The sequence below is a fragment of the Bactrocera neohumeralis genome, chromosome 6 (genome assembly GCF_024586455.1).
Source record: "Bactrocera neohumeralis isolate Rockhampton chromosome 6, APGP_CSIRO_Bneo_wtdbg2-racon-allhic-juicebox.fasta_v2, whole genome shotgun sequence".
Classification (NCBI taxonomy): Eukaryota; Metazoa; Arthropoda; class Insecta; order Diptera; family Tephritidae; genus Bactrocera; species Bactrocera neohumeralis.
The window spans coordinates 9,356,136-9,473,510 of record NC_065923.1 but is presented as its reverse complement, the minus strand read 5'-3'; the positions used below and the strand labels follow the sequence as shown (position 1 = coordinate 9,473,510).

At 40.1% G+C, this 117,375-nt stretch overlaps 3 protein-coding genes across 14 annotated transcripts; 2 read left to right on the top strand and 1 right to left on the bottom strand.

The window, feature by feature from the left end:
• The first annotated feature begins 29,522 nt into the window (after positions 1-29,522).
• On the top strand, positions 29,523-110,634 carry LOC126763114 (uncharacterized). Of its 8 annotated transcripts, XM_050480350.1 has the most exons (16): positions 29,526-30,080; positions 67,362-69,023; positions 73,134-73,476; positions 73,856-74,158; positions 75,480-75,792; positions 75,885-76,585; positions 76,662-76,783; positions 76,853-77,126; positions 77,193-77,922; positions 77,980-78,138; positions 96,825-97,236; positions 99,303-99,470; positions 101,178-101,309; positions 102,729-102,766; positions 104,043-104,064; positions 106,956-107,051. In XM_050480350.1, exons 2-16 carry the CDS (start codon positions 67,947-67,949, stop codon positions 106,959-106,961), a joined length of 4,800 nt encoding a protein of 1,599 aa, XP_050336307.1. In that variant the 5' UTR covers positions 29,526-30,080; positions 67,362-67,946; the 3' UTR covers positions 106,962-107,051. The 8 variants fall into 8 exon arrangements, with proteins under 8 accessions (XP_050336302.1, XP_050336307.1, XP_050336305.1 ...); XM_050480345.1 differs by lacking the exons at positions 104,043-104,064; positions 106,956-107,051 and adding an exon at positions 102,937-104,036 and having other exon boundaries at positions 29,523-30,080; XM_050480348.1 differs by lacking the exon at positions 106,956-107,051 and having other exon boundaries at positions 99,303-99,455; positions 104,043-104,318.
• Positions 55,234-59,611, bottom strand: LOC126763116 (long-chain fatty acid transport protein 4-like). 4 transcript variants are annotated; one of them, XM_050480352.1, is made up of 5 exons: positions 59,103-59,611; positions 57,457-57,845; positions 56,768-57,388; positions 56,487-56,688; positions 55,234-56,427 (listed from the first exon to the last, which is right to left on the bottom strand). In XM_050480352.1, exons 1-5 carry the CDS (start codon positions 59,172-59,174, stop codon positions 55,486-55,488), a joined length of 2,226 nt encoding a protein of 741 aa, XP_050336309.1. In that variant the 5' UTR covers positions 59,175-59,611; the 3' UTR covers positions 55,234-55,485. The 4 variants fall into 4 exon arrangements, with proteins under 4 accessions (XP_050336309.1, XP_050336310.1, XP_050336311.1 ...); XM_050480353.1 differs by having other exon boundaries at positions 57,457-57,842; XM_050480354.1 differs by having other exon boundaries at positions 57,457-57,842; positions 59,109-59,611.
• A 1,662-nt stretch (positions 110,635-112,296) lies between the features above and the next one.
• On the top strand, positions 112,297-114,242 carry LOC126762141 (toll-like receptor 7). Of its 2 annotated transcripts, none has more exons than XM_050478671.1 (3): positions 112,297-112,629; positions 112,713-113,146; positions 113,216-114,242. In XM_050478671.1, the coding sequence occupies exons 1-3, from the start codon at positions 112,404-112,406 to the stop codon at positions 114,197-114,199; spliced, it is 1,644 nt and encodes a 547-aa protein (XP_050334628.1). In that variant the 5' UTR covers positions 112,297-112,403; the 3' UTR covers positions 114,200-114,242. The 2 variants fall into 2 exon arrangements, with proteins under 2 accessions (XP_050334628.1, XP_050334629.1); XM_050478672.1 differs by having other exon boundaries at positions 112,323-112,629; positions 112,716-113,146.
• The last annotated feature ends 3,133 nt before the right edge of the window (positions 114,243-117,375 follow it).

Sequence of the window (117,375 nt, the reverse complement as noted above, 5' to 3'; positions counted from 1 at the left end):
TTCGAAAAGGATATATTGGACTCAAATATTCGCTATTGATTTCATTACTCTAAGCTTTATAATTTATTTTTTACTCTTGCAACCTGTTGGTATGGAGAATAATAGTTTTGTTCACCTAACTGTTGCACGTATCGCCTAAAACCAAGCCAGATAGTTATAGGGTTATATATATGTAAATAATCAGGATGACGAGACGAGCTGAAATCTGGTTGGCTGTCTGTCTGTCCACCCGTCCGTCCATGCTTGAGTGAAAATTAAAATATCTTGATGAAACTTGGTATGAGGGTTTCTTAATACAAAAAACAAAAATATGAGTTCGTAAGTGGATGTAATCGGACCACTGCCACACCTACAAATCCTCACTAACCGAAAACCTATAACGTGCCATAACAAAGCATGGGCGAAATCGGATAACAACCACGCCTACTTTCCCTATAAGCAATTAATATAAAGGAATAGAACTTTTGTACTAATAATTTAGAGTACTCCAAGTATTATGACCAATAATTGGCCAAATCCAAGCAAAACTATTCAAGCCCCTAGGTACCGAATATATGGACCTCAGTAGCTATAGTTGACTTTTGACCGAAAATCCTTTCCTGACAATAGTAACTCTTTGTATCAAAAATGAATAGAATAGGGTCAATACGGGAAGTATTGAGACCCTATATACCTAATATAAAGATTTTCGAACTTCCGTGTGAAATTAAAGAACATGTTTTTCTCAACACAGAGTATCTTTGTGACTAAATTGGATAAAATTGGCGAAAACTGGACCCACCTCCCATGTAACTATTACCAGGATTATAGCTGAGTTAACAACAGTGCGCCAGTCACTTTTCCTTTTCGCTGTTTGGCGCCAATTGGAGATTCCCAGCGAAGCCAGGTCCTTCTCCACCTAGCCTTTCCGGAGTGAAGGTCTTCTTCAAGTTACAAAAGTATAAAATGTTCGGTTGTACCCGAGCTTAGCTCTTCCCTACTTGTTTCTATTTAACTTTATCTATGTTCTGAATCAGCTTATTTTCTATCCTTGTGTATTTGTCGATAATATGTGTTGGCGTTTCTCATATATTTGGAGGATTGAATACCACTAAAATCTGATAAATACTTAATTTCTTACTTCTCCTGGGATGGGGTTAGAAAACGCGGCCCACTAGGTACGCAGTTGAGCGATCTCATTAAATCTGAGGCAAGGAAAGATGTGAACGATATTGACGCAGAAGATCAAATTTAAATCAAAGATTGTGTTTCCGTCTCCAGGCAAATATAATCACTCATACGACCCGCCACACATACAAGTTACTAAATTTAAATATCACTTGACATTAATACTGTAAAGAACGCCACCGCGAAATCGCCGAAGTGCGGTAGAATGGGGTCTGAGCAAATGAAGCGATTTGGCGAATTTATGTTCCACGTCGCAGGCAGGTGCTGAGTTGTCCATTAGCAGCGCATTTGTTAGGGCAAATAAAGATGATAAACACTTGCCACAAACGAACTTAAATTTGCAAAGGAAACGGCGAAAACGTCGTGTAAAATCTATGAGTAACAAATTTTCACGCAAACCATTCCATGGAAAGGGTGAGTGCAACGCGCTTCGGTGCCCAGCAGTGCGCTTACGCCGTTCATCACCTGCTGACGCGCATATGTGTCTTTGCATACGACGAAGTGCCAAAAACCCCGCTGCAGAGGTGAGGGGGGTTGGACTTAAGTTACGTGTGCTTGTGTTCCACCGCAGCCAAAACACGCCAAATTAATGTGTGTGTACCCTTTAATTCCAGGTTCCCTCTGAAGCGCCGAACTGGCCCCGCTAATGTGCTGTTGCTGTTGGCGCTGCGCTCCACACAAAGGCTCGTAGTCCCTCGACGAGCATTCGTATTTCTACGCGCCGCCAAAAATGTTGGAAACAATGGGTCAGTGCCGCCGTCTGCAAATGCAACTGTAACGACCACAAGTGAGTGCTGTGTGGCGAGGCGAGGGTATCATTTCAACAGCTACATTCAGGTGGAAATTTAAGTCTTTACTCGTTTGAGGTTACGGTGAAAACTTGCTGAATACGCCAATGTATTATTCATACACGTTCGGGTGTATGTGTGCGCACACAAACAAAACGGAGATTTTTAACCAACTTGGCTTTTGTGCTCGTTCGTTCAAGTAAGATTTCAATTTTCCACACAAAGGAGAATTAAAAAATAAACAACGGAGTGAATGAACAGCGCTCGAGTAAGCAACAAGCCGACGACTTATCGTTCGAAATAAAAAGTGTTGAAGGTGAGATATGGCTGTGTTTGTAACAGCAGTCAGTGGTGCAAGGGATTAAAAAAAGAGAGATACATTAATAAATTATTTTATGTGTCAATAGGTGAGAGAGATGGGGCAGTATTCAATAGCATGCCAAAATATTTATGATCCCTGAGTTTAGGGGTCTTGTGCTGAAGTATTTTTTATGCAGTCGAGGCGCTCCGCTTTCCATTTATCAGCTGGTGTGTTAGAAGCGCTTTGGTGTGAATAAAAGTTATCGAAAACGTTGGCACTGAAGCAGAAGTCCAGCTGCGTCGAAACTATTAAGATAATAGCGCTTTTGTGTGCCGTTATGTAATTCTGTTAAAGCATTGTAACTGAATATTACTCAAACTAAAGCATTTGTTTAATTTCTTTCAGCTTACACTCTCTGAAAAGGTTTTTAAAACGGCAGATGCTAATATTGGCCAAAGCACAAACAGAACTGTGTTCAGTGCCATATTGATATGCTCGTTTGCAACTAATAATGTAAACTTACCACTAAGCAGTGCAATATGTAAGCTTTTTGTACCTGTAAAACGCCGCCGAAAGGCAGACAGCGACTGAAAAGTTTGCCAAAAAATATGGATACACTCAGCAGTGGCACCTCCAACCAAGCAACAAAGTTCTCTGCCACTTAACTAGCGGAAATCAACTACTCGCTGCGCAGCCACCCACACCCAGTCGTCACGTGCATAACTGCAGACGCCGGCAGATGTCAAGGTGGGCACAACGGAAGGCCAAACGACACGTAGACGCACACACACACGCAGCCGTGCGCTGGGCCATTGGTGTGTGCGAGTGTGCGCCATGTGTGTGTGTGTGCGAGTGTGCAACCAGGTGAATATAAATACATTTGCAAGCGGATACAGATTCAACCAGACGCACTTATAAATAGTTAAAAAGTGAAATAAAATTTTATGTTTTCAATTTCCGCTCTCGATGCCTATTTACCGGCGCAAAAGCGCTCGAGAAAAACCTACAATATATGCAAACTTTATGTGAAAGGATATTGAAAAGCAGTCCGCGTCGGCTTCGGCTGCCACTGCGAACGGCAGCTGTTATTGAGCATTATTTGCGGCCGTAATATTTTAATTTCTGCCAAGTGATACTATTGAGCCAGCACAACCACCCGCACACACACACAGCGCGCCCGAACCCCGAACCGTGTGCGAGTGCACAAATAATAGCGGTAAATGGAAAAGGCCACTAGAATAGCGACACCGCAGCGTATTTAAATTTAAAGAAAAATACGCATAACTAGCAAAACCAATACTGTGTGCGCGTGTAATTAAATTTAATCTGCCGGAATTGGAAAAAGTCGAGCAAATAAGGCCTGCGGGCCCGCGTGTGTATTGATTGAATTTAAAATGCGCGAAAGGGCAGCAATAAAATTATACTTCGCAGAAATTAGAGACATATAAAGCTTTTAGCGGGATATAATCACACATACAGCACATATGCGTGTGTGTGTGTGCACAAAGTTTTTGAAAAAGTTGAAGTTTTTATGGCAATACGTTTAATCTACATGTGCGCGGTGTGTGTGTGTGTGAATTGTGTATTAAAATAAGCCATGAAATACGATAAAAGGAGCAAAACATTCATTGCACATTTAAATACAGTAATACAGTCGTCAACGTCAGCAACAACGCGCCATTGAACTGTTGCAATTGCCAATGTCCAAGGGCAACACTGACACATCCTGCCAGCGAAAGAGGTGAGAAAACCCAGTGGATATTGCGGAAAAACAGCAACAAAGTGAAAAAAGCGAGGGAAAACGCAAAACAAAAAGGAAACACTTATTCATCAGATAAGCTTAACGGCCAACAGTATTGTTAACAGTCGGGTTCCATTATGGCCTTAACTGAACCGCCGCACACACACACAGACACTGGCGCTGAGTGCCGCCCAATGCCGCGTACTCTCACACACAGACACACACAAAAAAATAGAAGCTCAAAAACTCTAAATACTTTGCTAACGAACTTTATTCAATTATGCAGAGAGCGACGCTTGTAAACCGGCTGCGGGCAGCGTGGGCAGCGTGTGTGGCGCGATGTTAGGGCGCCACCAGACTTAGCGCCGGCACCTACAGCGGTCAAACAGTTTATTCGCATAGCGCTGCACGCACACACACGCTCATAAATATGTCAGCCCTTGCGACTCACTCGTGCAGAGGGCTTTGTGTGAGCGCGTTTCCAGCGAGGTTTTCAATTGCCGCCCTTTGTTTCGCATCGAATATGCCGGCACTGCATTTTCAGCGACTCCCGCGAATAGCATTCAAACTGAGTCGGGGCGCTCGATTTGAAGTGCTAGAAAACAACAACAACTAACTCGACTCGACTCTGTGTAGACGCGTTGCTAACACCGCGAACAACCGACGGCGTTGCGACGCGCTGCAGCATGGCAGTGCTAGTGTGCCGGCGCACAAATCGGTTTGGAAATCTCTACACACACACACACATTTAGGACAAACAAACAAATCCTTTGTTGGCTAGCAATCTATGGGTACTTCAAAAAACATGAAAATAACTGGAGAAAACTGAAAATAACATCGACAACCGTATCGCGAAAGTAGCAATAACAAAACGTTTACCAAAAAAAAGAGTACAAAATGTTCTGGGGCGAGCAGGCATACCAACTCCATGCAACCGACGCCAGCCGACTTTGGTGCCGGTAGCAAAAAATCAGATTACCATCAGATACACTAACGACAACTCATATCGCATTGGCGACTAGCTGCCGACTCGTACCCGGTATGTGGACGGTTTCGGCGCGCCTTTCATTGCCGCTTTCTACCAGCTCTCTGCCAGCTGTCCTGGACTTACTGTGCTAACAACTGACAAAATGTGGAAAAAAGCAAATGGAAAACTAGATAGGAAATTGAATGTGTGAGATTAAACCGACAGATAAAATGAACAAGTTACGAGCCACTACAGAAACCCATACTCGTACAGCCTCATGTACAGTTAAAGTTAAAACGTCCACTAGCTCAGCTTTCTTACGTATAGCAACGCCGAGTTGATCTGTGCCCCACCACTCCGTTGCCACCGTTCAGTATTTTTGGCGGGTTAACCCTTTGTTTGAGGCAACTACTGTTACTTTCCTATAGTTAATGGTTCTCTAGCTTTATGCCTTATAACTCTACTACTGCTCTTTAGAATCGCTATCAACAAAAGCATCTTCGAAGACTAGACATATCATTTTTGTTTATTCCCTTTCACAAAAGACATTCATGTCCTTATGTTTTCCTTAGTCCCTGCGGGTTTTCTTGACATTATCAATTTATCGAATCTGAAACTGTGCCAGTCTTGTCATTTAATAGAGCAATAACCCATGCGCTTTGATACGGAGTCGATGCCTACAATTCGTTGAAATATTTTCAGAAGGGTAATCCTACACTTCTTCTTCTTTATTGGCTTAGAACAGCGCGCTAGTCGTTTCTTCTTTTCTACAACGGAGTAGAGCTCTTCCTTTTCCACTGCTTCCCCCGGTGGGTACTGCGTCGAATACTTTCAGAGCTAGAGCGTTTTCATCCATTCGTTTTCATCCAGCCGGGTTAGCCGCTGTTTCTTATTTCGCTGAACTATGTGTGTCAATGTCGTCGTCCACCTCGTACAGCTCATCGTTCTATCAACTGCGGTATTCGCCGGTGTCAAAGCGCAAAGGTCCATAAATCTTCGGCAGAACCTTTCTCTCGAAAACTCGCAACGCCGACTTATCAGATGTTGTCATCATCCATGACTATCCACCATATAACAGGATTGGTATGATGACTGACCTGTAAAGTTTGGTCTTTGTTCGTTGATAGCGGACTTTACTTTTCCATTACCTACTCAGTCCGAAGTAGCACCCGTTGGCAAGAGTTATTCTGCGTTGGATTTCGAGGCTGGTCTTTTGTTGGTAATAGACGAAATCTACGACATCGATGTTATGACAGTCACGTGGGATCCATGTCGCGAGTTCTATGCTTAAGTCATCTTAACCCTTAGTATTAGAGCTGGAACTACTGATAAGTGTTAGACATCTTACAACTAAAGCTTGAACGGTTTTTATTTTTATTATTTGTTAATAATAAAGTGGGACCATCAGGCAAAGCTAAAAAATATGAATATATGACACTCTTAACCTTGTTATTATAAAGGCCAACAATTAAATTTAACCAAGAAAGCAGTTCATTCCGCATTTTACATTTTTACCTTTCAAGCGCTCGCCCAGCACATTTTGTTAATTACTTTTCGAAATCGGCAATGCCAGCAGAACTGCTATACACGAATGGAATTTGCTCTACAAGCGAAGATCTGCTAAATTAGATTTTCATATTGTAACATACATTCCGCACTCGTCACATTCCTGCTTACATTGTATTAAGTGCCTTTGCAATTCACGTGCACATGGCAACTCTTTTCATACTCGTCGTCTTCCTTTCAGTCTGTGATGCCGCTTTCACGGATTGACGCCTTGTCAATGGAACTTTGCTCGGCAATACTCTGGTAAATAAAGCAACTTCAATACCACCGACCATCGATAGGTGTGGATTTTCGTCCTGGCATTTAAGGCATGCCAGCGAATGTAGACCGTTGTATGCAGCAACTCTGTGTGTGTGTGCTTGGCCAGGCAATTGTGTATGTTGATTGGGTAAGTGAGGAAAGCAAGCGGATATTTACTGCCCAAACAGCGGCGCATATGCATAGGTAAAGTGCCGAAAAACTTCAAACCCTTTCCATGGGACGCGTCCAAATAAAATGGCGCTGGCAAGCGTCGGCCAGCAGTTTGTGTTTCTTTTACTTTTACTTTGAGAGTTCGGCCTGTTGGTGCAGCGGCCGTTAACGAATTCCTCATGTGAGGCCTCGTTGTTGTTGTTGTTGTAATCCTCACAGCTTATGTGTTTTTGCTTGCATCCCGTGTGTATGCACCTCACCGGCTGGTGGGAGCGGGTGTGTGGCCGTTTTTATGCTCACACGTTTTTTGTGCGTGCGTGTGCGTGTGTGCTTTTTTGCAGTGCTGAGGCACTGTCCTTCGTTTTTATTCAATTGTTGAGACTGTTGCATTATCGTGTTTATTTCTCTGTTTGATTTTTGTCGCATTGTGCGTGTAACAGGTGAGATTTCATTGTTGTGAATTGTGTTTGAGCCACTGAAGAGCTTTTCGGACGCTTTTTATTCCATTTGCTCGTATGACATTGGCTCACATGGACAACATCACACGTGCACATGTAGACACGTTGATTCAGGTAACAGTATTTTTTTCATGCATGCAATGGAAATCCCTCAATCTCCCCGGTCTTCTCTCATTGTGATGCATTGTTTACATCCGCTCTGTCTGACTTTTGGGTAATGTCAGAAATTCTTTTGGCTGCAAATCCAAAGTTGCTTACAATTCATTTTAAACACAGTTAGTTTTTCCATTTCCTGTTTGCTGTTTGAGAGTTTTGCAGTTTTTGTCACTTTGGATATTTTGAAAATCTTGTTTGTTCGTGTTTGTGATTTTATTCGAGTAAATCTCGTTGAGTTCGGAATGCCCAAGTGCTTTGCTCTTCAGCAGAAATTATCATAAATTAATCGGGGCAAGAGCTTTTTGCTTAAAATCGACATGTTGACGCTGTGGTCCAATGTATTAAACTTGAGCGTGATGCAATTGAAATTTGTGTAAAAATATTCCGTTTTTTTTCCAACGGACAAATTTCGAATAAGTGCCTCCAATTTAGTCTACTAATCGACACATTGATGTGGTCTCCAATATATTCAGACAAATTAGCATCCAACAGACTTTCCTCACAAGAGTTCCGCGGCGATTTCCGACCATAAATGTTCGCTGCTCTCTGTCTGCCCTGCACTTACCCTTCTATCTTGTGCTGTGACTCAGGGCTGACTTCAACTAGAAGTATGAAAGTATGAGATGTAAAAGTTCAGACGCAAACTTGCTCGATATCCGCGCCAAGTCGATGAACATCAATCTTTCCACGTGCACTCTTTCTCGACCTAATAAACAATACTATCAATAATAAAAGTAAAATATGTTTGTGCTACGGACAATTTATTCAAAATTAATTAATTTTCATAATGGATATTACTTATGCGTGCTCTTCGATTGGCAATAATATAAAAGTTTATTTCGGTATAATTTTATGGTTCTCTTTCCTCTCTCAACCGCGCATTTTGACAGCAGGTGGAGACACTATTTTATTACACAGCCCAAGTAGCACGTGCCGACAAGCAGTGAACGGTTCCCACCCACACACGAACATGCACCAATATAATGTTAAGTGTTTGACTGCACTTTCCACGAGCGAAGCGAGAGCATAGCTTATTGCGAAGCGGGTATGCGTTTCACTCGTGTTATGGGTTGTAAGTTTGTCGCAAACAATCGTTTTCGTTGATATCGACGTTTGGCACGCAGCGCCCACCGGTTAAGAGCCACTTGCCATTGTCACCCTCCTACAGCGACCTATTGTTTTTGTAATTCGATAGCCATTGCGAGGATTGTTATCTTTAGTCATGACCGGAACGTGTCCGGTCTTTACTACGAAATAAGCAGCAAATGTGGTTAACAAGGCAAGTGGTGGGGGGTGGGTGGAAACTATGGTTAATGATGTCGTTTTTGTCGCTGCCTGGCTGGTCTTAATATCCTGAAATTAACACAAACTTCGGAGACCACTTCAGAAATGGGTTAAAAAGGCCAAGTGCATAACTCAACTCATCCTCCACAAATAGGTCTCATCATACGCGTTGTTGACACATACAACCATCTACAGCGCCACAGCAAAGTAAGTGCCTACTTGGAAAGAAAGATACATATATCCAGCACATACACATGCACACTGCACATGCATGGAATAAAGTCGCTGACTTGAAGTGGTAAAGCTATTACTAGCTTACAATCCCTGCAGGAAAACAACTAGTTATGTACTACTTGGCAACTAGTGCACGCAGCAAGCTCAACAAGTTCTCCAAAAGCCGTTTTTCAGTCAAAACTATTAATTTTCAAGACCGTTGCGCAATGTGGTTTCATTTGTTCGAGTTCAGTCATAAATATACCAGTGCCGTACTAGTTCAAAATATGCATGGGAAAACCTATTTCAATCACGTGCTATAAGTTCCGGAAGGGTGTGCTTAAGAATAGTGTGTGTTTGTGCTACTTCGTTAATAACTGTCTCGACAATGTGTCTAGCGGCGGCAACTTGCATGTGGATAAGTAGATGGTTGTCTTGCACATGAAACAACTCATATTTAACTCAAGTGGCAAACATGGAAACTTGAGGCACACACCCACAGCCATTAAACGTTCATACTGCTAATTTTATCGCCAGAGCCCCTCACCTGGTGTCTTATCAGTCAGCAGGCGCTGAGCTCTACATTTCGACCTTCTGTGCTCGCTTCAATAGGTCAGTTGTGTTCAATTGCTAATGGCTTTGAATTAGCTGCAAGCGTATGATTACTTCTGGCGGAAAGGGGAAATGGAGGTACGAAGTTTGCATAAAGTGCATGATTATGGTGATATGTCTAAGTATGCGTTAACTCGTAAGTAGTTATTCATGCAGTTTTAAGTATTTGTATTGAAAAGTGTAGTTGGAATTTATAAAGTGTTGGTAAGAAGTCGACGAAGGCTTGGACTGCATTTTTTTGTATGGTGTCGGTTCTGGCTTCTTTATAGAAGTAGTAACTGAAGCTATAATACCCTTCGCAGAAACAAAAAATCCTTACAAGAACTTGTTTCCGATTGTTCAGTTCGTCCGTCGGCTATAAGTCATAGATTCCCGATTTTCTCTTAGGTTGTATTATTCCCTTGGTTCTTAGGGTTAGGAAGAAATGTTTAATTAATTCTTTTGTCTGCTACATAAATTATTTGCAAAGTGCTTCCGAAGCTTTGCTTAGAGCTAGCAGCACTGCGATTTTTTCGGGTTAACCTCAAATCTTACATCATTACTTCTTTTTACTTACACCGCTTAGGCGGTTATAGCCCAGTTCACAACAGCACGCCAGTCTTTCTTTCCTTTCGCTGTCCGGCGCCAAGTGAAAATTTCAAGTGTAGCCAGGTCATTCTCCACATGGTCTTTCCAACGGAGTGGAGGTGATCCTCTTCCTCCGTTTCCTTCGGCGGGTACTGCCTCGAATACTTTCAGAGCTGGAGTGTTTTCGGCCATTCGGACGGCATGACCTATCTAGCGAAGCCGCTGTCTCTTAATTTGCTGAACTGGCGTCGTACTACTCGTACAGCTCATTATTCCATCGAATGCAATATTCGCCGTTGCCAATGCGCAAAGGACCATAAATCTTATGCGGGGCTTTTCTCTCGAAAATTCGGAACGCCGACTCATCAGATGTTGTCATTGTCCCTGCCTCTGCACCATATATCAGGACGGGAATAATCAGTGACTTATAGAGTTTGAAGTTTGTTCGTCGAAATAGGACTTTACTTTTCAATTAGCTAGTCAGCTTGAAATAGCACTTGTTGGCAAGAGTTACTTTGCGTTGGATTTCGAGGCTGACATTGCTGTTGGTGTTAATACTAGTTCCAATATGGACGAAATTATCTACCACTTTGAAGTTATGACTCTCAACAGTGACCCAAGTCCCGAGTGCGACGACTGTTTATTGATGACAGGAGATATTTTGTCTTGCACTCGTTCACTATTAGACCCACTTGCTTCGCTTCCTTAACTAGTCTGGAATACATCTCGCTTCCCTCTTCAACTCTCGGTATCTATCCCATCCCTCAGATGTTGTGGTCGATCGTAACATTGCGAGGTAAGCAGTCTGTTTTCTCTCCGCTGCGACACGGCACTCCTAATCGTACCAGCTGTTCTTTTGCAATGTCCGAAAACCAATGGTTTTGTCTACAACTGTAGGTAAGGAACTTGAAATGGCGTCTCACAGTTCCCTTATACAAATTTGCTGATAAGTGCTCTCGAAGAGCAGGAGTGCAAGCCGAGTAGAAAATAGTTCAGCTGTCTGTTGTGATTGCAGCTTTCCCGGCGAAGTCGATCGGCCTCAACTTATTCGGGGAATTTTCATAATGGAGGCTGAATTTACCGAGCGTTGTGGGAAATATACTTTCTTTTCCCATCCTGATCGACGTTTTTGGCATTGTCGCGGTTGCAACTCTGATAGCTGCAGTCTAAGCGCTCATAGAAGCCATCTTTGGTCGCATCGTCCATCTCTTCCGCCGGGCCGTGGGCGCAAAACAACTATATGTTGAGGAACTTCGCTTTGATGCGGATTGTGGCTAAACGTCCATAGACCGGCGACGGAGTCTCTCTCCCGCCACGAATCTTACACTAAATTTGCGGTCGTTTATATGGCCACTGTAGTAAATTTCATAAGTACATACTCGTCTCGGTCCTTGTCCTGTCCTTTGCACTTCATGGATGGGAGTGTGTCAGCATTTACTTTTACGAAAACATCAAGCTGCTGGGCAGCGACCTTTCCAATTAAGGGTCCCGACATTCCAGGTGCATGTTCTTAAATCGTTATTCTTCATCCATTTGCCTTGGTCCCCATCAAGAGGAAGGTCTCTTATCCGAGGCCATTGGTTTCTTTTTACGTGGCGGGTTCTAAAGCCAGCGCACAACACTGGGGAGGGATGATTCGCCTTTTTTGTCGCCTTCAAATGGATGTTCTTTGGCTACCCAGAGGATGCTTGGTCTAAGACCCGAAGTCGTGATCTGCTTGAATAATCGTTTGTGGCCACTCCCAAGTGAATGGCGCTCAGGGAACTTCCCTCACTTGCATGGCGCCATTACTAGAAACTATAAAATGTCTATCAAAAAATCTCAATGCTTTTTCCATTTACATGCTTGCACCATTTACTAAAAATTTAAATCAAAATCGATTACTCTAAAAATACATTTATTCTATCTTCAAAATTACTTTAGAGCTTAAACGGCAAGGCAAAAACCAAAGTTCGTGGTCATCCCAAACATTGAGTAACTTTATGGGAGAAGACAAGGATCCAAATTTAATTTAACATATGCCGTTATAGCTACTAGTTGTAAACACGCCCCCACACTATAAATTGACATTTTGACAAACGATGAAGGTTACAAGCTTATAATGATGTCCGCATAAACAGCAAATGTGCATTAACATGAGTAAGAATCTACACGCACACATGCTTGTTACTCTCTTTCTCTTTCGGTCACATAGACGAGTATGTAACTAAGCGTGTGTGCCACCGACATACATACGTGTATATCCATGTGGTCGAACATATTCACACGCACACACACACATACAAACCCACAACGATTTTAGTTGAATAGTTAAGTTTTGAATATGCGTGAGTGTGTGTATGTGTGCGGGTAGGTGTGTGTGTATTCACATGCTGCGCCAACAAGATTTATTTGCTGCTGCTGTCAATGTGACGTGACAATTGTCACTTAATTATTTTGCGAGTGTCGAGCATCTTCGCTCACGCGGTGCAATGTGTTGCTCCGCTAATGTTGCTGACTCTGCGGCGGCTGTCAACGCTGATGGTGCAGACAACTTGCACTGACGGATGGTTGTCTCTAATTAAGTACACACACACCCTTGTCAATACCAACACACACACATACACCGCAAACTCAGCATATCCCCTTTATTTGGGCATGTGTGTGTGTGTGTTCCGCATTAACTTGTTTGCTCTCGCACTGTTTTTCTAGTTTGCGTTGCACTATGAACACCGCCGTCAAAGTCAAGTGTCGGCATATTTGTCAATGTGACAAAATTAATAGTGTCGCGGCTGTGTTGCACACTGGCAAGGCCCACCCTCCATCACTAATAAGGACAAATGCCGCGGGCAGACACAAATGGCAGAAGAAGGCTGCACATCTCTGTCGTTAAATTAATCGAAGATCACTCAAGAACAGATACATGGATTCATTAAATACTTCACCTTGAATTATCCATTCCGCACATGCAATGTTGCAAGCAGAAAATTTGATCAATGGGAAAACTTGGTACTAGTTTAGAAATGGTATTGAAAAAGCCCGGCTTAAAAGAAACGTTAGAGTAAAGTCCAAGAGAAATAAGCAACGAGTCTTAGGTAGATAGGTAGGTGTGCTGACATAATTTACTCGCTTAGCGCTGAATGCACCACTTTAATGCACTGTTGTGGGACCTTATAGTTTTGATATTTGTTGATATATTCTTCGAACTGACGTTTGGAACGACTTTACGCATTTTATGGCGAGATCCAAAATTGAGAGCGTACTAAATACGGCTTGTGCAAGAACTCGTCCCTCCCAAGCGACATCGCTTTGCTCAAAGGGCTAATGAAAAGTTTCAAGAAGATTCGACGTTTACGAGCCAAATTTTGTTCATGAGGTTTGATGAGGCCCATTGCTACCTGAATGGGTATGCAAACAAGCAAACTTGCCCATTTGGGACGAAGAGCAACCTGAAGGGACTCAGAGCTGTCATTTTATCCAGAAAATGTTTTGGTGTGGTTTGTGGGCCGATGGAATCAGCGATTTATATTTTTTTCAAAAATGGCCTGAAATTGAAGCTCGTAATCTCGACGACATTTGGTTCCAACAAAACGGCTTCACTTCCCACATATGCATCAATCAATGAATTTATTGAGACAACGCTTCGGTTAGCAGATAATTTCATGGTTTTGGGCGGGTCGATTGGTGTTATCACACCGTTAGACTTTTTCCTCTGGGGATATGAAAAATCTAAAGTCTAAACGGACGATCCAGCTTTGATTCAGGACTTGGAACAAAACATCACGTGTGTCATACGTGAGTCAAAAAAAAGCAGCTCAAAATACTCGAACGAGTCATCAAAAATTGGTCTCAACGCATGGACTATCTGAGATGTAGCCAACATTTGAAAGAGATAGTCTTCCAAAGATAAATTTCAAATAAGGTCCTTCGAATGACAGTAAACATTCTCCATTAAGGGGTCAGTAGGGTAATCTGGCCCGTTTTTTTTAACATTTATTTTTTATAGAAATTTTTATTCTACATACAATAGAACTTTTTTCACATATCATGAGGTATATCGTGGAGTGTATAAACAATTTTTTTCGGAATTTTTTGATGACATCTGTCGGAGAAATGGCTGGGTGAATGAGATGCGTTTTTTCACTGGCGGACACGATTTCTCATGTTTGGATCATTTGAAACACAAAAACCCCAATTTATTCTTAAAAAGTACGTGAATGGTTATCGTCCCTACTAGAATCATGAAAAATGTTGATAAATATAAAAGTAATTAATGTTTTTCTTTTTTTAAATTTTCCCCATGTTTTTTACATAAATTTTGTCACAACGTTGTCAATAAATTATAAAAAATTACATTAAAAAAATTAAGCAAATCAGTTGAGTAGTTCAACCAGAATCATGTCCGCCAGTTTAAAAAAGTTTGTTTTGAGAAACACGCGTTCAAAGTTTGAGTTGTGCACTCCGAGCGCTCCGAACGTCGAGCGGTATTATTATTTTTGGGCCTTTTTGGAAACCTTCTAGTGGGTAAAATGGGTTTCTACATTAATTCTAAGGCGAAAAGGGAACCGAATTCAGTAGGGTAATCTTTTTTCAAAATTAATTCCTTAAATTTGAAGTTTCTATGGTTTTTCTTTATAAAAGTAGGGAACCTCGAATTAAATCACCATCTATGTAACATCGATCCAAAACGATATGTTTAAACCCTTAAACAATTTGGATTTTAATTTAAAAATTATCTGCTCCCTCCGTCCCTGTTTCAAAATCTCCGTTAAGTTTTGCCAACCATACTTTGGTAGCTATAGGCGCAAACCATTGGTAGTAGCGACAAAAAGAGCTGAAAGCTTTATACTCAAAGCTGTTTTCGAGGTGATTCCCTGACCATTTCGTTCGCTCGCATTCAAATGCCACTTAGATTGGAATTTCAGTATGTCAGCCAGACTAAAACAATAAAAGGCATTAAAATTGGTTCGGCAAAGCCATTCCTGCGCCACCCAGTCGTAGTCCCATGACTCAAGCCTCGTGTAGGTACATATAGACAGGCAGGCCCGACTACATGTATAAGCGTGTTTCTATGTATTAGTCACTACTGCAGCTATAAAGAAATGACTTAACGAATAGCAATAAACGTTTGACGGCACACAAACACGCGGCGATAAGCTGGAAAACGTTCCCCGCTTCTCGCGTCGCAGCCTTTTGAACGGCACAACAATTTCCAATTGAAACATTTCAATTGCAGCGAAGTGTTTGATTAGTTGCACCAAATGAAATTTATCGTTGCTACGTTGTTCTTAAGCACACAAGAGCTAAATGGCTATACATGGCCTGCGCGCTAAGGGCCAACTGTTTTATACAAAAATATTGACCTCCACTAGTTGGCCAGTAGCGCGCCAAGCAATTGTAGGCGAAACCACTTTAACTTGCAGGCTTCTCGCCATGAAGGGCTAGCGCTCTACTCATGCATTATTGGCGGCAATAAAAGCAAAGGCATTTAATAAACTCTTGGAGCAGCTGCGAGTAAGCTCTTAGAGGTTCGCTTGTCTTCCACTTGTAGTGCCTTATAGAGTACAGCCGACAAATTCTTACATTCTCATGACGACCGTGAAGTGCTGCTAATATAAAGAATCTAATGACCGCAAGAATCGCAAGAAAATTCGAAAATATTTTTTGGAGAGAGCAGACCAGAGCCGCTTATCGCTTCAACGATTTTCATAAATATTATAAAAATATGTTTAGAGGCATTCGAATGGAATTTGCTTTATTATTATGATAGTCTTCCAAATCTTTAGCCTGAATTAAGTAACGTCTTCAGCACGTAGACTGATATTTGTGATTGGCCTATGACATTTCCAAGAAGGTAGGATACATGTCAATTTGCTCTCTATAATATTTACCTATGAATCAAGTATTATTTTTCAACTTTCCTTCCTTTTTAATAGCTCACATCTCAAGTTTGAATTTTCTGTCTCACTTCACGGTTATGCCACGCTCTCTGTTCGAGGAGCAACGCGCGTTTAGAGTAACTGTACAATGAATTGGGAGTTTTTGTTTTTATGTCCTCGACGTAGTAGTGCAACAAAGCCGGCGGAAAAATTTACAACTGTCGTCTGAGGTACACATTCAGGCATAAGACTGAGTAATCCAAGGTGTGCATCTCTTGAGGCATACACAAACATATTTATAATATACTTATGTAACGCTGCTTGGCGGTGACGACGGCGTTCATCCCAGCGGAAATTAGCAATGCCACAGTAACCGAAAAAACAAACGGGCATGCAATGAAGATATCAAGTGAATGCACCGCAGAACAAATGTAAACACCGTCACGCACATAGTCACATGCAAGTCTGCGGGTGTGCATGCCACAGCATTGCGTCATGACACACGAAATAGCAATGTTAACACATGGCGCTGCTGGGAACCGAGACGACGCGCTGTACGCAGCATGGCCGCCGCGATAGGGAATTTATCAAAATGTCGCCGACAGGAGTCCTCTGCCGACCATGGCTTTCCGACACACACAGCCAGGCATTGCACGGTGTGTAGACGCGTTGCCTTTGCCATTGCAGACGCATTTGTTGAAACGGCAAGCGCGCATATAAACAAAGCAAAAATAAGTAGAAAACACAAACGTGAAGTCACAAGTGAGCAGTGGTCGAGGAAGTGGAGCAAAAAATGTCCTTAGACCAACACATTCACATGCGGAGTGGCTGTTGGCAAGCGCGCGGTGCTGACGAATGTTGCACTTGCAATGTATTAATCCAGGTGCAACAGCCAGCGCTCGTGTACATCGCTTTGCCCATTACCAGCCGAGCAATTCATCAAATGCCGCGCTTTGCTGTGGCAGCGGAGCGATTGTGCTCCATGAATCTGCCGCGATTCGCCGCTCAAATGTTGGACTTGTTGCGAACAGTTGTGCGCTGATTCAGAATTAGAAATTGTAATGTGGCCTTAAGGCGCGGTTAGAAGAGGTTTCCCAAGTTTAAAGTGTTGTAATGTTTCAAACATTTATTTATATACGAAATATTTGCCAGCCTCCTTAAATTCTGCATTAAGTCAGCATTTCAGTGGTGCAGAGCGCTTTAGCTCAATCTCTATGGGAAGCGCATTAAGCATATGTGTGTATGTATATGTATAAACTCCTAGTGCTCATGTTGGCACATTATTTTTGCTTGCGGTTCTAAAATTTATTAGCAAAAAAAGTTTGCGGAACAAATTGAATTCAATATCAAATGCCACACACGTGGTAGGCCACAAAATTGTTTTCACGCATTTATGGACGTGATGGAGGTTTCTAAACACAAATCACCACCCGTCGCCAGCCGCAGCACCCCAGCGCGTGCTGCTGCCGAAAATTTGTCTGAAAATATATAATAATTGTAATGCACAAGTAGCGGCACGCTCGCTCATACACGTACATACATATGTACGCCGTCTAATTCACCATGCAAGATTGTATTCGAGCGGCGCCGTGCAAAAACACGTAAGGAATTGGCAAGTGTGTGAGTACATAAACGGAAAAGTGTGCAAGGAATTGAGAACTAGCTATAAGGGCGGCCCAGCGAGGCTCAGCGTCGAAGCTAAGCTTGGCGCACTCCTGACGTGTGTCCGCCAGGCGAAAGTCTGGAATTTATTCGCCGGTTTTAAACTTAAAAGAATGTGTTGTGAAGGTAGCGCTTTTAACTACTTTCGTGAGCGATTTCAAATATTGGTTAGTTATTGTGATCGGCCTATCGTTGAAACAGTCGTTGAAATTATGGAAAAGATTGACCGGAAAAGGCTGGCCACAAAAGGAATATCGATTTTTGGATGCCACATGAATTGTCTGTGAAAAAATTAATGAACCGAATTAACATCTTCTTCTTCTCTGCTGAAACGAAATGAAATGAAACCATTTCTGAAGCGAGTTACCACTCAAAGACGAAAATTGGATCAAATACGACAATAATGTACGAAAAAGATCATGGTCCAAGTCTGGTACGGCTCGTTAAGCCAGGATTATCGCCTCTAAAGGTTATGCTGAGTCATCCACTATGAACTCCTCCAGCCTGGTCGAACGATTGATTCTACATTTTACTGTCAACAACTGATGAGATTGAAACAAGCAATCGAAAAAAACGGTCAGAACTGATCAACAGAAAGGGCTTCGTATTCCAGCAGGACAACGCTAGACCACACACATCTTTGATGACTTGGCAAAAACTGGGAGAGCTTGGTTGGAAGTTTTCATGAATCCACGATATAGCCCTAACCTTGCACCATCGGACTACCATTTGTTTCGGTCAATGCAAAACTCCCATAATGGAGTAAAGTTGGCTTCAAGAGAAGCCTGTGAAAATTACTTGTCGCAGTTTTTCGCCGAGAAACCAGATAAGTTTTACACTGATGGAATAATGTCTCTAGCGGAAAAATGGCAAAAGGTGATCGAGGAAAATGGTACATATTTCAGGACATTAAAGTTCATTATAAATAACAAAAATAAGTTGAAGTTTGATTAGAAATACTTAAAGACTTTTTCGACTACCTTATACTATTAAGAATTCACATTTGAGTTTTGTTGTCAATCCTAAAATTTGGCAGTTACGCTTGTGGTAAAATTTCCTGGAGGCGCGAAAGCCTTGTGCGGCTGCCCGTCTTTGATAAATAAGCAGCTTTCGCAAAGAATTGTAAAAGTGTTTTGTAAATCAAATTAGGTATTTTGAAAACCGATTTGTACGATTGAGAATAGAATTCAGTGCCTACCACGAAAACACACACACGCACATGTCAATCATTTCCGCTGGTGCAAGAGAAGCGGAGGTCGGCGGCCGCCTGAAGAATACTTGAAATTTTATTTAACCCTAACCGATGCAGTACGTGGCCCTGTCGCTGCAAGCCGGCAACTACCCATGTCAGCAAACTTATCATATGCCGTTATTTATAAACGAGTACGTGCATGTGTGAGAATGCAAGCGAATAGTGTGGCTTAGAAATTCCGTGTGTAACAACGGAAAAGTGTTTACCAGTCCGCCCTTTTGCTTGCCACAGCGCGCGTGTGTGTGCTTGCCTTGTTGAGGAATTTGCAAATTCCAAAATGCGGCTTTTTAGTTAGAGTTTTTGCAAGTTATTGGCGTAAGCGTGGTGCTTGCGAAGCTAACGAATAATGGCGTATAAATGTTAAAAATTGCATTTGGAAGAGAAATGCGGACTGGAGGCAAGTGGAGTCATATTTAAAATGCTATATTGCAGGCAAACGAGTTTCTCACAGATCGAGTTTCTGCCACATATGTAATGCGCTTTGTTATTTTAGGGCGGAGTATCGTTCTGGGTTATGAAATTTGAAGAAAATGTTCCATAAAAATGTTATAAATATTAATAATCAAATATTTGATCAGATATTTTACAAGGAGATACTTATCAGGTTGTTTCTTTAATTTTACGATACCGGTGCCTAACAAGCCTGCCACGGCGTATACGCAACATATATTATTTTGGAGGAGTTCCTCACCCTACGCTGCTCAACTTTTCTAAGCGTGAACGCAATTATACTCGAAATCCTTTCCCATGCGAGGAGAAGTATCAGACTGTCTGCATCTCCGGTCAACATTGTATCGAACACAAGTGTGATTTCTTAACGCGTTTGTTTATCTTCCATTAATGTAATGGCTTTTCACACTTGTGTGTATTTGTGTGTTACTCTGTATATGCGCTTCAGCCTTTCTTCAATGGACGAGTAAATAAAAATATGAACCCCGTTCTTTTGAATATGTTATGCTCGAGGACTGCTGGCTATTATAAGTAGGTTATTTTCCATTTTCAATTTCTTTGCGGACATTTGTTTGCTCTGCCTTTATTTCGGAATAATCAGCGCTGGTGTGCCTGTGTGTGCACGACGTGTGATTTCAATTGCTGCTGGCATCAAAACAGCAATGAAAATATTAACAAACGCAGTTGCATGTGTGGGCGCCTGTGTGTGTGTGTGTGGGCGTAGGCGAACGGAAGTGGGAATTGCAGTAAGCAAACATGAGCGCAATATGTGTGCTGCCGTGTGCGCCTGTGCTCGCATATTTACCACATACTAATAGATACATTCTACAACCGCTTTGACACAGCATACTCACACACACACACACGCATTCACATGTGCTGGCGTCACCGCAATTATTGCTGCTGCTAGCTCGCCTCGGGGTGTTTAGATGTTGTTAATATTGTCGGTGTTGTTGTTGTTGTCGTTGTTGCTGCAACACTTCTGCAGTGTTATTACTTTTCGTGCAAATATTTGCATAACCATGTTTATTTGGGTGCCAACGCACACTCACTCATTCCCACACCCGTACACTCACACTTGCCACAACTCATTCGCAGCCACATGCGCCGGCACATCCAAGCTCAAATGCACACCCGTGCTTACATAAATACATACAGTTGTTTACTGCCTATACATACACACACATACAGCGTAAATACACACACATTGCCGCAGCTTGTCCGCGCTCACAACCCGCTTTGCACTTTAAAATGGAATAAAGTCAACCTCATTTATTTTGCTTGATTGTAAGTCAAAGGTGTTGGCTGCCTGCACGCCCCACTCCTTCCCGCCACCCCGTTTGCCCATAAACAGTAGTCCCATAGCTTGTGTATATGTGTGTCCGTATGCAAATGTACTTGGCATGTAGTAAAAGCAACTAGTTATAAACTAGTCTGAGACTGGTTTGAATCGCAAGCCGAACAGTTTAGCCTCCACGCGAGCTGCTTTTACATTTGAGCTGTTGTCAATTGCTAGGAATTGAACGAAATATGCCACTCACAAGAGTCAAATATATTTTCTCAGGAACGATCTGGATTTTGTTCATGACCTCCATGACCTCCGTGGTTTTGTTGAAAGCGTATTTATTGGTCTTTCATAACCGACTGCCCAAAAAGTTGGTTCAATTCTGATGCTTTTCCGACTTTTCTGACTGAGTCAGTGACTAGTCCAGACTAGTTTCTGTCAGTCCGTTGCTCTGCAGGGTGTTTCTGCCTGCGTACGTATACCAGCCTTCGACACTGCTCGCTTCGCTTCGACTGCTTGGGATTTCCTGAGTACTTAATCATGTTTGTATGTATGTATATGTATATACATCTGCTTGGTCTGTCTCATTTGTATGTTCGGCGGTATGCTTGGCTTCGGCTTGCTTGGCTTGCATTTTGTGCATGTGCGCCTGTGTGTGTCGTATTGCAGGTGTATCTTTGCTCGGCTTTTAGGCATATCGTACAAGTCCATATATTAAAAACTACTTACTAACGGCTTTGTGTTAGTATCTCAGCAGTGCGTTAGTGTCATTTATTAGTTGCGATTGTGTGCCGAGCAATACGCAAGCGAGGCCACACAGCACCACCGACTGACAGAGCAGTGGCTATATGCAAATGGAGTTGCTGTGAGGAGATTTACTCAGGATAAGATGTGTCTGTGAGTGTGGCAAGAAGTATGTGTCTTCATGAAATATTGCTTGGATTTATTTACCATGTTACACTTGTTTATTCTGGCACAGCAAATTTTGGCGAATTTCGGCGATTAAGGCACTAAATGTTGAGTGAAAATGAAGCTTGAGATGTACCAAAACATTACCAAACTGAGATAGTTCAGCAGAACAATCAAACAAGGCGTAGAATTGTTCTTGAATTCAGCACGATAGGTTTTTCGTGACCAGAAAATTTTAGTTTAGTCGCCTATTATAACCGTGGATAAAATCTAGATCATATGATGCTTTCATCACTTGTGAATATGAAAAGGGTTTAAACATCCTTCCACTCCTAATATTGCCATTGAAGTGAAAACTATCCTGCACATAACCGTTAATGAGCGAAATGCCAGTCAGATTTTCTATACCTATAATCATTACCAACTGCCGGACTTAGTTCCGCCCAAATTTAGCCCCTTTTAATTACTTTGCTTATATTCCCCTTAACTTTAGTTATATTTCTAAACATTTTAATACTTTTGCAACATATTGCTACAGAGTCTAATAGTTTTGTTCATCTAACGGTTGTTTGTATCACCCAAAACTAATGATCTGGATAACGATACGAGTTGAATACCGAGTTCCGACTGTCTATCTGTCCGTACAAACGATAACTGAAATTCAGATATTTTAATGAAATTGGTACACATGTTCCTTGTCACCTAAGGAGGGTTGCAGATGGGCAAGTGTGCGTGACCCCGCTTCCCCATCAAGCCATAATAACCGAAGAGGTCAGGTCAATTCATCTTGGCTTCCCTACCCACCTTGGGAAAATAGGTGAATTCGGTATATAACCCCAATATGGGGCGAAAACGGCCTTATAAGAGATGTCAAATATTGGCCTGCATTTAGGTGAAAATCCATATTCTCGGGATCTGCTGTACCGATTTCAACCAAATTTAATAAGTAAAGTACCTTGAAATTCCAATAACACAGTGCAAAAGTGTAAGAGATATTATAGAAATTCCGAGAGAACCCTTTTCTGATCAGAGTATGTCTGTGTGCCAAAAGTAGGTTAAATCTGGTCAATACTCTCCTGAGCCTGAGCATATATCGGCTCATATGTAAGCTATCTTAAACAAATTCAGAGAGAATGCTTTTTTCAAAAATATGTGAAACAAATTACCCAAAGTCCCATAAACTAAATAGCGGGTAATCCAGGTAGAGGTACTCTTTTTTTATTAATCACGCATTCTTTAAAAGAGTGCCTCCACCCAACATTGACCTCATCAATATTTCTTTAACGCTGTTGAAAAAGTAAACCATTCAATTCGTCTGAATAAACTTGATCTTCTCGATTTTCACACAATATTTCTAAAATGGGTCGCTTCTTATCTTAATAATAGAACTCAACAAGTTATACTTATTTAACGATACTTTTTCTGACATAATCAATGTTCCTTCAGGCGTTCCTCAAGGTAGCCATTTTGGTCCACTTCTGTTCTTGTTATTTACTAATGACATCTCATCTGTTACGATGTAACTATACGATGTAAAACTTTTTAAATCATATGCTTTAAATAGTGAAAGATGTCAGTTGCAATCAGACTTAAACAACCTAGTTTCTTGGTGTGTTGGAAATGATATGCTATTGAACCTTAAAAAAGTAAAACGATGTGCTTTTCACGTAGATCTGTAGACCCTACGTCATGCGTAATACAAAACTTTAGCTTGGAGCAAGTATGCATTTTTGTTGATCTAGGAGTAACTATGGACTCCAAAGTAAATTTTAATCTTCATGCATCTTCTACGGCTTTTAAAGCTAAAGGTGCTCTTGGTTTCGTTAAACGAATTTAGAAATGCGGTTTACTACAAAAATGCTATCAGGTTCATTCGGAGAAGTTAGAGTCCGTTCAAAAACAATTTTTACTTTTTGCCTTAAATCATTAGCGTTGGGATTACAGGATAAATCTTCCCTTTATACTTACCGTTTAAAACTTACAAATCTCCAGGGAAATGCTTGGTATAATATTTCTTGTAAAACTCATGAATGGGTCAGTCTGTAGTCCATCTCTCTTATCTAATATTAATTTTAAAATTCCCGCTCGCTCTGCCAGGCAGTTTAGACCTTTACTTTTAAAATTTTCTAGAACAAATTTTGAGTTAAACGAACCATTCCGCCGTATACATATGTCACGATTTCAATTCTCATTCTAACACATTTGTTCTAACAGACTCATTCTTTGCCATTAAAAAACTATTTTATCTACTCTTAACAACTAACATTTAAAAATAATAAACTTACTTCATCTAATTCTTAATTTTTGATTCTGTAGATGAGCAGTTTAAGATCGCAACGCTTAAAGCTCTCTTGCCTTTTATGGCTCGGCTAATTCCGCTCGTTTGCGGATTGCGCCCCTCGCGTCGGGTGAGTGGGAGGAGGGTAATCGTTGGGTATTATTATGAGTCGAATCAAGCTGACATGTTATACTTCCATGAGCAGCTAATTTGACGTTTTGGGACGGTCGATTGGCCACCAAGATCGTGTGTTATCACACCGTTAGACTTTTTCCTGTGCAGATATGTAAAGTCTGAAGTCTATACGGACATTCCTATTTCGATTTAGACTTTGGGGCAAAACGCGTTTTATTCGCCAACTACCAGTCCAAATGAGTCGAACGAGTTATCAAAAATTTGACTCAACGTATGGACTGTCGGAGACGTAGCTGCGGCCAACATTTGAAAGAGTTAATCTTCAAAAGATAAATGTCAAATAATGTTCTTTTGAATAATAATAAACATTCTCCATTAAATTTGAAGTTTCTGTGTTTTTGCTTATGAGTTATATATTTATAAAATTGTTTGAAATTATGTCCTCGATTATACATGAGTAATGCCAAAAGTTTGTGCAAACAGCCCAGTTCTTTATTGGATCCAATGTACCTTATATAGTGATTTCCGCCTTCCCACCTTTATTGAAGCTGTTTAGGGTTGTCAAAATGTGTAGTATTTATTATCGGATTTGATCCTGTCAACTTCCAAGAGTTCGGATACCCCGAATTCAGCCCTTTCTTATTTCTTTAACGACAATCTTCTTTAGGCTTCATCCATGAAGAAGGCTGGAATGATTACCGCAGTGAAGGATCGCTTATAGTATAACTTGAAAACTATTTATTTTTCTCTTCAAAGATTTCAGTGCATATATTTTAAATATGCATAAATATACTCTTGATATTTTTTAAAGCAATTGATTAAGATATTTTTTATTTTCAAAAACCGCTTTTTTCGTTTTTCACACAAGGTTTGCCGCTTAAAAGTTTAATTTCAATACATTACAGTTTTCATCGCCTTTGATGGCAAATAGAACCGTATAACGGAATTCATGGCAATACGCGGCATTGATGTGGAGATGAGGCACATACTCAGAGTAGATGCTTCTCAGGCGCATTATTGCACATGTTGCATGCGCTTTTAATCTAACACTAAGCCAACTTCTGATGCGAACCTGGCGACGCACAACAACGGCACACAACAAAATAAAGAAAGCAAATCATAATAACGGTAAGAATAAACTACTTACGTGTTGGCAATACAAAGTGAGTGTGAAAATTGTAGCGAGAAGCGAGGCGTTGCAAATAAAGTCGTGACAGGAAGCGAGCGGATAAATATTAAAAGCGGCACGGCACACACATACACACACACTGGCATAAGTGTGCATGCGATTGCTTAGACCTACGTGCGCCATGTTGTCCAAGTCAATGCAGTTGTGTACGCATATGTTAGCATGCATTTACATACATTTGCCATGCTGATTGCCGGTGTCGGGGTGTGCGTATGGATGCGCGAAGGGCGGGGGTGGTGGCTTTGCAATGATGATGATGATGACAGATGAGAGTGCAGTGTTTGTGAATGCCTAAAAGGCTTTTGCAATGGTTTATTGCCTGGCCCACACACCTCTCCGCGCCAAGTGATGTACGCATACTGCAGAGATGTCACCTGTCACATGTTCGCAGCAATTGACAGCTGAACTTATAGGCGACACAGGCACACGCACATGCCCATATTTACCATATGATTGCGTAGCGAGGCAAAGCTTTTATCAAGTGCCTGTTTCACTGCTTATACGCCGCCTGCGCGCCTCCAACTCCACCACCGCCAACAGCAAGCCTCGCCTGCTGTTCTTGTTTCCATTTGCTTATTTTCATAATTCCTTTTTGTGCTTCTTTTTGCTGCTTAAAGAAATGAAAATTACATTCAAAATGAATGAATTGAGATGCATTGCGAATGCATTTGAAATGAATGCCGGCGCATGTGTGTGCGCGTGAATGGTTGACTGGGTAAGTGAATGCCACATTGCTGCACTGTGCACCTTTGTGCGACACATCATTTCGTCGCTGCCGCCGCTCGGCAGCTTAACGGCCAAGGAATGTGCACCCTGAAACGGCATGTCTGCAGACTCATAATAAGCGCGCTTACAGTGTGGCTGAAGATATTTTCCGCGAAAAATTAATATTAGTACTTCCGCAGATGATAACTGGTGCATGTAACCCATTAGATGTTAGTCAGAAAGGGTATAGCAGGAGAATTCCCTATGAACATCTGAAATATCTTCCAAAAGTATGAATATTTTTTCCAAATAAAACAAAAAGGGAAAATAATTTCAGTTAATCAGCATACATTTGGACTCAAGACGCGATGCATGTTACTGTGCAGCGACACCCATACGATGCAATTGTACTGGGCATTGCAACGAGCAGACGAACGGACTGTTCTGTTGGCGGAGCTGTGGGGGTGGTAAATGTATGCTGCTTCACTGTTGACTTGCATTCATGCTTAGAGTGCGAAATATTGTAAATTCAAACATTGCGAATTTCAAGTTGTTGATGGATGATTGGTGATAATGTTGACGCAAACCACTTCTCCAGCTGCGCTCGGCTCTGTCACCAACTCCAGAATGTTAAAGATAGTGATGGAAAAGTAGTTAATGAATGCGATTGTCGTGTTGATGCGAGAATGTTTGATGGCAGTGTTGATCATCATGAATCATGCTGTATGTGCCATAATTGAGAATTGATGTAAACATAGACGCTGGTGTATAAACATATTGAAATTACATGGAATGCAATTGAGAGCGCATGTTTAATTCATCTCCGGCGAGCTCTACTGTCATCGTGGTCAATCTTGCCTACGGAAGTAATCATTAACACTGCATTCCTTTGATTTGTCAGATAGCTTTCATCAATCGCAATCTAATTTGTAAGCATTTAACACCATCGATGGTTTAATCAGGTTGCTACGGTATTTTTTCTACATCTTCTTCTTAGGTACTATGTCGTGGGTCGGTTCGGGGTCAGGAATACGAAGCATCGCCAGTTGTGTTTATTTTCTGCGAGGTCACGCCAGTTGAAAATCCCTTGGATGCGCGGACGCCCTTGTTTCCGTTGTACACCCATGAGTCTCGAGTCGAGTCGAAAGAGCTTTCGCTACAGCATCATCTTCCATGCGAACGAGAGTGCGGTACCTAGTGGGTTCATTGAATTTTTATGCGCTTAACTATCTCCATTGTCAAACCTGTTACCGTGAAGATCAAATATTCCAGCCGTCGATCTAAAGATGTCTTCTTGGCGTCGAAGTCATCGAGCACGATCTTAACATTGCGGCGGGGACATTTCACGTACGCATCAAGAGTTCATAGAATTGCTTTTCAATATCTTCGTCCTTTTCTTCAGTTGGGGCGCGAGTACATAACAGTCAAATATAATAGAATTTAGCCAAAAAAGGGTCTCTCATCTGAGGTTGTTGTTAACTTTTCATTCGGGGTGTTTCTTACGTGGCGGTGCCCAAACCCAGCGCACAACCATGGGGATGCATGGTTCGCCAGAAGATACTTCGTCTAAATTCGGAAGTCGGTACCTGCTGAACCAATGTAAAAGAATCATTTCTGGTAACTCCGAAGTGAATGGCACTCAGAGAACTTTTCTCACTTGCGTGAACTTCTACACATGACACGACAGCGGCTACGCTGGCTTGGTCATGTCGTCCAAATTAACGAAAACACTCCAGCTCTGAAAGTATTCAGCACATTACCCGCTGGGAGAGCAGACAGAGTAAGAGGAAGACCTCCACACCGTTGGAAAGACCAGGTGGAGAAGGACCTGGCTTCGCTTGGAATCTTCTATTGGCGCCAAGCAGCGAAAAGGAAGAATGACTGGCGCCCTCTTGTAAACCCTCTTATAACCGTAAGCGGTTTTTACGGCAATCAGGAACAAGAATATGGAATTTAGCCTTGATGCGAATTGTGGTTATCCTTTCACTCCTCGGGGTGGATCTGGAGACAAGGTGGCTAAGCCTTCTACCAACCATAAATCCTAACTAAATTTGTGCATTTTCTCATGGCAGCTGTAGTGCATATTTCGTGCAGCCAAGTCCCGTTCATCGCATTTTCTGGAGCGCGGTTGGCTTTGTATTTTTCGACGACATTTATCACCTGGATAGCGGTAGCTTCTCTATAAAAGGTCCGGACATTCCAGTTGCATATCCGTGATTCGTGTTTCTTTGTGAGTTTACTGTGGTCAACAGTTGGGGAGGTCTACATATATCCGAGGCTTTCGTGATCCTTTCAATGGAATTATACCTATTTTTATTATAATAACTGTGGAACTTTTTTCTTGTAAAAGGTTAAGTTCACGGGGAATTATAGGTCTAATTAGTAGTTGAGTGACTAGTTCGCTTAATACAAACAGATGGACGGAGGAACGGGTAAACCGACGGACAAACAGACATAAGTCGACTCTGCTCGTCACGCTCAGCTTTTCTATCCGGTCAATAGGTTTGGTTATTAAGAATCAAAAGATGTTGTGATCGACCAATCTACACGGCTAATGGAGATATCCGCTTAATAGAGCGTCTGTTTTATAGATAGTTCACTGCATAACAAATATGGAGTGCAGGTGCGGATCCACAGTAGAATTTTAGGGGGGAACTATATATTTTTGTGCTTGATTTGAGAAATGTGTAACTGTAGACTACAATTTTAGTACATATTTTTTAATATTAAATAAATCAATACGGCATTTCCTCATTACGCTAAGATTCAATTCAATGAATTTAAAATTCACAAGGAATCTCTCACGCAGTCCCTCCCCCGTGGATCCGCGTCTGGTGTAGTAGGATGCTCGATTGTCACCGAGAACGTTGCGTCACGACAGAATATCATCTCTGCCAACTTTTGTGTGCTGTACACATATGTACATGTCATAATCTAATAACTTATTCAAATATATATGGACATATGTACGTAGACTCGATCATATGTAGATAAGAGCTCAAATACAAAGCGTAGCACGATCACTCTCTCGCCTCTTTCGGTCGCTCTTTGAGGGCTTTAGTCGCGCAGCGGCACTCTTAAATATCAGGTGATTACCTTCAGCTGCTCAGCTGTTTGACTTAGACGCCACTTTACCAATTTTGTTACCTTGACGTGGAAGCATAAACACATTTAAGCAGTCATAAGCCAAGCAGGCGACCAAGCCAACCGCGAAACGCAGTGATCGGCAGTAAACATATTCACTTTCAAACTTTCCTACATATAAATATGCTTAATAATTACGAACGTAAGGCGTACCGAGCGTGAAGCGTGAAGTGTTTTGTGTATGTATATTACTTTGTGTTATTCATCAGCTGTGAGCTATAAAGAAAGACAACAACTACTCGCACTCGGCCGTTTGAATTAGCCGCATTCGCACACAAACTACACATATGTACGTGGGTATACACTCATACATATTTACAGACAGGTAAATAATCGCTTTAGGAGCGGAGTGTGCGATCGCTTGTTGACGTTGAGCGTCGAACGTTGAAATGTACATGACTTTTATTGGACGGTGTGTGACTCAGTCAGTAGCTTAGCGTAGTTTGGTAGCAGCAAACCGAGCGCACGCAATTTCGGAAACTACCACATATATTTGGACGAGTACAAGCGCAGCCGTAAACTGCGCGATGCAATTACGTAAGCACGGTGAATAAGAAGAGTGCAAGCAGTGGAAAGAAGTGAAAAAGTGAAAAGTTCTAAAACAAATTCTAAAAACCTTGTTTGTATACGAAAATCGAGCAAATGTGTGATAAAGTAATTGCGCCAAGTTCAGTAAGTGAAGTGAGCCTTCATATCCACCCTCAGCACTCATCGGTTTGAAAAGCGCAGTGAATATTTTGATGAGGTATAAACTATTAAATAATGTGCTCTGATTTCCACCTACCCACCTTAGCTATTTTCGAATACAAGGTCCAAAATAATTTACTAAAAAGTGAATTGCTCACCTAAAACAAAAAGTGGAATTCGTAAGTTCAACACTGATAAGATAAGCGCAAAGGCGAGAGAGAGCAAACTTAGCATCCGCGCACTCACACACATACATATATTCCGTTGCATCCGTGTGTCGCGCAGCGAAAGCGGGGTAAGTTGCTTTATATACTTCTCATATGTAAATTAGCCGTATCGCTGCACACCTGACGTCGCATCAGCTGTTGTTGTTGTTGTCGTCAGCTAGACGCTTTGCACGTTGCTGGCGTATTATCTTACACCTACTCTACTTCATGAAATAAACACGCCGTTAGCCAAGCATAGAAAGCACTTACATACTTCCACCTTAAGTGCGAACAATGGCAAACTAGTTCTGCATTCTCTTTGAATAATAATTTGAAACAGCTGAAGTCCCACAAGTTGCACCGCTGCCAACGACTGAATTCAATGCTATTGACGGCAACCATCCAGTTGACAGTCACAACGCTACTATTTGCATGCTAGAAATGTGCGTATAGCCTCGGTACCAACACCGGCGTGAAATAAAAACAAGAAAAAACGTTAACTTCGGCTGCACCGAAGCAAACATACCCTTCACAAGTGCATTTCTTTTAGTAACTATATGTTCAGTTTGTATGGAAGCTATATGCTATAGATGACCGATCTGAACAATTTCTTCGGAGATTACATTATTGCCTTAGAAAATAACATATACCAAATTTCGTGAATATATCTTGTCAAATGTGAAAGTTGTCCATACAAGAACTTGATTCCGATCGTTCAGTTTGTACGGCAGCTATATGTTATAGTAGTCCGATATCGGCAGTTCCGACAAATGAGCAGCTCTTTGAAGAGAAAATGACGTTTGCAAAATTTCAAAACGATATCTTAAAAACTGAGAGACTAGTTCGTATATATACAGACAGACAGACAGACGGATAGACGGACAGACAGACGGACATCGCTAAATCGACTCAGCTCGACATACTGATCATTTATATATGTATATACTTTATAGGGTCTCCGACGATTTCTTCTGGGTGTTAAAAACTTCGTGACAAACTTAATATACCCTGTTCAGGGTATAATTAATATACAACAGGCTACACATGATCTGTGTTTTATCGTGAGTTTCCTTTAGACATACATATATACTTTTAATTTGTCTTGAGCTCTAGAACGGCATGATTAATCTTCTTCTTAGAGCCGAGTTTACAACAGCGCGTCAATCGTTCTTCCTTTTCGCTGTTTGGCACCAATCAGAGCTTCAAAGTATAGCCGTGTTCTTGTCCACCTGGTCTTTCCAACGGAGTGGAGGTCTTCTTCTTCCTCTGCTTCCCTCGGCGGGTACTGCGTCGAATACTCTAAGAGCTGGAGTCTTTTTATCCATTCGGACGACATGACCTACCCAGCGTACCCACTGTGTCTTAATTCCCAGAACTATGTCAATGTTGTTCTATATCTCGCACAGCTCATCATTCTATCCACTGCGGTATTTGTCGTTGCCAAAGCGCAAAGGACTACCAAGCTTTCTCAGAACCTTTCTCTCGAAAACTCGTAACGACGACTCATCGGATATTGTCATCGTCCATGCTTCCGTACCATATAGCAGGACGAAGATGAAGAGAGACTTGTAGAATTTTGTCTGTATTCGTCGAGAGAGGACTTTACGTCTCAATTGCCTTCTCACCTAATGACAAAAATTATTCTGTGTTGGATTTCGAGACTGACATTGTTTTTGGTGTTAATGCTGATTCCAAGATAGACGAAATTATCTACGACTTCGAAGTTATGACTGTCAACAGTGAGTTTGTTGGATGAGAGGAGATATTTTGTCTTGCCCTCGTTCACTATCAGACCCATTTGCTTTGGTTCCTTATGCAGTCTATAGAAAGATGAATTGATTTATTAAAGAACCTTAAAATTCTAAAGATCTGTAAAGTTATTATACGGGATTTGCTGCGGGATCGAGAGCAAACACATTTTTAGCAATCACGCTGAGACTTTTTTTACAAGTTTATTCATATACTTATAATTTTATATGTTTAGAGGCGATTTGAATGTTGTGCTCTGGCCGACCAATGTTTAAACACACATGCATGTTTCAGTATCATATTATACCCTTTATGCTCTGATTTGCATGAAAATTGTTTGGTCTTAAGGCCGCCTCGCTTAAGTGATATCATTACTCCCACTGACACACTAGCGTTTTCTTCACAGAGACAGACATACTTACATATGTTCTTCTGTGAGTTAGTTGCTCAAATGCGCTGATCACAGATATTATGTGACAAGCGTGTAAAGCGCGACTGGAATTTTAATTGTCATTGAATCCGAAGCGCACTTAAACTTAAAAACTTGGAATTTCTACATACCGGTATATACTTTACATATGTACATATAAGGCATTTATTATATGTAAATGTAAGACTCCTAAACCGACTATGGCGATTTACAAAGTATTGAAACGTCATGCCATTGATAGAGTTCTTGGCGATCGCATAAGTGAGCGCATACAAATAACTTTTTCGACTACCCAATATATTCATCAAATATGTGACCGTTAATTCTTCACGTAGCCGCGCATTTAGAAATATGAATGAAGTCGTACATGCTCTTGACAAGCTTTGGCTTTCTTCTAACTATGGAATGATAGCACAGCAGGGGTCAATACATTCTTCAATAGCCTGCATGTAATTTCCCCGCTCAGAATTTGATTTAATTGCCGATTCTTACGCTCGTGGCTTTGTGACACTCTTTACCGCTATTTAGGAGACAAATTTTCTTGCTAAAGAGCATTCTTACTGCTATTTGGGCACTGAACTTATATCTTTATTTCTAAATAATCAGTTGGATTTCGTTAATTACACTGGCTTGTGTAACTTTGATTTGTTACACATCGAATAGTTGTGGAGAAATAGTATCTTCATTTATTTATGTCATTAAAATGCATTTATCTGAAGAAATTCAATTTTCTTCTCATCAATGGATGCCGTCTTTCTGGCGATTGGCTTACACACAAACGCACTTAGCACTCGTAAAAGAAACGAAAAAGGAAATGCAAATTAATCAAATTATCGTTTTCCCTGTACAGATTGAACCCAGCAGACGATTTAAGGGTAGTGCAAGGCACAAGCAACTAATCTCGAAAAGTCCACAAAGTGGAACATAAGTACAGAGCACACTGTTAGTTGTCTTCGAAAGGTAATTTCTCTGCTCTGAAATTACAAAAATCTTTTTTCTTGTATTTTTAAATTATTAAAATAAAAAGTAAAGTAAATTTTAACACAAAAAAATAATTTCTCCACTAAAGAAGAATCATAGCACTAATATGTAAGATTCAGAAGACATTTTGACGCTCCTTCACAAGAGCTGCCCGTTTGTTTGAGCATCTGTTATAGTTTGTACGATTCGCCGTAGAGTAACGCTTGGCGAATCGAAAATATATTCTCTATCATATTATATACATATAATCTCAAAGCCAAGCAACTAAAATCTGCATGAGACTAAACAGTGTAAAAATATATAACGTGAATGGAAATTTTTTTTATTGTTTCCATTTATTTACACTTAATACTTATGTATTTAGTTTTTCGCGAAAAAATATATTTGTACCATTTTTTTGATGCTACAATTTGCAAAGCTCACTTTATATTCGTGAGGGTTACCAAAGCATAGACTTCACTACTGCAATTAGTCACATGTCACGACAAGTTCTGCTAATGACTTTTCGAAAGCGAATTTGTCACAAAGCAATGGATCTCGGTAAATCGTGTAAATGCTTGAGTTAATGTTAGACAAATGATTGTTCAATGACAAATGTCAATTGCAATCATTTGAACCGATGCGTGGGTACCCGAGTTACTTCTTAAAAACAAAATACTACTATGAGCAAAAAATAGTAAGGCTTTGTTCATAATTTGAAAATTTTTTATTTATTTTTCAAAATCTATGTTGTCACCCTTTAAGAACTTTCCCTTGGCCCGAACACACTTGTGTCAACGGTTTTTCCCATCCTCGAAACAGTTTTTAATGTCAATTTCCGGATTGGTCTTCAATGCGCTTAGCGATTCACGTTTCATGTTTTCTTTTGACTCAAAACGGTTTCCCCGGAACGGTCGTTTGAGTTTGCTGAATTACCAAAAATCGCTTAGAGCTAAATCAGGCGAATACGATGATTGCGGTACGATATTGATTGAAAGTTTGGCGAAAAACTCACGAAGAAGCAATGCAATATGAGACGGTGCATTTTCGTGGTGCATAAACCAAGAGTTGTCAGCTCATAATTCGGGCCTCTTTTTACGAATAGCTTCACACAAACTACGCATAACACTAAAATAGTATTCCTTGTTAACAGTTTGGCCGATCGGAAGGAATACGGAGTGTACCAACACTCGATAATCGAAAAAAACTGCCAACATAATCACGATTTTTGACCTGCTTTGACGTGGTTTTTCGGTTTTGGCTCAACTTGTACACCATATTCGGCTGATTGATAGTATGTTTCCGGGTCGTAAGTATAGATCCAAGACTCTTCGCGATCAATAATACGTTTCATAACAACCTGATAGTCGGAAAGTATTGTTACCCTGACGTTAACGTGACGTTGTTTTTCAAAAGTATTTAGTGGCCCAAATGATCTCTGAATGTTAATCTCTGAATGTTAATCGTAGATTCTACAAAAATATTTTAACGTTCCATAAGTCGGCGGTTAACAGGAACCCTTTGAACCATGGAGACATATTTTTGGAAATGAATTTTAAGCCAATCATGAACAGTCAATAAATATAATTATTTTGATTGTATATATATTCTTCTTTTTCTTCTTTTTGGCATTGATTGTGTATATATTGATATTATAAATTCACCTCTTTCAACAAACACAGTCTCCTTCACAGATCAGTACTATTTTATCAAAAGCTGCTAGATATTATTTGTATAGTAAATATGTATATTTGGTGATTGCTTTCAAAGACTTAAGTCCTGTAAATAACTTTTTATCATAGAAATAGGCAGGAAAGACATTGAGTGGCGAAACATACTTATTTACATTGCTTTTAAGAAGCCTCCGACTAATCACACACACACACACACACACACACAAAGCTACGCAGTTAAAAGCCAAAGTAATTACTGCAACTGCAGATATTCAATATGAAAAATGAGCCTTGATGACACTTGATTACTTCAGGGTTGCTGCAGCGTTGCGCAGAGCTTTTATCTGTGTCAATTAAGAAGTTTTCGAAAAAAATATGTTGTCCACAAAGACTTGTGGTTTTATTAGTGGTTAACCGCGTATAAAACTCGGCTGAAAGGCACTAAAGCAACACACACTTGAAAATGTGTGTGTACGTACAGCCCACCAAATACTCATAACGGAGTCTGTAAAATTATAAAGATAGAGTAATGCAAGACCGAATGATGACTCATGCGCATACACACACACATTCATGCACATTGAAGTAGGCTTTGTATGAGGCCAGTATTCAGCCCATACTCGGCCACCAAAGTGCAGTTATGCACCTGCAACACTAGGCGCGCGAGAGTGAATAAGAAAGGGGACACTTAATTAAAAACACATAATTATGTAATAGGCACAAAAGAAGTCTTCACCTCACCCTCGCATGTGTAGGGGAATTTGTGATTGTCTGTAGGTGTTTGTTTGTGGCAAGCGCAAGCTGATTGTGCCCCCATTAAAGATTATTTGTGTCCATACAACTTCTTTACACGAAAGTCCTTCGCCATTATGCAACACACAAGCGGCTTTAACGGCTCTCGAGAAAGAATGTTCTTCATAAGCACCGGAGCGAGTTCACGCCGAATTCGCCAGTCACATATAGCCAAGGTTGGTGTGGCTGTGGGTAGTCATATATTTACACGCATAATCGTCAGCAGATGTTGTTACATATTTTTCTGTTCCTTAATAACTTATACGCTCACTTGGCTGCTTAAGCACTGCCAGCTGTGGCAACATACAATTTAGCGAGCTTAAATATGCCCTCCTCCGTCGCCTATCGCCTTTCGGCTGTTGATAGTTGTTGTTGCTGTTGCTGCTGTTGCAGTTGTTACAACTGATGCGCAATAATTGCTGCCAATGCTGCAACAATCCCCCTTTGACGTAATTCAGCGAAGCCTACCACCGTGTACCGTTATGTATCTGCACGCACACATTTACCTACAAGCTTGTACACATTTAATATTAACTTTTTCGACGCATGAGTTTTACTTGTAACTAAAGTTGTACATATGTGTGTATGTATGTATACATGTTTGCATGAAAGCACAATTTTAGTCATCGTGAGTATCAACACTGGAGCTTATAGAAATACAGTACTTTTGGGCTCACTGATACGGTAAGCCTCTAGAGTGGGCTCTTCTTATACTTCTTATGTGTTTGGTCCACAAGAACGAGGCAACTTCAGTTGGACCACACCCGAACCCCGCAAACCCTTAAGACTATTTAAATGACTTAATTATTTCAAAATCTTTTGATCCATCATAGACTACAGAGATGGATATAGCGTTTCTGTGCTATGATTAAATTTTAGTAGATATCACCATTCATTCAGTTTCTGACGAAAAAACTGGTAAATTATAAAGCGTCGCTCAATAGATTAAACAAGATTTTCTACTTCTTCTTGAAGATTCCAAGTGTAGTTAGGTTATTCTCCGTCTGGCATTTACAACGGTCTAGAGGTTTTCCTCTTCCTCTGCTTCCCCCAGCAGGTACTGCGTCGAATAGGCTCAGATTTGGAGTGTTTTCGTCCATTCGGACAACATGACCTAGCCAGAGTATCCGCTGTCTTTTAATTCGCTGAACTATGTCAATGTCGTCATATATCTCGTACAGTTCATCGTTCCATCAACTGCGATATTCGCCGTTGATAATGATCAAAGGAAAATAAATCTTTCGCAGAATTTTTCTCTCGAAAACTCGTAATGCCGACTCATCAGATGTTGTCATGGTCCCTACCTCTGCACCATTTAGCAGGACGTGGATGATGAATGACTTGTAAAATTTGGTCTTTAATCGTCGAGAGAGGACTTTACTTCTCAATTGCTTCATCAGTCCGTAGTAGTATGTGTTGACAAGAGTTATTCTTCGTTTGATTTCGAGACTGACGCTGGTTCCAAGATAGACGAAATTATCTACGACTTCGAAGGTATGATTCTCAACTGTGACATTTCTTAAAACGACACCTAAACTAAACCTTCTCAAGCAACCAAGGAATGTATGTAATACTCGACTGACTTAACCTGTCACCTTTTGGGATATAAGTCGTCTATGCCAACGAATAATGAGTTTTTCCCACTTTGTTTCCATGTCTGCGCTTTCAAATTGTGTCCGGTATTATTACATTGAAAAATGAAGCACGTTGTATCGTTAAAATACACCACACCAAGTTAATGTGCGGACAAAAGGTGTTAATTTATACGAGTGCTTAAGTGTTGTGCTAGGGAGGTGCTCCCGCCGCAACTTCCGCCTGCCCCTCTTGAATTGTGTTCGTCGCTTATAACGCGCACTTGTGGTCTCACATAAAATCTTAACACATCCTCAGCGATTCAAGCAGATGCCTCTCCCGCGCAATATTGTAAAATGCTAGAATTAAAAATAAAAGTGTTTTCATCTATAATCGAGAAGCTTCCCTCTGAAGTTAAAGTGGATAAATAAATACACACACAAATACATATGTATATATATAAGTACACACGAGTGGTGTTTTCATTTCTTTCTTCCGCTTTCGGGGTGTCGATGGGGTATCACTGGCACTTGTAGCAATTGCGGCAAGTGTTAAGCTTCGACTTTTAATGAGGTTGTTTTGCACGAAATTACCATTAATTGCAATAAATTTAGAAATAAAAGGGGAGAGATTATCACACATCGCTGCCAAAACAGGAAACCACGATAAATACGAACATCCATGCAGGGGGTACAGAATTTAACAATCATTTGGGTGAGTTTGCACTAGGATAAATTCGAATTACTGCATAATACCGGGTTCCCCTTGCTTTATAAAATAGTCGAGAGTTTATGACCAGCTTATGGCCACTTTTGTTAAAAATATGGATAGGCAATAGGGAAGTTTGAAACCAATTTGAAACAAGCACATCTTTAAAATCGAGTATTCCCAATGCACTACTCAAAATATTCAAACACATATAAGCATGACCCTGCTAATCTTCCAACCGAGTCACCAAATTTCCTTTCATAAGAAAGGTGAATCGTAGTTATAATGATACAAAAGTAAGCTAACTGTGGAATAAAACGAGAAAAACGATAACTTCGGCAGCACTGAATCTATAATGTCTTCTACAAATACAAAAGGTTGCTAGCAAGAACTCGTTTCAGATCGTTCAGTTTGTATTGCAGCTTTAAGCCATAGTGACCCGATCTGATTAATTCCTTTGAAGATTGCATTATTGCCTTAGATATCTCATCAAAGTTTTCTATGCAAGCACTTAATTCCAAACGTTCAGTTTGTATGGCAGTTATAATCTCTAGCGATCCGATTCCGACATATAAGCAGCTTCTTGGTGAGAAAAGGAAGTAATGCACCATTTGAGATCGATGTCTCAAAAACTGACGGGCTAGTTCCCATGCAGACCACTTTTTGATATTTTCTCTCTAGAGACATTATTCCATCAGTGTAAAACTTTTGTGGTTTCTCAGCGAAAAACTGCGACAAGTAATTTTCACTGGCTTCTCTTAGAGCCAACTTTATTCCATTAAGGGAGTTCTGCATTGACCGAAACAAATGGTATTCCGATGGTGCAAGGACAGCGCTATATGGTGGATACATCCGAATTTCTCAGACAAGCTCTCCCAGTTTTTGCCGAGCCATCAAAGATGGGTGTGGTCTAGCGTTGTCTTTATGGAAGACGAAGTCCTTTCAGCTAATCAGTTCTAGCGGTTCTTTTTTCGGTTGCTTGCTTCAATCTCATCAGTTGTGAACAGTTAAATGTAGAATCAATCGTTCGACCAGGCTGGAATCGTCTCCGTAAACTTCACAAATTTCATTGGTGGCATCCTTCCCTTTTTTATACAAAATTATCAAAATATAGCGCATTTCTTCATTATTTGCACTCATTTTTCAACTTCCCCGAATTTAATTTTAGTTAAATGAAGCTTAAGATCTAACTTTTCCAACACTATGTGCTCTGACACAATTTGATTGGTAGCACTGGAGATATACAACTGCAACGACATCTACTGACAAAATACGAAAATACTTTTTCGACTATCTAATATTATTTGACTGCATTTCCTTACCTCCATTATAATCTTTGTTAGAGTCTAACTATCAGCGAAGCGAAGAATCGACATCAAAAGCATTTAAGAGGAATTTAGTTAAATGTAAAGGCGTTCTGAGGTCAGTAAATCACAAATTGCCAACATACGCCCTGGGGCCCACACTAGCGCCTCGCATCCGACTTCCTGCTCGGCACATGAAATTCCAGCCCAAGTGTGTGCTAGTGCTGCGCGCTCCCTGCAGCTGCTTTATTTCATTTTTATCATTTTCTATTTTATAGCATATTTATTATGATTCAACAATGATATCTGGGGAAATCATTGTAGCACTAATAGGAATACCCCGAAGGCGCAACTTGACATCTCTCGTATAATTCCGGAAAATTGTAACTCTAATAGTTGCCCTCGCTTTCTGGCGCACATGACTCGCTGCAGACCGCAAGGAGCATAAGGATAAGAGTAGCTACACTACACACGACACTGACACACACACACACACACACACACACACATATATATGTGCGGCCACAAGTAAGAACGTGAATCGCTGACTGCCAAGAAAGCCAAGTGCGGCAAATGTGGAGGGGCTCTAAGTGTGCATGGAATTGACTTTGCGAATGACTACTCCTTATTGCATTTACTATTGCAATGTTCGCTTGTGTGTTTGCTAGTTTACAAGTAACTGTTTCACGGGCTAACCGACACGCACATGTGGAAGAGAGCCAACTAAGCGTGAAATAAATGAATAAACACACACTCATACATGCATACGTCTGCACTTTCTTGCGCGTTCGTCGGACAGCACAGCCCTACTTGTTGCTTCTTCTGCGTATTCTCGCATTTGCTGTGCCTGTGTTTGCATGTGTGTGTGTTGATGTGCTCAGCTGAAAGATCTCCACGTCAAAGTTTTTCAGCATGCAAATTCTGCTGTACATATTTTAATACTCGTATGCAATTTGGCAAAAATAACAATAGCAACTCTTTCTTTAAGACAGATTTAACGCGGCGGCAAGCGTTGATGTGCCAGTACTGGTTCCAGAGACCGATTGGTCAAAGAATTTCAGATTCCCTATTAAAACTTGATGTTAAAATCGACGCACTCAAGAATTTCATTTCATTCCACGGCCACTTAAAGCTCATGTTCCATCTAAAACAACAACAAAGTTTGGGTTAAGCGCCCTTTAAGTATTTAAATACAATCCACAGTTCTCAAAACAACATAGAGAGTCTTAAAGCGATATTCCTAATTTGAGATCTGTTCAATGCCATGATTTTCAGAGCTGCCACACTTTCTCAAACATGACAGATGCATTCAAAGGTGTGAGGGCGTTACTGTAATCGCTTACGTTCATGCGTATAAAGGCTTTCCGGTTTCAGAGCTAATGCCGCCGAACCCGCTTCGCACGCCGGATATTTATGGGCCGTTATCAATATTGCTAGGAGCGTTGTTGAGCCTTGTGACAATCATAATTTTACATTTTAGTTCATTTTCAGCCTCTTTTCTGCAATGTTGCCTTTTCTATGCTTCACACTGCCATCCCATTCATCACTTGCCTCTGCAAGTGCTTTAACCCACGAGTACGGGGGTTACAAAGCGTATGTGTGCATGTGGTCGGACCCGTCGGCTGAAGTGCTAAAAAGTGGAAGACAGGCATTTGTGCCTAATAATAGATGTAATAATGTTTGTTTGAGTGCTGATGCCTGACTGTTGACGACCCAGCCACATCCCCTCCAGAGGAGTGAGTATTGTACTTTTATTTTTATCCTTTTTTGTATTACTGCCCTGGTGCAGGGACTTTTCCGGCCGGTTGACGTGACGGTTTGCCCAACACGACCGCACACAAATGAGATCTCGCCATTTATTTCATATTCTTCGTATGTATTCTTAATCCAAGAGGCCTCTAACATGTGGTCTCGTGCATGCTTGTGTGTGTGTGTATATGTGAAATGTGTAGCGTCGTCAACACATCCTTTGGGACTTTGTTTGTCAGTTAAAGTGAATGTTGCCCGCAAATATGTAAGCGTTGATGGCTTTTCAATTAGGTTTTATGGTTTTTCTTTTATTCGACCCTTGTGAATGCTTTGCGTGCCGAAGTCGGGGAGTGTGTGATGATACATTTTGCGCTGTCTGTCCGGGCTGTCAATAATGATGGCGCAAGCGAATAAATTAATAAGCTGAGACCGCAGTTGGTTAGTTTTTGAGCGCAAAATACACGAAAACGCTATTACTGGGGTTTCTCTGAAATACCTGGTGAATGGCCTAAAAAAATATAGCCGGAGCCATTCCTTATAAAATCAAATGGTTTTCGGCATATATGCTCGCTTTTCTTAAATTTAATATTTTCTTACTTACTCAATTTTGGACGACAATTTAATCAACCAGTGGGTATTGAACCATATAGGTTTTGTTGGCAATATATTGGGTAGTCGAAAAAGTATTTTCGTATTTTGTCAATAGATGTTGTTGCAGTCAATATACGACCAATCACATTGTGTCATACCATATAGTGTTTTGAGAGCTTCGACAAAAAAAATTAAATTTAATCAATCGCTATATTCATTTTTGTGTGGACACCAATGCAATTGACGATGCCATATGACAAGGTTTTCCGTTCTGGAAATTTCAATATATTGAAAAAGCCGATGAGATTATGGAAAAGATTGACCACGACCAACACATAAGCAGCCATGACATCGCTAAGGGGCTTAGCCTTCATCACCAAACGGTTTTGAATCATTTAAAAAAGGCTGGCTACAAAAAGAAGCTCGATGTTTGGGTACCTCATAAATTGCCTGTGAAAAATTTAATCGACCGAATTAACATCTGCGATTCTTTGCTGAAACGGAACGAAATCAAACCGTTTCAGAAGCGAATGGTTACAGCAGACGAAAAGTGGATCAAATACGACAATAATGTGCCAAAAAGATAATGGTCCAAACATGGTGAAGCTCAACAAATGGTTGCAAAGTCAGGTTTGACGCCTCAAAAGATTATCTTGAGTGTTTGGTGGGATTAGAAAGGAATCATCGACCATGAGCTGCTGCAGCCTGGTCGAATGATTGATTCTACATTTTACTGTCAACTACTGGTGATATTGAAGCAAGCAATCGCAAAACAAACCGCCAGATCTGATCAACAGGAAGGGTTTTGTATTTTTGATGACTCGGCAAAAACTGGGAGAGCTTGGCTGGGAAGTTTTTATGCATCCACCATATAGCCTTGACCTTGCACCATCGGACTACCATTTGTTTCGGTCATTGCAGAACTTCCTTAATCGAGTAAAGTTGGCTTCAAGAGAAACCTGTGAAAATTACCTTTAGTAGTTTTTCGCCGATAAACCAGAAAAGTTTTACACTGATGGTATACAGTCCTTAGTGGAAAAATGGCAAAAAGTGGTTGACTTAAATGGCACATATTTGGTTCATCAAAATTCATTATAAGAATAAATTAAAATTTGATTAGAAATACGAAATTCGTCTACCCAATACACCTGTCCTTGCAAAATATCCGCTTTCACAGGCCCTCAATTTGATTCATTAGTTGTTAAAACTTGTGATGATGCCACTTAATTACAATTATTATTTCCATATAAAGTTTACATGGTTGCATTGATTAACGATGAAAAACAGTTTGCAAAATATATCAGAAGGGTTTTTTGCATTCAGTGGCTCTTCGATAATCGTTGAAGGGTTCAAGTTCATTTCGGCGCATTTCAGCGTGTGACAAATTAATTAAAATTTGCCACTTAATTGCACTGATTAGTAACAATTTATACATATTAATATGCACTTATCGAAAAGCAGCGGAAGGTCGCGCTTAATTCCACGCTGCTAGAGACAGAAGACACACACCAGCGAAATACATATCAATGCGCTTGATGCGTTTACAGTGAAATGTTTCAAAGCACAAGTGCAATCGTTGCATTCAATAAAAAGCGCGCATTTGAATTTGCAATAAAAAACTTTTCGTAAAATATTAATATGAAGCATTGGATGAGCACTCACACACACACACACACATGCATCGAAGGCATAACTGCATAGGTGTTGAAGCTTGCAGGGCCTAGGGGACTGTTCGTCGCACTTCTGGGGCGCTGCATGGCCGCCTGCCTGCGTGCCTTTGTAGCTGACTGACAGACGTTTCTAATTAAGTGTTCGGTCGTTCAATTAGCGAAGTGCAATTGCTGCCTGCCATGCAATGTTATTAATGTACACATACACACACACACACCCGCATACGTACACAATAATAAACATATATGGTGTGTGTGTGCATTTTGTTCATTTCGCCGCTGATGGATTAGCGCAACGTGTGATTTCGCTTTTGAAAAGTGCAATAAAAACAAAAGTTGCCACTGACAGCGGCACACGCGCGCCGATCTGGCGGAGCACGAAACATGGAGCACCAATTGTGGATTTTTCGCTGGCAAAAGTGTAAGTGTGTGTGCACGACAGGAAACAAAGAACGCTCCGAAGGGAGTAAAAAGTTCAAATAATGACATGCGAGGGCATGAAAGCGCCCACCATAAAACGGTAGCAACAAGGCGGTGGCACAGCTGAGGGATGAGCACTTCCTGTTCGGTGTAGTGAAAGCCAAAAATATACTTCACTTTAGTCACTTTCTACAAGTGAGTGCCTGTATATATAAAAAAATATATTTTAAAACTGCAGGCCGTGCTTAGATATGCCCATAAGTCCTTTACAAGTCCTCTACAAAGTACCGAATTTTGATTACCAAATATAGAATCAACAAAAGCCGCGGTTTCGGTTCTTGGAATTTAAAATTTCAAAATTCTGCCTTCTGACTTTCCTGTATTTCGGACACCCCTAATAAATAGCTGGTTATGTGTGGTGTGCAAGCCGAGGCAAAATCATAAACGGTGTTGCAAATAATGGCAAAAAGTTATTATTGCATTTATTACAGCCTGAAACGGCGGCAGCGTATGGCAACAGCACCAGCAATGCCAACACCGAAGGGCTTTATGTCGACAACGGGAAGCAATCGTTGTAGCAACTCGTGTACTCCGATCTGTTTGCTGGGTCACGCTCCTAACAATATGCAACACACCAAATGAGCACCCATCTCGCAAAAGCACACAGCACACACACATACAAACTCCCGCTTTCGCTGAAGCGGCGCGCGGCGAACGGGTGCGACTTCGTCCACAGCTCCAGAGCTACACACTCGCTCGCGCATAATGATGATGAGCATTGGGCATGAATGAAAACTAAACTCATCAGCGCCAAACAGTGCTTCGCTATTGGGCTGTTGCCGTTGCCGCGCTGGTGGTGTTGACGCCGGCGCGGCGGAAAGGCGCAATGGGCACGAGCGAGCTGGCAGCGGCACAGCAAGGAACAACTTTTCCATTTTAATAAAATTTTAATGAAAATTTCTGTTTATAGCACTGCCGCAATGTAATGCCTTTTGTGTGTGTGTGTGTGAGTGCGCTTACAGCCGTTAAAGACACGGACTGACATGGGGTCAGAACAATAATAACAGCGAAGGCAAATAACAACAAACAAAAAATTAAATTACAATAAAAACGGAGGCAAGAAGATTTTAACACTTGCTGCACTGGGAGGAAGCGGGGCTGGTCGCAGTTAAAAATGCTTAAAATACACGTGGATTAAGCAGTTACGCAGTTGTTGCCATAGAGATAGCGCCGAACTCACAGAAAATATTTTGCAAACCAGATTTTTCAGGTTCCGAATAATTGGCGCCTTTGGAGAAATTCCTTTGTTACTACACAAGCAAAACCTTAGCACAGCGTTAAAGTAACGGTGAACTTGTCATAAACGTAAGAAGCATTCCGTCTAACCCTTACCCATGTGGAAAGAAAGTCACATAAAGTCACTGGTCCTGCAATGGCGTGAATCCAAATCGGTTAGGCAACAAGTATCTTTTAGAAGTCATTGTGTTGTACAAGCGCGATGGACGGCCTCAATGGAACTCAACTGAGATAGTTAGCGTTGCTTCTATCGCAAAAATCCGTAATAAATCATTCGCTTAATGAACTCGCACACATACTTGGGCGCATGCCAGACTGTACACACATTTCACAAACAACTGCAATGCCGAAGCAGGTGGCGACTCATAAAGTATGGAGCCAGCAGCCGGCGGTCCGATTACACTACGTGCGAGTGGAAGCCTTTGGAAAAATAATTAATGTGAAAATATTATTCCGTTATTAAAAGTAGAAAATATGAATATCAGGCAGCTATAAGGAGTGCGCGCAAGACGAAGGCACCCTGAAAGATGTGCAGAGCAATTGAGGAAGAATAAAGGAATTCGCATAGCTGTGTTTAACCGCCGCAACGAGGCGAACGAAACGAGTGCCAGCGCGCCGCCAAACCAGCCACAATGCAGCGCGCTTATATCCATTGCAAAGCCAGTAGGAGCGGCTGTTTGGGCAGCGGTCTTCGAATGACACGGCCAGGATTAAGTGCCAAGTCAAACCGCAAGCCGACCGAGATGACAAGCCGTAGGATACCGCGCGGCGCGTTGGCGTTATGGAGTGTTGACGGCGGTTGCTTGGATTTATGGTAATCGCAGTCGCCGCAGCCGCGCCGTTCGTCGGTGGAGTGAGGCGCAATGTGCGAGGTGTGCGAGCGCGCTTTATTAAAAAGGCAATGGCAGAAGACCTGATAAAAATGCATTGGCGGTGCGAGGCATTTGATTCGAATTATTATTGCGTATTGCGTTGATATGCAGTTAATTAGAAAGAATGCGCGGAGCCTTGGCCGTTATTCTGTCCGTTGGTGAACGCTCGCGTAACTTCTGCTGATGATCGCCGCACTGCGAGTTTGTTGTTTGTTGGTGTTGTTGTAGCCATTGCAATATAACGTGCGTGCATTTGACGTTGCATGGCGGTTAGAAGAAGAGGAAGAGACGAATTTAATTTCCGTTAACGCAGCAAATTTTATCAAATAGAACCGTTAGGGCATTAATTATGATCATATTACAGACAGCAGAAAAAATGCGAACAATAAGAGGAGGTTCATTGAAATATATATTGGAATTTCCATTAAATGAGCGCGCTGAGGATTTGTGTGCAGCTTTATTAAAGATTATATTTTCCGTTGTTCGATAAACAGTTCGTCTACTTGTACGAGTGTGAACCCAAAGGAAGTTTATCTAGAAGTTCAAGATGTGCACTGCTACAAACCCTTTAATAATAGCTCGTATTTGGACCTGCGGGACCGCCGTTAGGCCTTACTTCGCAGGACCAAGCTGGGCAAGAATGCCTCTTCACAAACTCTCTGCGGGATTTTTCAGCTGGTTTTAACCTTTTCCATTGCTGTTGTCTTATACTGAGTTCTTGGATCGCTATTGCGGCCCAATCTTTCATTTTCGCGCAAGCCAGCTATGATTGCAGCATGTAACTTATAACGTTGTCGGTCGTCATACTTTGGTTTATTATTCCTTCGATGGTAGTCTCTTCTCTACATATCCCAAGCAGGAGAGAAAGATATGCTCGGCGTTTTCATCGGCACTGCAGCAGAATGAGCATTTTGTGTCATTCTCGTTGTCGCATCTGTAGAGGGTACTCTCTTCAACAGACATGGCTGTCAAGAATTGCGTCAGATAAAAGTCTGTCTCCCCGTGTTGTCTCTCAATCCAGACTGATACGTTCTTAATGAGCCTTTGCGTCCGTCTTCCTTTTTCTGCTGCATTCAATTGTCTTTGCCACTCTTCGAGGCTCGCCTGTCTCTCCTTTTTTCGCTCGTGAGATGCAAGTCGAATATTCATAGCTTTTGATTTTTGGTAGACTCTACTTAGCTGTGAGATCATTAAATCCGGCGGCATAAGACCAGATATGATACTGGTCGCTTCGTGTGAGACCGTTCTAAAGGCACAGGCCGCTCTAATGGAGCATGACCTGGATGCTGCCTTTGCCTTATTGGCATTTGTTTTTTGACGCAGTGCTGTCCCCCATATAGGAGCCGTGTATTACATCAGTGTAGGCTGACTGATTTTAGCTAGTAGGGCTCTTCTCCTTTGGCTAAGGCCACCAGTGTTAGCCATTATTCGTGACAGGGTCGCTGTCACTTCAGCTGCCTTGCCACTGGCTTTGTCAACATATGCTCTGAAATTCAGTCTCGCATCAATCATAACGCCAACGTACCTCAGGTAGTTTGGTAATGTTGTATCCATCGGTATTTAAGGTAACCGTTTCTAGTTTTTTCCTTCTCGTGATAAGCACCGCTTCCGTCTTTTCTCCGGCCAGCTGCAGCATAGTTTCCGTGAGCCAATCCGTAATTTTTGTTGTGGTCGCATTGCAGAAGTTTTGGATTTGGGACAGTTCTTTCGCTATGATCGTCACAGCAACATCGTCCGCATAACCAATTATTTGAGCCTCTTTTGGCAGCGGTAGGCGTAACACCCCCTCGTACAGTACATCCCATAGTAATGGAACCAATACGAAGACCTGCGGTACTCCATCTGTCACCACGTAGCGTTTTCGACCTGCATCGATATCCTACAGTGGCAGTCTGTCAAACAGATAGCTAGTAATTCCTATCCAGCAGAAGTCCCGATGTGTTTCTTGCCTCCGGAGCCCTAATGATATGTGGCCATGATGCAGAATTAAAAGCATTTTTCACGTCAAATGTGACAACTGCGCAATATTTTTCTCGCCTTACATCCTTCTGGTTTCCTCCGTGGCCTTAGCCGCAATGTCCAGCAATTTTCCGACTGCGTCTATGGTGGATCGATGTCTCCTGAAACTAAATTGATTTTTAGACAAGCCAGTCAGCTCTTCTTCGAGGTGGCGTTACAAACGTGGGCAGAACAGCCTCTCCAATATTTTAGCCATCGCATTGATCATACAAAATGGGCGATAGCACTCGGCTCACTCGCCGGTTTGTTTGGTTTCTGAAGGAGAACCAGGCGCTTCTTCTTCAGTACCCTCGGGAAAACACCTTCATTTAGGCACCGCGAAAACATTTCAGCGAAGGCATTCTTGCTGTGTTTAACAGCGACCTTAAGTGCCTTGTTCGGGATGCCATCAAGTCCAGGTTCTTTTGCATTGGCATTGTTCATTCTGCGAAGTTGGCTCCAACGACAAACATCGGTTGATAAAAATAAATGATTTTGATGATTTGCGAAATAAATTTACTAAAATGAAACTTTTGCTTAAACACAGCCAAAATACTTAACGTAGACTAGCTAAACTCTAGGACTCGGCAGCAGCGCAGTTTCCTCTAGCGCTCACCGAGGAGGTGTGTTTATGCGAAAAGCACGTCAGCGATCAAACACCTCATCAATTATAAATGCAGGTATTAAAAGTCATAAAAATATTTGCAGAAAAAGTGTGTACAGCCGAGCGGAGGTGGTGCCGGTGAGTGTGTTCGGCAAACTTTGGCTCGCAACTTTTGTGATTAATGATGTAACACTTTTAAAACTTAAGTGGAAAAGCGAGTAGTGCCGACGGCAAAAAGTCAAGCTCTGACCAAAACGAAAAAAAAATTAAGCAGTTTCTGGCACAAGTTGCATGTGACAAAAATAACAGCTATAATCGGCGACAACTGCGAAGCTTGTTGTTTTTGCCAAATGAAAAACCAAACCAATTTGGAGTAAATAATATAGACATGTGTGCAAAAAGAGCGGTACGAGGCGCCATCAGAAAGACCGCGTGCACACGAAAATCTAAAATTCAAATGGTAAATGAGAAAGCATGTACTCAGTTTCGGGTGGAAAGGTATGCGCCACATTTTGAACGCCGCTGCGTATAAGCGACATCGCACTTGAGCCCCTCTATGCCACAGCTGCCTGCAGCAGGTAAAGACGGTTTTCCTTTCGAAATTTTTTTTTTTTGAATTTGAAGTGGAATATCGGAAAGGTTTTAAAAATTTCTGGAATAAGGCTAAATATTTAAGCAGATCTATAACTCTACCGAAGTTATTTAGAATTGGACGACAATTAATGATAAAGTAAAGCGAAACTTCATTATTAAAAAAAAAAACAGTAGATTAACTCGTGCGCAATCTCCGTCCCGCATATTCGGCTCTCCACATAGCAAAAATCAAGCTGCCAACTGTTGTTTTTGGATCGCCGTCATATTTTTCTCAATCTACGTATGCCGTAATACAATTTATGAGAATGACAAATGGTAACTGCGCTGTCACAATATGTAAAACTTTACCCCCAGTTTGGCCAAAATACCAAAAAAAAAGTCGAAAAACAAAAGCACTGCAGGCAAAGCAAAGCAATTGAGGAGACACTGCAGCAGAGTAGTAGGGTAGTTAGGACGCTTTGCCTATAGAAGGAAGCACTCCTAAGTCATTGCGGTTGCCATATGAATGGGCTAGCGACTGCGGATATCCGCAAGTAATTTTCACACTTACGTATGCGTATGTGTGTAAGTATGTTAGTGTGATCGTAATTGTGGCTGCCGAATCAAAAGTTTCACCGGAAGCGATGGCGTTGGCACTCAGCAAAACCAGAGCAGGCCTCGGCGGCAACCGAAGTGGCTGCGTCGGTCCCAGCAGATAAGTAGCAGCAGTTGTGTGTGCAGTAAGTGGACAACAGGCACCGCCCCACACCCCGGTGCAAACCGAAGTCAAACTCAAAACAACACACGAAACTGCTTAGACATGCACATGTTTGTGTTGCCGAGTGTGTCGGTGAGTGTGTGTGCGTTCACACATACATATTTAAAAGTTAATGTGTTTGCATGAACATAGCAGAGCAATGTGACAATCATGAGTGTTGGCACTATTTGTGCAAGTGTTTTAGCCCCTTGGCGAAAAGTTTGTGTCAACGATTAAAAGTAAAGTAAAGTTGGCGTAAACGAGCATATGCCAGCCGAAACTGTCAGGAGCGCACACACACACACACACAAGCGCAAGTGCTTAGGAACGCCTGAGCGGACTGAGTCAGTGACAAAATTATGAAAAACTTTGCAAGTGTCAACCACTGCAGAGATAACTAAGCAACGGCTCTCCACATGGGGAGAACGGTCTGCCAACGAAAAAGTAACGCTAAAATCGGAAAAATAAGATACACGAGAAAATGCTCGTAGTCAGCGAAATACATACAGCGGCTGAAGTCACAGACTCGTGAAATGCGAGCTGGCGCCACACTCCACGCATTACATTAACTGTCACTTATTTGTAATTCAAACGTCGCGTCCGAAATGCGCAGAGATAAACAATTGAATTAGTGAAGCTCATAAAAGTCATAACAGATCATATAAATAATACACAATATGATTTCACTGCAATCACTTTAATTGGAGCAGGTCATTTGATAATTTGGCGATTGCGTGGACCTCAGGGGAGGCAATGGCAAGCAAGTCGGTACACGCACAATTTAGTATGGCTCGGCCTTCGCAGCCTGCTTAAGTCTTAATTTTCCTAAAACCATATACTTCTTTCTGCTTTGGTAACTGCCTAAATCCCGATCACAGCATTGGCGGGAATATGAAAATTTTTTCTAAAATAATGAATTCCTTTCTCCTTTGCCTAAGCTCTGACCGTAACTTAGCTAGAACTAGAGAAATTTTCCTCAAAATCATGAAGTCATTTCTTTAAATTATACAAATTCGAAAACCCCTGCAAAATGCAGTTAAGGAAATCACCATGTGCCAGTTAAGCTAACTTCAGGCCTCTCTCCTCATCCTCACCCTCATGGTCATGCTTATTGTCAAGCTGCTTAATTGCCGAAATTACCACATTCAATTAAAAATAAAAAGGCAAAAGCCATGGACATAATTTCCTTAGTTGCTTTTGTACAGTTGTCTTGACGCTGTCGCATTAGCATACAAATCTTGCAAAGACGCTCCCTAATGGCTCTTTTGTGCCACAAAAATCGAGTTACCAGCGCACGCCACTGTCAAGTCTCACTTTTAGCACAAAACTACAAAAACTAAGGGCTGCCATGAAGAAACATGAAAAAATACTCTCACACACACACACACACTGAAAGCGGGCGCTGAATACATTAAAGAGGTGGTGAAGGATATAAAAATATGTATGTATGTATGTACATATAAATAAAGTAATGGGAAATAAATGCAAACAACTGTAGTTTCGACAAACTTCATTGTAATTATTTCTTATTTTCCCTTGGCCTTCGCTCAAATTCGCCTGCGAGTTCTTTTTGCGAATATTCGTAGTTTTCAAAGATTTGTCTCAAGATAAGCTTATGCACCACTTCGCAGTAGACGCGGCTACCGCGCAAAGATAAAATCGGAACAAAAGCGAAAAATATAGGCGAAAGACGAACTTTCTTCGATAGCGTTTTCCTTGCCTCACAGCCTTGTTCGCGCACCCTTCGGTTCCGCCTGCTGTTTGCCTGAGACAGCATTTCTGTGTGCAAATGAAGTGAAATGGTTACAAGTGCCGCGGAATTTGTTTTCTGCCTCTGCATTTTGTTGAATTTCGATTTCACAGTAGTCAAAGTTCGTTTTTTTGTTTTTTTTTTGACAATTGGAAACTGCAGCGTTAACTGTTCTACTAACTTTTGATGCTCGAACTGAGATTGCCAAATAAAGTGAAACATTTGCCGAGCATTGGCGGCCAAACGAGCGAATTTCGTAAAAATCTACTAACAACTTGCGCTAATTGACATAAAGTATCAAGCCATCAGATCCACGCAAAAAAAACAAATACAAAAAGTTTAGATGCAAATTTAAGAGCAGCAAAACGCTAGTTTACAGTTAAAATTTAAATGAGAGCGACTACAGGGTTTGACCGGAAAATAATAGAAAATACCGGGACTGTATTTCGGAGCGTGCGCGCTTAGAACGAGCGGCTGGTCAGTTGTCTCCGAGCTCCTGAAGAGTCAGGACAAACATTTTCGCACGACGTGTTTCTGTGAGTGGTGCAAGCCGAAAATGCAGCGTTCATTAGAGCAGAGGTACGCGATTAAATTCTGTGTGAAACTCGGCAAATCTAAGACAGAGACGTTTGATATGATCAAGCAGGCTTACCCAGATGTTTCTTAGCAAAAAGTGGTGTGTTTCGGTGGAACCAGGCCTTTTTGGAGGCCCAGGAAGAGGTCGCTGATGAAGATGGGAAGAATGGGCAAATCCAAAACGGAAACGATGCCCGTTGTCTTTTTGACATCAAAGGCATCGTCCACCATGAAGTTTTTCCTCAACGCCAAGTTTTACGTGGAAGTCTTCAAGAGACTGTAACGAAGGGTAGGAAGGGTCAGTTGGGTCCGACATTGGATTAGAAGTTGTGACCTCTCGGACTTTTTTTGTTTTCTTGCCTGACAAGGCCGATGAAAGGCAAGCATTTTGAGATGACAGAGGGGATCCAAACAGCATGCAACTCGGCTGTTAAGGCTATTCCGGAGAATGCCTTCTGTGACGCCTTCAGTGATTGGAAAACACGCTGGCAGCGGTACATCGACGCAGAAGGAGCCTATTTCGAAAGTTTTTAAAGAATTGTAACGATTGGTTCAATATATTTTTTTAAATCGACTCAGTCGTATGACTTACCGGACAAACCCTGTATGTTACAGAAATTTTCATGAAGTGGGTGAAGACGATGACCATTTGCCGATTTCTCGGTACTTTTCGTAGAAAATTTTTAGACTAGGCTATTTTCGGAATTTGATAACCGTTACTTGACATTGATTGCTAAGACTTAAAAATATTTACTTTACATATTACTTGACACTGGTTGCCACAGAGCAACATTTACATATAACCCCACAACCGTTTTTAGGTTATGACAACCTTCGGCGACGTGGTTGAGGAAAAAGCCACTTAAATAACGAACAAAAATTACGCTAAATGAATGAGAGGAGAGGAGGCAAGTGCAAAAATGAAGCAAAAGTGCAATAAAATTATAAAGGAAATTAAGGGAGAGATATAAAATAGAAATGCAAGTTGCACTCTATGAAATGCTAAGTAGTCTCGTAAAATGAAACGAAATGTCGAACAAAGCAACTAATATAGCCGAGTGAACAAAAGAAAGGTTGGCGCTGCACCGCCCCTCATCCATGTAGGATAAAATAAAGAAGGAAGAGAAAGTTTTCTAATGTATGAAAATAAAGAGCAAAGAGCGAAAAAGAAACGAGACGCTGCAACGCTGCGGAAGTTCCAATTACATTTGAAAGCGACACATAACTTCCGATGACTTCCAATTGCCGCAGCAGTAGAGTAGAGAGCACACACTCTTTGCGTGCTGCTTCTTGCTGTCATAGCAGCAACAACAATGCATAATTGTGATAGCGGTCTGCAAATGATTCTATTTCTGAGCTTTTTTTCATTTAACCGCGACAACGTTGACGAAATGCTTGACATTACGAGCATCGCTGGCGCCCGACCCCCGCCCGCTGTGCCCGGCAACAGCGCGTTGGCAAGGGCGGGTCGTCGTGTCGCATGCGAACGACAATGATGAAGTGGCGAAATGATAAAATGAATGGAAGCAAGGCAGGCAACTGGCAAGAATAGAATTTACGCAACCTTCAGCAATGATGGAGTATGATATAAAATCACTTTTTTCAAGTCTCAACAAAGTTAATGTCACATTGGAACAAATTTCGAAATGGCATGCCTGGCAAAAAGTGAAAAAGTTATAAAAATTAGCATAGCATAAAAGTGTGGTGTGGAAAGTGCAACCGCGGAGCTCGCACCTCGTTACGGCAATTTGTGTTTGGTCAGCATGAAATGTCTGAGAACTCCTCATGCTCCACTGGAGTTATGTTGCCCCAACGGCATATAAAATAACATGTATACAGGGTTTGGGGAAGTAATAGGACTTAGTCATTCTCCGGAATAGCCTTGAGAGCCGAGGTGCATGCTGCTTGGATGCTCTTTCATCGGCCTTTTCAGGCAAGGAAACACAAAAAAATCAGAAGAGGCCACATCTGGGCTGTAGGGTGGCTGCGGAAGCGTTGGGATGCCGGCCTTGGTTAAGTAGCTGTTCAAAAGGAAGGCGGTGTGAGCCGGTCCGTTGTCATGGTGCAACTTCCAATCGGTTGCGATGTCTTGTCGGACCCGATTGATCCTTCGTTTGAGTCTCTTGAGGGCTTCCACGTAAAACTTGGCGTTGACGGTTTGTCCAGGAGGAGCAAATTCATGGTGGACGATGGATTTGATATCAAAAAAGTTCATCGTTTTCACTTTGCATTTGTTCATTCTTACGGTCTTCATCAGCGACCTCTCCCCGGCCCTCCAAAAAGGCCTGGTGTCACTGAAACACAGCACTTCTTGCTAAAGCAACATTTGGATAAGTCTGCTTGATCAAATCAAACGTCTCTGTCTCAGATTTACCGAGTTTCACACAGAATTTAATCGCGTACCTCAAGTCTGACGAAGGCTGCATTTTCGGCTTGCACCACTCACAGAAACACGTCGCACGAAAATGTTTGTCCTGACCTTCCAGGAGCTCAGAGACAACTGACCAGCCGAATCCAGTCGGTACGCGCACGCTCCAAAGTACAGACGCTTCAGAAGAAACTCAGTCCTATTGCGTTCCGGACAAACCCTGTAGGAACCTGTCTCTACGAGTATACCCTGATACACTGTTTACGAGCGCTCATGTTGATTGCCCTAAGTGATTGTGGACCATATTAAATTTGTATCCATCCTCGTTTATCTTCCTTCTGCTTCTTGCTGAATGCTTTTAGGTTTTAATAGCTAGTCTTCCCCTTCCCTTCGTGCGATTATATGAATAATGTTGAAAGCCTTTAATTTAATGGCCTTTATTTATACCTTGAAATAATAATGGCACACAAATGGCGCTTTTATTCGTGTCCCGATGAATGTTGTGACCCAGTTGCAAAGTGCGTCGCAGTTAAGTGAAATAGTTTCCTTGTTGTGTTCTTTTTTCTGGTGCAAAGTCAAACTGCACTCGTATTATTACAATGAAGCGCCATTCATATTGCAGGTGAGCTAACTGCTCGCATTGCTTCGAGCCATTATTTAATTAGATTGAAAATAAATTAGAAGAGGAAGTCAACGGAATCCGTTTCGCCTGCGTTTGCGGTTAATTATTGCAAGCCCAGCCGGTAGACGCAGCCCTTCACATCTCCTCAAACTGATCTGTACTTACGTACACAGGTACATATATACTTTACGGAAGAACTTTGACTCAATTGACTAAGAGTCTGATGGTTTATTAAATTTTGACTCGAAAATGGTAAGCGATTTGATATCTAATTCGTTTTCAGCCCTTCTTACTTAGACTCACTATGCAAAATCAGTGTAACTTAAATTACTCACATGCATAGTAGCGATTACAGTTACACAAAACTGCCTTTAGTTTATATTTCTAGGAATACTCATATTCTATAATTCATAACACTGTCTACAACTAAATTAAGTTTACGAAATTAAATTTAAGTAAATTAAAACCGAATTTCACCGTTATTTATTCTATCGAATATATCACGTGTTAATGTCTCATATCTGCCGGCAGGTGTTCTGTAGTAAAGCTCATCCTGTATGACATTCGGATTGTAGCCTTCTTTCTGCAGGTCCACCTTACGCAATTTGTATGTACCGGTGAGGTCAATGTTAGTTAGGAATCTCAAAAACTGCGGTCTGGCATAGACTGGCAGTGCTTCCGACATATCCCGCGCGAAGCGTTCGAGATCCACTTCTCGCTGTGGGTCATAAATCGCCGCCATACCAGCGCGTCCTTCCGTATGCGGTATCATCACGCCATATACGACTGTGTCCTTGTAATCGGCCATGTTACTGACCTGAGCTTCTACCTCGCTTGTGGACACGTTCTCGCCCTTCCAGCGAAACGTATCGCCGGTGCGGTCCACAAAGAAGAGGTAACCGCGTTCGTCAGATGTCAAGAGATCGCCTGATAGGAATGCCATGTCACCTTTCTTAAACACGTCACGAGCTATTTTCTTCGTAGACGCACTTTCATCGGCATAGCCCAGAAATTCCCTGGACGGATTGCCCTTGATTATTTTGCCAATGAATACGCCGGACTCGTTAGGGCCACAGCGTTTACACAAACCATCGGCACCACGTATGGGCTCACCAGTGTCGGGATCCGCTTTTATTATGGATATTGGATAGATTTGTGGCAGAATCCGCGAAACAAATCCAATGGCGCCAACAGTGTTGTCGTTGTTCATAATATTGGCATTTCCCTCTGTGGCTCCGTAGAATTCACCCACTTTTGGTATGTTGAAACGTTCAACAAAGCGCGACCAAATTTGCGGACGCATCCCATTACCGAAAATCATACGAATTTTGTGCGCACGATCATATTCCGTTGGGGGCGTGGCTAATATGTAACGTGCCATTTCGCCGATATATTGAGCTACCTGGAGACATATAAATTAAGTTATAGGAGATGGTATCTTATTTATTTGATTTGGCTTACGGTGCAGTTGTAGCGCACACAGTCACTGAAATATGCCGAAGCTGAGAACTTTTTCCGAATAGCGACGGTCGAGCCGAAGAGTAGCGCTTGACCCATGCTCATAACTCCACCGGCTGTGTGGTATAGCGGCAGGGGGGTGTAGTATACATCTTTGCTTCTGAAGTTCAAGGCGTAGTGAATGCCCGCCGCTATAAATAGGTACCTGCAAATATTAGTTGAGATGTGAGACATTCGTAAGCCATCGTCATAAACTCATAGACATATTGGATAGTTTAACATACCGGGAATGGGAGATTACCGCAGCCTTAGGTAGACCAGTGGTGCCGGATGTGTAAATATACATTAGTTTGTCGTGATGATTTGGGTGTTGAATGGTGCTCGGTTGCGATGTGACATGTGTGGATGAGTTCATCAAGGTGGCCAAATCTTCTGCTGAGTTTCGGACTGCCTTATTAATTTCATTATTCAATTGATATAATTTTGCTGAAACTTCAGACGCAACGCTCTCCACAGTCTCCGCAAAGTCTTCGCCATAAATTAGAGCTAAGCATTTTGCCACGGTAATACTGTGCACTAGTGAGCGCTCCTTGAGGTTGGTGTTAATAAGTGCCGTTATAATGCCAAGCTTCGAAAGGCCCAACCATATGCCGACGAACTCGACGCGGTTCTCCAGCATAAGTGCAATCACATCGCCCTTTTTGTAGCCGTGACTGTGGAATATGTCTGCAATGCGATTGGCAAACTGATCCAGTTGCCGAAATGTCCAAGACTGCGTCTCACTAATGATTGCAGTTTTATCTGGGTACTTTGACACGTTCATTTGAAATATATCACTTATAGAAACGTTACTGCGCTCATATCGCTTTATGAGCAAGAGTAGCTTTATGTAGGCCCATAATGCGCTAATGAGACGCGAAAGCAAGAGTAGAAATTTCATTAGAAATGAAAGCTTAGAGAATTAATTACTCACGTAATATCCCGCTGAGAAGTTACGGCCGCTATATAGAACCAACGCCAGCCCAATGTCACTAGCAATAAAACAATTATAGCGACAACCAATGCTGGTAGACCGCTTTTCCATCCAAAGAAACTCCACAGCAACGCGACGACTATAACTGCGGTACTCGCTGTGAGGACCACCAAAAGTAGTTTAGACTTAGTTGTGGTTTCGTCAGCTAAAAGCTGCTGATTTGAAGAGCCTGGACCTGTGCCATTTTGGATGCCATTCGAGCTACGCTGCTTGGGGTCGTCTCCATCCACGTCAATAGTAGTATGCGTCGTCCTTGGCGCTTTTTCACTGCTCTCTGCGTTGCGCTGTTCATCTTTTTCGAGCGGCAATTTAACCCCGACACTTGCCTGCTGATAAGAGGTAAGATAAGAAATCGTTACACATTGTCGCTGTTGCATATATTATTCGTATTACAGCTGCCTCAATCATATAAAATGTGGTAAATATTACTCTCTTAATATATATTATTTGAAATCATTATACAAATCACTTCTAATTTATTTAATTATGGGGTTCGACACCGCTGCCTCTGAAGTAGCAGAGTACTGCTCCAGCAAACCTGCACTGCGACATGCTCACTAATACATGTAAAAATATTTATTTAGTCTGCCCTTTCGCGTCTAAGTCGTCATTCTAAAATGAATTATTTTGCATTACAAGTTGCTGGTACTTTTCCTACACTGCGAATAATCAAGGCCCCAAGTCGGCCAATTAGTTTACAAACTAGTATTGAAAACAGCGAATAGTGCGCCGCTCAGCACCGATTAAAATAGCTGTAGACCTCTGCGATAGTGATCTCGTATGCACGATAAGTGCGTTTCAACCAGTTTCTTTGTTAATTGAGAACCACTTAAATGCAATATGTTATTGATCCCATAGCCAAAGCGCCGCTTTGCTGACTTTTTGTACCCTGAACTCGATTTAGTCACTCAACTGGTTACTGAAACACAGCAAAAGACGCAAAACAAACAAAAAAAGCAACAACAAACGACAAACACCTTCAGTTCACTCGCAGCTCCAAAGTGCCATAACTCAGAAGCAAAAATAGTGCAGAAGGTGCTCACATACACACACACACATGCGCCGCCAGTAGTGCTGTTGCACATAAGAAAGACATAACTCAGCTTAAGTGGCTGCGCTAACAGTTTGTTTATTTGCTTTTGCTGTGTTTTGAAAGTAGAGATTTCAAACAAAAATGTCTGCGAGTTGCAGTGGAGGCCAGCGTGTGTGGCTGGCTTTGTGGTTACTTCTTTGGTATGTCTTTTAAGCGGGCCACTCGGCAGATGCGTGTCTTTGTAGTTGTTGCAGTGCTTGATGGATTTGTACACCTTGCATGGCAGATTGCACATGCTTTATTTAAGCAAGCTAGGTCTGGGTATACGTCTACATAAAATTGAGCGTGAAAATGTGAATATGTTTTCGGACAGACTTAGTCGAAATTGCTGTAAGTACTCTGAGCTGAAGTGTGTCAGCAAAATCGCGTATATTCTCCACAAATATGTTTTTGCATGTGTGTATGATATATACTTTGCTATTTTAAACGCTTTCCCGCTCGCTTTTGAACAACTCTACTTTATTTGCTTCAGTTCCATTTAACTTGGCCTTACACTTGCATCGATCTTATTATTCTGCTCATCAACGGCGTTGACCTCGCCTGACCCCTCCATGGCAGCACTCATGACGCCGGTTGTTGGACACTGCTGGGCACGTTCCTCCGCACACAAAACTATCGCTATTCCACTTTAGATTCACTTATTAACACGCTTTCACGATTTACAGTTAATTGATTGCGTGTACTTATTAAATAACAAGCGTCTTCGAATGGAAGCGCATCTTTCGAGTTCAAATAGAAATTCACGACTTCGAAAACTCAATTTCATTCATGTAGCCACAGGTGGTACGGGCACTACACTGGCGTTAACTCTACTGTAGCAGTGCTGCGCGGATGCTGTACTGAGTCGCGGCTATGCGCACATTTGTGTTGACGGCCCGCTTTGCACGATTTCACTTTTAGCTGTGTCACAGACCGCGCGCCGTTTGCGGTCGGGCAAAGTGTAATCTTACACAATATTCACTACTGTCCACAGCCGCGTTCGCCGATGCATTGACTCCAGCCGATCTACGGCTGAGCCACTGCTGCGATTCGCAATTTCAAAAACAAACCCACACACACACACACCTCCAGTGCTTCAGTGCCTGCTAAACTGCTGCACACAGCTCAGCAAAACTCGTTGCTTTTGACTCACCTGGCCGGCGCGGCGACTATTCCGCAACATAAAATCATAAGTTACTTACTCCATACACATTTACAGTATGCACTTACCAGCGAGCTCCATTATATTCTTATGATAGGGTGATCGCTATCGCCTCTACCTCAGAAACCAGTTTTTTAGAATAAGAAACTGTTGTGATGCATTCTTAAATGCTAATGCTGAAGCTTCCAATGAGCTACTGCGCTATAATGCGTCTTTATTTAAGAAATAATTAGAGTCTAGTCGACCACAAGTTCAACTGATGTCATGTTACTCTCTCAGTGTCGTTCGATGAGTAATACAAGAACTATTTTTACTACTTTAGGCCTTGCCATAATCGCGATTTAAGCCCATTTCTTTGTAGTAGACACAATGACGGTTAATGGCTTCTATAGTCTGACTATAAACTATATGACTGATAAACTATACTATATTTGAAATTAAACTGAAAAACTTATAAGAAAGCCCTTGCCCACCCTAATATTCGCATATAAGCATTCACGCGACTTCTCAAAAATTTGGAGTCGGTAAATTTTAGCCAGCGATAATTTAGTAAACGTTAACGATCAGAAGTTGAGCAGAAATTTAATTGAAAGTTGTTTTTACAACACAATTACGTCGCGCATATAATTTTTTTATGAAGAAATCGCCAAAGCAAAAACGACTAGCGCAGCAGTCTAACTTTACACTTTTTTGCACACTTCTGTACACGATGATCGCCAATGAGCTAATTATCATTATCTGCTTCTCTCTTTCCACGTTCGTAAGCGCAGCCCATAGAGAAACCAAAAACAATAACACGCGAGTAGCACCGGCAAGCTTCGCACACGCGAACTACCACATATTTATCCAACATATGGCACATACATACATGAACATGAGGCTAGCGCCAAACTGGTGGGTTTTCGATTGAATGCGGACCATAACTGGTTTACGTTCTCTATGCATTCTGCAGCGAATCTATTTCTGTTTCGTCAATCAAAAAGTGATGAAATGGGGATGTGAATTAAAAGCTTCAACACTCGAAAGGTGTCTGGAACCGAAATAAGAACCGATGAAAAGCCGATCGTTCAATTCAAATTTCTTACAGTTGTATAGACCTATGCAGGGAGTGGCAATCAACAAAAGTATTGACCTCGCAAATAGATATTTGCCATTATGTTAGGCTTATCTTCTTCCTTATGCAACAGAGTGGTGGTCTTCTTCTTCATCTGCTTCCCCCAGCGGGTACTGCGTCGAATACTTTCAGAGATGGAGTGTTTTATTCCATACGGACGACATGACCTAGGCAGCCTAGCCGTTTTCTTTTAATTCACTGAAGTATGTCAATGTCGTCGTATAATCTTACACCTCATCGTTCCATCGACTGCGGTATTCGCAGTTGCCAATACGCAAAGGTCCATAAATCATCCGCAGAACCTTTGTCTCGAAAACTCGTAATGCCGACTCATCAGATGTTTTAATCGCCTGTGCCTTTCTACCAAATAACAGGACCGGGAATAATGAATGACTTGAAGAGTTTGGTCTTTGTTCGTCGAGAGAGGACTTTACTTCTCAAAGTCAGACATCGCGGCATAAAGGCAGCTCCTTTTCGTGCTGTAGAAAGCAGCTTTGAAATCGACGAAGAGGTGGTGTGTGTCGATTTTCCTTTCACGGGTCTTTTCCAAGATATGGCGCATGTTGAATATCTGGTCAGTTTTAGATTTTCCAGGCCTACAGCCACACTGATAAGGTTCAATCAGTTAGTTGACGGTGGGCATTAATTTTTCACACAATACGCTCGATAGAACCTTATATGCGATGTTTAGGAGACTTATGCCACGGCAGTTGGCGCAGATTGTGGGGTCTCTCTTTTTGTGAATTGGGCAGAGCACAATTAAATTCCAATCGTCGAACATGCTTTCGTCCGACCATATTTTATAAAAAGCATGATGCATGCTCCTTTTCAGTTCTTCGCGCCGTATTAGAATAGCTCAGCCGGCAATAAATCGGCGCTCGCCTCTTTGTTGTTCTTCAGACGGATAGTTGCTATTCGAACTTCTTCATGGTCGGGCAATGGAACGTCCGTTGATTATGGAATCGCGTTCAGCATCTGCTGGTGTTATGCTTTCACTGCCATTCAGCAGTCTGGAGAATTGTTCCCTCCATAATTTCAGTGTGCTCTGGGCATCAGTCACTTGATCACCTTTGAGGTTTCTAGAAGAGGGTGATCCGGTTTTGAAACCTTACGCATCTTTTGATAGAATTTTCGAGCATTACCCCTGTCGGCAAGCTTGCAAAGCTCTTCAAATTCATACATTTCGGCCTGTCTCTTTGTTTGTTTGTCTATCTATCCCATCCCACGGCTGTGGATTGTAACGTTGCATGGTACGACACGGCAATTTTCATTGTACCAGTTGTTGTTTTGCCTTTCCCGAAAACCAATGGTTTCGTTTGCAGCTGTGCGTAAAAAGCTTGAAATCCTGTCCCACAGTTATACTTAGTAGGACATTTATAGTATGTTAATGCGATATTTTAATACCGTGGTGCCTTCTCCATAACATTTAGTATGCTTGAGTTCATCGCGTTGCAACTCTGAAGCATTCGCTTCATTGTGGTTCACAGGTATCGCTACCAAAATGAGATAAATCCATAGATCTTTCATGAAATACTTTTCTCTGACTATATTTTATCTTTATCTTTCCCTCGCATAAAACGTCTCTCACAATCTACAGGTATTCTTTAAAACATTTTTTGGTAAAGAGTATCTTCTTCTTCTCAGATGTACATATATATAGTACGTATATGCCAACCTCCGTATGTAGTACCTAACAAAACACGACGTATTCAAGCGTGGAACTTGGACCATAATCATAAATCTCAATGTCTTGTGTGCAAGCGAGTGTAACCTTTTAGCAATTTTCTGTGTAATTAGCATTTAAACGACTCACATTTCAATTTAGTTGATCGTGAGATGAATCAGACGTGCATTAACTGTACAATCAAGCATTAAGTAATGGAAGTGCCTGTAAAAGTTATCGCTGTCGGGGATCAGTAAGTTCATTTTGGATATAAAAATTTCGACTCATATTCACAAAAACCGAATAATGTCTGCTTATGATAAAACAAGAAGAAAAAAGATCTAAAAATACATAAAAAATATACATTTGTATGAATATAGAATTCCAAAAACAAATTACTGTTCGGCTCATACAGACACAAAAAAGTAGCTACCTCATCAAGAAACATAAAAATATATACATAATTAAAATGAGGCAAATGAAAGTAAAGGGAATGGCTCCAAAAAGAAAAGCACTTTTCTGGGATCCTTTCAGTTCACTTTTAATCGATTTTCCAGTTTTCCACGAATTGCAAAACACACGCTCGTGTACTGAGCTCACCTACAACAAATTGCCATTATTGTTGTTGCTAGATAAGTACAACCGAAACTCAGCCAATCATGCAACATTACCGTTAGCAAATTACCTTATTACGATAAACAAAAAATAATAATAAGACTCGGTGCCCATAATGCATGGCTGTCTTCATTTATGCATGAGCATGTAATACATACATACATACACAAAAAGCACCGTTGATGGCTAGCAACTAAAATTCGCCGATTTTCCTTGCGCATTACCCACATACTTTAACATAACATAGCATACCTCAGCAAAGGTGAGTTGAGCATGCTTTTGGCCTAACTCCGATGTGGAGACGAACTCATTCGAAATAAGCGCACAAATACGAAGGTGGATTAATAAGACGTCGAAGGCAGCAGCGAGACAACACATAAGCGGAACAAAAAACATCGTAAATTGGGTGCAGGATTATGAGATTCTTGCGGCGCCATTAGCGGCAGTTGGCCTCAGCATGAAGCTTTCGACTGGGGCGCACTCGTATGAGAAATCTCGGCTGGTGCGCATACATATGTGTTTCTGAATCCGCCACCCTACGGCGCTCCAGGGAGTGGTTGCGTCGCCGGCAAGTGAATTATAAATTAGAATAAACACAGCGCCGTAGATGTCATTGAGTGCGGTTTGGCGCAATAAATTTCTAAGAATCGTCGTGGAATGCTTGCGCAGCTGAGCATTTCATTTCCACGGGCTAATTTAATTTTTACCTTAGCAGCGTAATTACACCACCAAAGGAGAAAATTGAATGCCAATTTTCGAACGATTGACTGGCATTGAAAGCAATGGCATTCAGGCTTTCCTTGTAGAAATTGAGCGGGATATTGGAGCAAAACTTGCATTCGTTGCTTTGCGCTAAAAGTTGGAAAATAACTACTTAGCGTAAATTGTTGGAAATCTCTATGAAATTATTGATTTTTTTTTTTTGGTTTGCGCGGGTTTCATATTCAATTGATCTTTAAAAAGCTTTCGCCGAGCCATCGAACGTTCCATTGATTAATTCAGACCCCCCTTGTCACAATATTCTTCAGAATGTCGATCAAAGGCTCAATCCCTTTGACAACATAACCCTTTCTTGGTCACTATCGGCATTCGAAGTATTCGAGATGCTTCACCCTTTTTAGACTATGATCTCTTGCGCTTTACATTCTTGTAAATAACCCTTTTTCGTTATCTGTGACAATGCGCTCTGAAAATTAATCAATTCTTTAACGTTTGATAAGAAAATCACAATCGTTAATGACGAAGCAAATTTCATTGAACATGAGGAACCCATGCGGTAGCGTTAGACAACTTTAAACTTTCAGCAATCTCTCGAGTTTTTATTCGACGATTTGCCTCAACCCATGACTTCATTTTATGCACATCGGCTTCAATAATCCTTTCCTTCCAAGCGTATGCCGACCAATAAACACGGTACATAGACTCACAGCAATAAGAGTAACAAGTGCTTTCCGAACTATATCCAGTGAAGTACTGAAGTACCATATTAGCTACATAGTCCTAGGATCTAGGAGATCGATTTCACGAGGTTATATGAGCTATCGGCGCCAATTACAGAAATCAAAAAAGAAAGGAGAAAAAGAAGAGCATAACTATATAGCAGCAAAGGTGGCAAACCTCAACCAAAGGAAGGTGGACCCACTGAATTATACCTGACATCCATACGTGAATAACTAGACAACGTGGGCACATGGATTTCCGCCCAACCCAAATATTAAGTGGGCATGGGTGCTTCAGAGGCTACCTATACAAATTTCAAAATGCCGTCAGTTCGTAAGACTCTGAAAAGTTAGAAACTACACAACTGCAAGAGAGCACTAAGCTCAATAAAAGACAAGCTCCAGCTAAACTTGATCTGGGTTCCCGGCCACAGGAACATTTTCGGTAACGAAAAAGCAGACGAGTTGGCAAAGGCAGGAGCTTTCCTCAATGAATCCAAGGCGGAGCTAATACCAAGCCCGCTAGGATCGATAAAAGGAGAGATCAATAAACAATTTCAGCAAATTGCAAACAACAACGTGGAAAAACATTACAAAATGCGTCATAACTAAACAATTGTGGCCAACATATGACAGGAAAAGAACCAATGACTGCCGTGGCTGCGGAGTAGCAGGAAACAAGGAAACAATCTTCCACTTTCTCTGCGAATGCCCAGCTCTAGCACAGATCCGACACAAAACACTCGGAATCCACCAAGCACCAAACCTTGAATGGATTTCCACCAAAAGCATATCGGACATAAGTAGGTTCATCGAAACTTCAAAATGGTTTGAGAGAGAAGGTGAAACGTAATAGCAGATGCAGGAGGTTCTACGAATAGTGTATCAAAATGGCACAGCAAGTGCTAATTGAGCCCGATAGGGCTGCACTCCTACCTACCTACCTACCTACACTAGGTGGTAGTTTAACGGTGGAAAATTTTACTTCATTTATGTACCAGTCCTGCGACAAGTGGAAGCTGTTCACGAAATGGCAACTTCCATCATGACATAAGACAGTAACAACGGAATAGCCGTCAGTCCGTACGTGCTATAGAATAGACGTAAAATGTTTTGTCAAACCAACGTAGTAATACCTTATCTGGTGGTTTCGAGAGAGATTCTTTAGTTGGCAGTAGGTTAGGTTTAGTGAATTAAAGTTCCGCACTACTATAAAAAAGTCCTTCCAGGACGTATGCAATTTCAAGATCGAAATTGTCGGAACGAAATTTTGCAAACTAATTTTGGCATTGCCGTTCGGTCATAATTTTCGCCTTGCGTGATCCTTTTGATAGCAAAAAAGTTCAGTATGCTGAAAATAGTGTTTTCGATATTCCATCTTTGATAAGGCGGCAACTAAAAACTGTTACAAAAAAATTAAGAAACTTTGTATATACAAACCTTACTTTTACCGTTCAAATACATATCGGTAAGGCGATTAAATGCGAAGTTGACAGCGAAAATGCTCAGTAAGATCAGCGGTTGTCATCAAACAAAATTACTTAGTAAACGACCTTATGGATAAAAAAGTAGTTAGTTTCTCACAAAACAGGTTTCTAAATTGTAATTCATATTCTGTTTGAACTAAAATACAGTTATAGCCTGGGCGTATACATGTTGGGTAACAAATGCGTACAATATTGTCAGCAAACAGTTGTAGTTATTTATGGCTTTTGCGGAGCACAGGTTCGAAAGCCTCGCTATTATTTCACAAAGTTTACGATAATGCTTTGAGTCATTTAATTTGAAGAAAATTGTTTTCAACAGTCCCATTCGGCGCATAAACACAGCTCGTAATAATAAAATTTGATCAATAATTATTATCCATTAAAGTTATTTGCATAAAGACTGACGAGTGCATCCCTGCGGTTACATAAACACAAAGTGCTAGCTTGTAAGCGAAGCGTGCTTACACATTTGGCAGCAGTTATGTGCAATAAAGTACAATTGCATATATATGTGTTTATATATGTGTGTGCTTGCATGTGGGTGTGATTACTGTAATTTGATGGTGCGTATGAGTAATATTCAGACGTTGTAAATGTTGTTCGACGTCAAGTGAATGTACATGTGTGAGACCATGTGTGCGTGGGTAGGTACACTCCTTTACACCCTTACGAAGATGTGCCGCAAAGCACCGCACAGCAGTGTTGCAGTTGCTATAGCAACAATGAGTTCAGCGTCCTCCTCCGCGCTCATTGATCTTGCCCATGCGAATTCATTGCCATTGTTGTTGGTGAATTTTTAAGAGCTGTTTATGCTAGACTCTTTCCGCCTACACATCGGCGGCGAGACGGCTCTTTGTTGCTGATTAATTGCTATAGGACACATGTTTGCATGTGTGTGTGTGTGCTTGTGCATTCGTGGGTCTTTGCAACGTGTTAATTGCCACATCGATCCTGTTAATAATGTTTATGCAAATTAGTGGGGTCGCAGGTGAGGTGTGCGTGGTTGTAAGTGTGGTCTATATTTGACATGTGTGCGCTGTCTACATACTCTACATATTCAAAGTCCTTTCTCAAACACATTCAAAAAAAGAACCCAACAGGCAAATGCCTTTTTTGGTCAATTGCAACAATCTGACGGAATTAGCAGAGAATTTTCAGCACTCCTAGCTTGCTATGCTCTTTTATTTTATAATTCTCAGTTCCTACCTTTCAACTCAATGATTCTATCATTTCAGAAATTTTCTTTCAAATATACAAAACTATAAACATATATTTACTTTTGTTGTTTTACAGCTTCCACAGCAATAACTGGCACAAAAATCATACAACAGTGGACTCAGCATTCAGCAACCGGGACATTAGCTTCCGTCGGCAGCCAAAAATCATAACTGTCAAAATTCAGCTACGAAAGTGGGTCGTCGCTGCGGAGCCAATGTACAGTTCAAACATTCTGCGGTAGATGCCAACAAATTGGGGGAACGCGGGACAACTGACAGTTGTAACGAAGGAACTCTCACAAACATCGAAAAGAAATAGAAGGCTTATGCAATAGATAGACACAATTGCAGACTCCAAATAATCAGAAAGTTGCATTGGCGCAAAAGCTTCTGATTCGATAGCCAAAACTGCACTGAAGACTTTGAAGAGTGCTGCTGATACGAGCAACACACAACAACAACTCAGGAAATTGCGGGGTCAATGCGAAATAGCCACTGTAATATTTTAATAATAACAGCAAACAACAACAAGAAGCCTCTTTGAATACTTATGAAGCAAAGAGTAGGTTGCCAAGAACCAATAGCCCAGCAACACATCTCCGAACAATACCACACAGCTGATTTGCGACTTGTATAAGTAACCGGACCATTGGCAGCACCTATGGGCAAGTGTGTCTCAAAGCACCCGTCCGTACTCACAATAGCGCTGTCGGAAAAGGACTTGGCGGCGGCTAACCACATTTGGAGCAAATTTGCTGAGAGCACCGAATACATTGCGCTGAAGGACGAGCATGGAAATCAATTATGCGAATATTACTACGTGAGCGGCAAGAAGCGGAAGACGAAGCCAAAAACAACAAAGCAGCAGCTAGCGCCAACGAAGGGGAATAATGATGCGAATACAACAACTGTCGGCGCCACACGGTCAGACCAAGATTCAAATGAAAATCAAAACCAGCGACAGCAGCAGAGCCAGAAGAAGGGTAGAAACAAAAGACGATCGAAGACAACACAAAAGCAATCATCAACGCAGCAAAGTAGTGAAAACAAATCACAGCAATGGACAACAAACAGCGAACAAACAACAAACACAAATGGCACAGAAAGTTATACCGAAAGGTTACAGCAAGATTGTGTTACTTCACAAGCCGAGTTGTCTGCCCATGCCGCTGATGGTCTGACAACGACGACAGCGACGACTTCGACAATTGTGTACAGCAGTGTGAGTGGCTGTGAGTATTGCACCGTTGTCAGCACCACGGACGATGACGACGAGAGCGAAGGCGGGGACGAGGACGAGCACTGGCGCGGGCACGATGACAGTGACGACGGCGAGCAGTTGTTTGGTATTCACAACCATAATAATGCTACCGAGGCTATTGTAGTTGACAACACCAATAAAGAAACCGCCGTTGGTGCTCATAAAAATCAACAACATTGTGTGGCTCATTTGCCGTCGCAGCCACAGGAACAGATTGCTGGCGACACGGTTGCCCCCGACGCCAACAATAACGCCGAAATAGCTGCGAAACATGAGGAATATGCTTATCAACCGAAGTGGCAGCAACAGCGGTTGGATGCCACCGAAAAAGGGCAATTAATAAACAGTGAAGTGAGCAAAGTCAATATTGGTGTTATTGGTGTCGAAAATGCAGCTGAACTTGACAATGTCGATGGAAACAGTGAAAGGTTAAGCGGCAGCGAACACCTAACGGTTGAAGGCAGCGACTATATGCAGGTGAGTGACTATAAAATCGCAATTTACTTGACAAAGTAATTGTATTCATTACCGGAGATTTAATAGTCGGGGTCACGCTGTGGCTGAGATGTCGCTCGTGACAATTTGTTCTCGCAGTCTACTGGGATTCAACAGATATATACATATATATATATTTTCTTTTTTACTATAACTAGTGATTGGGCCGAAACATTGAATTTAGAAATAACTCAAAGGAGTCTGAAAATGATCCAAGCCAAGCTTTGCTTCTGGGGTCGTGTCTTGTACGTTCCAAACTTAGGTACTACATCAAGCAAGACAAAAATTTTCTTTTAATGCTTGAATTTGACACATTCTTAATATATCTTAACTCTCTCTTCGATATATAATATTTTTTGAGGGCTTTATATCTGTGATGCTGTCTATGGAACAATATTTATCCTGTTTTTCATCCAAATATTTTTCGAGATGCAACGGTATACTTTTTTAAAATTATTCACCATATAAAAAGTTATCTAATTAGTACTTTTTCAAAAGACTGTTTTGACAGCTCACGCGTGAGTCTTGACAAGCTTTCGAGTTATTTATGTTCAGAATTGTTTGGGATTTCACCATAGAAAGACTTACGCCTGAACAACGTCTGCAGATCTTTCAATTGTATTACGAAAATTCGCGAGCTCTTAGCTCCACTTATGGTCAACATAATCTACTATTCGCAACATTCCATCTCGAGACCCTTCATTCATTATTGGATAATATTCGACCGAATAGACCACGTCTTGCACACCGTAAAGAGTATACAGCGGCCGTAGCTCAGAATGTAAACCACTCACGGACTGGCGTACGAAACGACTTGACTTGACTGAAGTCAGTCGACCTTCCCAAGTGACATCGCTTCGCTCCATTGGCTCTTGAAAAGTTTCAAGATGATCCGACGTTTACGAGCCAAATTTTGTTCAGCAATGAGTTCCATTTCCAACTCAATGCGTATGTAAACCAAATCAAAATTTGCGCATTTGAGACGAAGAGCAACCTGAAATGATTCACGAGATGACATTTTAACCACAAAAACTAACCGTGTAGTGGGGTTTGTGGGCCGGTGGAATCATCGGTCCGTATTTCTTCAAAAATGATGCCGGTGAGAACGTAAGCGTCATGGCGAACGTTATCGCGCCATAAAAACTGACTAGTTGATGACTGAAATTGAAGCTCGTGATCTCGTCGACATTTGGTTCCAATAAGACGGCAACACTTTTCTCACATTGCATCAATCACTGAATTTATTGAGAGAACACTTCGGTGGGATGATAGTTTCATGTTTTGGGGCGGTCTTTTGGTTACCGAGACCGTGTGATATCATCCCGTTAGGCGTTTTTCTGTAGGGATATGTAAAGTCTGAAGAGTCGACATGCTCGAACGAGTCATCGAAAATGGACTCAAAAACGGGCCACCTGAGACGTAGCTTTGGCTAAGACTTAAAAGAGAGAATCTTCAAAAATTAAATGCCATGGAATGTTGTTTTGAATGATAATAAACGTTTCCTATTAAATCTGAAGTTTCTGTGTTTTTTCTTTAAAAAAGTATCAAATCGAAATGGATCATCCTTTGATTGTTGTTATGTCTTATTCTGAACCCTAAGCATTATTCGCATTCCCATTTGTATGACAAGAAATTCGGCAAATAGGCAAGTAGGAATTCCACATTCCCGGTAATCACCCTATAAACTACCCCTAAGTTATAGAAGGAAAATACCGGTAGATGTCGCTGTTTCGTTGCGGCAGGATACCCGCACTCACAATCGCCAGGGCAACAACCACCGCTTGACAGTTGCAGTAACGTGAAAAGTTACGAACACCGTTCGCCACGAGTGCGCATGTCCGTCTACAATGACTTCCACAGAAAACGGCCAACACAAAAGACCGTGCAATGGAAAACGAAAGGAAAACTCGCAGAGTTTTCGCTGCCACAAACATTACCGCTGTAACGCTGGCATTAAATGCAGCAAAGTTGTGAAAATCAATTTGGAAAAGTAAAAGACAGACAAATCTAAAGAAATATATATAAAAGAAAAAAACTGTAAAAACCAATAATTAATTAATTTTCGAAAGCAAAGTGCGTTCAGTGTGAGCTTGCGAATTTTCCAAAAAGTGCTTGCAAAGTGTGGATAGACATCAAGGAGTGTGCTTATTTTCAAGGACTTTCGCCGAAGCAGTGAACAAAGTGCGCTAGTGAGGTGCAGTTGGCGAAGTGAAAATCCAAATCGGACCTGCTGTTCATTCAAGTGTACACAATTTAATAAGCCAGTGATCTATAGAATGTTTCACAGCATTTAGTTTGTAAATTTTTTCCTCAAGCAATAAGTGAAAACTTGTATCGCTGACAAACTACTTATTTATCTACTTACATCGTTGGGTCTACGAAGTGCTCAAAACGGCGACCAACGGCAAGCAGAGGGGCATCAGCGCGCAGACGAAAGCCCACCCTCTAAACTGGGGGCTGCAAAACTGAAAGGCCAGCATTCAAGATGGATGAATGCGAGAACCTCGTCATTAACTTAGAAGACGCAGTCGACACATACGAGGAGCTCGCCGACAAAATACTACAACAAGAGGAAATAATCAATGATAACGACGCTGAAGTCATTCAATTGACGCAGGCACTAACCGAGGGCGACATAATGGTAAATCACACATAACGCTGCTCAAGCATTTCCCACGCTTACGCTTCAAATAAATTGCACAGTGCAATAAGTATGAAATAGACAAAGACTCTTGTACCCTTTTTACAAATCAATTTCGGGCTCCGCGCACCGCAACACTAGTATACACAGGCTTCCACTTTGCTTTGCGTTCCACACTTGCCTCGCTGTTTCTGTGGACCTAGAAAGCATTTGCGCCGCATTTGTGCGTTGTATTTGTGGAATATAACAGGCGGTTTTGTCCTCAAATTTTACAACTGATCTGCTTAAATACTATTAACTTCCCGTTGACAAGACTGTTTAAGCAGTTACCGGGCCATAACGGTTCATATATGTATTTTGATTTCAGCAGCCATGTTACAAGCTCAGATTGCGTATGATTCATCGTATTTACAATAATTGACGTATTGACGCAAGTGACGTGACACACGCCGCCAGTCGCAGGCACCACTACACCCAAGACCGTCCCCACCTTAACTGTGAAAAGATTGCGAATGTATTGCTTAAATGAACGCACATCCATTTGAGGTCGCATTAGGTCGGGTGCTTTTTGAGAACTGAATGTGAGATACGTGTGAATTATTAGAAAAGTCAAAAAGAAGAAAAGTCAGTTTCCATAACTAAAGCCTTTGCAATTATGTACTTGAGTGATTTCAAAATTAATTCAAAGGTTCACATACAGCGCTCGGTCTTTCAAAATTTCATCCCACCCTAGTCTATATTATTATACAAAGGTAATATATACGCGCATATTCATTCATATATATAAAATAGTGAGGCATTAGCTACACCAAGAGGCTCTTACTATTTACGGTGGATAAGCACACACTAAGCCTCATTCTCCTCATATTGTCGGCTTTCTAGGTAAAGTGGGAAACATACATACCTACAAAGGCAAAATATTTATACTCTGGCTTAATAGAAATACGCTAGAGATGCAAATATCCTTTATGTAAATGCGTTTACTACTACTAAAATGGGAGTCTCGACCTATGTCAACTAAGGACGTATTTAATTTTTGATACTCCAATCCTTAGATAAAGCATATTACCAACACTTTGCAGATGCAATCTTTGAGTTTTGGTTTCGTTTTTGCTGGTTTAGAACACAAATATTCGTCGTCGAAAAAGTTTTTTCGTATTACTAATCAAACTTTTACTTATTTTTTTTTTAAATACGAAACGACTTTTTCGACTAGCCAATATAATTTTTCCGAAATATTTATGTATGTGTATATAAACTTAAACCACAACGCCATACACTCCCAAATAATCGAATTAAGCGCATGGTTGCCACTGTAATCGCGTTTAAAATAGTCAATAAACCCCAAAGCACCCACAATCGGGTTTGTCGTTAGTGATCATTCGTTATGTGCCTGAATTGTGCACTGTTAAACTATAATTTACGTAATAACACTTGCGATTCCTTTACAGGGACAGGCCGAAAGCAAACGACATTCGAAGAAGCATGGCAGCACCACCAACGCCACAACAGGCACTGGAGTGGGCGCCATCGAAACTAAAGGTACGGCGATGTCCTTCGGCTTTCGCAAGAAGCTCAACACGACGCCGAAGAAGTTCAAGAAATTGCTGGAGGCCGGCGTTGGCGGCATGACTGGTGGTGGCGATGGAAAACGAAAACAAGACAAATGCAACAATATTACAACAACGACACGGGACGGCAACACACCTAGTGAGGATAACGCAAAACGGGCAACTGTGATAGATGGGGAGACGTTAACGGACGAACAACAGCAGGACGACAATGGCAATGCAGGTGAGTGCAATGACTTAGTGGTGCAACGAATTGCATGAATAATTTACGTAGAACGTAAACTCGGGTTACTTTAGAGTTCAATGGAACAAATCACCTGCAAAATAATTAATTTGACACAACAGGTGTTTGGGTGCGACCGACACCGCTATACACCTTCCAAACTTTTGCATGACCTCCCACATCCACACCCGGGCACGCACACACATACACACATTGCGCTACACTTCATTTTATTCCTTCGGAGTCTAATTACTTATATTTTTATTGCGCTCTTATGAATGTCTGACACGCCAAAAACTTGCTGCTTTCTGTCTTTTTGCCTGCCTCCTCCTCTACGCCACCGTCCGCAAACAACCCTGCCAACACTCACCGAATGCAGAACTGCTGGCCAAGATACACTTCGAGAAAATGGGTGCGGCGGCCGCAACGACGCAGCGTTCCAATCAACAAGCCATGGCAGCCGGTGGTGGCGCTCCGCCTTCCAACCTGCCTGGCGTCGCTTCGCGGTTCGGTTACCGCGGCGGACACATGGTACGCCCGGCATCGGCAGGTTTAACGCAGCACTATCCCATGGAAGTACAGGAGAATGCGGAAAACAACAACACTTGCGGCAGCAATGGGAGCGACGCCAGAAGTGGTGGTGTGGGAGTTAATGGACAACAAAAACCGCTTGTCAGCAACTGTAAGTGGGTGCAGCAGTGCAAATATGTAGAAGGTCTAGTAATAACGAACAAAGGGTGAGGTACCGCGTGCAAAGATTCGCGGGGACACAATCAAGTGCTTGATGTACGCATGTACAAATAACTATTATAAGACGGTGCTACAATTTGTGGATGCCAATAAAATAAATCCACGATAGGCAAGCTGATTTTTTTAACTTTAACCTGTTCAAACCCTGCTTGCTGTTTTCCTTTGACAAGGCTTCTTTCTCTTTTAGAACACAGCAGTTGTTTTATTTACTGTACGTTGAAACTTAGTCTCCTCTTCTTCTTTACTGGCGTAGACACCGGTACTCGGTTACAGCCGAGTTAACAACAGCGCGCCAGATATTTCTTCTTTTTGCAATGTTGAGCCAATTGGAGATTCCAAGCGAAACTAAGTCCTTCTCCAACTGGTCTTTTCAAAGGAGTGGAGGTCTTGCTTATCTTCTGCTTCCTCCGGCGGGTACTGCGTCGAATAGGGAGAACTGTTGCGTTTTCGTCCGTTCGGATGACGTGATCTAGCTAGCGTAGCTGAACTATGCCAATGTCGTCGTATATCTCATACGGCTCATCGTTCCATCGAATGCGATATTCGCCTTGTTTCAATACCAAAGAGTTACTCATTCCGGTCCACCAACATTTATTTCGAATCTTTCCATAAGCCGAAAAGATAATATTATATACATCTTTGAACTGTTTCTTGGTTTTTTTTTCAAACGAAAGGCTCAATTCCTGACCATTAAACGTATTTGCCTTCACTTTCCTAACCACATACACATACGACAAAATGTCTCTAAACATTCAAATATTTACCCATCGGTGGGTAATTGAGAGGAAAACAAACCAAGCCATTTGTAAATCATACCACAAGTTAGTTGTTCGTATTTGTTTCCACCACCTGTGAATGCTCACAAATCGATTTATTTCGAATGCCCCGCGCGCAGCCTCCGCTTCGTTGGTAAAAAGTCGCCGTTCACTTCGGTGCAACGGTGTGACAAGTCCGTGAACTCAATTAAACAGCAATTGGCGGTTTGCGAGAGCGAACGCTGCCAAGAGTGGCGCTGCGATTATGTTGCAAGGTCTGCCAGCTTGCAAGTCTTGCGAATGTCAGTGCAATCGTGCAGTGTGTTACTTTCAAATTGGGCTAAAGGCCAATAAAAGCAATTTTAAAGTCACACAGAAATAAAAGCAGCCATAAAACGTGCTAGAGACAAACCATGTCCAGGGACTGCACTGTTGCAAGTGCAACTAATGCCCTCAATCACAAGTAAACTAAGATATCTTTGTGCTGACTTTTTGCAGTGAAACGCCGATCGAAGAGTGCACATGCCGGCAGGGCATTGACTTCGGGCGATGAGACTAGCGAGTCGGGCAGTTGCAGCGATGCGGCCGGTCGCCCAAAAATAACACAACCCAAATCTATAACGTTCAATTTGAGTCAGAACAGCACAATCGAATATCAGCGGCGACAGTTTTTCGAACAGCCCAACACATATGGCAGCTATGGAAGTGGACGCAGCAGTGCCGCCAACATTTGGACCCATCAACCGGGGCACCAGGCGCAGCAGCATCAGTCGCGAAATGTCATCAGCACGGGCATGCACACGAATGTTATGTGAGTACACGCACCATATGGTATAAACAATTAAACACATTTTCGAGAAATATATTGAAAATTCCCTTTCACTTCCACTCCTTCATTTATAGTGTCCGTCCGACACCACGCGCACCGCCAGCCAGTTTTTCGAAGTTCACACTGCACACAGTAAGTTTGCCAAAACCGGAGTTTCCCGTGGCCATCAGTGTGGGTGCTACAACTCCGACTACACCAAGCAGCATCTACACACCATCGCCCACCATGGCAACCAGCGTCGCGGGCGCACGTACCAAGGAAAACCAGCAGCAGCAGCACCCCTTGACAGTGGTAGCTTGTGCCACAGTGACACACTCCGCTTCCGGACATATGGATCTGAAGACGGCCAAGCAGATGGCAAACAACACGCGGCGTGGATTCTCAGGCAGTCGGGAGATATCAGCGGATTCAGGTATTGCCAGCATGGACATGGCATTGGATAGTTCGGTTTCGAGCGGTGGTGGCAGTCGCGCTGGACGCACAGCCTCGCCTAAACGGAGCCGCAGTCGTCCGCGCAATTTGCAAATGGTAATGAATGGTCGTCACAAATTTGAAGTACGTGACCTGGACGACCCTTTATCGAGTGAATCCAGTTCTATCGTAGAGCCGCTAGCTTTGCCGAAGCTACCGAGCGAAAACCAAACAGTACCGCTTCCACTATGTGGTCTTGTGCGTTCCAATACGGTACTTAGTCGAGAGACTTATGAACGAAATGGTGGTGTTATCGGTAATAGAAGCGCTAGTGCCAACCCGGAAATCAAACAGGTTGATATTGGTAAGCCATCTTATTACACATATGTATATTTCGGTGTTTTTATATTCCAATCCAATTTACTGCAAATGTTTTAAAGGAAAACGCCCTACTACGGCGCCTGCACAGTGCACCATAACTCGGAATTCGTCGGAGGAAAGTGAAGGAGTCGATGAGGAAAAGCTTTACTTAGACCGCTCAACTTCAGAGAAAGGAAACAGGGTAAGTCGCATCAAGCAAAATCAAAATTAAAATGAAAATGTTGGCTAAAAACCAAGTTTGCCTTTGAAGTTTAAGGACATCAATACTTGTTCGAGTAAAACATCGTCACCAGGGAGCTCCATAATGCTCTCGTGGTGCAATGCCGGAGAATCTCTTGCCGTAAAGGATTGTAGCAGCCTCAGTATTAGCAGCGAAGATAGTAATAAACTGCAGGGATTTAATCATCAAGATAAAGACACAGACACGGAGAAGAACGATTTGCAAAAATTCAAACACATGTCGGTCGACTTGAATGACGATGACTTAAGTGGCATCGTGACCGAAATGCAAGTTAGTACATTATGTAAGTATGAGTATAATTGAACCGAGCATTATTGTTCCCATACTAATTATTTATCTTCAAATTTAGCTTCCTTAACGGATAACTTAGCAAATGAAAACAACAATTCCGCACTCAAAACAATAGAAACCAACATTACGACCATTGCATCTACGGAAAATGCAAATATTGATAAGCCGGACCGGCCGAAATCGTTTTATAATACCCTTAATGAGACGAAATTTGCAGAGATGGCTTTAGCCGGCAGCACTTATCTTTTGGACGACGAGACCTCTCCCACGGATAGTCTGGTGAGCAGCACGGAATCAGAAGAAGCCGCAAGCAAGCAGAAAAAACACAAAATAAACGAAGAACTGCAAGAGAAGGACATCGATGAGATTTCACCTGAACTCGAAATGGGTAGTCCCATTTCACCGGGAACGCCAACACATGCTTCACATTCGCTATCACTTTCCGATTGCGGTAATTTAATTGATGACGAGATCGCTGACCAACCGGCGTTACTGTTTAACAGCGAAGCACATGATCTGGTGGATAGTTTGACGTCGCATAAAGATAAGACAGAGACCCCCACACTTATGGAAAATACAGGTTCGATGCGTTCCCTGAAGAGCCAATCGAAAGCGCGCACTGCACTCCAGCAAGCAATCGAGTTGAGTCTTCGCACACCGCTCTCGCTGCGAAAGGCGGTAATGGAACGCGCCGAATCTCTCGATACTCTCTCTCCCTGTGAGTCGATATGTTCAGATGATCTAATGATGGATTTCGATATACATAGCAGTGTGGATTCCATCGATCGGTAGGTGCCATGAAGAGTTCTCTAAAAATAACACTCATATTGTCCTTTCTTTCAAAGATCTGGCTCCATAAAGAGTCGAAGTGGTTCGGATCTACATAAAATTGACGACACAGAATTATTTTCGGAGCTGGAACGTAAAGGGAGCGATGTAATGAAAGAACTGAATTCCCTCCTACGTCTTCGTACCAATAAAAGCGCAGATAAGGATGTTGACATGTGAGTAGTAAAAAGTTGTGTTCAAAGCAATAATATCAGATTATTAAATAAAGATGTTTTAAACAATTAAAATGAATAAACTAATGACGAATTGGAACGCAAGGCCTTCTCAAAATTGCATAGGTATCGAATCTTATGCCTTTGACGTCGACCGCGTTGCTCTTCCGGTTCTGGACACTTGTTCACGGACAGTCAAATATTTGACATTGAAAATTTTTTGCCCACATTTTTCGAATCAGCCAATAAAGGAATCAATGTGTCCACGAATAGTTTATTATTACCACCTCTTTTTCCTGCCTAAATGGCATATTTAGAATTTTCCCGGAAGGTCTAAAATTTGATTTAGATTTTTCTGCAAAATATTCATAATTTTCGTTTCCCTCATTTTTCTGTTATTGTTTTTTGTCATAATTTTCCTTTCCTTCATTTTTTGTCATTGTTTTTGTTTTAAGTACTTCCACTGATCTCTCCAAAATTATTGCAAGATAAATAAAATTTGGAGCATTACAAATTACAAAGAAACCAATATGTGTTACATTTCCATGTCGTGGATGTCCACCATGTAATTGAAGCAGCTCATAAATAACAAGTAAGGAAAAGCTAGGTTCAGGTATAACAATCATTTTATACTTTGGCAACTTGCGAGGTTTTAAGCCAGGGAAGTACCTTCAAGCACATAAGGCTTGTTAATTAAATAGGGTCTAGAGCGTGGTTTGACCAAATTTGATTAATTCTCAGCACAAATGAGCACGGATATAAGAAAAACACACTCTCCCAATTTTATTTAGATAACACACATATTGATCGATATATGCGGTATAAAATCCCTCGGAAGTTCGAAAATCTTTTTATTTGGTATATGGGGACTCAGGGAAGTATTAGCCCGATTCAACCCAATTTTGATACACAGAGTTACTATTGCCAGGAAAGGATTTTCTCTGAATTTCTATTGTGTATCCCATACATTGACCGTTATTTTCGGTCGGAAATCAACTATAGATAAGGTGGTCCACATATTCAGTACCTAGATTTGGATTTGGGGAATTTTTGGTTGAAAGGTGGCACACCTCAAAGATATTAATTGTGTAAACTGCTGTTCTGAAATATTAGTTTATTCTTGATTTGTATATTGAAAAGTGAAAGTTTCAAATGGAATTTAAAATTATGTTATGTGCGTTATGTGTGTCCGCATCCACTAGTATACATATATAACCCTATATCTATCTCGCTATGTTCTAGATGACACGTACAACCGTTAGCTGAACAAAACTATTATACTCTGCAGCAACATGTTGCAAGAGTATAAACATTTCACATGACTAATTGTGTTACGTCTGCATTGTAGATGATCTACCCATAAATTACCATGATGATGAAAACCGTAAAAAGTTTAGTACAAAAACATAATTAAAATCTGCTTTACACGATAAATTGCAAAGTGTCATCTACACCCACTAGTGAAAATGGCAGTTCCCTTTGAAGTTTCTATCGTTTAAAATACGAGGGTGGCCATATGCTCCTCAGGATTAACAGAAATATACTTATATTTATATCTCATATGTATGTATATATATATATACATATATAAGTAACTTATTGGGAAACTGTAATATTCATTGATGCTTGTGTTCCCGCAAAAAGTTTTGTACAAAAACATAATTAAAATCTGCTCCATTATATTCAAAATTAGAAGAATGTAATAATTTCCACCGGAAAATCTTAATTTCTGCCTGCATTAATCGTCTAAACACACTTAACTCTTCTTTTGAGCAAACTAACAAATATTTCGGTGTAGCGACCCTTGACAGAGAAATATTATCCCAAATGCCACTGAAAATCGGGTGATGAAAAACCAATAGTTATGGATCATACGGTTTCGGTGTGCAGCACCTGTAAATGCCCACATAAAAGTGCAGACTCACCTTTCCTACTTGGTATCGGGTGATTTTTTAAAATTAGCTACGTCAAGTCTAAAGTCTACGAAATAAGCCAGCAATTTATTCCTGCATTTTGGAAGACAACATTTCCGAAGAAATTCTATTCCGGCAAACTAAAAATATTTTGGACTTTCCGAATGGACCACCTAAGACGCAGCCGCGGTCAAATTAAATGAAATTATCTTCAAAAAGTAAATGTCATGAACCAATCTAACGTTTCAAATAAAGAACCGATGAGATTTTGCAAATTTTATGTTTTTTTTTTAAAAAGTTATCAAGCTCTTAAAAAATCACCCGATATAAGCTGCATGATTATCTACAAGAAAGCAATTGTTTCACGCTGGTGGGAAAATCACAAACACCGAACTCATTTAGCCGCGACCACGACAACCAGCAGATGGGAAATAGGATTGGCGTAAAAAATAGGCAAAGCCAAATTACACCCACCGAAAGAGATGGGAAAATTACGGTAATGCCAACAATAAAGAGGAGAATAAAAGTTATGGATAAGTGCAGCATGGAAAAGTAATGCAAATACATGTACACACATATTAACACAAGAGCAGTGTATAACCGCTATGCGGCCGCGGATGACCGCAGTGGGGTTAAGCCACAGCAAATAAACCGCGCGCTGGCAACACAATTGTAACAACTGCAGCAACAATGCCGACGGCAACAATCACCGGCGACCTTTCACGAAACTTAACAAATCGACAAAGATTCCAACGCGACTAAAGCAGATGACAACAACAACAACATGGCAACTACAACAGCGCTGACAGCAATGACAAAAGCCAAACAACCAAAGCTCAGGCCACAGCCGCAGCCGCAAAGGCCCGTTACAATAGCAGCAACATTTGGCAATCACCGAAATTCAATTGGGCTTTGAATTGGCCAAAGCTGGCGGGCGCCTCTCCAGCCGTTGCTAATGCTTTCAAGTGCATTCACAACCAGCAATTTATGAAATACACACAACCACATGCATCCATCGTATGCATGCTTCGCAGCACGCTTGCAACAGCAAAGAGTCTTGGTGTGTCAGCATTGTTGCACTGGTTCGTTGCACTTGCCGCTGCAAGCGTGGTACGTGTAAATTGCCGGCCGGCCAGCAAGAGTGCATCCAAATGCCACCGCCAGCGCCGCTGCTTCTTCCACTTCCCTCTCTCCACCACTGAAGGCCCACGCTTGGCTTCTGGCTGTTCTTTTTTGCGCCAAGCGATTGCACGCTTCAGCAAAATGCTGCGCTTGGCAAGCGTTTACAGCGGAAAATGAAAATGCCAAAGACGTTTCAAATAAATGAAAGGAAATGGCGAAAATGCAGCGGCACGGTGGCAATGGCGAAGCATGAAGTATGTTTATGTGCCAGCGTGAATATAAATAAAATGTCAAACACTTTAGCAGCGTGCAGGTGACGTAGTCTCCCACAAGCGGGGCTTCCATCTTCCACGGCGCAGGCCAACACGATTCTGCATTTCAGCGCTGAGAAACGAGCTCGCCATTCATTGCTGTTAACCGTTAGTCACACATTCGCGTTTTCGCAACGCTCTTCGCCACCAGGTTCGCACGAGCTGCGGAGTAACCTGACGGCATTTTACCTCCTGCTGCCATCTCTTACACAATAAAAGTAAATTGTCTTGTCAGACCGCTATCGGATGTCGATTGTTGGCCGTCGACTGTCGATTGCTTATTGGCAACCGTTGCCACTTGGTACTGCTGTTGCTAGGCTATGCTATGCCGTGTACTGGCTCATTTGCTGGTTGTTGTTTGTCGTCGATTTGCTTTCTTAGAGAATTCAGTTGTTATTCTTATTGTCATACCCGATGCAGGTTTGCTGCCGTTAGACATGGTATATACATATGTACATATATGCTTAAATATCTACCTATGTGTACGTATTATATAAGTACTCGCATGAACATTGGTTTTGTTGTACACAATCAGATGGCATATCTCGGCAAACCGCACATTGTCGCTAATAAAATAACGCTACTTTATGTACCGTTAAAGCATATACTAAGACATATCTCAGCATTGTTAGCTGTTCGGTTAGCAAGAAATGTCTAATACTTAGTATCTGATAGACACAGCAATGTCAACCATTCGAGTTTCCTTAAAACATTTTCATCCATGTTTGCGAGTGTAAGTTTGTCGCTATGAAGCCTCGCTGAAAACCACAGACATCGTTTGTTTGAAAGTCGCGTGAAAGTTAACTCCAATTCTTACAAATTTATTATCTTGGACGACACATTCATTGAAATTGGAAAATGGTTCATATAAACCGAACTTCATCTCGGCTACTTCAAGTGAGAATAAACGACTCTTCGATATTAAAATTTCCTTCAACAAATGCTATAGCCGTACTAGTGAAAATCTCTAGGAAATTACCCTCTAACTGTTGTGCATCGATTCCGCTATTCCCTTGGCAATGACTGCAAATAAAATTCGCTCGAAGACCTTGTTCCTCGGTGCTGCTATGTTAAATGTCCACATACCCCTCTAAGCTACAGCATGAATTTCGCTGATGTCCTTTTAACATTTTACTTCTTGCTTCTATTTAGTTGCCATAGTGCAAATATAAATAAACACACGCAGCCATAGACACATAGTATATAAATGTTAATATATTATGTACCACATGTGTACATATTTAGAAGTTACCGTAGCCTTTCCTTTGCACAGGCTGTCAGAAAAGATCATCTATTGCATTTGTTTGTCTTCGTATTTTATTAAGTTATATACATATACTATATGAATTTATATAAGTACATATATACATACGTACATAAATTTGTGTAAGTAATAACACGGCCCTTGCCATATATGTATAAAGATTTACCCATGTACGTTATACCTTGCATTTAGACTGAACGTCAACGGGCTCTATCTACTCTTGCTACTCTTTCTCACGTTCCTACAGAGTATAATAGTTTTGTTTTCCTAACAGTTGTACGTTTCATTTAAAACTAAGCGAAATAGATATAGCGTTATGTATATATATAAATGGCCAGGATGACGAGACGAGTTAAAATCTTAGTGAATGTCAGTCTGGCCCACTAAACTTAACTTAATCCACAACAACCCAATCGGAAGATGACCCCGCTCACTCGCCAGATAACGGTACTATTCAAAACTACTAAAAGAGATGGTATGAGAGGCCTTTATTGAAGCCGGGATCAAAACTGGACGCTGGTCGTGGCACCGCTCACTTTTAGGTGAAATCACATAACTCGATACCTGCCCGACAATCTTATGTTATAGTGTGAAAATGGAGGAAACGTCACGTCTACTTTCCATATAACAGAATTTTAAATTCCGTTAGAAACCTTTACTTTCCAGTACTCAAATCAAGAATTAATTAATATAACAGAATAAAACTTTGCACGAATACTGCTTTTGAGGTGTGCCACCTTATGACTAAAAATTCCAAAATCCAATCGAGCCAAACCTGTTGAAGGTACTGAATATGTGGACCCAGTGCTTATAATTGACTTTTTACCAAAAATAGCGGTCAATGTGTCAGATCCATAAATGAAGTTCAGGGATAATTGTTTCCAGTCAATGATATATCTGTGTGTCTGGGTTGTTCCGGGTCAATACTTCCTTCAGCCCCCATATACCTAAGATAAAGATTCTCAAATTTCCAGGCAGCTTTATACCGCATATATCGGCCAATATGTGAGTTATCTTAATAAAATTGAGAAAATTCCTTATTCTTGTAACAGTGCATATTTGTGTTTAGAATGAATAAAATCGGGTGACAAACTCGCTCTAGACCCCATATAGTTAACAAGCCACATGTATCTGAATGTACTTCCCTGGCTTTAATCCTTATAAGTTGCAAGAGTATGAAATGTTCGGTTATAGCCGAACGTAGCTCTTCCTTACTTATTTTATTCTCCTTTGAGTACGGTTTGTGTTCACGCCATAAATCGTGGCACACGTCGGCACATGCCTTTGTGTGGCAAGTGTCGTTCTTTGCACCAGCAAGACGGTCTAACTTCATTGCAATTGGCAATTCGTGCCAACATTAGTCGTGTGAATCGCTTAATGGCCACTGTACTTTGACTTTAAAAATTAAAATAACATAAATCAAATGTCAATGTTATATGGATCATATGTGCATTTGTACTATATACTATACATACCATACATATGTATGTGCATGTAAGCATGTGCAACGTTTATTGATACATTAGAAAATATCTTTACCAACATTTTGTCTTTACTTGCTTTATTCGAAAGGGGAATCAATAAAATTACAATAGAATTTAATCTAATCTAATCAAAAGTTAATCAAAATGTTCTGAAGTTAACTAATATTTTCAGAGTATTAATTATATAGAAATTTATATTTAGGTTGCACCGGTTTAAAATTCACAGACTATTTTCGTTCCAAGAAGCTTACCTCGTATTAATTTATAATATGTTTTTTAAAGAAACAGTCGAGACACGTCGGTTTTCCTTTCTGTTTCAATAGTTCTTGCTCATTTTCTAACCCATATACATAGATAAGATTTGTCCCTTTATTTGCAATAAATTCTTTTAATAACAACTATCAAGCGATTTAACTACTTGCTAGAAATATTGTTAAATGTCTCACTAGATAACAGATTTGTAGTCATCGGCACCGACATTTGGAATTCTTAGTCATCGTTCCGTAACTCGATCCCTGCTTCAACTTGGAATCTCATTAATACTGACTTCAAAATACTTTAGATATCAATAACTACGCTTCTCAAAGTGCATGAACCTAAGAACTATTTGATCTATTGAATGCAGACAATGGAATGTCGTTTCTGTGTTGATCATAACCCGACTTTGTTTATCATTTTCCATGCCTGTTAAAGGGCATTAACTGATAACTTGATGGACCTGTTTATGTTAAAGAGCGGACAAAATTCGATGTTCGTACATAAAAGGCCTCAAAACAAGGAAATAACTGCAACGAATGGCAGATATTCTATCCGATTGACGAAGGCTTCAGGCTGCCATTTTCCGCTGAACTCTTGCACTTGAAACTGGAAGGGCGGCATTGCGGTAATTATTAAAAACCACAAATAACACAAACTAGCAAAACCATAGTGCTAAACAAAGAGCCACTGACTGGGGCAATAAATCAACTTGACGTCATCTCGCTGAGCGCCGTCGTGTCTTCTTGTTTTTATTTTCTATTGTTGGCGTTGTTGGTTCGTGTTCTATCTGACTTCAATTTCAATGTTAACCCAACTATTATAAAATCATATAAATGTACGTAATCTGACAAACTTGGTCGCTTATGTTCTTAAGTGAATGCAAAGACAAGACAAGAAAGAGAAGAGGAAACACCAGAATGTATAGCGGAGACAGGCCGGGAAGTATTTTCAAAGTGTAACTAAGAAATAGTATCAGCGCGTAACGTATACATATGTGTGTGTGTCTGTGCAACACTCACGTAAATGCAGCTGATAGAGAGCGCACGCACTGTAGGACAAACTAGTCGAAAATGAGAAAATTTGTGGTCAGTTGAGTAATAACACCGAGGCGAATGCTTCGAAACTCACAATAAGTTTAGATGAACATTATTGAACGAGAGAATTTATGGGTTGGGTTCAAAGGATGAACAAAGTGTTGACGCCTTCGTGAAGGTTATGTAATGAAGTAAATGTGTTTTCATTAATTGTTTGAAAATAAAGATTAGGGGGGTTAAATGAAGGAAACTCGGGTAAAAAACAGTATTTTTCAACAATTTTTTTCACATATGAAAAATGGAATTTTTTATTAGAATTTTTATTGTTACAAACATACACTATTAACAAAAAAATTCTGAAAATTTTGGGAAAAATCTTGCCTACCGCATTCAAAAACACAGTTTCGAGAAAAATTAGTTTAAAGACGGCGCACTTAGCCTAGCTTGCCTTGAGCGCACAAATTCTCAAGGCTATATCTCCGAAACTTTTACTAGGATCAACTTGACAATATTCTAGAGGGGTTGTAGAATTTATTAAGACAATAAAAAAATCGATTTTTTGAAACCCGTAAACCCATGTAACCGCTCAAACTTTCTAAAGGCGATTTTAGGGCATTTATGCCGCCAATATGCCCACAGTGTAGCAATTTCTTCTAAAAGCAATGCACAGAACTAACAACATTTAAGTGAACTGAAGTAGTTGCTGCAACGAAAAATATTTATAGCAATAGAGCAAAGAGCGCCAATTCGCTCTCCGTGTGCTTTTGCACTTTTACTTTGATTGTATTTTCATTTGCTTTTGGCTTTTGGCCGCTGTCTTTGCCGTGGCCAGAAGCTGACGGCTCTTGGCTAGCTGCCGTTGTTGGCTTTTAGCCAGTGTTGACGCGCAATTGAAAGCGAATAAACGTACCGTTCTTCGTCGCGGTGTTTACTAAATTCGCCTTCTTTGATTATTGCTGAACTATGTACATATGTCTGTGGCAAAGTGAAAAAATTCGGCAAATAGTTGTCTGCTAGTAATCAAAAGCGAACGGCCTTTGAAATAATCCGAAAAATAATGTATTTATAGCGCAACAACAACGCGTTTGCATTTTTGTAACAAGAATAATTATATAAAAGTGTGATTTGTGTATATTTTATGCGCTGATTTAATATCGGAAAAGCTCAACACCTTCCGTCCAACAGAGTAAATGTGTAAAAATGTCAAAGTGTTTACTTGTTTTTGTTGGTAACCAGGAACGCTTCGTTGCCGGCAATGTCAGTGACTGCCTTTTACCACCGTTATGCTTGGTTTGCCGCGCTGCTGCCTTTTGTTGCGCCGTCCCGATGGATGTTTATGCAGAAGCGCCAGACTGGCTCTGAAACAAAGCCACATCGCTTTTGCCAAATAAAACCAAAAATTCACACACAACACAATATGACAATAAATAATACCTGACATTTAGATACAAGCTAACCATATCCGTTTACATTTCGAAATAGTACATCACAAAGCAGCGGCCGCTTGACGCATGCGCAAAAGTCATTGCCGAGTGAATTCTTTATAAACTCTTTTTTTCATTAGCGACTTGCTTGAAATTCCATTGCGCTTAGTCAAGGTGCATGTGGTTGCTGTCGCTCCTTTTACTTCACTTTCGTACCAACGATTCTGTTTCATGGTCAATCTCTGCCTCTTCCACTCAGCGGTTTGGAAGTTAAAGGTCTAAGCTTCTATAATTGGATTTTTAATATTTTATATTACAAAGTTAAATAGCGGTTACGAAATAAAGAAACATAATGACGCTTTTCGATTGACATTATACTTTTCATTATGAAATTTAATATAGTGCCTTTCTGCTCGGCAACATCCGTCTAAGCTATTTATCGTAGCCCCAAACCAGAATTGAGCATCATAAATAAAACAGTTATTTGATAGTTTAATTTGTTCTTCAAGTCGCTTTATTTTAACAAATCTTAAAGTGCAGTATATCAGGCCTTCACAAAAGCTCAGTTCTTCTATTTTCTTCCATAATACATAATAATCTGCATAATCGTCACCATAAATGAAAAACAACGTATCATCAAAAAATCGAAATAGAGTTTTTTAGCTGCCGCTGTCAGATATAACCAATAAATAATTAATATATAACCAATACATAGCCAATACATAACCAATATATAATCAATATATTACCAATAAATAACCAATATATAACCATTTTATAACCAAAACTCAAATTTTGTTTCAAAATGAGTGGTTACTATTATATTGTTTTCCTTCGCCTGTAAAATTTTTGAAAAGTGATACTACGTTATTTTGCATTTTAAGTGACGATAAATAACATTTTACCATACTTTGCTTGCTCAATTTCAATCCAAACGTCAAACTAAAGAAAATCAATTGACGGAATAACTATTAAATAAATTTCTAAGCATTAGCCGAACCATTCCATAATAATTTATTCATGCAAAGAATAAAAGGGTAATACATTTCTTATGACTTGCTTCATCGAGTCACTCAGTCTCATTCGTTTCCATGGCAATCCAGTTCACTTCCACTTAATAAATACTGTTCAGCAGGCATTTATCGATAACCGTCAATCTTTTATTGAAAACACAACAACTCATATAACCGTTATGTTTTCAGATTTCATAAATAACGGCCAATTTACATGCTCTACAAGGGTTTTATTTCTTTCGTCTTAGAAAACACTATTAAGCGCTAAGTAATAGTATTTAAAATTTCATAATCACCCTGCCTGAAAGTTAATGCCACTATTTTCCCGAAAGCTTCACATTAGTAATGAAAGCCCAACAGTGAGTGAAAGCGCTACACACTTTTTAACATTTTCGAAATTAGATTCCATGCTTTCGTGTTCGCTTCGGTGCCATGCTGATTTCTAAGCTGATTTCCATTTAAAGGTTTTTGATTTATTGATTGCTCTTTCCTCATACAAACCAAAGAAACTTACAAGACTCAACTACATGAGCAAGTTTTGCCGCTTATTGTCTAATGACTGTCGATGGTGGCGAGATGGGCTGGAGCATTAGCCGATCACTTTCAAAATCAATGCCTTTTATTAATACCATTTTTCGACGTAGCGGGCATTAAGAACGCACCAACAGACAGCGTCCACACCGGTGGGCTCAACCATGACAATGAGCAATTTATGGTTTTCCGTCATTAATTATATCATCGGCGATGACTTCATACGCGGGTAATAATATGCTTACAACAGTTAAAAGTTAAAAGTAATTTGAAAGCAATAAACATATTGCTGTTGGCATCATTGTTGTCGGGAGATGACGGGCTTGCTGCTGGCTGTAATTTCTAACACGCACTCAAATATGCGCTTGTAGAAACTTTGGTTAATTTTAGAGTGTCTTTCAATTCTAGTTTGAAATACAAGACAACTAAGCGCATTCATGCATCGCTCAGCGTTGCCATATACTTTATAATTGAAGTAATGGTGGTCGCTAAGAAAGTGTTTACCCACAAAGTGATACGCAACTGATAATGAAAGCAAGCTTGGGTGTTCCGGAAAAGTTTGAATTGCTGTGAGAAAGAGGAAATGGCGCACCAATTAAAATCGCCGGCAGCTTTGCATAGATTTTTTAAACAAATTACAATTTGAACTATAAAAGGTCTCGATTGTGGCAATTTTCCCCAGTAGTAGTTTAGGTCGGTTGCCATTTGCGTTGATGAAGAAATTAGAGAGCGTCATCTTGGCGGCATATTCGCGTGTGTGTTAAGGTTGCGGTGTAACTTGGGACCCTGCCTGCGGACGCCTGCCACATTGTAATTCAACGCGAAGGCAGTGCCTATCAGCTTGACTTTACATAAGCGATTAAACACTAGTATTACACACATACATATGTGTGTGTATGTCTAAACTAACACTTTCCATTACTTTAGTCGCCTTACAAAAGCTGCGCAGATCTCAAATTACCGGAAAGCCAACAAAACAACACAGAAATAGTACTCCTACATTGCTTTAATATGAAAATGAATATGAACACTTACCTTAATGCATTCACAGTTAATATACTCATATGCACAAATGACTTCAAACACTCTTGCGGCACGACTGACTAACCGTAATTAAGAGCGGAACTTATTCGGGGGAAACAACAAGCAATTTCTGCACAAACACCAACCTTCGATGCATTTAAAAAGTAAAAAATATAAAAATGTTAAAGAAATCTAAAATTACACTGTGAAATAAATTGAGTTTTCCGACAATTACAACAAAAGTAATTAAGGACAAAATATTAGTGTTGTAAACGCTCCGGACCCGTTCGTGATTGCAGTGCCTTATATATACACCAAAACGGATATATTTATATACATATGTATGCATATACATACATATGTACTAATATTCATTAGTATATAAACATTTCTATATACAAAGAGCGAGCAGCAAAATGAGAGATTGTGAGGGCTCTATGCTCTTGGAAATTGGCAGCTCAAATAATTGGTAAGAAATCGGAAATTTAAAAAACTACACGTCTATGTTTTGCTAATTCCTTTTACTTAATATCATTCATTGCTGCTTAAATTTTATTAAACGACATATCGTCACTTAAAATACAAAACAACGTATCATCAAAAACAATTGAAAATCGCTAACTGATAAATAACCAATATATAACTACTTTATAACCCAAACTCAAATTTTGTTTCAAGTAGTAGTGAGTGTATGATAACCAATATATAATCATTTCATAACCGAAACTCAAATTTTGTTTCAAGTAGTAGTCAGTGTATAATAACGAAAATAAACCATTTTATAACAAAACTCAAGCTTTGTTTCCAGTAGTAGTGAGTGTATGATAACCAATATATAATCATTTTATAACCAAAACTAAGTTTTTTTCAATATGAGTGTATGGTAACCAAAATATAACCATTTTATAACTGAAACTAAAATTTTGTTTCAATATGAGTGGTTTTATTATAAAGTCTTTTCTTGGCCTCTAAATTTATGAAAAGTGATGTTACGTTATTTAGCATTTTAAGTGACGATATATCTCCTAACATATGGTAGACTAATGCATTTAAGATATAAGTATATGTAACTTGGTGCGATTGAGGTCTAAGCTCAACTTGAATAATTTGAATATATGTAGGGCGGTCTACGAATATGTTTAACTGTTTTTTCAACACTCGACATTCGAAGATAAATTCCATTTATGAATGCTCGTCAACAAGTCCCACTAAATGAGATTTTTATAATTTGCTTTCGTTTGTCGAGAAGCTGCCGTTCTCAAGGTGAAGAACGAGACACTTGAGGAACTCAATTATGTTGTTTTCGCACCAATTACGCATGTATCAAAGGTTTCGCTCGTCGACTTCGACCCAGCTCGTATGCATTCGCAATGTGGTGGGGAAACAATAACATGGCGTACATGTGTACTCAGCTATTTACATATGCGATCATTTCCCCTTCCGTAGTGTCTTGATTGTAATGATGTTGCGAAATTATAAATTCTCATTATTCCTCTAGTTCCCTTTCTTTGAATTATTTTTTTGTGCTGAGCAGATCGTATGTATTTATGAGTGTACGAGGGAAGGGAAGGTTTGGTGCTGTGAAATTTCATTTGTCTTATGTACTATACATAGATATTATCTTTTGCGTCTGATTGTTTGTTGCCCGTCTTTTCGTCTATGAGAATCTAATTAATGTACCGCAGTTAGTTGGTCATTGACCAACCGCAAGCGCTGCGCATCTACTATTAGGGCTGACCAAATGACTTCCTGCTGAAAGTTCCATGTAGCATACGTACTACATATTAGCTTTCTGCTTCTCAACAATTGGATTGGATTGGAGCTCGCTACATTCAGGTCTTTCATGAAATAGCGCGTCACCTCTTTGCTGAAAATATGACAGATCAAAAGAGAAATTTTAGAGAGATTGATCTGCAGTTTAGAAAAACTAATATTTAAACTGTCAAATAAATTATATGGTAGTTAAAGGCGTTATGTAGAGAGCTCATCCCAACTTGTTCTTCGTACATCTAATTGCTAAGGAAATGTAAGTCTAAACTTTAAAGTAAGATTCGGAAGGACTGGATTGCTTAGTGGCTCGCTTTGGCATCTAACTCGCTCGCATTTTCCTTAAGACGCCTAAGTGTCGCATTGTGTTCGATTAATTTGCGCTATGATTGCTTTAAGCCACAAACAAGTTGTCTATGCGGCTTCAAAACATGATTTGTGCCACATACTCTCACAGTTGCTGCATTATTTTATGACTTTTATTGTCCGCAGAGGCAAGACTTGATTCGTGGGCTTTTGACAGCCGTTATGGCAGGAATGCTGTCTATCGGCTAACTCGCCGCCTTAATGTTGCTCGGCTGGCCAGCAACGAACCAATTACGTGCCCCTTCGGCATGCAACATGATGCAAGCCGTCATCTGACATTTCGACAAATGTATTAAATGCAATTACGAAATAGCGCCACATCAAACAGCTTTCCTGGGGTTTCTTTCATTTTATGTTCGCCAAATCTTACTTAGTCGATGCCATAATACTGTTGTACATACATATGTATGTATGTATGTATGTAGAGCGGAGCCATTGCGGTTTGTTGACAAATGACCATAAAAAATGCTAATAATGTGCTCTTTGCGAATAAATTACGAATCACTGACAGTTTCCGGCGCTCTGCTGTAATCTTTGTTTATAAATTTTTTAAATTTGAAGTTTTGAAATTTTTTAAAAATCACAAAAAATTCAAAAACAGTTTTTTAAACATATGGTTTATGGTCTGCTTGCCAACATGAGCAAAACTTTTCGCTTTAATGATGATCAATGGACTTTCTGGAGTTCTGTGAAGGTAAATAAGCTCTTATTTGTACTTATTTCATTTGGCCTGCGTTCTCAGCCATTAAAACTCACCAATAGGATTATATGGAACCAATACTAAGATAAAAAAGTATTTAAACCCCTTCAAAGCTTTCCAAAAACATTGCCTACTGGAAAGCTGACTCTTCCGTTCAAAGAATACTAATAATCGAGCTACAACAGTTGCTCGTGAGTGGGGATGCGGTAGGCATTAAAAGAGATTAATGTGCCTAATTGCCATTGACACCTTGACCAAGGCGACGATGAGATGACGCGTTACTGACGGCAGCAGCTGTAACAATGACGGTACCTGCTGGTGACGACTCTGACGCCGCGCTGAGGCTGACAGCAACAACATTGCCACTGGTGTTTCGCTGTTTGTCCAAGCGTTTCGTCGCGTGTCAACGACACGGTTGGACGGATTAGTGTTTTCAGCGGCAGGTCGCGCGCCAGGCATCGAAGACCTTGTTTTGCATCATTGGCGTTGAAAGAACGGCTTGGGAGCGCGTGAGTGTGGTAGTGTGTCGACGCTGTTGTGATTACTGTTGTCAGCAGCTGAAAGGTGTTAGCTTCGGCACGCATGCGCGTATTTGCTTAATTGTTTGTAACAAAATGCAGACCGGTGAGTGAAAGTAATCGAATCGCGTGCAACATGTGGCTCATTGACTTGTTGGTTGATTTGAAATGAAGCCGCAGAAAAGCAAGAGTTTCATAAATTTCATAAATATTAGTTACTTTCGATCTTTAAATAGTAGCTAAATAGATTTTCATTTCAAACTATGCCAGCTGATATCGATAAAATATAAAACCCATGAGCATATTTGTGGAAAGTTCTGCCACAAGCTCTAATCTAATAATTTAAACATATTTTATCGTTTTAAGAAAATTTCGCTTTCTACATTCCCTATATAATGCTTTCATCTGTCTTTACTAAAAGGCAAGTTTCACGCTTCTTGCAGCTAGACAAACTTATTATATTCGCGGCAATTATTTTCTTCGATATTTCTTCCCTTACTTATTTCATTAAACAGTTAACATTCAACCGAAGTCGACTAATTTTCTTTTGTTTGTCTCAATTACCTTCTTTACTTTCTTAACGATGAGTCTTAGATATGCTATTTTCAAACCTTTTTCTTAAAGCTTCGGTGATTTAAGTATTTCGTTTATATCTCTGTTATGAAGGAGTCACTGGGCAAGGGAATCAGTAGACCGAGTCGCTGGTGAGAACCGACGAAGATAGACTTTAGTTTGCTTTAGTTTTGCTGATTATCATAACAGCCTAGAACATACATACATACATATATACTTACTTATATATACACTAGTGTATATACATATGTATAAATATAAATAGAGCGTTTAACCATATAGAAAGTATTTTGCTTTTACTGCCCAAACGAAGAAATCTGACGGTTATTATGTTTGAAGGAAAATGACATATAGTATATCCATTTCGAGTTCCTTACTTTTTTAAAGAAAAAAACAAAGAAACTTCAAAGTTAATGGAAAATGTTTATTATCATTCTGAAGAATATTCTTTTGACATTTTGTTTTTGAAGATTATCTCTTTCTTGTTGATCCATCCGTTGATTCCAATTTTCGAAGACTCTTTCGAGCATTTCGACTGGTAACCTGCGAATGACATGTGTGACGTTTTGCTTTAAGGCTTGAATCGAAGTGGGATTTTCCGCATAGACTTTAGACTTTACATATCTCCACAGGAAAAAGTCTAAGGGTGTGATATACATACCACGATCTTGGTTTCCAATCGACCGGCCCAAAACTTGAAATTATCTGCTTACCGAAGTACGCTCGCCATAAATCCATTGATTGATTTGATAACGCTTACGTTCTCATCGGCATCAATTTTTAAGAAATATGGACCGATGATTCCACTGGTCCACAACCCACACCATACCAAACGGTTTTATTCTGGATGAAATGGCGGCACTTGAAACTCTTCAAGTTGTCCTTCGTCCCAAATGCGGCAATTTTGCTTGTTTATATACCCATTGAGCCAGAAATGTGAATCATCGCTGAACGAAATTTGGCTCGATAATGTCAAATCTTGTTGGAACTTTTCAAGAACTCATCGAGCGAAGCGATGTCGCTAAAAAAGTGAAGCGGCTTCAAGTTGGCTTTTGTACGCTTTCAAACAAAGTTCTCGGCCGAGTTGCAACGAACGGCACCGAATTATGTCATGTGCAATAGTTTATTTGTCATGTTTGTATGAATTGTTTTTGTAGAAATTCCAGCGCCAAATTGTGAAATGAATGACTGCATTGCTTAATGGTAAATCTGCTGAAGATTTCTTTGAGCAATTGTTGACTATCGGTAACAGTTGAGTACCTGTTGACGAATCGAGCGGATTGATTTCATTTCTCCGATAATTTCAGTAACTTTTCCACTAACTAAGCAATTGAATATTTAAATTTCTTGGAAGAGCCTGGCTTGCCAACGCACAATTTACGCCTAATGGTTGGCACCGTAATAATAGTGCTTTCGAAACATAAACCAAACAAAACTAAGTAAATTGATGAACAATGTGATTTGCGTTACAATCCACAAAAGAAGATTAAAAGGTGAGGAAGTTTTGATTCGGAGTATACCGATGATCCCAACCGATATGCCGTTTGAGATTAAAATACTTCAATTTTCGATTCTGTCTTTCGTAATGGCCATTAACAAATCACAAGGTCAATTTTTTAAAGTTTGTGGTTTGAATCTGGAATATCCATGCTTTCGCATGGTCATTTATATGTGGCATGTTCAAGGGATGGAAGGTCATCTGCGTTGTTTGTTCTTGCGCCTGATAATTAAACAGAAAATATCGTGCATCAGAAGGTACTTAACTGAAGAGTACGACCTCTGCACTGGAATACATGAATAAGAAAGAATCATTAAAATACTTAAATATTTATTGGTATTTTAAAAAAAAAAAGGACTTAACAAAATCCAAAATCCAGAGTTCACAAGGTTCTCTAGTCGTAAATAAGTGCATGTGGTGTAAAAAGCTTACAGTTTCTACACGAAGGCCAATCAATATAAAAAACGTGTTTTTTAATTATTCAAGCAATAACTACGGTTTATTTTTATACTTCTAAGGATTGATTTAAATATGCAGCTCATGCAATGCCGTCAAAATGATTCATTTACGAGTTTATTAAAGCCAGCAGAAGAATATCCTGCACACACACAATGCAAGACTATATATGTACATATATACCTAAGTATAGCACACTGTCCTTGTTGGAAAATAATAGTTATGTGCCAGCAGATGGACCACAACGACTTTACAAACTAAGTCTCTTTCATAAATTCAATTCTTAACGGAATTTTAATTTCAAAAAGGCAGAGAATACTCACTTTCATTTAGCTCTCGCATCTATTTGACACGTTCTTCTGTATTCTTTATTCAGTTGTGCATCGTATGTACGTAGGCTGGCACTCGATTTCCTACGGGGACGTTGTGCCAGAGCGCATGTGCGGATTGTGTCATACTACGTAAATAACAAAACTGAAAAGAGAGAAGGATTATGCACACAAAACGTTAGTCTGACATTTTTGCTTCGTTGTGGAGACAGCTATGCCACGCCGCTAGTAAAACTATTGGAAATCGACAAATATTCAACAGACTTATATAGTAAACTTGATTAGGCGGATTCTGCTCTGCAACACTCGCTAATATCAGTGCCTTCATTTAACTCAAATGCTGTTGCCACATTTAAGGTGGAGTCATTGCTGTGGTTGTTGCGAATCGAAACGAAAATGTCCTCAACCCCAGAGAAAAAGCAGCAGCAGCAACAACAACAAAACACCCTGCCGCAGTCGCCAATTGGTGCACGTCGCGTTCGTACCGATTTGAAGACATCACAGAATATATTTCTGGCAACGGCGAGGCCGAGCATACCGCGCACATCGTCGCCCATCAATATTAAATCAGTCACATGTGGCAATATGCAGCCAGTGCAATCACCACAGCAGAGCACGCAACACACCCCCTCGCCGAGTGCGCAAATGTTGCATGGCATGCATAAATCACACCTGCCACATGCCACACATAAGCACAGGAGTTCAAGGCGAACGCCAACTGTTGCTGTTGCAGCAACTAAAACGATGACGACAACAGCAACAAAGTCAACGTCCACACTGAGCGGCGTGTGCAACTGTTGGTGCCACTGTGCCGCTGCAACGGTGCTATCAACTAGCGCGCCGCAAGCGAATGCCACTTATATGAGGTGCGCAGCGCAATCACCTTACGTTGATTTTTGAAGTTGCCATATACTAGTTAATTTAGGATTACGATAATTTTTCAGTAGAATTCACAAATCTTCGCTGAACAATTGGAATTTGGAGTGTTGTATAGGTTTAGATTTAAGCTCTTGAGATTCGATCCATTATTTATTGTTTTAAGTTCCGTCCTGTGTTACAATGTTGAAAGTACTTATGTGTCCCTCCTCTCTCTCTTTCTTTTCAGTGCTCATTTGCCCGCTCGCGCCACTCGTCTTCTAAATCGTTCGCGCCTGCAGCAACAACAGTACCCCTCCTCGATTGCCAGCGGTGTGACCACGAATGCGGCGACTGGTAGTTCGGTCTGCGGTGGCGGCGGCGACTCGGACAGCTCCAAATCAGCCCACAGTCTACGACGCAGCGCAGCCGCTTCGCGCGCCTCAAACGCTTCCACATCATCAACGAATGCGTCGCTGCCGCCGAGCACCCATTACCATCATCAGAAACCATTTCAGCATCACTACTCACAACTGCATCGCGACTCGCACAGTTCTTCGGACGATCTAATGCTGTATGACAAATCTTTCCGAAATGCGATGATTCAGGATGTGTTGCAGTTCAAAAAACAGTTGCTGCGGCTTCGACGCATTCTACAGGACGTAAGTATGAGAGCAGTTCGAGACACTGATCCAATACTGGACAACTAAACACTAGAATACTCACTTAAAATAGTATTTGTTGTGTACATAAGGTTAACACATATGTATATTATAATACACTAAGCGAAATAGCCATATGGGGCGAACCATCTTCTTAATTTTTTATGTGAAATAGACATATAATGTTTTCTTGAGTTGAACAAGCATGAATCTACACTCGAACTAGCGGTAGTCTAAAATTCTTTCGTTTCTTGCTTAAAGTCCCATTACATTGGAGCGTTGATTGAAGACTGAGTTTCTAAGAGTTATAAGGGACAACCCAACTTAACTAAACCTAAGATACACATTTCATCTTTAAAAGAAAGATAAAACGGTTAGAACGATTAGATGAAGTGAACATTCTCTTAAGGTTACAAAGAGAAGCATTCAGCAAATTTTGAGCGAAGATTCAAATTTAAAATATCAAAAACGACTGGTTAAGCCAAAATTTATACCTCATCATTAAACAGCTCGACTCGAAATTTACAGATAATCAAAAGCTCTGGGATGGTGAACTGCCATCCATAATTTTTAGCAATGAAAAAAATTCAATTTCTATGGAATCATCGGGTTATCAGAAGTATTTGAGAGATATTCTTCAACCACGACAAGTGCTCAACTCGCAAAATTTTTACGGAGGCTCTCTTATGACCTGGTCTGCTTTCAACTACCGTAGCAAGACACCAATATGTTTTATTTCTCATAATAAGAAAATGTAGAAAGGTACGTAGAAACAGTGGATGAGTTTTTTTTTAATTATGTCGAAGAACTTCACTGTGAGGGTTGGACTTTTCAAGAGGACAATTGAGACAAAGGGAGTTTTTCACGTCGAAAAATAATGATGTGCTGGAGTAGCCTACGTTTAGTCCAGACCTTAATCCAATGAAGAACCTCTGGAGCATTCTTAGCAAGCAAATTTACAAAGCTGGAGGCCAATTAGACACTCAATTGTAGTTTCAAAAGGCAAATCAAGAAGAATGGACAAAAATTCAGTGTCCTTAAGTCACTCATATATTCGATGTTACGACGTCTAGTATCAGTCAGAATAAAAAGTGGAAAGCTGACAAGCTATTAAAAGTGGTTTCCTTGGCACTGAAGTTAATTAAATTTTTGTCCCATATATCTTATTCCTTCTACGGTCTTGAAAAAGTTAAAATTTCTAAAATAAAGAACTGAATTAAATTCTTAAAATTATTTGAAGTTTAAAAATATTTTACATTGATAATTCTATGTTGACATAAGACCCATTGTTCAGTGTTCCATATAGCTATTTCGCTCAGTGCATATATTTAGTTGTTGTGTATATAAATCACTACTCACTTTATTGTCATTAATATTTGTTTTGTCTTTTCTATTTGCATGTAAACATATTTGGTTTTACCATGATCCTGGTTTTCATTTAATTTCGCACCGCATTTTACTTTAAAACTCCACATATATACATACAAATGTACATACAAATACAAACTTAATACCAATGTATCAACAGGACGAAGAATATTTGATGAGGGTATGTCCAAGCTTTAGATATTTTTCTAGCTGCTAGAGGTGTTGGGCATATAGATCAGCCGAATATCGGCATAATTTTGGATACTTTATAATTTATTGTTCTGAAAAAGTAAATAACGGTTTATGAGACAGCTATAGTATAAGACAATATTCAAGTGAACACAAATACTTTAATTTTTTTTGAATTAGGGTTTATTTTTATATCCATAGACGAAGGCAAAGAGCTTTCGAATCAGATTTTCTATTCATTAAAAAAAATCAGTTTGAGTCTGTATGCAAGTGCATAGGTCTCATAGGTAAACAGCAAACAGGAGAGCAGAAAAGAGTTTTTGAATCGATTAAAAGGTTGAAGACTTCGAGGTACAAGAGTTGCTTACTAGAGCACAGTTCCGTCTCACGTAAGGCAGACATGCTACATATGCATATAACGCAGCACTAGTCGCTTCTAATTTTCACAAATATTTATGCATGTTAATACAACAACAACAATAATAACTAAACAACTAAATTTTTCGCAGACGGAGACTCTCAACCCATTCGATAACGACAATGGGCAACTCTTCGCCGCCTGCGGCTTGGACAGCAAACTACTGGATGACATGGACCTGGCCAGCCTGACCTCCTCGACCACAGATGACCCGATGTTGGAGTTAGCCGATCTACGAAGACAGGTGGTTTACCTTCAGGTATTTGCACGTTTTTATAAGTTTGCGTTGTTATCTTTTCATTTGTCCTGCCAATAAGAATAAACTATACTTTAAATTTAAGTTCTTCTCAAAACGTCTGTAAAGATTTCTCTTGAGAGACGGCAATACCTAAAAAGCGTACTTCCTTTCTACTTTATATGGCAATGCAAAACTGAAAATGAAAAATATAATTTTAAATTAAAATAAAATAAAAAGAAAATATGACAATCCTTTTAGAACACCAACAGTTTCCAATTGAGTTCTTTAGGTCATGTATAAATTCCCGCGCTCTCGCATAGCCCATATAAAGATTTTCCAATACCTTAACCGCAATAATTACATTAAAACTAAGGTAATTTATACTTACTCACTTGCGACCAGTTGACTTTTCGACAAATTCAAATAAATATTGTTCAGTTCCTTAAACTCTAAATTCTCTTTATTTGTAACATTTTGGATTTCATATTTGCATACAAACATCTCTATTTTGAATCACACCTTTTATATAATTATATACTATATAGTTGTAACTCCTTTTGATTACATAATATACAGCATGTAAATAAATGTACACCAGTATACAGTATGTAACAAAACGCACCGATTAAGCCCCGCCATGGTCCACATTCAAATATTCATGCATACAGTGTGTACACTGCGCGCCACTTGAATAGCACATGGGGGAACTATTTTGTTCTGAATATAAAGCTTGAATCTGAATTCTTTTACACTTTGGTTTAAATAAAATGAATTAAGATCCCTTCTTAAATATTCTGAGCGAGAATTTGAGTATTTACTCTGCTTTCCCTCTTTGTAGAGATAAAAAAATAAAGAAATTCCTCGAGTATCATGCATATCCCGACTAAACCAGTGGCGCAGAGCGTACGAACTGAGATTTTTTAATAGTGTATTGGCAGTAAAAATCAGGAATACCCTGCAGTGAAACATAAAAAGAATTAGAAATATATTTAACTACCACATAAATAATACATTTTTGGTCTTAACTATAAAATTCCTTAGTAATGATTTATTTTATTTTTCCAACTATTGGAAAATCTGAGGGTGAATGGATATTTTAATACTTGGAGAGTTGCGTCTGAGGTTTTCAACTAGTTCCCTTCACTGCAGGGTACTTACATACAAACATGCTTAGGCATTGGAAATATTGCGCAAACAAGAAGCAAAAGTTGAAATTCCTACCTATTTCACTAATAATGGCATGAAAAAAAAATACATAAAACGCATTAAACTGAAGAAATATCTGAAAAAAATGCAATTGGAACACGCTGCAATTCACATAATACTTCTCCGAAATATTTTCAAAATTTCTGCATTAAAGCTTTCCAAAAAGCATAAGCTTCCACGAGCGTCGCTGACCACAATCCATTGCACCCATCTGTCCAGTAAAATTGAATAAAAAAAGAGTTAAATTCCCCTTTTCATAAATACACATACATATATACATACACACAACACATGTATATAAATGTCACGAAAGTGGCGAATTTCGTATAGATTTTGCTTTCCTTTCTTTCCGATTATGTTACGTATACTATTGTGTTTGACTGTATATTAGTTCCGTAGTAGCATCCACTGCTTGACTAAAGTTCTAAAATATCTTGGTATTGCATTTTCATAACGCTGCACAACAAACCAATCACGACCGGCTAATCTACATCTACTACAACAACAAACAAACGACGATAGGGAGAAGTTGAAGATCGCGAACGAACCATACGTTTGCAGAAAAATCAAATTGAGAATCTGGAATCAAAAAAGCCACCAATACAAAAGGACCACACAAAAGAGTTGATGAATATAGCAACACAAACAGAAAGGGTAAGTAATTACAAATCTCTACTTAGTAGTATTTTTCACAAAATGCCATAAAAAGGGAGCATATAACTCTGTCTTAGTAAATGGTTCATCCAAGTCAGCTCTGTTATCAATAAGTGTTAATTTTTGGGGGAGGGTATCGTCGGCATACACACGCGATTAATGGAAATGATTGAGCTCAAACATATAACGGGTGATCCAAGTAGAGGTACATTTTTCAGTCTCAAGCTGTCACGTTAATTTTGTTCAGTATTGTTTGGAATTTCATCGGGGAAGGATTTATTCCTAAACAACGTTAACAAATCTTCAACTTTATTACGAAAATTCACGTATGGTAAAGAATGTGTTTGTTAAAGAATGTGTTACTGAGCCTACTATTCGGAACACCATTACCCATCTCGAAACCCAGCATACATTATTTGATAATATTCGATCGAATAGATCACGTCCAGAACGCAGTGAAGAAAATATAGCATCCGTAGCTGAGAGTGTACGAGTATACGAAGACCGTAGAGTGTCAAGTCGGCGCCGTTCACAATAACTCGGACTGACTTATGGAGCGACTTGGTGCATTTTCGATTGAGATCTTACATATATTGAAAGCGTACAAAATACGGCTTGTGCCGCTGAAGCCACTCAACCTTCCCAAGCGGCATCGCTTCGCTCTATGGGCTCTTGAAAAGTTTCAAGAAGATCCGACGTTTTCGAGCCAAATTTTATTCAGCGAAGAGACACATTTCTGGCTCAATGGGTATGTAAACAAGCAAAATTACCCCATCTGTGGCGACCAGCAACATAAAGAGATTGAAGAGCTGCCATTTTAACTACAAAAAACAACGGTTTGGTGTGGTTTGTGGTCGGTAGAATCATCGGTCCATATTTCTTCAAAAATAATGCCGATGATAACCGACTATTTGATGCCTGAAATTGATGCTGTTGATCTCGGTGACATTTGGATACGGCTCCACTTCCCACTAATCGCATAAATCAGTGGATTTATTTAGAGATCATTTCAGGTGAGCAGATAATTTCACGTTTTGAGCCGGATATATAAGGTTAAAGTCTATGCAAACAATCCCGCTTTGATTCAGGCTTTGGAGAAAACATCACGGCCAGTTATCAGTCAAAACTCTCGAGCGAGTTATCGAAATTTGGACTCAATGGATGGACCATCTGAGACATGGCCACGACCAACATTTGAAAGAGATAATCTTTAAAACACAAATGCCAAATAATTTTCTTTGGAATGATAACAAGCATTTCCCATTCTATTTGAAGTTTCTGTGTTTTTTCTTTAAAAAAGTAAGGGACCTCGAAATGGATCACCCTTTATAAAGCAATCAAATCACTTTAAACTGTAATATGCAGAATTCTTTGCAAAATATTATTTCACTAATAACACTCTCTGTTTATATCCAACAGACACGACCACTTTCATATGGCCTAGATGGACTGTCAAGGTAAGATCTGGGAAATAATTTAGAAGCATAGACACTATGTAATTTAGCCAGTCGGTTGACCTAATAGTTGCAATATAAATTTGAAGTGCAGAAAAAATGAGTTTTATCACAGCCCACTGACAACCAAATTTTAATTCCTCTTTCTTTTTACTTCGATTTTCGCCCCACAGCGTTACCACGCACCCGGACAGCCAACTTCAACCCACTTGCGGTTGCACAGAAAAGACTTTACATTTTTTCAACTATCTCAAAACGAAAATACCCAGAAAACATTTCGCCCCCTGCCAGATACTAATCACATCCATCCCGACAGCCACACAGCGCTTCTTCATTATAATTCACCGCAAATTGCAACATTTCAAAGACAACTTCGGTGGCATTGTAATCGGCTGCCTAAACGGCTTCGCTGCGCCAAGTGGCCGAAGTGAGGGGTGCGGCGGTGGTGGAGACGTCACTGCCGTTGGCAGCAGTCCGTTGTGCCTTAGTCGCAGCGCTGGCACCTTGCAACGGCTTGCTGCATCTGCATGCGGCACTTTGGTGCGCTTCACGCGCTGTTGCACCGATTTGCATAGTTGGCGCTTTTTGCTGGCAAATTGTAGACAGCTTTCGTGCAATATTTTGACATGCTACAACAGCAACTGCACTAACTGCTGCAACTACATGCATCACCATTACCGCGGCCTAGTTGCACGTAGCCAAGACGCGACCAATTGGCTCAATTTTCGTGTTCGCAGCGCCGTTGCTTTGCTTGCGTCGAACATCTTTTGCTTCTTTCACCATCTGCAACGTATACTGCCGTAGGCAAATTGTTTTGCGAAATCACGTGAAATTAGGAGGACAGCAAATTCTGCTGCAACAACACTAACCAAATCGCAACACACGTGAATTTGCATACAACAAGTGTTTTCTTTTGTGTGGCGTTGCAGTTAGCATAAATTAATTAGCTTCTACTAAAACTCGTTGCCTTACACACACAGAATTAATTACTCTTAGGGATCAGTTACGCCCTCCGCGCTTACACAACTTATTTACTGTTATAATACATAGATTCTCTAGCTTAAGCATACACTACTTATATATCGAATCTAACTTTTCGATTTTCTCTTTCATGCTGCCTTTTTGAATGGGTTTTGTATATTGTATATTAATAAAAAATTAACCAACTTAAATACTTTTAATTACACATACACACACGCACTGACATGTAAAATACTCTCTCACAAATCACAAATGCCCACCAATCGCTGAATCGTGGCCACTGGTGAACAATTTGTAGACATCGCTATGGTGAAGAACAGGTACTGTTTTGTGATCTTATCATGGCTGTCATGGTTCTATGTGCCATTAACATTATCTGTATACTACATTTAACCTACTCATGTATTGACAACTGTTCCTCTTGTCTATGAAGTTAATGCAAATTGTTGTTATGTACTTAAGTTTAAAACACTGTACAATAAAGTTGAATAGTCTAAATAAGAAACAGTAGTATAACTTTAAAATCAGCACTCAACGTCTTACTTACAAACAAAATAAATAGGATTCAAATATTTGAGCATTTTGTTACTTTTCATGCTAAGCGGGAATGCTTCAGCTAAGCAGAGGTACAATGATCAGTTATAGCAGAAACAGCGAACAACGTAAACCCGCAGCCCGAATCAGCTGATACGACCTATCTTATGAGAGCGCAATGTAAATGATTAGCAAACACCGCTTCTACCGCCCGCTTTACCGTACGATACCGTAGAATTTCCCACGATTTGGATTTTTCCCGAAGAAACGAGTCAGCTGATTGCTCTCTTACAACGCAGGCCTGCCAATCTCGATACACTGTAGTAATTATAAAAATTGTCTTCAATATGTTTGAAATTTTATAAACTAACTCAAAATCAGAGTCGAATGTCATTATTTATAAATATTTATTTATATAAACTATTTTGAATAGTTTGATTTCAGTTTTGATATTTTCTATTATGAAAAATTATAATTGAAAAGTTAGATGTGTACAAAACCATATATAGTACATATGCGTATTGAGAAATGGCAACATGATTTAAATGAAAACAAAAAAATAGCTGATTTCTACGGGCTCAATTTTTGACAAATTTTGTTTACTAAGGACGGTAACTAAGGAAGGGAGAAGCGGAATTCGCTGTTTCTGCTATTATACGAGGAAGTGGTATTGACTTACAGTGTGTCTATACTTAAAATAAATTAGCATAAGTCATCAGTATTTGTGTGGAATCAACAAATTATAGGCTTAAGTGTGGATTGAATCTTAGTTAATCGAGCTGAGTTGCGTTCTTTCGCTGTGACTCAAAAATTCTGTTCTGGCCCTAACGACATACGACGTCTAAAGTTGCCTGCCAACAAATTAGGTTAAAAACTACAATGAAAAACCTATTATTGTATTATATTTATCACTTTTAGTATATCGAAAAGTAAAGTGAGAATTATTTTTAAAATATTTAAGGGGTTACATGAGTTTCGTTGTCTGAAAACAGCCTTTTTTCAACATTTTTTTCTCATATAAAAATTAAATATTTTATTAGAATTTTTTTTATTTTATTGCTACAAACATACAAAGAAATTCTGATATTTTTTGGAAAAAAATATTTTAAACTCGACCATTGCGACGCCATTTTCGGAGTCCCCTGGTATAAAAGATGCGCCCGCGTTGGCTGAATAACTCCTTACAGGATCATTTAAAGTGAAAAAGATACGTTTTTTAGTAAAAACCTTAACTTAGAACTTAGATAAGGGAAGAAGAACTGAAAATTGGATTTTTGGCAGACATTTTTACAAAAAAAATGAAAATTTCGCGTCATTTTCTTTCAAATAGTTGTAATCGAAAAAAAACCCTTCGTCCAAGTCTTTAAGAATTGATTGTATCTCTAAGAGCTGTGTAAAATTTCATTAAGATCGGTTGGGTAGTGCTCGAGAAATCTTGTCAACCGACTTCAAGTTTACAGTTTCGCGAAAAACGTTTTGAAAGACGGCGCACTTAGGCTAGCCAGCCTCGGGCGCACAAGTTCTCAAGGCGGTATCTCCGAAACGATTACTCGGATCAACTTGAAAATTGTCGGACAATATTCTAGAGCTATTGTAGAATTTAATAAGACGAGAAAAAATCGATTTTCTGAAACCATAAACCCATGTAACCCCTTAAAAAGCCGGATTATAGGAGACCCGGTTTCTACCGCTCCGAACATTTATTTCACTTAGTTACTAATATATATGTTTTTAAAGGTCAATTGAGGTTAAAATTAACTAACTAGTATAAATGAATTTTACATAGATCTTACTGAGGTTCATATGTGTATGAATTAATAAACGGTATAGTAGACATTTAAAGCGAAAATAAATGTAATATTTATAAAATGTAAAAAACAATTCTTTTTGCAAAAATAGAAAATAATTTATGAAAAAATTATTAGTTTATATATAGTACAATGTTACACACATATTTTTATCCACTATGGACATGTTAGTCTCGATTACTCCTAAAGTGTTCGTGAAACGCTCTTAAAAAGGGTGCGCAGCTCTTATGTAACTAAAATGAAAAACAGACAAAAAGTATATACTAAAACTGCTGAAACTTTTTAATTGCATGCGGCAATTAAACAGACTTGTGAGGTAATGCCTTTCTGTGATCAAAAATTAACCACAAATACCCGAAAAGTGCAGTGCAACAGGGAGAGCTTGCAAGGACTTGCAGAGTGCTTCACATGTGTGTAGTCTCTTTAACTTTTTGGCACAGCTAATGAGTTGAAGCAAACAAAATCCGAAGCACTTCGGCTTAACTGTTGCACTGCGCAGTCGTTGACGGCAATCGAATGCTTGTTTAAGGAGATCAAATACCGTTTTGAGATCATATTTTCAAAATGAATAAAAAAATTAAGCTTGACGCTTTGACAGAGGATAATGAAAGCACATATATTTATATATGTGAGTAAATACAAGCATTCATTTGCACCGATATTGACGAAGAGAATATAGCATGCGATTAAAAATCTACAAAAACATACACACACACACATACACTAACCCATTATCTAACTAAATGCTCTTTGTTCACCACATTCTTAATAACTACATGGCAGTGATTGTCTAGACAAACACTGGATAATTATGTTGCAAACCTGAAATAATTTTCTGTGCTTCTTTCTCTTTCCTCACGCCCGCGCAGAAGTAAGCCCGAGTACACCAGTTACACCACACGTTATCACCCGGTCGCCACCTGTGAAAACAATAGCAATTGCAATGGCGCCAACAACAGCAATAACAGCAACAACAATTTATGCACATACCAACAACAGCACAACTGCTGCAATGGCAGCAACAACAACCTGCCAGCGACCGCCACAGAAGCAGCAGCACAGCAAATACGCCGTCACACCATCATATCCACCACTCTGAGCAATTACAATCAACAGTCGGCACTGGCCCCGCGACGTGCCTCGATCGCGTGGGAAAAACCCACAGCGCCTGCACCACCCACAACACCCCCGCTCGCACAGACAGCGACTGCGGCCGGCACAAAACACGCGCCACCAGCCGCCACCACCTACAAACCCGTGAAAATCACACTGATCGGAGAGCCGCTCAAGCAGTGGCAATGGAATGCCGTTGGCAATGGGAAGACTTCTGACAGCCACGGCCACACAGCGGCCGACAACCATAGCGACAAAGAGGGCAAGGCAAAGCGCGAAGCGAGCGATGGCAATAATAAAAGTGGAAGTAATAGCAGCCGGTGTGGTGGTAATGGTGGCAGTGGTGGCGTGTGTAATGGCAAGAGTAATGGTGCGAATTGTGCGAATGGCAGTAACGGTTACACAAACGGCACGAGCAGCCAGACGAATGGACGGAACGAGGTCTCGGGCAATGGGCTACAGAAGGAAACAAGCCAACAGACGAACCATCACCATCAGATGCAGATTAAGCCGTATATGCAACAGGCGCTGACACAGCCGGGACAACAGCAGCAAACACGTGTACAACAGCAACAACAACAACAGCAAGTCTATCACACAACAAACGGCAGCAATGGCAATTTCAATCCAACAGTTACTATAGTCTGAGCGCAAAGTAGTTAGTTCGTAATGTCTGATATTGATATACATACAAACATACTTATATATACTAAAATTGATATTAAGATACAAATTTTGGAAAGTGAGTGAATTATGTAGAGGCGATCTTTTAGCGTACAGTTATTAGTAAAATCTACTTATGTGTGCATGTTTGGACGGTCAAGTTATCTTTAGCTTCGGGAAAATTTAAAATGTAGTGCGCGAGGAAATTATGTTACATAACTATATTGTGCAATAAATGTGCAAAATATGTATGTATGTAGTAGTTAAATGTGTAGTAGATTCTCTGAAGCAAGAACTAATGCCAATAAGGGTTTTCTTCACATATTATTCTAAATACTTCTAAAGAGGCATCGTAATGAACGGAATGGACGCAGTTTTCCAATTCTTCACCCCAGATAAAGTGTGTGCACAGCAAGAGGGTTTAATGAGGCTATTATATACTATTTCTCGTTTGCTTTAGTTCGTACTGGGCGGCAAAGCAAAAAGTGCTGACACACATTCCTCGGTCACTTCAGAAATTGACGGTAGCCAATATATCGGTTATTTATTATAATCTCTTATAATAATATTATTACTATTCTTACCATATTATTGTTATTATTACGTATTATTAGTACTATTATCATTATAATCATTATTATTATTGTCATTATTATTATTATTATTATTATTACTATTATTATTATTATTATTATTATCATTATTATTATTATTAGTGTTATTAAAATTTTTGCTACAATTATTATTATTATATTGGTATTATTAAGGAATTATAAACGAATACACTTGCAATTTTTGTTAAAAGTTCATTAGAAACATTACAACGTCCACGACTTTAGGTTCTCAATAAATGCATAAGGGGTTATTTACAGTTAGAAGATCGAAAAAAGCGAATTTACCAGAATTTTTCAGAGAAAACTTATTGATTGATCAAAAACTTTGTACACATATTATGGTATCCTTTAACTGTATTTTGGGACTTAGTATTAGTAAAAATATTAATTTGGTAAGGAACTACAGCTAAACTACGGGAGCTTCTCTCAAAACAGACGACGTTGAACTGGATCCTCTGAAATTAAAAAACCAAACAGATTTCGTTAAAGTAATGTTAAAGCTAGTAATTAATCGAAGAAATAAGCAAAATACAAATTTTTTTGACAAAATGGTTGTTTCTCAAAAAAAAAAAACAAGTTTTTAACCAAAATTTCGGACTTAAGTTGTTTATAATAAAAAAAAAACACATAAATTACTAAAAAAAAAATGAAGAAGCTCGTGTTGTTGTTGTAAAATTTTAGACTAAACGGTTTTGCTGTTTTCAAGTAATGTTGGTCACCATTTTGAGAAAAACGCGTTTCAAATTTGGCCTTATACCTCCAAGCACTCTGAAACGCCTTTTCAAGCTTTCGTGTAACTTCGAAAATATTCACCGGAACGAAATGAAATTTACTGTGTGCATTCTTAAATATAATAAAGAAAAAAATCGAGTTTTGAAAATTCTAACTGTATATAACCCCTTAAGGAAATGTGTGATCAGCTCCAAAAGAAATTCCTGAAACAAAAACAGGCGAAACACTGAAAGACATTCTCGTTCTTGCACGCCATTTCAGACATTTGTAGCGCTCCAAAACAGCTGCATTGCTAAAGCTCCGCTAAGATAGCATTTCGCTTGATTTCACTATATAAAATGACTCTTAAAAAGTTCGTCAGAATTAATATTTTTGTAATAATCAAAATATATTATACTTACAACGCACACTGATCCATTTATACTAATGACCACACATATGTACATACATATATACACACTTTTAAATTTACATAATTTAATTAAGAAACACCTTCCGTAAACTTGCTATACTGACTAATATAATTATTATTATATACATACATACACATATACATGTATTGAGTAATTAATCAGGCAAAGCATGCGATTCCGATGTTATTGCATATACATATATTGAGAGAAAGTGTAAGCCAAGAGCAGAACTAAACTGAAAAGTATTAATTTAGTGCTTATTTAAGCTTGACACACACACATACATGCAAGTACATAAATGCAAACAAAGAAGAACTTGAATATATACTTATACAAACAGATTGTGGAAAACTTTAGCACATGCATACTCACATACGCATGTGTGGGCTAACATACATATATATAAATATTGACAGCTGCATTAAAGTATGAACTTGATGAAATGCAGCCACTAATTACACATGCATATATACACACACACATATATATATATATGCAATTTCTTTGAGCGAACAATAAATGACAAACATACAAACATATGTACTCACACTAGGCATTTAGCATTTAGCGTTAAATAATTATCATAATCGTCCGGTAAGCGTGTGGCAGGCATAGCTTATCTCTAAATTACTTATAAACATGTGTATGTATCTATGACCGTACGATCATGAAGCATATAGACGCCACACATCCCCCGCATAATTTAGTATTAATAGCTCAATCTGATTTAGCTTAATTTTGTTATCAATAAGTCCATATTTGTGAATCAAGTTGAAAATACATAATTAATTAACCCAAATTATACCAAAATTGCATAAATTATTGATCATTTAAGTTTCGACCCGAAAAAACTGAAAAAGGGTTATCTTAAACCCTAATTTTACATGTTGCAATCACGCTTCATTGATTGATTGTTATTAAGAAGCGAAGATAAGTTTCGAATCTTCGCCGAAATAAACGTGAATTACATGAGACTCAAATAAAATATTAAATGCATATACAGACATTTAGAAGCTGAGTTTTCCTTATAAATATTACCTCTATGGTAACGAGTTAGTTGGCATAAATCAACCATGGTAAATACATAATAATATCTACAAATATTTTTGGGTGGAAAAGTCGAGAGCCCAGAACAAGGAAACATTCTTCGCTAAGGCAGTTCGATAGTTTAGCATATACAAGTACGTAAATTGCAATTAAATTCTCCCAGGTAAATGATATTACAAATAACCGTATTTTTATAAGTTGGTAGGACTGTCCTGAATTACTACGCCAAATATGAGCGCGATCTGTCAACCAGTTTCTTTACAGCAGCTATTTAAGTCGGTACACCTCAGTAGTGCGTTGCGATTTTTAATGGATAAAATATGAAACTAAGAATTTGTCTCGATTTTGTGTACAGAATCGTTGCGAATGTTGGGGAAGATTTACGAAGATTGAGTTTTATCAAAAACCCAAGCCTACGAGTGGTACAAAGCCTTCAAAGACGGTCGAAAGATCGTTGAAGACATGCTTCGTTTTGGACGATCTTCGACCTCTTCAACTGATGAAAATATTAAAAAAGTGAAGGATATGGTGTTTGAAAATCGTCAGGCAGGTGTTAGAGAGATGGCAAGAGAGCTCAACATTTCTCGCGAGTCCGTTCGAATGATTTTATTGGATATTTTGGGTATGAAATGCTTTCTTGCTCGACTCGTCCGTATAAAGCTGGGATGTTTTCAAACATGTCTGATTGTGCGAATTCTGATTCCACATTCATGAAGAGGCATTCTAACTACCGATGAGATATTGGTTTATGAGTTTTATTTGCAAACAAATCAACAATCAACGGAATGGAGGGAAAAAACGAGCCGAAACCAAAAAACCACACCAAAGCCACTGAAAAATCAAGTGATGCCCATGGTTTTTTTCGCTATTCTTGCTTTGGAGCATCATGAATGTATTCCGGAGGAACAGACAATCAATGAGGAGTTCTATTTGACCGCATTTGGGTGTTTGCACGATGATAATGCATCGACTGTGATCGAATTTTAAGCCAAAATCGCAATGACTATCAATCGACCATCGTGTTCACCAGATTTGGCTTCTTGTGATTTTTTCTTGTTTACCGAACTGAAATTGTCGCTCCGCGGAACCCGTTTTCAGTCGATCGAAGAGATACAACCAAATTCGCTTAAGGAGCGAAAAAGTGTTTTGAAGGCAGGAAAAATCGTTGACATAAGTGTATTCCATCTGGTGGAGATTACTTTGAAGGCGACCAACTAAATATTAATGAATAATTAAATATTTTGCATTTTATTTACAATTTCCGAGTGCTCTTTTGTCTTAATATATACTATATGTATAACACAAACGCACTGATCCATTTGCTATTAAAATGTATGGAGTCTTTTGGGTGTATTTTTAGATAAAGCTCAAGGTCTAAATTCCCCGAAAGTTCGGACTAAAACTATCTACTTATTAAAAGTATAGAAACCTATAACTCCCAGACACCTCACTTCACACAACAATCACATTATTATATTAAAGCAATACCTGTTAGTTTCTCGCGTTTTTTCACAGTAAATGCGAATATAATCTCTATTAAAATCTTATTCAAACTCAAAGAGAGTCTATTTCACCAAAAGCGACATGAGTGCACTGCTGTGAACAGAAGTAAATTCCACGAAACTGCAATATGCTGTACTCTCTGCTTTACTCAACTAAACATTACTCAAACAATGCGAGATGCCGTCAGTAAACAACTGTGGCTGAAGGAAGACGCTTCGACCGGCTCTGAACCATGAATCACCGAGAACTTGCATTTGTTCTGATTTTATTCATAACATTTGGCCAACGCTTGCAGTTGTCCGCTGCACAGAAATGCAAACCACTAAGCGGCTCAAACAATTTCGGGATCTACAGATGCCAAGGTGTGCAGACGCTGAGCGAGATAGAGCAAGAGTTAATGGCTACTTGGCGTGGCATAGTTGTGAGCAATCGCAAGGAAGATTACCTCGACTTTACACGTAAGTTAGTGCTCGCATGCATGCCAGTCGTTTGTAGATATTTGTATGTGTATGCATGTGAACAAGAATTGCTTTATCACCAGCAGCGCAATCGGGCGAGCAGCAGACACAAACAAAGTGGGCGCAGATTACTGATTTGGACTTATCGCAGGCTGGTGCTTTAAACCTCGAGGACGGTAGCTTCAGCTCGTTCACTGCTTTAGAGCGTTTAAACCTCACCAACGCACAATTGGACGGATTGAAGCCACAGTATTTCCCTGTTGCCTCAAAACTGGAGTTGCTGGATGCGAGCGGGAATGATCTGCAGAGCTTAAGAGCAGTGAATTTTCAGCATTTAACACAATTGAGGGTGGCGAATTTTTCCCATAATAATATAAAGTTGGTGGCAGCAGACGCTTTAGCGGTATTGGTGCATTTGGAGCAACTTAATTTGGAGAACAATGCGCTGACGAACGCCTCCGTCGGTACCTGTAATAATCTGAGAAAGCTAAAACTCGGGCATAATGACATAAAAAAGGTATGTTAGATCAAATGATAAAAGACTAAGTCCTAAGGCTAGTGAACTTCTTTTAATTCCCTTTTTTAGATATCTGGGTATGAATTTGTTGGCTTGCCGCAACTGCGACATCTCAGCCTGAGCTTCAACTCTATACACAGCATCACCGATGGCGCGTTTCAGGCGCTGACCGCCCTTACCGTACTCAACCTTTCCGGTAATTCATTGCGTAAGCTTTCCGCAGAAACATTTCAGGGCATGGAGCGTATACCACTACAATATCTGGACCTCAGTTCAAATGATTTGAGCAGTTTGCCGTCTGAGCTCTTTACACCTCTACGCCAATTACAAATTCTGAACCTCAGTGCCAATCAGTTGGAGTCTCCACCGTCCGGTCTTTTCGTAGGACTGACGCAGCTACGTAAGCTGTATATTTACGACAACGATATCGGCATATTTCAAGCCAACACTTTTGCAAATCTTACTGCTCTCGACACACTGGACCTATCTGCTAACCATGTACAAGAACTTCAAGGCAACATTTTTGGTACAACAGCCTTACCGCGCTTCCGAAAGCTTATGATAAAAGCCAACAACTTGAAGCACCTACATCCACTAGCGTTTGATGTCTTGCCCTCCATGGAATACCTTTCATTGGGCTACAATGAACTGAACACTCTAGACAGGCGTATGTTCGAACCGATGCGAAGCTTGCGGAAACTCCATTTGGGTAATAATTTGTTTGAAGAAATAACTTTGGACGTGCTGCATGCACTTAGCGAGCTGTCAGAACTATTGTTGGATAATAACAAGCTGTCATTTCTGCCGAATATGGCAGACGTAGCATTTCCCAATATGCGGAAGTTCTCGTTGGAAGGCAATCCATGGCAATGCAACTGCCTTGACGAGGTCCTCGACTGGTTGAATTCGAAGCAAGTGGACTATTTCAGAGCTCAGAGCCCCTATTATCAGGGCCAGAGATCTCTGTGTGTCGTGACGGGTAAAGTCGTATGCGTTCGGAATTTGGCCCAGGTGAAAGAGGAAGGTTTCGCTGAATTACAGGATTATTATTGAATAATATTGATTATTGAATAAATACTTAGGTTACCATATAAGAGTTTATAAAAAGTTTTTAATTTTTAAAAAATTACAAACGTTATATGGTATTTCCAGACAGTGTGATAGCACACACCTCAATGAACTGAATGATCTAACCGTTAATATCTATCCGAATTTTGCGGTTCAACTTCCGTTAGTCTCTATTCGAATTTTATGCTTAAACTTACAGCGTTTGCTCGTTGGATATAAAAAATGATAGAAAAATTTAATTAATTTAATTTTTTTTAATATGACTTGTAAATCAATTTACAAACATACTAGAAAAAAAAGAAGGAACATAAAAAGAAGGAAGGACAGAAAAAAATGTTGACTTCCAAAAGAAAAAAACTTTAGAAAGGAAAACTACTAATTTGTTCGTATACCGAAAGTCTTAATCCTCCTAAATAGAGAACAAACATTGGTTTTAAGGTCGCACAATAGTAATCAAAAAAGCCACCAGCGCCATCTATTTGTCAACTACACAACTCAGTTTGTCAATTATCAAGTTTCGTTACTTTTACTGCCGGGCGACATCTATGTATAATAACTATAGTGGTGTCTAAGCAAAGCCTAGAAAAAATTTAAGAACAAAGTGATACAAAGGAAAAATTATTTCAGCTTGTCGTTGCTTAGTTTCTTCCAAAAAAAAAAATACATCATGCAATGAAGGAAACGGGAAAAAGACTATAAATGTACACAAAGATTGTTTTTATATGTCTACGGTACAATTTCTTTGATATGAAAAAAAAAATATAAACAACAAGCAAGGAAGCTCTAAGTTCGGGTGCAACCGAACATTTTATACTCCTGCAATTTGCATGAATAAAAGCCAGGTGTACAACATCAACCATAGGATCGAAATCTAAGCAATTTTATATATATTTACATACTTATACCATATATAACTCATACCCTGGCTGACATATTCGATATAGAATTTCTTAGAAAAACAGAAATCAGTTTACGTAGTATATGAGAGTTGGGGTAGTATCGACCCGATTTTATCTATTAACTATTATCATGCCACATACGAAAAAATTGGTTTTATATTGAGGTAACTCACAGCCGGATCTTCGAAAATTCTGACAATAGTTATATGGAGGCTACGTCGTCACCCGGAAGTTCATAAATCTTAATACTAGGTATAAGGGGGCTCAGAGAAGTATTGAACCGATTCAACCCACAGAGTTGCTATTATTAGGAAAGGATTTTCTCTGAATTTCAATTGTATATCGCATACGATATTTTCGTACAAAAGTCAACAATACATACTGGGGTCCACATATTGGGTACTTCAGGGCTAGGACAGTCTTGGTTGGACTTGGGCAATTTTTGGTCGCAAGGATTAATTGCTTCCTGATTTGTTTACTGGAAAGTGAAAGAATCAAACGAAATTCAAAATTGTGTTACATGGGAAGTAGGCGTGGTTCTGACCCGATTTCACCAATTTTCGCGCTGTGATATAAAAATATGAGAAGATTGATAAGTACTAAATTTAGTCGAAATTGGTCATTCCGGTTCGGAGATATGTGAATTTACGAAAAAGTGGGAAGTGCTACGTCCATCGTCCAATTTTCACACCAGTTCCCATAAAGCCCTCTCATACCACCTCGGATGTGAAATATAATGTCTCAGGTAGTGAGTAGGTTAGTTGTTGAGTTATTGCGCTTTATTTACCGTTATATGGGAGTGAGCGGAGTTATCCTCCGATTACATCCATTCCTATATATATAAGTGGGAAAAGCCAAGGGATGAGCGGAGAGTTTATTTTAGAAGTGAAATGTAGCAATTTTGCCCACATAAACAGTTTAGAATTCCTCCATCAAACAATTCAAAGTTCTTGTCACCATTTTTAACTTGTTGGTGTAGATACTAGCTATCTTCGATGCTCGTTATCTTAAAAAGAAAATTCGTGCAAGAGAGTATGCGGAGACTTCATTAAATTGGTATAACTGTTTTTTCCCTAGGATCAACTTTTGTTTTACATATTTTTACCACTGTCATTTTCATATTCTATTTGTATGTTCACCATAATAAGTCTCAAATAACCTGTATAACTTCCTGGTGAGCCCTATAAAATAGCACCTGCAAGATTTTGATGACATTTTTTATAACTTTTGGCTTTCTATTCTCCTTAAATTCACAATTATAGGTATCTAAACCTACAAACATAAAGGATTTGTAATATTTATTGATGTTGTCTGGTGCAAACCATGCAGTCAAAACTGAAATGCGGTTTCAATCATCATTTAAAAATGTTTAAAATTTCACCGTCATTGGTATTTCTCTTCAACAAATTTTCATTAAAATTGCAATGCCTTCGGTTCAGTCCTACCTTTCGCTTAATGGCTCTTTATTGCTTTTAGTGACATTTTTGCTATGCACTTCTAATTCCTTTTGGTTGCTGACAACTAAATTAAAACCATTGAATATGCTGCTGAAGAACTTCTACTCACTAAACAATTGCCACATAACAGTACTTGCATATCACGCATTGACTTCTCCAAAACAATTGGTATACTAGTACATTACCTTCTGAATGCGACATGCAAGAAGTGAAGACTGCCATGAATTCTATTTAGATTTCCATGTTCGGAAACTTCTAGTCTCAATGAAAAACACAGAGAAATTGCGCGCGAGACCACAATGTTTTACAGGACACAAAAGATGAGAGCAACAATTAAATCGAATTGAAATGCTTTGCTCATGTTTTCGAACAATGGAAATACTTTGATGTTTTGACTTTTTCTCATGTGTGTGTGTGTGTGTGAAAATGTGTTTTTCTTTAACTGAGTTATTCGAGGAGACGTAAATTCACCTCTCTCTAAATTCCAGGTTATTTTTTCCACAAATGCGGCAAATAAGTCAAAAGGTTGAAGGCTGGTCAAGTTCACCTAGAAACGGCCGCTCATCAATCACTGGTGAAACACAACACCAAACTCACTTACGCAGACTGGAATAGTTCTTAAATATTACTCACCTGGTAAGTGCTGGTAATACCGCCTCAAAGCCCACTCTTAAGTAAATTTGTTGAGCGGCAAATTATGCACTTATGCATTACATATATACATACTTACATATATAGTATAGTACTTGTATATTTCATAGCGAGAATACGAAGCAAGAAAGCGAACTGCGTGCGAAACGCTTGA

Coding starts and splice junctions, on each gene's coding strand:
- LOC126763116 (XM_050480352.1), bottom strand. CDS start 59,174: ATGAGTGCTGCCATGGAGGGGTCAGGCGAGGTCAACGCCGTTGATGAG. Junction 56,689..56,767: donor GCGGTAATCTCCCATTCCCG/GTATGTTAAACT, acceptor TAATATTTGCAG/GTACCTATTTATAGCGGCGG. Junction 56,428..56,486: donor GTGTGCGCTACAACTGCACC/GTAAGCCAAATC, acceptor ATATGTCTCCAG/GTAGCTCAATATATCGGCGA.
- LOC126763114 (XM_050480343.1), top strand. CDS start 67,947: ATGGGCAAGTGTGTCTCAAAGCACCCGTCCGTACTCACAATAGCGCTG. Junction 76,586..76,661: donor AATCAAACAGGTTGATATTG/GTAAGCCATCTT, acceptor AATGTTTTAAAG/GAAAACGCCCTACTACGGCG. Junction 102,767..106,955: donor GGCCTAGATGGACTGTCAAG/GTAAGATCTGGG, acceptor ACGCCCGCGCAG/AAGTAAGCCCGAGTACACCA.
- LOC126762141 (XM_050478671.1), top strand. CDS start 112,404: ATGAATCACCGAGAACTTGCATTTGTTCTGATTTTATTCATAACATTT. Junction 112,630..112,712: donor AGATTACCTCGACTTTACAC/GTAAGTTAGTGC, acceptor CTTTATCACCAG/CAGCGCAATCGGGCGAGCAG. Junction 113,147..113,215: donor GGCATAATGACATAAAAAAG/GTATGTTAGATC, acceptor TCCCTTTTTTAG/ATATCTGGGTATGAATTTGT.